Source organism: Cavia porcellus, unplaced genomic scaffold (genome assembly GCF_034190915.1).
Source record: "Cavia porcellus strain 051 isolate PalLab524CR breed Dunkin Hartley unplaced genomic scaffold, mCavPor4.1 scaffold_12, whole genome shotgun sequence".
Lineage (NCBI taxonomy): Eukaryota > Metazoa > Chordata > Mammalia > Rodentia > Caviidae > Cavia > Cavia porcellus.
In genome coordinates, this window is record NW_026947495.1 from 59,502,078 (window position 1) to 59,623,973 (window position 121,896).

General features: G+C 35.9%; 1 protein-coding gene across 12 annotated transcripts; it reads left to right on the forward strand.

Annotated features, from left to right (window-relative positions):
- The first annotated feature begins 50,343 nt into the window (after window positions 1-50,343).
- On the forward strand, window positions 50,344-99,411 carry Dync1i2 (dynein cytoplasmic 1 intermediate chain 2). Of its 12 annotated transcripts, none has more exons than XM_063259274.1 (18): window positions 50,531-50,726; window positions 52,274-52,391; window positions 55,007-55,124; window positions 67,398-67,415; window positions 68,080-68,170; window positions 70,854-70,913; window positions 73,084-73,199; window positions 82,958-83,053; window positions 83,258-83,420; window positions 83,529-83,628; window positions 84,120-84,245; window positions 85,113-85,259; window positions 85,612-85,725; window positions 86,015-86,148; window positions 86,997-87,141; window positions 94,344-94,484; window positions 96,024-96,149; window positions 97,585-99,411. In XM_063259274.1, exons 2-18 carry the CDS (start codon window positions 52,284-52,286, stop codon window positions 97,696-97,698), a joined length of 1,917 nt encoding a protein of 638 aa, XP_063115344.1. In that variant the 5' UTR covers window positions 50,531-50,726; window positions 52,274-52,283; the 3' UTR covers window positions 97,699-99,411. The 12 variants fall into 12 exon arrangements, with proteins under 12 accessions (XP_023416793.1, XP_063115344.1, XP_063115345.1 ...); XM_063259275.1 differs by having other exon boundaries at window positions 97,588-99,411; XM_023561025.2 differs by lacking the exons at window positions 50,531-50,726; window positions 67,398-67,415 and adding an exon at window positions 50,344-50,495 and having other exon boundaries at window positions 68,026-68,170.
- Window positions 99,412-121,896: the final 22,485 nt, after the last annotated feature.

Consider the following 121,896-nt stretch of genomic DNA (forward strand, 5'->3'; position numbering starts at 1 on the left):
CCGTGGGGTAACCACCTGGAGGAGGAACAGGGATTGACAAAGGCAGGGCAAGAGACAGAGAGACGGAGACAAGTTGAGGAATTCCAATCAAGTCTCGTTTATTGAGGAAGTGGTCGCAGCTTTTATAGGGCAAAGGTGGGCCAGTGGGACAGGAAGAGGCCACAGGTTGATCTCTGACGGGTCATCGTCACGTCCGTGTACATGAAGTGAGCAGGAGAGGATCATGATTGGTGTAGACGCACTATGCGCCCATACAAGGGAGAGGTGGGGAGACAGCAGCAGGGCGGTCGTGCCACGCCCTACACCAAGATGTTCTCACCTTTAAATCCTCAGATTAATTACATCTGCAAAGAACCATTTTTCCAAATAAATGTAACATTCACATGTCACTGACAAGAAGATACATATTTCAATGTATTAAAAAGTAATCTGGGGGGCTGGGGATTTAGCTCAGCAGCATAAGCGCCTGCCTTGCAAGCAGGCAGTTGCGAGTTTGATCCCCGGTACCTATAAAAAAGAAAAAGACAAAAAAAAAAAGTAATCTGAGGAAATACAGTAGAAAATAAGATAAAGCTCAGAGTAATGTTAATATCCAAAGTCCATACATTGCTAGAGGTAGGCCTACATGTGCTTCTAACATTCCAATTAATTAATGATAATTGCTTTGCTAGAAAGAAAGTTACACAAATTCTCTAGTCATCAGAATCTGTTTCACTCCGGATGATTAACCTAAGCTAATCACAGAAATCCTGTTTCTTTTGCCAGGAGTAGTTTAGGAATGTGTATAAGACTGAATTTTGGGGGAGGGAGCAATGGTTCAAGCACTTTACCAGTAAACATGAGGTCATGAGTTCAATCTTCTGTACTTAGAAGAAGAAGAAGAAGAAGAAGAAGAAGAAGAAGAAGAAGAAGAAGAAGAAGAAGAAGAAGAAGAAGAAAAGGGGTGTCCAGAAAAGATTTCTTGATTCTTTTTTCTGGCTTTTTGAGATAGGGTCTCACTGTGCAGTTCAGGCTTTCTTTATACTCACTGTGTAGCCCAGGCTGGCCTCAATCTCACAGCAATCCTGCCTCAGCCTCCTGAGTGCTGGAATTGTAGGTATACACCACCACACCACACTTACTGATTCTTTAAAAAGAGACAAGAGCTGGATACAGTGGCACATATCTGTAATCCCACTGCTTGGGAGACTGAAGCAGGAGGATGACAAGTTTGGAGCCAACCTGGGTAACTTATTAAGACTCTGTCTCAAATTAAAAATTTTTAAAAGGTAAGCCAGGGCTGGAGATGCAGCTCAGAATTGTCTGGATTCAATCCCTAGTACTGAAGAGACAGGTAGAGACAGATAGACAGAAAGACATCCAGCCAGCCAAAAAAAGTCAGTCTCCTTTCTTAGGATGTTGTCAGGATATAATGCTTGGGACTAATGATCTGTTTTGCTATCAGTTTGAGAATTAAACCAAGACACAGAGGAGGGCAGAGCTGATAGATTCCCTACAACCAGAAGCAGCGGTCTGCTGTACTGGCATGGAGCCCTATGACCTCAGGTTGGGATTTTCTGTTACTTTCAGCCAAAAACATCCTCAATGACACAACAGCAGCATTTGAGAACAGACTTTGAAGGGCAAGGCTTTAATAGTAGGCCCAATTCTACCATTTAACTTGTTCTGTATAAACCTGAGCAAGAAACAAAATCTTTAAATATTAATTCTTTTATCTGTAAATTGAGGTAGGCAGTACCTTCTATACAGGGTTAGAGAAAAATTTAGTGCAGAAAAAAATTCATATAAAGTGTTTAGCACAGAACCTGATGCATCGTAACCCACAGAAGAGAAATACAGATAATCCACATACAGCTGACTGGTCCTTTGAAATGGCTATTGGACTTTCTCAAGCAATAATTCAGGCTCTCAATCTGTCCTTATTGAAAGCATAAGATGTTTGACCACTTCTTGCTGTAAAACAACCTGTTGCATGAGGTCCTTAATACTAACTAGGTATCTCCTTTGTTAATCTCAACTGTAGTTAATGCCAAAGCTATTATTAACTCATTAGCAGTTGTTCAAGAAACTTGTGCTCAGACTGAAGGGACACAGTGTGACAAGGATAGGGCTCAAACATCGCCACCAAGAGTCCAAGCAAACCATCTTCAGGATGGTGTTTTCTGTGTCTAGGCTCCTGTGCTTCTCTCTCCTTGTCTCTAGGCTGTTTAGGTCTGTAGGGTACCACTCATGCCACAAACCTTTGGTAGGAAGTTTTCTACTTGCTTTTGGTTTTACAGAGCCAAATCCTTTAGAGCCAACCTTCAGAGAGACTATGGCAATATTGGTTGGTTTCTTTCAATCAACCAATGATGGTTTGTACTAGACCATCTCCAGCCAGTCCCAGATCACAGCGAGATCAGCTGTGATCTCGCAGCATTAGTCTCTGATGAATTCCTTAGCAAAGAATCTCAGCGTAGCGCTGTGTGGTCAAGGAGCAGGGGTGAGGCAGGCTAGGTGAGGGAGGAGGTGCAGGAAAACGTAGCTGACTGCTCTGAACAGGTCTCTCTATCTACAGGCTTGGTTTTTAATCTTTTTCCAGGAAGCAATAAAAAATGGCTAGTTTAATTATGCTTCTTGGAAACAGAGATTGTGTCTTCTTCAGTACCACTCATGACCTAAAAGTATTGAGAATATTTGTTATTGTTCTTACAAATTTTAAAATAAAATTTAAATGTTGATTTTAAAAAAAAGCATTAAGATATGCTGCTGTACAAATGGGGCTTTTTTATTTGCAAGGAGGAGTATTGTAAATACATTTCAGTATCTCAATGTATTTCCTCAGTTATATTTCTGCTGCATCATCTTTAATAGCTACAGACTCTATTGCATGGTGTCTATATGTTCCATATTGTAAATATTAGAGTATTTTTATTTTTGTTGTTGTTGTAATTCTAAAGCCTTTGACAACTGGAACTAAATTCCTTTACTTCTTTTTTTTTTTTTTTTTGTCTTTTTCATTTTTATCAGTACCAGGGATCGAACTCATGACTGCCTGCTTGCAAGGCAGGCGCTTATGCCGCTGAGCTAAATCCCCAGCCCCTCCTTTACTTCTTATTGATCTAATTTCCTTAATGGAATTTATGGTTTAAAATATTTATACAATGTTAAATTTTAAATATATATTGCAAGATTCAATAGAAACATTGAAATAGTTTTGTAAATAATTTATTTTATTATAATTGATCTGCTAAATAACTATGCCAATTTTTTCCTTTCTTTTTCTCTACTTAGCACCATAACTAAGTCATATTATGATGGTGGTGAACATTAGTAGTCTGAAATAGTAGGCTTTATTTTTACTCAGAGTTAAAAATCTTCAGTCATTTACCAGCTGCTCATTTTCTTGAATTCTTTCTTTACTTGGAATCATAATAATTGGGTTTATAGCTCATTCTTTTGGTCCATTAGTCTAGGTAAATCTCACTAGTAGGTCTATTCATCTTTTGATTAAATTGATCATATTGCATAAAACAGTAAACTGTTACTAGTTAAGTGAATCCAAAGTAGATTCTGCTAGGCCTTTTTGACTTGCAAATTTACTTATAAAAGCCATGTCCATATAGCAGTTAAATGACCAGTTTTTTGTTTTGTTTTATTTTGTTTTGTTTGTTTTTTTATATTAGCACAGCATGAGAAGCAACAGCTTTTATATTTGGTAGCACACATTTACTTTACAAATATGAATATATTTGTGCTTAAATATATACATATTTCCTACTGTGATAGGCCTCATTGCTTATAGACATGGAATAAATTATTTAACTATCAGGCCAAATATTTACAAATTTTTGGTTATTGTGTCTTACCTATGTTCAACCAGTAGTTAGATGCTTCCTTTTCTGCTCTCTTAACCTTACAAACAAGAGTACAGTTTGATGATTAACTATGTTCAAAGGCTCCAAAAATTCTGATGGCTAAATAAGAGAAAATAGCCCAACTTTAAATCCTAGAAAACTATGATCTTTTTAGGGAAAACTGCTATGACATGCATAAAATTCCTTAAATATACATAATATAAACATGCAAGATGCAGTAAAAAGAAATATACTAATTCAATATACTTGAGAGACAGTGCAATGTGGGAATTGAAAGATTATTTTTTATAGGAAAGTCCAATGTTTGCTATGAACAGTGTTATTAAGACCTTAATGATCTGGATGAAACAGTAAGTTAATTGTCTCACTGCTTTACTTTCTACGCCTTTGAGGATCAATTTCACCCAAAAATGAATTGAGCCAGCTCCACATGTTCTGCTCTCAAGCAGTGACCTCTCTGATTCAAATGCAAAATGCTATTGCAGATGAAATCACTGGGACAAAATGTTCAATGGAAAGATTACATTTCCAGTGGGGCAGAAAGATATTTGCCAGCATCTCATTAAGGCTCCGATACAAAGTCTTGGATTTCAATCAGCATTGAGATAGAATGGCAATAATCCCGTAGCAAGAATGTAGCTAGGGCGTTGTTTCCCATAGCATTATGCATTTTCCCCATCTACAATAAAATCTTGAAAAAATTTCCAAGAGAATAGATATGGAAAGAAATAACCTTGTAGTCATTTTAATGTCAGCCATAAAACATGTACCATGAAGCCTTCCGCGGCCTGATAACTTTGCCTCTCACTCAGGGAGGAGAAGGTGACATCATTTACATTTAGCCCAACAAGTGAAAAAGGCTGAAATTCTCTGCACTGTAAATGTAGCATCAATTCTTCCACCTCTGCAGCCCCACCTCCCATCATTAATATAGCCCAGCCGTTTTACCGCCAGCATTTTATCCTCTTCCCCTCAAAGTAATTTACTGACTTAATGGAAATGTGAGAGATTTGCCTTAACAGATTTTATGAATTTAAGCGAAAGGTCCCGCTGAACATTTCCCTCTGAAGAGAGGTTATTCTTTGGTCAGGAGGCATTTGTAATAGTTCAGTAATCAAAAAAGATTTGCTTCGGACTTGCTAATTTGCTCAGTCTCTTAAGTAACAAAAGGGTCTAAACTCTGCCTCTCAATTTAAAGTGAGCCCCGTAAAAGCTTCCAGCTTAGCAAGAAGTCTAAGAATCCACCATCTGAGCTTTTAGCCCCATTTCAATTTGTGCAAGTGTAATATCATTAGGGACTGATTTCTACTGGAGAGTAGTAGCGGGTTTTCATGGAATTTAGTTCTTTATCTGAGAGGCGGCTGGTGGGGAACATGTAGACTGGGGCCAGTTACTGCAGAAATAAAGCTCCTTTCTCCTGAAGGATCAGAATGTCTGAATAACTGCAAATTTCCTAAGAAAGTCTCTTTCCTATGAAACTTTTGGTCAAATATTGTCAAGGACGGACTCTGGATTGATTTTGATTAGAGGGTAGAAAATTCAACTGTGTGCTTCATTTACATGGCTGCATCTCAATTAGGCAGAATTGTGTCACTGTATACACAGCTGTCCCAGCATCTAGAACAGTGCCAGGAACTAGGATGCTCAATAAATATTGGCTGAATGACTGAACTGCATTGAACAAAGCCATTGTCATTTTTCAGTCACTGTGAGAAACTGACCCTTTGCCTCAGGTTGTATCAACAGCCTGCCACTCCGTGACTGGCTTCTTTGGCTGGTTGTACCAGCTCCTCCTGCTTCCAGATCCTTTTTTCTGGAACCAACCAATCAAGCTGTGTAACTCCATGGAAAAACCTATGCCATGGATTAGGACTTCTTAACCAGAAAACAAGTAGAAAGAAAATAACCTGTGAAATCTAGTAATACTTTAAGTGAAATCTACATAATTGAGAGCCTAGCATAACCATGTTTACTGGTATCCCTGGAACAGTTCTAATTTTAAACTGTCGTCACATAGCCTCTTTAATCCATTGCCACCATTAATTAAACTGGAACAGAGAGAATGGAAAATCGTATCATAAGAGAAAGGGAACACTCTCTGTCCAATCTTAATTGAATAAATTATCTCCTTGGTATGTATCATTTCATAAATTATTTAAAAACCTACTACACATGGGCGGGTCTCCCAAAATAAGATACAATATCAGGTGTGGTGAGGACAACTATGCCTGGTTTGTAGATGTACATGAAGAATGACAGCTAAAAGTATCATACATTTGAGGAGCTAGAAGTCATTCAGCTTGACAGAAATTAAGCAAGATGGTTTTCTTTTCAGTGCTATCCTAATCTCTATTAATGTGCTCCCTGAAACTGCTAGGTAGGGAGCTTTATCTGGCCTGTCTCATTGCATAGATGTGTTTATAAATAAGCTAAACCATACTGATGTTTGTCAACTTTTAGGATCACACAAAACCTTCTCTGGTTAGAATAAAACTTTCTATAAACTATTTGCCAAAGAAGATGGGGAGAAAAAAAAGAAAGAATATTTATACAGATTTTTATCTCTATCAGTAATTTTTTTCTATCAGTAATTTCTACATTTTCATTTTAAAAATGACTATCAATGAATTTTTGTCACAATTGTAACTTTTATTGTGTAATGTACATAGATTAAATAGTCAAGCAGTAATACAAGGGCCCTGCCCCAAATTTTCCTACCAAGAGTATCAGTACTAGCTGTCCCTTCTAGTATTGAGCTCCTTGTTCCCAAATAGTATTCTTATGCCATTATTTCTTGATTTTTTTCTAACAGATTTAGATTTTTTTTCTGACTTCCTATTACGGAATGTGAAAAAATTTGATTCTCACCTATATATACCCTCTCTTTTTTTCCTTCTGCTATGTAGTTCAATTTCCCTCTAGTTGAAATTCAGTATTTATGCTATTATCATTTTATTAATATTACAGATAAACTATATATATAACGTAAGTACATTTTCTATGTGGTATGTTATTTTCCTCAACCCTGCCAATAATTGTCTTATATTTTCATTTGCTTCATTTCCTATGCTTTATTACCAGTCTCTGAGACAATTGTAAATATCTTCCCAATATATTCAGACACATCATGCAATCTAGCAGGTCCATTTTAATTGATTCAGTGGGATCCCTACTGCATTCTGAGGCTCCCAGCTGCTTGATTGTGGCCTGAATACCTGTATGCTAAGAATTCCCTTTTTCTCTGGCCTGTGCTGTCTTTCTGAACCTATGTCTTCTTTCTTGGCTTATTCTCTTATTTGTGTAAAGCAATGTCATTCAAATTTCAATTACAGGGTTACTATTCTTATTACACAAATGGGCTCAGTGAAATCACAGGGTCCTGAAATGTGGATGTGGAAGTTAAAAGTTCGAGTGCCAGAGTGTCACCATGTGAAAATACTTACTTCACCATTGCTAACTTTGGGAAAGTGGCCATGAACCAAGGAAGGTGGGCAGTCCCTAGAATCTGGGAAAAGAAAGAAACTTGATTCTCCCCTGTAGCCTGCAGAGAGGAACTCAGCTCTGCTGACAGCTTCATTTTACAACAGTGAGACTTGTTTAATACATTCGAACTGTGAAACTGTGAGATAATATAATATCTGTGTTGTTTTAAACTACTGTATTGTATTATATTGTTGCACTAGGAAACTAAGATAATATCTGTATTGCTTTGAATAAGTGAGTGGCAATTGGTTACAACAGCAATATGGACCTCATATGAGAAGATAAGGTGAATACATACATATATATATATATATATATATATATATATATATAATTAGCAGTTTCATTAGATAAGGTTGTGTAATTATGCTTTAACTGTGTGGTTGGATGAAAATTTTAAAGCTAAATGCAGTGGCCGGGGATTTAGCTCAGTAGCATAAGCTCCTGCCTGGAGAGCGCAAGATGGTACCTTTGATCCCCGGTAACAACAAAAAAAGCTAAAGGAAATCCAGAGGAAGATATGAGAAGGAACATTCATTGGACACGTACAGACTGTTTAAAATACTGCAAATTTAACGTCCCACTGAATTAATTTCAGCATTCTGACAATTGAATAGGAAAATGGAAAATATGGAAATGTATTGACTTCTTCCTAAGAGGCTCATGTACTCACCAGGTGTGAATTTAAATAGAATTTAGATTGTGATGCTGTTTCAATTGTTTTTGGAGAATATTCCATTTCAAATAACAATCTTTTTTTTTTTTTAAATGTGGCTTAAGGGCCAGGAATTGAGCTCAGTGGCATAAGTGGCTGCCTGGCAAGCGCCAGGTCGTGACAGGGTTCTGCTTTATGCGATGTTTTCATTGGAAACCCTGATCACCAGGAGTGTGTGGCATTCTTAGTGCTCGAGATACCACTACAGTGTCAGGAGTATGGAAATTGTTAAAAAGAGCACTGTAAGTTTTCAAAGATGGTCATTCAACCACCCTTTTGTGTAAATTATGACATTCTTTGCAGTTTGTAGAAAGTAGTTAGAGGAAACTGATTCTCTGTCCTGGCTTCTTTGCTTCTTTTTCCACTTGAAGTAGAACATCATGCATTTAAAATGCAATTTTTTCCCTCTGTATACACCCAGGCATGAAAAAGATACTGCATCCAAATCCAGAGAAAAGAAATGCAAGGATCAGGGCAGGAAGTAAAGCAAATGACTCTAAAAGACTTAGTCCACTAGACTGGATTAAGTTTCTTAAGCAAGCCAGGAGGCAAAGGACTTGGGAGGCTCTCAGACTTTTGTCTCATAATGCTTTAAAATTTTTAACTTTTTAAAAATCTTTTTGAGACAGGGTTTTGCTATGCAATTCAGGCTGCCCCTTCAACTCACTTTGTAACCTCCAATTTATAGCGATTCTCCTGCCTCAGCCTCCTGAGTACTGGGACTACAGCTATGTGCCATCATGCCCAGCTAAAATTTAACTTTTTAATAACTGAGTTACATATTTGATCAGTGAATGACAATCATCATATAGAGCACATATGATTTCAAGTTCTTCAAATGAAAGGTTTGAGCCCAGGGAACACAGTATAAGGAAATATTTGCGATAAAACAAGACTTGAATCATATCTTTCTCTGCTTTGTGAAGTGAGTAATATCTGTTTGCTGGTTCACCCAATATTTTAATTATATCGTAGATTATTTCTCTAAGCGTATTTGAAGAAAAGTGTTGTTTTTTAATAAGTAACTCTCCTAGAAAGAACTGAGTGAATTACAATAACTCTAAGGGAAAGAAAATCTTTATGATCAAATTCTGAACTAAAAAAGCATGCAATTTACATTATTTTTTTAAGTTAGCACCTTACAAAAAAAATAAGCACAAAAGCAAGAATTTTACATTATTTTCTTAGCCACAGAGGAGTCTTCAGTTCAACCAAACACTGCAAAAGACACAAAGAAAGTAACATTTCCAGAGTGCCTGCTATGCTGTAGACACTGGGTAACAATTTACAGTGCATATAAGAGTCAATACATCCCTGAAAAGTAGATAGTAGTATGTTCATTTTTCAAATTAAAAAAGCTGAGTTTCACAGAGGTGAAGCAACATGTCCTAAGTCACATAACTTGTATTTGACAACACCAAAACATAATCATTCCAACTCTCCACTCTGTTCTCAGGGAGTTGACTATCTAGTAAGGGGTGACAAAGACCAGAAAATATAACCAAACAAATCAAAATGCTATTAATGTCCTTAGGGTACACAGAGGCTCTTGGTGTTTCAAAGGAGAACAATTCCATTGGATTGGAAATAACGAGCCGAAGGCTTAGCCTCTGAGTAGAGCTCAGGTTGAAATTCTTCAGCACAGTGGATCAGACCAGGCCGCTTGCTGACCGTTAAGAGCTGTCTGATTAGCACACATGAGATAGTCGGGTCTTGTTGAGGAAACAGTGGGTTCAATGTATTTCCCACTTCTGTTGCCAGTACCTGCTAGCTCGGGCTCTTGCTCACCAGCTGCACACATCTTATTCACTTGCCACCTCCTTACCTCAGGTCTTTTGGATATGACCATACTCAATGTTCTTCAGTATTACAATGTACTGTATCTATCAGACTTCTTAGATAGAATCACCAGAAAATGATTCTAGCTAACATAAGCCTCACATAAATGGATTGAAATTATTGGATGGCTCATAGAATTTCCAGGAAGCCTGGAATACTAGGTTTGCAAAACAGGAAGAAACAAAGCAAAAGTGGACAAATGAAGCTTCAGACCAAGCTCATACTCAGCCCAATCTGAAGAAGGAGAGCACTGCTGGTTTGCTTCTGGATATGAATGTCTCGGACCACAGGAGTTACTTTTCCTGAAACTGGATGTTAACGACCACAGTCCCTCCCACCAAAACAAGTTCTCTGCTTTGCTTCTGAGCATTACTAGCTCTTGATTCACGCATTCCCTTGGGCAGGTGACACTAACCAAATCTGGGTCACACGCTCACATTCTAACTGCAAGGGGTGCGAAAGGTATGCATCAATGGACTTCAGGAAACAATGCCTGATACTGAAACTCACAATGAGAAGTCCTCAAAAATAGGGAAGGGATACAGATGCTTAGGGTCCAAACTTCCCACCATTCCCTTCTTCTTCCCCGATTTCCTTTTCAAGACCGGCTTCTTATTGGCTTCTTAACAGTTTGGGTCTTTTGTGAACTAACTCCCGAAAGAGACCCTCCCTCAACTACCGTATCTTAGAAGAGCTTCAATCTGGTGGTTTCAGCTGGCTCTTCCTTCACAGCACTATCACAGTTAGGGTTTTTTGTTTTTTGTTTTTTTAATTTGGACCATACAATTATGAGCAATGGGACTTTGTGTTCATCAAAAATGTTTTCCAGTACCCATGACCATTCCTCAGCTAGGGAGCTCTCAGTGAATATTTATTGAATGAGCAAATGAATGCACGAGTATCCAGAAGGCAGAAAAACTATTCAACTTTCCCTACTCAAATGTAGATTTACATTGAAAAGGGAGTTTCTACAAATTACACTGAGTTATTTTATATTCTCAGTCACAGGCTTGTTAATCAGCAAATTATGTACAATTTTGAAATTTCTATTTAAAAAACTTAATGAGTAATACTTCCCTAGCTAGCATGCCATCATGCTGTGGGTTTTTCACTCACAGTATTTTGTGCGCATAATTGGCCTGTCCTTTCAACCGAAAACATAGGGTTTTTTAAAAAAAAATGTCCCTGATTACCCAGGGTACTGAGACAGGAGGATTGTGAGTTTGAGGCCAGCCTGGAGTTACACAGCAGACCTGAACCAGAAGAAAGGAAGGAAAGAAGGAAGGAAGAAAAAGAGAGAGAAGAGGAGGGAAAGAAAGAGAAAGGAAAAAGGGAAGAAAGGAGAACATGGTAGAGAGAGAGGAGGGGAGCCTTTGTGTCTTGCTCCTTATTACAAATCAGGTATTATAATCTTCTTATAAAGGACTTCATGACTGGTCCAGAAATAGCATTTAATGACTACGGTTTCCTACCCTATATTATTGAGATCATTAAATCTTTTTCTCATTACTACACTGTTTTTAATGGTGCCACACCAGCATTTCTATCAACTACAGCAACTCAGGAAATGTATTTTTAATTTGCCTGTATACATCGATACACAGTAATGAGCCTAGCCAGTCTCCACTTACAGCCAGCTGGCTTTCTGTCTTGTGCTTCTGTATTTTGAATGTAACTCTGATTATTTTTCTACCACAAGAGTCTAAGACTCCAAAGGCTAGAACTTTATCTTACAGATGTTTTTCATTTTTTTGGTATGGGGGATTGAACTCATGACTTTGCACTTGCCAAGCAGGCAGTTGTGCCACTGAGCTATATACCTGGCCCTTAGATCTTTGTATTTTCTATAATATTTAATATAGTCCCAGAAACTTGTTATTGCTTGGTAAGCATTGGCAGCAGCATGAGGCTATGGCTATTTTAAAGTCTCTTTCAAATGTGTAGGTGTCCTGTCTCAGCATGCAGCACAGTGCTCTAATTATTCTGTACTGCAGCTGACTAGGGCTGGTAGTGTCGCTCCAATTTAACCATCTTAGAAAGTTTCTAGCGCCTATGCTGAAAGGATTTCAAAAGACCCTTATTCTACTTGCAAAATTGCCTGCAATATTTAATGTATAGATGCATTTTTCTAAGGAGAGCTTACTTTTTTATCAGTCTCTTGAATAAGTTAAAAAAAAGTTTGAAAATTATTATTCCAGAGACCTCTGTATCCCAAATTGTCTTTTGGAAAGATGAATGGAGAAACTACCTACCTGCACATTTCCTCCATCCCTGACTTCCCTAGGAAGGTAAAAATATCAGTAATAGTGACCTAGTCATAAGCACTCATAGAAAATTTACTATGTGCTAGTCCCTGCTTCAAATGTTTGATAATTTTATTCTCATTTAACTGTAAAATTCTCTGATATAGATAAGCCAATAAAAGAATAATTTTAGGACACAGAAAGATGCTATTTTGGCATGGGCTTTCTTATTATTTTGATTTTAGCTTCAGGTTTTTGTATGATGATCTATGTACTCTATTTTATTAATTTATTTGTTTTTCTTTCTTCAAGTGGAACCCAACACCTTGTCACAACAATTTATGATCTGAAACAGTGTATTTTACTAAATTAGTCTCATTGAGATAACAGGCATTCTGGACAACTTATTTTTTCAGTTAACTGATGGTTTACCAATAATGATCTAAATATGCCTAAATAAAAGGTGCCATAAATAAGATGTAGAAACTTTGGTCTTTGTGTCTTTTCTGAGATTTCAGGTTTTATTCCACACCAGGGTTGACCAAGCCTCTCACGTGATGACTTCCTGCTACTCACTATTCGACACAAATACTGCTGGAAGCTCCAGAATTTGACAAGAGGTTAGAAAATTAAAGTATTTTTCCAAATTTGGGCAAATCTTCTTGTCTTCCTAATTTCTGTACTTCTTAGTCACTGACATCACCAGGTATTATAATTCTGCATAATAAAAATCTCCTCATTTGAATTGAGCTCAGAAAGTTTTCTACGTAAATAACTTTACCAGTGTTAGCTCCTCCCAAATGAGTCACTGGACCCTATTAAAACTGTCTTGCTAAGCAGCCTTGACCAAGGTAAATACCAACCGTATAGTCTAAGGTGGTTAAGTGACTTTAAGTAACCTTGTTCAACAAGTAGCTGCTTCCTCTTTCTGGAAGCTGTAGCTTATGAAATACCACTTTGTCATGGATTTTCTTCTATCTGTCTTCCTCAATTGCCTTTATAAACACTTTCTTCCATCTGTTTTTGAATACTAGTATTCTCTGGTGTCCTATATAAAAGCTCTCTTCTTTTTTTTTTTTTTTTCTCTAGTGGAAATTATTTTTTTTTTATTTTAAAGAGAACAAAAGAAAACAGAATGAAACAAAGCAAATCAGAACAAGAAAATGCAAGCAACACAGCACTTCACAACAAAACACCTGGACAGCAACAGTAGCTAACATAATGTCTCTTTTTTTTGAAATAGTTGAGCATACCTTCACACACAATAATATCAAACATAACAATATAGTAAAAAACATTCAAAAGAATGAAAGTATTACAGGACTTCAAAACCAGATAACAGGAAAAGAACAATGGCTAGTATAATACCTCATTTTCCTCAAAAAAATTTGTCTATAACATCACAGCAAAATCAAATAAAACACAACAGGATAGAACCAATCAAAACAGAAGAACAAAAGCGTGGTAGGACTTCAAAACAAGATGATAGTAAATCAGCAGTAGCTACCATAATGTCCTGTTTTCTTCAAAATAGCGTTCATACCATCTCACATAATAAAATCAAACAAAACAAAATAAAATCAGACCAATGAATGAAAGCATTATAAGACTTCAAAGCAATATAATATGAAACTATGATTACCATAATATTTCCCATTATATTCAAAATAGCTGTCCTTACCATCTGAAAGCATAAAATCTAACAAAAGACAGAACAAGCCAAACCTAATAAAATTGTGTAAACAATGCAAGAGTTCAAGATAAGACAATAAGGGGGCTGGGGATTTAGCTCAGCGGGATAAGCACCTGCCTTGCAAGCAGGCAGTCGTGAGTTGGATCCCTCAACTCAATGAAATCAATGAAATCAATGAAAAAGACAGAAAAAAAAGATAAGACAATAAGAAATTGACAGTTGTTTCTACCTTTCCCTCTCTTTGCTCTTTTTTTATAATTTTATTTAAAGAAAGACTAAACAAAACAGAGAATGGGTAGAAATAATACATACTTTCAAAGAAAGAATAAACAGTAAGAAATCACTAGTTGATATTTACATATTGTCCTCATACAAATAGCTATTCAAGATACAAAAGTGGAGCATATAAGGTGGGGTTTCAAACAGCGAGACTGCAACCAGTTCTGTTCAACAAAAAATCATTCTGAGCAAAGAATAATAGTATTGTTGGGTTTCACATTATGATACTCTAGGGTCAGCACTGGGTACTGTAGTATCTCTTTTTCTTCAAAGGATTTGTTCATTTCATCATGTGTCATAAGATCAGTTCTCAAAAACTGTTCACTGGCTCTACACATGCATGAGTCTTAACATGTATTTCTATCCTTTCTTTGTTAGAGGGAGAAACAAAACAAAGCAAGACAAAACAAAACATATTCCTAAAAACACATGAAATGAAAAAGACATATAAAACCGCTGTACAAGGGGTTCTACGGTGGTTACTATGTTGTCTCTTGCTACCTTCAATAGAATTGGTTATATCATCAGGCATAGTATAATTGAATATAGCAGTACATAACAGTATTAATAAAAACACAAATTTGTATGTAGTATAAAACTTCAAAAACAGGTAGCAATCAAGCCAGAATGGATATCATAGTGAGTCTTGTCATCTTCAGTGTAATTGCCTAAACTCTCAGACTTGATACTATCAATCTTATAAGTTTTCAATAAAATCTGTCAATACCAAACAGCAATCAAACAAACCAGATTTAACTAAGATCAGTCATGACAAACCAGTATAAGTCATACAGGGCTCCAAATTAAGTTAATAGGAAATTAAAGATGATTACTGTGTTATATCCTGGTATTTTGGGAATAGCTGTCTGTGCCTTTAAATCCAATGCAAGTAGACAAACTGGGACAGAATAAAATCTATCTAAGCAGAGTGGTGTGAGTAATATGGGTTTTAATTCTTGATACACTATTAACAATATCTTCTGCCATCTTTTTTAAGACTATTCCTCCCCTTTCACTTCCCCAGGGTGTACTGTCTAGTTTTGGGTCTCACCTAGACCCTCAGTTTTAAATTGCAGGGGGGAGTGGCAACCTGCTATTTACCTAAGTGGTTCCAAATCCTCTCCTGCCTGGACTTGATCTCTAATTATATTCCTTTACCTATTAAAGCCTGTCTTTCCAACCTACCCACAAATACTGATCTAGTTGCCCCTATTACTCTCTGGCTCCCTGTCCCATGGAGCATTGTTTTCCCATATTTGATTTTCAGTCCATATACCCTTTTTCAGGTTAATCATATTTCCTATAAAAAGCATCTCAGTGGACCCTACCTCCTGATCTACTTACTCTACCTGTGATTCTCTCTCTTTTTTTTAAATTTAATTTATCAAAGCCATTTATATTAGAGTTTATAACCAACCTTCTCTGCCTCATTTCTGTTATGCTCTTTGTTTGCCATTAGTTGTCTGCTTATCTTCTTCATTGTACTTTCTGCTCCATTCATTGAGGCCTCTCTGTCACTGTTCCTGTAAGCCTGGTGCTTTTCTTTCTCTCTAGAATGCCCAGCAGTATTCTCTGTAGAGTTGGGTTGGTGGTCGCGAATTTCCCCAGTTCCTCTTTGTCTTGAAAGGATCTTGTTTTTCCATTAATTTCTAGAGACAGTTTTTCAGGGTATATCAATCTGAACTGGAGGTTATTTTCTTTCAGGACTTGGAATATTGTACTCCAAGCTCTTCTTGACTTGACGGTTTGTGTGAAGAAATCTGCCATTATTCTGACGGGCCTTCCTTTATAGGTGATCTGTTTCTTATCTCTAACAGCTTTTAATATTCTGTTCTTATATTGAATTTCTGGGATCTTGATTGTTATATGCCTGGGTGTGGCTCTGTTTTGGTTGTAGGGGGCTGGAGTTCTGTATGCCTCATATATCTGAGTATCATTTCCTTTTCCTATGTTTGGGAAGTTTTCCTTAATTAATTCTGTGAATAGCCTTTGCAGTTCCTTTGTTTGTACCCCGGCTTCTTCATTCACATTTTTTATTCTCAAGTTGTAGATCCTCTTGTCATCTTCTAGCCTTTGTATTGTTACTTCTTGTTTCCTTATTATTTTTAAAGTTTTTTCTTTCATAATCCCACATTGCAAACCTGTCCTCCAGTTTGGATAATCTATCCTTAGTTTCTTTCAAGCAGTTTCGCCAGCTTTCAATGGAGTTTTTAATTTCCTGGTAATCTCTTTGAATCTGCTTCATGTATTCTATATTTTCTTTATATTCTTCATCAAATGGTTCTCTCCTTTGTTTGTGTTCCTCCATTCTTCCATCTGTGTCTTTTGAGAAGTGTTTAGCATTTCTTTTATTAATCTATTTATATCTTGCTTTACTTGGTTAAATATTTCACTTTTGAACTCGTCTATGAGGTCCCGAATATATTTCTTTATATCGACCAATGCTGTGTCTGATATTGCATGTTTGCTGTCCTCAAAATCTTTTGTATTTACCTTTCTTGGATCAGTGTTCTCAGGATTGGGGGCTGGAGACTTTTTCTTATTGTTTCCTCTTCTCATATTTTTTGTTTCTTCCTTACAGGCATATAAAGGCCCCAGTCCCTCTTTTGTTGTTGTTGATTCTTGTTCTCTTCTTTTTTGACAAAATAAATCCAAATTATTATTCATATCCACCCTCAACTAAGTCATTTATTCATAGGTATTTGATTCTTCCAACATCTCTTGAACTGCAGATCCATATATATACCTGCCTACTGTATATCCCTATCTTAAGGCTCCTGGCCCTTTAAGTCAAGCATTTCCTAAAATAAGTCATTACTCCCAAAATATATCCCCTAAAAACATTCAGATAGCCAAGATTTTGACTTCTACTGGAGAAGCACTTCTTTTCTCCTCATTTTCTGTTCTTGGGGCAGACTGTCTTCAAGAGTGGCACTCCTGGCCTCTCTCTACTCTCTCTCCTTATTCCTCTGCAGGAAGAGAAGAAAATTATGTCAATGAAATTGGGAGGAAAAAAAAAAACACTGGGTGTGCACGCTTCCTCCTTCTTCAGTTTCTTCCTTTTTTTGGCATCTGTGTGCCTGAAAAAGGCACATATGCATTCTTCTCCATTCTTCTCCACCTTGAATTTTGTATAAGCAGATTCTCTTGAGGAAATCTACCTGACATCTCCCCTGCCTCAACTTAAATTTGGGCTAAAAAAAAACCCCACAGTGCTATGTGTCTATGCTCTTGCTATGGATAATATCTAAACTATCCCTCAAAAGACTTATCTGTTCAGTAGGGCTTTGGAATATGTTTGAATCACAAGGACTCTAATCACTGGATTAATCACTGGATTAATCCAGTGATGGATTCATAATTTGATGGCATTATTGGAAGGTGATGGAAATATAGGAGATGGCACCTAAATGAATGAAGTGGGTCATGAGGGAGTGACTTTGGGCACCATATCATGTCTCTGGTCCCTTTCCCCTTGGGCACGTGTTCTCTCAGTTTTTCTTTCTGCTGCCATGAGGTGAGCAGCTTTGCTCCCCCAACCCTTTCCACCATGATGCTCTGCCGTACCTCAGGCTCAAAGCAATGGAGCCAGCTGACGATGGACTGAAACCTCTGAAACCATGAGCCAAAATAATGTTTCCTCCATAAGTTGTTTTTCTCAGGTAATTTGTCATAGTACCAAAAGGTAGCTAACATACCCACCAAATACAGTGCCTTTAAGGAATTAAAAAGTCTTCCATTTACCTTATGATCCTATATCCAACCAAAATAAAGGGCAGCACTGGGCCACTGCTTACGAGTCGCTGTAAGGAATCCTAACTATTATTACAGTTAGTTAGAAATGTGGTTTCATAAGCAACTTATCATGTAAGTTGGTCTAATATTCACTGATCTAATTCCTGAAAAACACTGCCTTTGAGGAAGGAGAAAAAAGAATCGAAGTGTGTTATATATCTGTCCCAAATCCCACAATGAGTGTAATCATTATGCACTATAAACATGTACTAATAAAAATTTTTAAATTAATAAAAAAACATTGCCTTTGAATAGATAATCAGATAAATAAATAAACCACACACACACACACACACACACACTCATATAAACACAGCTTGCAGAATTGTTCTAATCTCCATTGAGAGGTTTGTACCATGTTGCTACTACCCTGAGATGAACTTTTGTTTGTTTTTGTTCTGGGGGGGGGGATTGTTCTTATCTTTTTAAGACAGGGTCTCACTATGCAGTTCAGGCTGGTCTTGAGCTCACTTTGTAGTCCAGGCTGGTCTCAACTCACAACGATCCTCCTGCTTCCAGAGTGCTGGGATTACAGGCATGTGTTACCATGCCCAGCTGAACTTTTACTTGAAATAATTAGTGTAATTAGCTGAAATCCAAAAACTTAAAGATACCTGGCTGTCTGCCAGAAACAATTGCTTCATTGTCTTATCAAAATTTTAAACTCCTTAGCATATCCTCTAATGTCATCCCTTTCCCCCTTAATATTCAGTTTGATGTCATCCTTTTAAAAGCTCTTCCCTTTGGATTTGGTCCCAGGAGGAGATCAGAGAGAGAGTGATGTCAGAGCACTTGATCTCCTGATTTTCTCCCTGTGAGATCACCCTAAGCTGAGATTCTGAGCAGAAAGTCATTATCCCTCGCAAGTCAAGCTCATCCTATCAGACTTTCTCTCTGGTTTCTGTTACTCTCCTTCCCCTCATCTCTCAGGCCTCCATGGTGGTCACAGCACCTCGCTGTAAGGTGTGCACGGATTGCTGCAGTACCACTTGTGATTGTCCACCCCTCTCCCTTACCGGAGAAAATAATAGTTCCTTCGGTAAATAAACCCCCCTTGGATTATTCTTTTCTTTCTTTCTTTTTTTTTTTTTTTTTTTTTTTTTTGAGATAGAGTCTCGCTCGATAGTCTATGTTGTCTTTGAACTCATTATGTTGCACAGTCTGGCCTTGAACTTGAGGAAATCCTACTGCTTCAGCCTCCAGAGTGTTAAGATTGCAGGCATTCACCACCGTGCCAGGTTGAATTATCCTAATTTAAATTGCCATCTCTTTTACCCAGTCAGGTTATTAGGGATGCCAGCAAGAACCCCAATCTTAACTACATGTCTCAGCTTTCATCAATGAAAGTAAGGTAGTATGTGAATTTCTTTTTTTAAAATTTTATTTAAAGAGGAAAAAAAAAAAACAAAACAGAAAAATGGTGTAAGTAATACAGAATTTCAAAAAAATAAACAGTAAGAAATCACTAGTTAATAGATTACACATTGTCATCGTAGAAATAGTTGTTCAAGTTACAAAATTAAAGCATACAAAGTGGACGTTCAAACTGTGAGACTGCAAACAGTTCTGTTCAGTGATCCAATAAACACTTAGTAATATGGTCATCTATCTTACACCCCTAAACACACATGCAGTTGTATCCTTTAGAGCACTTTCTTTTCTTCTGTTTTACAATAACAATTACACATTTTGGGTTTTATTACTCCCACAGTTCTTATTACTTTTTTTGGAAGAGAATAAAACCAAATGTGACAAAACAAAGCACAGTCAGTCAAAACAAAGGATGGACATAATACATGATGTAAAAACAGAATACAAGGTGATCAACAATGGTTACCATAATGCCTCTTGCCACCTTAAAAAGAATTGCCTATATAATCAGGTATAATAAAATTGAACAAAACAGTACAGAACAAAACCAATAAAACCAAAACATTGGAGACATTACAGAACTTCAAAAAAAGATAATGGTCAAACCAGAATGGGCATCATAGTGAATCTTATTGCCTTCAAAGTAATTGCCTCAAACTTGATACTATCAAACAAAACAGAATACAGTAAAATCAGTCAAAACAAGATGGTGAGAGCAATAAGGGCTTCAAACCAATAGGAAATCAAAAAAGTTACTATAATGTATCCTGCTAATTTTTTTATTTTTCCCTTAATTAAAAAAATAATAATAAAATAAATAAATTTTTTTAAAAAGGAGGAGATTGAGATAAAAGAGGACAGAACAACACAAGTCAGAACAGAACAATTTTGTTTCCATGTTTAAAGTGTATTAATAGAAAAGTGCTTTGTTCCCAAACCTATTAAATAAATGTTGAATTGAATTATCATACTGCTCAGAACTCTCATGTGCCCCATATCCTAAATTAGTCATGGAATCATCCTACTTCTACCTTATAAATATTCCCCAGATCTATTCCCAAATCTCCCATTGTCTTCTAATATCTAATCACTTCTCACTTAAATTAATAATTTGTCTCCCTGCCTCATTTTAGGTTCCCCGTGCATCCATTTTTCATACTAATACCAGAATATTTTTAAAAAATAAATTAGAACATACAGTGAAAGAATTTTGCCCTGAATGGGACACTGCAGTGGTGGAAGGCTGGGAGGGGGAACCAAGAGGCTCTATCTTGAGGTCATCTTCCCCGCCCCTAGGCAATTTACCTGTGGCGCAAAATGAATTCCAATGGGTTACCCGTGCATCAGTAATGCCCCTTAGGCACCACCCCAAACCTAAACTATATGTATGCCCCCCACACCACGTGTCAGGCAGAGAGAAAGCCAGACCTCAGTGGTTGTGGGGTTCTCTCTCCACATTCTTAAAATAAAAGCCACTTTTATTTCATATTTCTTTTTAGCCGCGCCAAAAATTCTATCATATAGCCAACCACTCTGCCTTAAAATGCATCAGAGGGGACTTCTGGGAAGATGGTGGAGCAGTAAGCAGCAGAGTAAATAGCCTTTCTGAGAGAACAGTCCAGATGCCGGAATATAGCATCGAGAGAAGACAAAGTGGGTCCCCTGGAAGAACCTAAAGTGAGAATTGAAGCCCACAGAGAATGAAAAAGAAACTTAAACGAAGAAGAAGGTGATAGTTGGCAGTGCCGTGACCTGGAGCCAGACCGGCTGGGTGAGAGGAGCTGTTGGAACCTGGGGGAAGCACGGTCACAGAGATGGTGGTGGCTGGCAAGCCCTGAATCCCCTGCAAAGAGATGCGGCAGTGGTGGACACAGAGGACTACACTGGCTGGTGGTGAGTACAGAGAGTTCAGTTCTCCCAGGAGAGAGAGCAATTGGCCAGGAGCTATTTTGCAGTTGGGCTGGATAAGACCGGAACCAGAACTACAGCCAGCTCCCTCAAGCAGCTCCTAGCTGGAAGTAGTCTGTTAGAACTTGCTTGGACTGAGCCCCGCTCCTATGCATATTCAACAGCCTTCCCTGAGGTTCCCCACCCAGTCCTTCCCAACTCCCTGCACCCCATGCATACTCTTAACAGCCATGGTGAGAGCTCGCTGCCAGTATCCAGCTGGGTAGGCGTCAGCCAGCTTTACTTCCTGTGCACACTCTGGCAACCATTATCGCAGATCCCCACAGATAACCAGTAAGAGGCAGAGGCCCAGCCCTGCCCCTGCATGCACTCCAATAGCCACCAGCGAGCCAAACAGTGGCAAGGGGCAGGCAGCGGGTGGCCAGTGCAGACAGAGAGAGCCAGCAGATCCACCTCTGCCTGCTGGGTGCCATCACCAGAAGGCCCCTTCCTGAGGGTGACCTGCGCGGGCTGAGGGAGCCAGCAGATCTGCCTCCGGCTGTTGGGCCTGCCTGCCAACCTACCACCACAAGGTTTCTTCCTTCAGGCAGCCAGCAGCAGAGACACACAGCCAGTAAGCGCTGTGCACCTGTAGGCCAACATTAGAAGCCTTTGATTCCTTTGGGCAGCCATCACCCACCAGGAGAATCAGACAAGCAAACCTTTGTGTGCCTGCCACCATTGTGGGAGCCCTAGTGTAGACACACAGGCTAAGAGAAGCATCCCCACCCCCATGCACTCCTGATCATCAGGGAAGCCCCAGCACAGCTCTGGAGAAGCCTGCTCCACCCCCTGTTACCTCCCTATAATCTGAGCTTAGAGGAACCCAGAGGCCTGTCCCATTCCCTACACTGTGGAGGGGCAGGCAATGTGGTAAGTGCCTAGGGCCCCACAATCAGCTTGATGGGAGGAACCCAGGAGAATGTCAAGAGGAAGGAGCAAAAGGCAATCTCAGACCTCCAGCCCACACAGAACAAGTCTGGGAGATATGGTCATGGAATAAAATGGAAGTCACCACCTGAAATCTCTGAGAGGATAGCAACGGATGTAAAGAAACAACTTCACAAGATTGTAAAAGCAGTCAAATCAGAAATAATGTCTCAGGTAAAAGAAGAAAGCACAAGAAACAAGATCCAGAGATATACTGTACACAAGAAATATATTTAACTGGAAAGGAAATTCAGACTGAAAATCAAAGGAAAGAAAACAATTGGTCCATGTCACAGGAGACCAGAAAAAAAGCAAGAGTAACTTGCCCATCAACTGCAGCAGGGATAAGAAAGATACGGTATTTCCATGCAGTGGAAAGCCACCCAGCTGTAAAGCAGAATAATCTCAAAGCTCTGGTAGGTAAATGGATGCACCTGGAGATCATGTTCATGGGTGAAACAGTTCAAATTTGTATGCATGAACCCTAGCATAAAAAAACAGAAGGACTTAATGGGATCCAAAAGTAAAAGTTATTGTAAGAGTGATAGAAGAGGAAACACCTGGGAGAGAAAGTGGAAACTACAGTTCATTTCTTATTATCTTATCTTGAACTCTTGTATTATTTTCACAATTTTGTTAGGTTTGGCTCTGTTCTGTCTTGTTTTGCTAGATTTTACTCTGTCGGATGGTAGGAGCAGCTATTTTGAATACAATGGGATATATTATGGTAATCATGGTTTCCTATTATATTGTTTTGAAGACATAATGCTTTCACTAATTTGTTTAATTGGCTTTATTCTGTTTTGTTTTGTTTGATTTTATTATGTGCAATGGTATGAATAGCTATTTTGAAGAAAACAAGACATGGTAGCTGCTGCTGATTTCCTACCATATTGTTTTGAAATCTTTCCATGTTTTGTTTTGATTTGTTCTATCCTGTTGTGTCTTATTTGATTTTCTTATATGTGATAGTATGCACAACTTTTTTGAGGAAAATGAGATATTATAGTAGCCATTGTTCATTTTCTGTTATCTGGTTTTGAAGTCCTGTAATGCTTTCATTCTTTTGAATGGTTTTATACTATTTTGTTATGTTTGATATTATTGTGTGTGAAGGTATGGTCAACTATTTCAAAGAAAACAAGAAACATGGTAGCCAGTGTTGATGTCCTGTTGTCTTGTTCTGAAGTCCTGTGTTGCTTTCATTGTTCTGTTCTGATTTGCTTTGTTTTGTTTTGTTTTATTCTCTTTAAAATAAAAAATGCATCATTGGTGCTCTATTGTCATAAATATAAAATTCAAATTCATTAGCAATTTCAGTGTGGACCTTGACTTAACTTCTACCACGTTTTCACATTATATCTAATTCTGTTCTTTGCCAAGACACTTTCTTCTCACTTCTTCAACTAATTTCTTTGTATTCTGTAGAGTAGCAGTGACAAACCTATGGCAATTAGTTATTTGTTTTTCTCTTAAGGATTTCCAGAAAGATAGCACAGTTGTGAGGAGCAGAAAAAGAGCATCTCCAAGATTTGGCTTCCAGACATTTGAATATAGCAACACAAGAAAGAAAAGAAAGAAAGAAGTGGGTCCTTGGGACTCAGAGAGAATCTGAAGTGAGAATTCAACCCTACAGGGAAGGTAAAGAGAGTCTTCAATGAAGGAGGTGGCCTAGACTCACTGGGTGGGGGGTGGCTGAAACTTGCAGACGCACAGTGACTACTGGTGACCTCAAGACCACCTTGAAGAAATGTGCTGGTGGAACAGAGCAGTGGATGTAACAGACTGCAGTGACTGGCTGTGTTTGATGCTATTGTTGCTGCTGATTGTACCATGTTAGCCAAGATGGCAAAATCATTCTAATCAGTTGTTCTTCCTGGTATACCAAGACTGAGATTGTTTAAGGGTTATAAACAATATTATAGGACAGTGCCAAAGAACCAGGAGCTGAGCCAAGTAGGCAACAACTTTTCATCCACAATAAATTGAAGAGACAGGATCTTGCAACAGATTCAAAATCCTGAAGCCAGCAACATCTTCAAGACATCTCTGTGAAGTAGTCATTTCTTAACAGCAATAAAACTACTCACCACAAGCAGTTTACAAGCATCAACCCAGGAATTAAACTAAAAAAAATTAGAAAATGAGAAGTACTTAAGCAAGATTTCACCCCAGACTTCCAGCTTACCAAAGATAAACACAGAGGGCAATGAGGTGACACAATTTGAAAGCCACCCACTTTGACTCTCTGTAGTGGTAACAATAGAAGTAACAAAGCAAATGAATGAGGCTCTAGAAAAATAATCAAATCAGAAATAATTTTTTAGATAACTACAGAGATAGTATAAAGAAAGACATGCTTTATGACTCTAGAGCAAATACAGACTAAAAGGGGGTGGCACTTAGGAAAATGTTGGAAACCAGGATTGCCCAACATAGGAAAGAAATAGAATCCAGATTAAAAATTCTATTGAAAGTATACACAGCAGAATGCACCAATGTGAAGACAGAATATCTTATCTAGGGCCAGAGATAGAGCTCAGGCACAGAGCCTGCCTGGCAAGTGTAAGTGTAATGTCCCCATAGCAAAAAAAAAAAAAAAAAAAAAAAATTATATCTAGAAGACAGAATTGCAGTTAGCTATCATGAAAAGAAAAATTTCTTACAAATAGCAAGGGACCACAAAAAATCAATCCAATAGCTTCTAGGTGATGGTTTTTCTTTTAAAACAAAAGGTTTTAATGTAGAATTCTTTTCTAAACTAAAACTTCAGTATTCAGTTTAATTGCAGAGTTGGCATTTTGTAATAAATAAGTAGGTTTTGTGCTGCAGTTTGGGCACTTATTTCTAAAAGGTTCACCATCGTGCCCCAGACTATCCCACAAGTCAGTTGCTCTTGGAAATCAATCTTAACCTTTCCACTCTCAGAGAATTGATCACTCTAAATTTTTGTACTATTCCATCAATACTACCACTAAACCCTAAGCTCTTTGAGACATAGCACAGTGCCTAAAACTTAATAAATGCTCAGTAATTTTTTCAGGATTCACACTGAACATCTTATGGAAGAAATTATCTTTTTAACACCAGCAGTTGTTCACAGTTCCTCTGGACCCTATGTGTAACTAAACCTAAGGAAAGATAGATTGAGAACGAGAAATTTAAGAAGCTGGGGTCTGCCTTACAGAGAATGAGGATAGAAAACTTTTGGAGACAAGAAAGCTGAAAGATCTCTGACCTCAGGCAAGAAAGTCAATGAAACAGAGCTGGATGGGCTGAGAGCAGGTGAACTCTCAGCATGCTGGGCAACTCCAGGACAAAAACTGGGAATTAGAAGGCACTAACATTCCCTTTTGTCTTTAAACAGCAGAATCTTTTTTTCCCAAATAAAATTGTCTTTAAAACCACAGTATGTGAAGCAGGTAAGTCCAGAATTTTATCAGCTTGGATTTATTTTATACTCTCAACTTTATAACATTTACTTATTATAAAGTTATTTGATGAGCACACTTTTGACAAACATAAACACTGAAATGGAGTAAATGAATGGTGAGTGCAGCCTTAACAGCAATTTAAACATTGAAAACCTAGAATCAGAAGCTGATGGACTTTCTAAATTACTTGCTCTAAACTCTGGTGTTCTAAGGAACACAATTCAACAGTGTTTCAGCATCAAGCTATTCTCACAGGCAGGTTTTCTCATCCTGAACTGCCTGAAGCATCTAAATGTATTCTCTGGTGCTACAGTCCTGTCTCTGTTGCAGAGATGAGGTACCATGTTTCTGAGAAGGTCTGGCCTCCCCGTGGGGTTTTTTTACTCCCACCCACATGACTGCCCCTTCCAGGACCACCTGCTCCTTCACCAACTGCTTTTCTGGGTCCTCCTGTTTTAATACCCCATGATGCTTATTGTGAATATTTTGGTGAATTAATCTCTAATGTTCTGTTTCTAAAATTGCCTGCAATCATATTCTATATTCAAACTTGCATTCTTATTTTTCACTATTTTCTCAGATTCAGACATTTCAAAAATACAATTTTTAGCAGTGTTAAAAGTTTGTATCCTACTACCTACTGTAATTAACTCCAGTTACTCTTTATGGTCAGCCATACAGATTACTTCTAATAATGATAAATAACACTGTGATATATTCTTGAAAGTATTTTATCATAATTTACTTTCTAAGGATGTACTCTTAGTTGTTATACAAACTGTTTAATGCTGAAAATTTTTCAAGAGCTGCAGATTAACTGGATGTGGTGTCACATGCCTACTTGGAGGCTGAGGCAGTTTGAGCACAGCCTGGGCAACTTAGTAATTTAGCAAGACCCAGTATCAAAAGAAAAAATAAAAAGGTTAGTGATGTAACAGTGCAAAAGCCAAAGGTTCAATTCCCAGTGTTATAATGACAATAATAATAAATAATATATAGAAAGAGCTGCAAATTATTTTCTCAGAGTCTGCCAATGACACACACACATATATATATACATACACATACGTACATATTAACAGCATCCAAGATTGTGTCACTATATATTGAAACTTAGAAGTTTTAAATAGTTTCTAACTTATTGCAAAACTGTATTTCCCTGCTTAAATTTATATATCTGTTTGAACATTTTCACACAGATTAGCTATGTATACCCTATTGTAAACTTTTTCATTTATTTCCTAGTATACAATTATTATTCTGTGAGCTCTATGAATATTAAAAAGTAATTTACTACTAAGTAGCACATATATTGGTAGTAATCCAAATGTTTTACTCTAAGGCAGTTTGAAAACTGACAGGTTCTTACCTAGTAAAAATTACTGTACAATTATGGCGGTGGTCAAACATGGGGAAGGCCAAAGCACAAATGCTTACCACTTTCTCCTTCTGCTTAAACTCTAATTGAAACTCCCTTTCGTGTCTGCATACAAAGAAAATTCTAATCAGTTCTTCACACATCATCAATATCCACCCCATGCGCCACTTCCTATCAGAAGTCGTATAATTCTCTGCCTCTCTGTATCCGGTAGAAGGAGGCAGCCCAACTGCCATGGGTTGTGTGCTCCTTTCCACATCCTCAATAAACCTGTTCCTTTTTGTTTTGAATTTTTTGCTTCTCTATTATGCCAGAAAATTCTTACAAACGATGTATTAGGAATCCTACTAATTTTCTGTGTTTACTTTATTACAATCTAAAAAGCAAGATTATAGTTTGTGCTATCTGAACTATTATAATTCTAAATCTGTAAGGCTCCAGACAACAAGGACTACTATGTTTATGTAACAATTCAGTCAAGACTCAGTGACTATTCCTTACGTCCCTGATACAGGGGAATGAAACTCCCAGTCTCCGAGATGTCCAGTACAAGTTCATGTTCTCTAAAATTGAAGAATGAATTCTAGGAACAACAGAGGTTTACTACAGAATATATTTACTGAGAGAAATAAAGCTTCTGTCTGAAAGAGAGATAGAAGGGGTTCCAAGTGGGTTGCCAAAGAGCTCTGTCTTTTCTAGGGACTTTTATAGAGTAAAACCACAAAGTGAGGCAGGTGTAATGGGGGAAAACATGGGAACTTGTAAGATGGGAATGAGGTGGGGCAGAACTATGGTCAACCAACAAGATTAATTGCTCAGGTAAAATTGATTAAATGGGGTACAAATGAGGAAGCAAGGGGACATGCTTAAAGGGCAGTGACTCTTCCTGTAGGAGGTTGGGATGGTGACTCCTGGCTTCCTCACAGTGACAGAGAACTATTTAGAATATCAATTCCTGGTGCTTATCCTTGGGAAGTATGTGGGTGCATTTGATTTATCTTTTGTCTTGAGGTCTGGCCTACAGTGGAGGTGTCTGTCTCCCCCACAGTGGCAAGATATCTGGCCTTCTGCACTGGCTCCTTTGAGGGCCCAGCCCTGTCTGACTGCCTATAATATTTCTGTCTAACTCAGTTGCCTATAACATCCCCACCATGGGCTGGAAACACTATTCTCAGGATAGGCAAGATATGATTATGCCATGTTTCAGCTTACTGTCTTTATCCAGGTACCCTGATAACCTAGAGTATGTCTGAGAAAAGTCAACTATGTGGCACAAATACTGTTTTTTTGGAATTGTGCAGTTATTCAAAGAAAAGCACTAGGCATTAAATTAAACTTATGAGAGGACTACTGACAACAGAATTTTGAGGCTGACAAGATCACCTCTTTAGCTCCAAAGTCCTAGAAGCTGAAAGCTGAGACCATCTAACTCTGACCTGCTCCTGTTCCCAGTCTCTGAGGTTAATGCAGCTCCAAGGCCAGGGAAATGTGAGAACTACAGAATCCTGTTGGGGATCACAAATTATAAATTGACATAGTATGTGCTAGACTGTCCTTACTCTGCCTGCCTTGTGGGCAGGTTTTGGTATGAGGAAATCACCCTCCTCTAGGTCAATGAGATTAGCACCCAGTTATGGGGACTGATCTTGGTTTGTTTCTTTTATGATATTAAACTTGCCCATCTACTACAGCCTCCAAGCTGTGCCAAGAACAGCACCCTACCCCCACCTCCACACTAGCTACTAAAGAGTGGCTGGCTTGGAGGTCTTGGTCTCTACCCATGCTGAGGTACTGACCTTCCAGCCCCCCATGATGTATTACTAAGTTTGCTGTTTCTTAATTCATCCTATCACAATAATCCTCATGCAAGCAGTTGGGGATCTTGACCAGGTCCTTGAAATAATCTATAGCTCTGTGGCTCTGCACCAGGAAAGATGCTCATCCAGTTCTAACCTTCTATCTTACTTCTAGCAACTGATAATCTTTTTAGTACAAGTGGACTATGGCCTTGTCTGCCATCTCAATTCCAGGAATACAGCCCCTATCTTGTGTCTCTAATCAGTTAGTTTTCTGATTGTGCCTATGTTGGCTGGATCTCATCATCATCAGTCCCCATGGCCAGATTCACATGTCCTGCTGCTACAGGTCTCTTAGAGCATCTGTCTTGATCTGTTGCTAGATTCATGCTTGCTCCAATCTGTCCCCAGCACTACAGGTGTTTTCCTATTGCCTCCAGAAAGTGTTCGTGAGATGGAACCAATAGTGGCAGAGGTGGGGGACATAAATTTGAAATAGAATGATTTTGTGGGATTGTGGCTTGGAAAAGTGAAGGAATAATGGTTTCCTTTAGTGCGACTAGGAATGGTGAGGAGGAGACTTGCTGAGAAAGAGAATTATTCAGTTCTGAATGTGAAGTGCCTGTAGGATCTCCTGAAGCTCTCCAATAAACAGTTGAATATGACTTGGGAGCTCTGGAAATAGGGTTACATTTGTGTAAATATCTCTCATTATGTAAGTATGCTTGTTTATGTTTAAATACATGCATATACGTATATTTAAACATAGGTAATATTTTAAAAACTATATGTCTGCCAGTGATCAGGATTTCTATATTCATATGGAGCTGGAAAAACTACTGAGCAAACCATGGCTCTTTCCCATTATATAAACCTGGGCATGTTATTAAGCAACAGCTCAATATAATTAGAAGTTTACTTCTATGTTATTATACAAAGTCACAACCATCCAGAAATTTTCCTAAAGTCAGTAAGATCAAATGTTGAAAAAATAATGATCCAAAGGAGTATTACATGTCAGTGCTTCTAATCTGAAAATTAATCAATGTAGGTCTGATTTGTGCTTCACATAAGTTTGGAGATTAAGGCTATTTTACCTGCCCATTAGTAATTTCTGTTATATACCCCAGATTTGAAAGACAATGTATTGAATTCTCAATAATAACTTTTAAAAATACAAGATTTCATTCTACCACAAGAAACTAAGTCACAAGAAACTCTCAGGGAGCATGAGTATCCTCCTACAACCTTTGGGGGAGCAGATGCACCTCTAATGGGGCACTCATAATTCCCATTACAGTTAATGGGAGTTTCGTGTGTGTATCAAGAGGCGCGCAGGCTCACTGTCTCTATCCGAAAATGATTCCTTTTGTGTTGATCTCCTAGCTGTGTTTTCATTCTACCTTTTAAAACCATTACACCTAACAGAGTTTTGAGTGCATTATAGGTAACTTTAGGAAGCCATCATTATCTCCTCTCTCTTAACCACATAATAGGGGGTAGAAAAGTGAGAGTACAATATATACACCATGCTGAGTAGAAGGAACTTGCCTTGAATTTTTAAGCCCCTCAGCCTATTTTCTGTAATGCTCAGTGGTGAATCACTCTTAAGTGCTCCATCATTCACTAGGATATGTGCTTCATGCCAAAGGTTACCAGATTACAAAAGTATTCTCAGCTCAGAAGGGACTCCTAATTCACCATCACCTTATTTTGACACTAAGAGAGAAAATATGTGCATCAAGACAAGTAGAGGAAATAATGGAGAAAAAAAAACCTATATTAAGTTAACAATGCAGCAAACACTCCAAAGGAAAAAATACAGACTAGAACAATAATAAAGATAATAGAAAAGTAATGCTGCTAAATTATGAGAGACTTGCTGGTCAATTTATGAACACTCTCCTGGGTGAAGATAGTTTCTTAATAAAGAGCATCTCTTAGATATGAAAGGAAATGAGAAAGTTAAAATAGTTCCCAAAGTTGTAAGAAAAGATTTTTTGTGACAACATTTCTAAAAGGGTTAAATGAATTCTCTGGAGGTGAAGTACAAGCATTTAGAAAAAAACTAAAGATGTATGTGGCTTGAAATGAGCTGTTGACAAGCAAAATACAATCTCAAAATTTCAGTGGTCAGAAGGCAGAAACATCATAAACTTCGAAAATCACAGAGAAGGTTTAGAGTACCTCCATTTGACGTACAGAAAAAATAATAGTGGCCCATAAACAAAGAAAACACTGTTAGAACTATTAAATCTAGCAAAGCTGCAGAATTAAAATTAAAACTCAAAGCTTTTTGTATTTTTATGCGTTTAGCAATGACCATCTAAAGAGGACACTAAGGAAATAATTCCATTTAGAAAACATCAAGGCCACCGTATTTGCTGTTGCACAGAGGACACCCTCACACCGTAGGGTGTCCTACTTTTCCCACTTGCACTTGGCCCAAATTCGCTCTGCAGAGGCTGTTTCTTTTCTTCTCTATAATAAAAATTTGCTACCGTTAAAAGAAAGGAAAGAATCAAAAAGCATAAAATACTTACTTATAATCTTAACCAAGACAGGGAAGACTTTTACACGGAAAACTGAAAAATATTGCTGCAATACATTAAAGAAGACATAAATAAATGGAAAGACATTCCACATTCATAGATTAGAGGATTTAATATTGTTAACATGACAAAACACACCAAAGCCATCGATGCATTCAATACAATCCAATAGTCTTTCAAGACATAAAAAAAATCCTAAAAATTCACATGGAATCGCAAGAGACCAGAAGCTTTTAAAATAATTTTGAAGACAAAGTTGTAAGTCTCATGTTTTGTGAGTTAAAAACTTACTGCAAACCACAGTAATCAAACAAAGCACTTAAATCACACTGGACAGTTTCCTCTGGTCCTTGGGAATCCATCCCTTCTCTTTGCCCTAGCCCCATGCAACCACTGATTTACCTTTTGTTGTCTTGTCTAGAATTTTATATCAATACAATTATAATGTATAATCATTTATGCCTGCTTATGCATAGCACATTTCACCCGGATGTCAGTAGTAGCCCAATTTAGGGCTGGATTATAACTGTATCCAATCACTAGTTGGACTATTTCTATGGTGTTTCATGTATTTTGTTTTAAAAGTTCATTCTGTTATGTCAAAGTCTGGATCTCTTATTTCATTTATTCTATTTTAGTAATTTTAAAATTTTATTTAGCTGGTTAGATTAATCAGTGTTACTGGGGTTCAGCTTGGGACCTCATACATGCTAGATAAGCCCTCTCCCATTTAGCTGCATTCCCTAGTCCCAAACTGAAATTCTTTACTCTATGGATTGGTGAATTTTACCAGTTGTGGAGAGCTGTCTTTTCAGATATTGACTCTATTCCATTCTCTCTCCTTTTTCCTTATAGAAATCCACTAGATATTTGTTAGATCTCCTTTTATCCTCCATGTCTCTACATTTTTTCTTATGTATTATTATTTTGTCTTTCTATGCTACATGATAGATAATTTAGTATGATCTTCCCATATAAAGATTTTCTCTTCCACACATGCCTCTAATATTTCTAAAACCCTGGATAAAAGTATAAATAGAAGACCACATACCACAGAGATATATTTAAACTAACAACGAATTAAATAAAATATATTCTGTCCTTTTACCCTGACAAAGGTCAGATTTGAATTTTAAAGTTTCGCATACCTAGAGGTCTCCTCTATAACATATTGGCACAGGGTATGCTTATTTGTAACTGATAGCTCCAAACCTCTCTTTCTGCCCTTGGTCCTGTACCATACTACTAGGGACATTTATTACACATAGATACTTAATCTGCAAATCCAGAAGCCATCCATACCTCCAATGAAAGTCATTTCTTAGCCATTCACTGGCAGAACAGTCTAGTGTCAGAAAGACAGAATTAGAGAAGAGATCTCTCAGGAACTGGAAGCAGCCTTGAGCCATTCAAGTTAGGAATTTTAGGAACCTAAGAACCAGGAATGCGGTTTAGGGGGGAAGGATTCTGACTCCATGTGACTAACCAATATCCCTAACCATACGGACTCTTTGTGGCTGATTAAAACTCAGAGCAGGATCCAAACTGCAGCATCTCAGATGGGGCACCTCTGGCTTGGGTCTAAAAGCAGCATTGTTTTCTATAGCTATGTTAAGCATACCTATTGAGTTTTAATTTCAATTATTGTGTTATTAATTTCTTTTTTTTTAATTTAAGAGGAAAAAGAGAAAAACACAAAACAAAGCGGTGTAAGGGTACACGTAATACAGAACTACAAAACAAAAAAAAACATAACAGTAAGAAATCACCTGTTAGTAGATTACATATTATCATCTTGAAAATAGTTGCTCAAATCACAGTATCAAAGAATACAAGGTGGACATTCAAACAGGGAGACTGCAAACAGCTGTGTTCAATGATCCAAAAACATTGATATAGTCAGCTATTCAACACCCCTAAACACACTTGCTGTTATATCCGTTAGAGCTCTTTTTCTTTTTTTTTTTTTTCTTTTTTTTTTCCCTCTCTTTTTTACAACAAAATTTACACATTTTGGATTTTATTACTCCTTAGTGCTTATTACTTTTGGGGGGGGGGAGAGAATACAGTCAAATATGGCAAAACAAAGCTGTCGGTCAAAACCAAGGATAGACATAGCACATGGTGTAGAACAGAGTACAAGGTTATCAACAATCGTTATCAACGTTGTCTCTTGTTTCCTTAAAAAGAATTGTCTATCTCATTAGATATTATAAAGTTGGACAAAACAGTAGAGAACAAGACCAATAAAACTTAGGCATTGTAAACATTACAGGACTTCCAAAGAAGACAATAGTCAAACCAGAATGGGTATCTTAGTGAATCTTATTGCCTTCAAAGTAGTTGCCTATGTCTTCAAACTTGATACTATCATATAGAATGGAACAGAGTCTAATCAGTCAAAACAAGATCGTGGGAGTATTACAGGACTTCAAAACAAGTTAATAGGAAATCAAAAAGAGTTACTATTTATATATCCTAATTTTTTTAATTTTTTCTTTAATTAAGACAAACATAAGAAATGACTAAATAATTTTTTTAAAAGAATAAGGGGGAGATTGAGATAAAACAGGACATAACAATATAACAATAGAGGTCAAAGCATGACTGTTTCAGCAACCTAGTACTTCACCACCATATAACCCGACTTAATAGTAGTTACCATAATGTCTGTCTTTTTCCTTGAAATATTTGGATAAAACTTCATATACTCTAGCTTCAAATATTTCCATATCAAGAAGCCCAGAATAAAGCCTTTCTAATTAATGAGTGAAAACTTTATAAGGCTCCAAGGCCACCTAATGGGGAATCATGATTACCACATATTTTTATATATTTGAATCATTACTTACATTAGGGAAACTATTCGGTATTCACACATGTGAGATTGATTTATTTCACTTATGAGTATGGTCTCAAGCTGCGCCCATTTATTGATAAATATCTCAGTGTGATCCTTCTTTATAGCTGAATAATACTCCATTGTATAGAAATACCACAACTTTTTTATCCATTCCTCAGTTGATGGACACTTGGGTTGTTTCCAAGATCTGGCGATTACAAATTGTGCTGCTATAAACATAGGTGCACATATATCACTGTGGTGTGATGCTTTCAGTTCTTCTGGGAATATGCCTAGAAGTGGAATAGCTGGAATAAATGAGATTTCCAGTCCCAACTTTTTGAGAAATCTCCAGACAGATCTCCACAAAGGCTGTACCAGTCTACACTCCCACCAGTAGTGCAGGAGAGTTCCTTTTTCCCCACAGCCTCTCCAGCATTTGTTGTCGGTTTTCTTGATCCTGGCCATTCTTTCAGGAGTGAGATGGTATCTCAGTGTGGTTTTAATCTGCATTTCTCTAATGACCAATGATGATGAGCATTTTTTCATGTATTTATTTGCCATTTGCATTTCTTCATCTGAGAATTGCGTATTCATCTCAGATGCCCATTTTTGGATTGGATCTTTGAATTTTGGAGGTCTGAGTTTCTTTAATTCTTTATATGTTTTAGAGAAGAGTCCCTTGTCTGAGAGAGAGTTCACTAAAATCTTTTCCCAGTTTGTGGGTTTTCTTTTCACTATGCTGGAGATTTCTTTTGACATGCAGAAACTTTTTAATAAGAAGTGGTCCCAGTTATTGATTCTGGGAAGTATTTCCTGTGCGGTTTGAGTCCTGTTCATGAATTCTTTACCTACTCCTATGTCTCCAAGGTTTCTACCTAATTTGTCTTCCAATAGATTTAGTGTTTCTGTTTTAATATTCAGATCTTTGACCCATTTAGATTTTAATTTAGTACATGGTGATAGACATGGGTCTAGCTTTAGTTTTCGGCAAATGGAGAGCCAGTTTTTCCAGCACCATTTATTAAAGAGACTGTCGTTCTTCCAGTGAACCTGCTTGGCTCCTTTATCAAAGATAAGGTGGTTGAGTGTGTTTGTAGTTGTGGTTGTATCTTCTAATCTATTCCATTGATCTTCACCTCTGTTTTGATTCCAGTACCATGTTGATTTTACTACTGTTGCTTTGTAGTATAACTTCAAGTCAGGGATTGTGATGCCTCCTGCTTTGTCTTTGCTGCTTAGAATTGCCCTTGCTATTCTAGGTCTCTTCTGGTTCCAGATGAAATTTAGGAGTGATTTCTCTAGACCTATAAGGTATGTTGATGGTATTTCTATTGGGATTGCATTGAATCTGTATAACAGTTTTGGGAGAATGGCCATTTTCACAATGTTTGTTCTTCCTATCCATGAGCAAGGGATGTCTTTCCATTTTCTGAGATCATCTTCAATTTCCTTTTTCAGTGTATTATAATTTTCACTGTATAAGTCTTTCACTTCTTTTGTAAGAGTATTTCCTAAATATTTCATTTTTTTGCTTGCTAATGTGAATAGTCCAGTTTCTCTTATTTCCCTCTCTGTAATTTTGTTGTTCGTGTATAGGAATGCTATTGATTTCTGAGTATTGATTTTGTATCCAGCCACATTACTGAATTTATTTATTGTATCTAAGAGTCTTTCAATGGAGTTTAGGGGTCTTCTATGTAGAGTATCATGTCATCTGCAAACAATGATAATTTAACTTCTTTTCCTATCTTTACCCCTTTTATTTCTCTTTCTTGCCTAATTGCTCTGGCTAGTACTTCCAGTACTATATTAAGTAGGAGTGGTGATAAAGGACATCCTTGTCTTGTGCCCGATTTTAAAGTAAAGGCTTTCAATTTTTGGCCATTTAGTATGATGCTGGCTGTTGGTTTGTCATAAATGGCCTTTATTATATTGAGGTAAAAACCATTTATTCCAATTTTCTGTAAAGTTCTTATCATGAATAAGTGTTGGACCTTATCCAAGGCTTTTTCTGCATCTATAGAAATGATCATGTGATTCTTATTTTTGGCTTTATTGATATGGTGGATTACATTTATTGATTTGCGTATGTTGAACCATCCTTGCATTCCTGGGATGAATCCCACTTGGTCATGGTGTATAATCTTCTTGATGATTTGCTGGATCCTATTTGCCAATATTTTATTGAGGATTTTTGCATCTGTGTTCATTAGGGAGATCGGTCTATAGTTCTCTTTTATAGTTGGGTCTTTCTCAGGTTTTGGTACTTGAGTAATATTTGCTTCCAGGAATGACTTAGGAAGGATTGCTTCCCTTTCAATTTCATTGAATAGTTTGAGGAGTGTCGGCATTAGGTGTTCTTTATATTTCTTGTAGAATTCTGCAGTGAATCCATCTGGGCCTGGGCTCTTCTTGATGGGTAAGGACTTAATTACATTTTCAATTTCATTAGCAGAGATTGGGTTATTCAACAGTTTTACATCCTCTTGATCTAGCTTTGGTACTTCATATGCTTCTAAGAATCTGTCTATTTCTTCTGTGTTATCAAACTTTTGAGAGTAGAGGTTTTTGAAATAGGTGTTGATGATCCTCTGTATTTCTATTGGGTCTGTAGTGATTTCTCCTTTTTCATTTCTTATTGCATGAATTTGAGCTTTTTCTTCCCTTTTTTAAATAAGGTTGGCTAGGGGCTTACCGATTTTATTTATTCTTTCAAAGAACCAACTCTTTGATTCGTTGATTCTTTGGATTGTTTTCTTAGTCTCTATTGCATTGATTTCTGCTCTGATTTTTATAATTTCCTCTCTTCTTTTGGCTTTGGGCTTGACTTGCTCTTCTTTTTCTAGCTGTTTGAGGTGTAGCATCAAGTTATTTATTTGTATTCGTTCTGTTTTCCTGATGTGGGAACTCAGTGCAATAAATTTTCCTCTCAGGACGGCTTTCATTGCATCCCACAGATTCTGGTAAGTTGTATCTGCATTTTCATTTTCTTTTAGATATTGTTTAATTTCTTCTTTAATTTCTTCTGTGACCCACTGATTACTCAAGAGTGTGTTATTCAGTTTCCATGTGTTTGCGGAATTTTTGCAGTATCTTTTATCATTAATTTCTAATTTCAGAGCGCTATGATCCGATAATATGCAAGGGATGATTTCAACTCTTTTGCATTTGCTTAAATATGTTCTGTGAGCTAATATATGGTCTATTTTAGAGAATGATCCATGTACTGCTGAGAAGAATGTGTATTCTGATGTTGTTGGGTGGAACATTCTGTATGTGTCTATCAAACCCATTTGTTCACAGGTGTGATTCAGTTCTGTTATTTCTTTGCTCATTTTCTGTCTGGTTGATCTGTCCCTTGGTGTCAGTGGTGTATTAAGGTCTCCTGTTACAATTGTGTTACTGATAATTTGAGTTTTCATTTCTGTTAATAATTGTTTTATATAACTGGGTGCTCTGGAGTTTGGTGCATATATATTTAAGATAGTTATCTCTTCCTCTTGGAGTTTTCCCCTTACGAGTATGTAGTGACCTTCTTTGTCCTTTATGGTCATTGTTGGTTTAAAGTTCACGCTGTCTGCAAACAGAATGGCTACTCCTGCCTTTTTTTGGATTCCTGCTGCATGAAGTATTGTTTTCCATCCTTTGACTTTCAGTCTGTGGGTATCCTTCTGGGTTAGATGGGTTTCCTGTAAACAGCATATGGTTGGATTTTTGTTTCTTGATCCATTCTGCTAGTCTGTTTCTTTTGATTGGTGCATTGAGACCATTTACATTAATGGTTATTACTGTTAAATGCTGGTTAATTGTAGGAATCTTATCTCTCTGCTGTTGCATCTTTATTTTTCTGTTCTGTTTAATTATTTGCTTTGTTTAGTGGTTTTTTCCTTTGTGTATCTAAACTGTCTTTCAATATTTTTTGCAGGGTTGGTTTGGTGCTCATGAAGTTCTTCAGCTGTTCTTTGTCATGGAAGTATTGTATTGCACCATCTATTTTGAATGATAGTTTTGCAGGATATATCAGTCTTGGTTGGAAATCATTTTGCTTTAGGATCTGGAATACTTCACTCCATGCTCTTCTTGACTTTATGGTTTGTGCTGAGAAGTCTGCTGTATTTCTGATAGGTTTTCCTTTATAAGTGATCTGTCTTTTCTCTCTGACAGCTTTTAATAATCTATTCTTGTGTTGGATTTCTGGGATGGTGATTATTATATGTCTGGGTGTAGTTTTATTTTGGTTATGACTGTTTGGAGTTCTATATGCTTCACTGATCCTGATGTCAGTTTCTGATCTCATGCTTGGGAAATTTTCAGCTATTACTTCTCTAAATATCCTCCTGACATCCTTCATGTTGTCTCCCTCTCTTTCATTAATCCCTATCATTCTTATGTTATTCTTCTTTGCATCATCTTGCAGTTGTTGAATTGTTGTTTCCTGATTCCTTGTTATTTTCAAAAGATCTTTCCTTTCCTGTTCACTAGCTGCAATCCTGTCTTCAAGGTCTGAAATTCTATCTTCACTTTCATTAAGGCGGTTTTTACAACTTTCAGTGGAGTTTTTTATTTCCTGTATATCTCTGTGCATCTGCATTATGTATTCTGTTTGTTTCTTATATTGCTCATCTAGGGATTCTATCTTTTTGTTTAGTTCCTCCAATTTTTTATCTGTGTTTTCTTTAGATATATTTAGAATCTCTTTCATTTCTTTTATCATTTCTTCTTTTATCTGGGAAATTATTTCGAGTTTGAATTTCTTTAAAGCTTCCTGGAGTTGCTTGTCAATTTCAGTAGCTATTGTATCCGATATATGAGGTGGATGGGATATATTTTCTTCTATATACATCGCTCCTAGGGTTTCTTGAGATGGGCTGGAGGTTTGAGGTTGTAATTTGGTCTTTCGTTTTGTCATTTTCCTATATTTCTGTGTTTCAAGTGTTATTTGAAAGCTTCCTCAGGATCTGTTGAAAATCCCCTTCTATGTTTGGAGCTACTGAGACTCTGGCACCGCGCTACCCCAAGCCATTGGGCCTACAGAACCAGTGGCCCTCCTCTGCCTGCTCAGAACTCCGCAGTTCCAGACAAGCTGGGCCTCAGGGACACTGTGCGCCCACCTGCCCCTTGGAAGCTCCACAGTTCTTCAATCGCAGCCGGGTTAGGGTACTCACCACAGGCCACGGTGCCTCAGGAACCTGTGGACCCTCCCTGCTTGCAGAGATATCCACAGTTCTCCAGACACACAGAGAGGCCAATGCAGGCACCCCAGATCCGCCCAGCTCCTCCTCTGTACACTGATGGCTAGGCGTGGCCGCAAAACAGCCTGGGCTCGGCTGATAGTGTGGGCCGGCCCACCCGTCGGGAGCTCAGCAGTTCTCCAAGTGTAATCGGAATGGGGAGGCTGATGTGGAAGCCTCAAACCCACCTCTCCCCTTCACTGCACCTGGAAGCCTGGGGGGACTCCAGCAGTCTGGGCGGAGATATCCAGAGTCCTCCAGACATGCAGAGAGGCCGGTGAGGGCACCCCAGATCTGCCCAGCTCCTCCTCTGCCTGTGTTATTAATTTCTAGAGGGTCTACTTGATTCTTTTCCCCCCATCAGCTGCTCTATTGGTAATTTAGTTCTTTTTTAAATTTTTAACATGTTAATTATATTCATTTTATATTATTCATTTGATGATTCCAAAGCCTACATCTTTGTGGGTTTTATTCTGCTGTTTTGGTTGACTGTTGCTTTTGGTACCTTCTTTCCTCATGCCTTTTGCAACTTTCTAAGTTATTTTTTGAAATTTATCTATGTAGGCTTCTTCAAAACAGAATAAAGATGAGTTCTTTAAAAAAAAATGATGCATATTTACTTCTCCAAGCACCCAAGGGTATAACAAGTCTGTATCAACTTTAGATCAAATTTCAACCTATGTTTTTATGAACTAGCCAGATACTGAAATTTCAGGCTGCAAATCCATATGATGGTTCACTTGGTATTGCAAATTCTCAACGCAGATTTGACTAATTCCAGCCCTACTCAGTGTCAAGGGCAATTCTCTAGGAAGATGTTGGCAATTGTGGTGGATTTCTTACATTAGGGATGCATTAGGTTTCTTTTTAAAAATCCAGTTTGACCTTAGACTTTACCTTTTATGCTTCAATACTACAAGTCTGCAAGTCTATAAAGTTTACCAAGTTAAACAAGCACCCTCTATGTGAAACACCGTGGGTATTTAACTAGCACCTTATACAAGCTACACAAGTGATCTATCTCTGAATTACATCCCCAGCCATTCCTACCTTTTATCCTAAAACTTTCCTTACTTTCTTGTTTGCTCATTCACCAAGAAGAAAGGTATTTTACCCAGCAGGTTTAGTGACTTTTAGAGGAAAGGTCAGCTGGGGTACCTCATCTGCTTTACTGTTGTTAAAGTCTTAATAAAACCTTAACATTTTTCCAGTCTATCTACTTTTCTGAATTTCCACTAATAATGCGCTGGCTCTTGCCCTTATGTTCTGGCTTCATCTAAAAATCTTCCAACTATAGTGCCTGCTTCCAATCTCTGTGTTACTCCATTGCTCATTTCCCTAAGCAAGTCATAACAGTAAAGATCTTAGCAAGACACAGAAGTCACCCAAAATAGTTCAAGTGAAAATATGTTAATCCAAGGACCGAGACAGAGGAGTGAGCAGTGATAAGGAAGCAAACAAGATGAGGAGGCTTGGAACCAGCGATGAGGAGATGCTAAAGAAACCAAAGGAGAAAACAAATTGCTAGAAGCCAGTGAAAACAGAGCTAAGGAAGAAGGCCCACCTGGCAGGAGCCAAGTCATGGAGGAATGAAGTCACTGCTGGAAATGTGGCATCAAGGAACAAAAGAAAGGGAAAGAAATGCCCCACTTACTTTCTACTTGCCTTCTGATAATCTTGCCAAGACTTCTTTTAGGTCAAACCTAACCACAAAGTTGTCCTTAAAGGAGCCTAAGCTGACATCTAGAGGTGTAAAACTTGACAGAGAAGGGCAGAAAGAATCTGAGGAACACAGAGAATATATCATCCTTTCTCTTAAACCACTTCAAAAGAACTATCTAAAATGTAAATCTTATCCAAAGTTTCCCTCCATAAGGGAGGGAAATCTTATCCAAAGTTTCCCTCCATAAGGGTCAGTGGGTTCACGTCTTGTGTAGGACTAAGTTCAAGCTGAGATGTGGCTTACACTTGCATGTAGCTTGATTCCATTAGCACACAGCCTTTCTGAACTATCTATAGACCTTCACTATTCTCTAGTCTCATACCTCTATTGTTATACTTTAGCCATATTTTTTCTTCTTCTAAAGGTACCTCTCTGCCTTTTCTTTGCTTGCTTAACTTCTATTCCATTTTCTAGAATCAAAGACTTAATTCTGGAATCAGATTCTCCTATAAGTTTTCCTCTCAGAGTGTTTGCTTCATTTCTTTATATATTCCCATTGTAATATTTACTTGAACTGAGTCTTCCTCCTTTGAGAAGAGAGATGTGTGTTTTAGCTCTTGTATAAATAACAGCCAGCTCCATTCCTAGCACACAGTGGGCAACCAATAACATGTTTTTTAAATAAATAAATAGAAACAAATATTTAGAAAGATGCACGAAAACACAATTTGTGTAATTATAAAGCTCTTTTTTTAGGTTTTAGGGAAAAGTCTTCAAAATTGAAGAGCTTTCTTTTTCACATTCATTATTTCTTGTATGGCAGAGAAAGATAAAGAAAAGATTACAAACTCAAGGAGTATGACTTGAATTCTTATTTTATTTATTTATTTATTTATTTATTTTGGTTTTTTGAGACAGGGTCTTGTGATATAGTGCAGGCTGGTCTTGAACTCATTACATAGCCCAAGCTGGCCTCAAACTTGCAGCAAATTTCCTTCCTCAGCCTCCAAAGTGCTGGGGTTACAGGTGTGCACTCTCATGCCTGGCTAGAATTTGAATTCTAAAGTTGAATACTGGTCCTAAACTTACACACTGTGCTTCTTGTCAGTCTTCTAGAACATAAGGAAAGATATTGTTTTAGTGTTAGCTTTCATTCTTGCCATTAAAATGCTTTAGGGCCAGGTGTGGTAGTAAGCACCTATAATCCCAACACTCAGGAACCTGAGGCAAGAGGACTGCTGTGAGCTAGAGGCCAGTCTGGACTACAAAGTGAGTCTAAGGCCAGCCTGAAATGCATAGACAAATCCTGTCTCAAAAAAACAAAAAAAAATTTTTTTAATGCTTTAGATTGTTTAAACAAACATGTATCAACTCGCAAATTTCAGGTAAATTACTCTTCCATTAATTTGCTTTCTTTATATATTAAATTTTAATAACTGTGGAAACTGTTTTACCTGACTTAGATTCCAGCAGTGTAAAATACTTTCTTGAATAATCAAGATAACAGAATGATGAATGGCAACAAAATTCAGTCTTTCCAAGATCTGGAATCCAGATACTGGATAATTACAATCAAGGGAAGAAAAAAAGAGAAGTAGATCACCAGGAACCACAAAGAAACTGACAAGAGAATGAAAAGCTACAGAGAAGTTTGAGAGATGGACCACAGTGCACAGAAGGAAATGAAATAGTTTAGACCCTCTCCCCAACTTCTGGTTCAACACTCCTAGAGAGGGCAATATGACTATAGAACCAAGGTGAACACTGGAGGTTCCAGGATTGGGCCACCAACATAGGCTCCAAGTGAACCCACATTTGCTGTGATCTACAGGGACAGCACGCACTTTTGCTCCAAGAGAACTCCTACCCACAGCGGCAACAGCCAGAGAAGGACACCTTCCCAGGCATCAGCCATATTGTTAGAAAGTGCTTGATTAGGCATCATTCTAGGAAGGGGTTGATTGAATCTGGGAGTCAAAACAGCTAGGATGGTTTCACTTCAGAGTTCCCAAAGTTCCCCCTCCCATAGTGACTGAATGAGAGACAGCTATAAAAGACAGCCACCAGCAAGGAGCAGACTAATAAGAGACACTTGAAGGGTTTTAGCTCCAGCCAGAAAGGACACAAGCCCACCTCCACTGTGGGAGGCCAGACCCAGCTTGAGTTGCACTGAAAGTACAGGAATACGGGACTTGAGCCCTCACCCTACAGCCTGTATCCACAATGCGTTTGGGGTCTGACCAACTTCCTTCTTAACCAGCACAAGTGGGGATGCTTCTTGACTTAGATACTCCCACACTTTGGGGTAAACAGAGGAGCCACTGGAATGGGGTAAGGGACACCTCACAAACTCACAGGCCATAAGGGTGGGCAGAGAACATTCTGCTAAACTCTGAAACTGTAGATCCAGAATGGAAACCACTCATTCATATACAGAGAAATTTTTCTGTGTTTGGACTCTCCTTCCCTTCTCTTTCTACTTTCTTCTTCATTTGTTTATAGAGGTCTGAGGAATTTCACCTTGTCCATCTTGTTTTTTATTTTTATATTTTTCCTTTTAATTTTTCTTACATTTATTCTCCATAGTATTTCTTTTTTATGTTTCTTTTTTCCTTTTTTTTAAAAATTGTATATCTTGGGTTTTTTTCTGTTACCTTTACCTAATTGTATGAATATCCTTCTACTTTTTAATAGAATCCTTTGCCTCCTCATCTCCCATTCTTTTATTTTAGAAGTTTTCCTCTTGTGTTCTCTCATTCTTAATTCTCTATATTTCTAACAGTGTAACCATTATGCTTTATTAACCTGGTTTTTTTACTTTTGGATTTTTTTTTTGTACCAGGAATTGAACTTTGTTCATTGTGCTTTGCCAGGTGCTGCTAAGCAATATCCCAGTTCTGCTTTATTGATCTTTAGATAGTTAACATTATGTTATTACTATTTAATTATTTTCTATCATTATCAAAGATATCATTCTTGCATTTAGCTGTCTCTCATCCAGTCACTATGGGAGAGTAACTTTGGGAACTCTGAAGTGAAACCATCCTAGCTGTTTTGACTCCCAGATTCAATCAACCCCTTCCTAGAATGATGCCTAATCAAGCACTTTCTAACAACCATTCTTGCTATATGTCAATATCTGAGTTGTCTTGATATTTACACTACAATTGTGGATTTATTTTCTATGGTTACGGGTAGCATGTACAATATTAGTTCTTATGGTATGTCGATCGTCCAGTTTGCAGTAGGTGATATTACTGCTGCTGATTGGCTTGATATTTCCAGGGTCACTTAATTGTTTCTATTAATAGGTTTTCTGTGTATGGCAACACCCAGATTACTTTTGTGACATTAACGATACAGCAATCTATTCCTAGAAAACTGAGTGTTGGGGAATTGCACTGCATCTTCTCCTAAATTAACAGAAATTATTAGATCTTGGGCCAGAAGCAAAGAAGTATAGTTAGCTACACCAACAGTGCATCACTGAAAAGCAGACTAACTAAAGAGATCTATATAATAACAACAAAGTCTTTGCACTATAAGCAACTGGCAACCCTGATCATAAAACAAACAAACAAAATTCAATAGAAACATAAGAATACAAAGCAACAAAATGCTTCTCAAACTCCCATCTTCTCCAAAAAGTGGTTAGAAAAAAACAGTGAATCACTTATAAAAGTAAATCCATCAGAATTATAGCAGATTCTCAATATAAACTTGAAAGACAAGGAGAGCTTGGAGTGGAGGGGGCTTTCAAGTCCTAAAAGATAATAGCTTCCAATCCAGACTATCTATCCCACAAAACTGATGGGGAAATAAGTTATTTATATAACAATGAGTACCTCAAAAATTCATGACCAACATTAGAACCCAAAAAATATTTTCAAGGATAACCTAGAAGGAAACGATGCCAACAGTGCCAAAAATCTAGTAGAAGGCATACATCAGGCAGATTGAGTAGTTAAGCAGTTAAGGTGAAAAAAAAAGTTAATCAAAACAGAAAAATAATACAATGGTAGGAATGAGTCAATACCTTTAGCAATAATTTTCAATGTAAATTGTCTCAATTCCCCAATCAGAAGACACAGATTGGCAGGATGGATCAAGAAACAGAACCCAAGGATATACGGCAGACAGGAAACACATTTATTTCAAAAAAGAATTTACAATTAATAATTAAAGGATGGAAAACAATACTTAGTGCAATGTGAAGCAGGAAAAAAGCAAGACTAGCTATCTTAATTTCAGACCAAGCATATTTCAAATCAACACTAATGAGAAAACACAAAAGATCACTACATATTGGTTAACGAAACAATTCAGCAGGAAGAAATAGAAATTTTAAACTCAAGCATCAACACTGGCTACCCAACTTCATAAAACAAACACTACTTGACATAAAATCAGATAAATACTAGAATGATAGTGGAGGAACTCAGTACCCCATTATAACAAACAGATAAACTAGGCAAAATAAATAAGTACATAAATATCAGAATTGAATCAATCCTTCAAATAAATGGACCTGATAGATATCTAGAACATTCCACCCAACAACCACAGAATACACATTCTTATCAGCAGCACATTGACTTCCTCCAAAACAGATCACATACTATCCCATAAAGAAAGTGTAAGTAAATATAAAAGAATTGAAATTATACTATACATATTATCAGACCATACTGAAATGAAACTAGAAATTGGTGGCAAAAGAAATCATAGAAATTACACACTTCATGGAAATTAAATAATATTGCCTTAAATAATCAGTGGGTCACAGAAGAAATCAAGGAAGAAATTAGTTCATGAAATCACACAATGATGCTATTACACATACAAGAAACAACAGGACACAATAGCTGTGAATGCCCACATCAAAAATACAGAGGCAGGCCAAATAAATGACCTACTGATACATCTCAAGGTCCTAGAAAGACAAGATCAATTCAAGTCCAAAGCTAGTACAAGGAAAGAAATTATAAAGATCAGAGAAAAAAATCAATGAAATTGAGATTTAAAAAATACAGAGAGCCAATGAATCAAACTGCTGGCTCTTAGAAAAAAAATATATACACTCCTACCTAATCTTACGCCAAAAAAGAAAGACAAGACCCAAATAAATGCAATTAGAAGTCAAAAAGACAAAATCACAACACACTGCTGAAGTCCAGACTATTAGTAACTGCTTCAAGAACTTGTACTTTAATACAATGGAGAATTCAAGAGAAATTGATAGGTTCCTAGATTCATAAAAACTATCAAAGCTGAACCAAAAAGACGTAAAAATTCTAAACAAAACAATATCAGGCAATAAAACTGAAGAAGTAATTTTTTATTAAAGGTTCAAGTCCTGATGGAGTCCCTGTAGACTTCTACAAAAATTTTAGGGAAGATCCAACACCAATACTCATCAAACTCTTCAATGAAATTCAAAGGGAAGGAATACTCCCAAAATCATTCCTGAAAGATAGCATTAGCCTGCTTCCAAAAACAGATAAGGACCCTCCCACCAAAAAAAAGGATTATGGGCCAATCTCTTTAATGAACATACAGGCTAAAATATCCTAACAAGATACTGGCAAATAGAATGCAACATTTCATCAAAAAGATCATAAATCATGACCAAGTAGAATTTATCTCAGAGATGCAAGGATGGTTGAACATATGCAAATCAATGAATGTCACATACCAAATAAACAAAAGCTGGAGGAAAAAAACACATGATCATTTCAATTTTAGCAGAAAAAGCCTTTCCTTTGACAAAATCCAACATCCATTCATGATAAAAAAAAAAAACAACAAACAAACCATGAAGAAGCTGAAGATTTACCTACTAAGTGCCTGCCTTGCAAGCTCAAGATTGTGAGTTCGATCCTCACTACCAAAAAAAAAAAAAAAAAGAAGAAGAAGAAAATAGGTATAATCAGATCTTATTTCAACCTGTAAAAGCCATTTATGACAAACCAATGGCCAGCATCATGTCAAGTGGAGAAAAGATGAAGCCTTCTTGTGGTAAACCGGCCTATGCCCAGGCTGGTCTACTAGTTTGTTAACCTGACCTAGGGGTGAACAAATCTGAAAGACAAACAGGCACAAACTGAGCATGCAGTATCCAGGGAACTCTTGTTTCTAGCAGGCAGAAAGCCCTAGCATCTGGTACATCCTGCCTTTATTCAATCAGACATAGGTACAAGCAATTAAAGTAACACAAATCTCATCTGCCTTCCAACATCCATTAGTATATGCTCAGGTAAACAACTCAGCTGTATTGACTTTTTCCTAGAATCTACAAATACCATCATCCCTGCATGTTGCCTTTTTCCCTTGTGCTCATAGAGGAGGTCAGTTAAAGCCTCACTTCTCCTTAAGTGATCTGCCACACTTTGTAATATCAGGAACAAGGTGGCGATGTCTACTGTCACCACTATTATTCAATATAGTTCTTAAAACATTAATCAGGCAAGAAAAAGAATAAAAGGGATATGTGTAGGAACAGAAGAAGCCATTATTTGCAGATGACATGGTTCTCTACAGAGAAGACCCAAAAAAATTCCACTGAGAGACTTCTAGGACTAAAAACAACATTCAATAGAGTAGCAGAATAAAAAGTCAACATACAAAAATCAAAAAATATTATTCCATTGAGAAAAAATTAAAGAAGCAGTACCTTTAACAATAGCATCGAAAAAATTAAATACTTGGGAAATAACCTAACCAAGGAAGTAAAAGCCTTTACAGTGAAAACTATCATACTCTCAAAAAGGATATTAAAGAGGACATCAGAAAATGGAAAGATATCATGTGTTCCTGGACAGGCAGAACTAGTATAATCAAAACAGCTATACTTCCCAAACTTCCAAGAACTGTTTTTACAAATTTAATGCAGTCCCAACCAAAATGCAAATAGCATTCCTAGAACTACAACTAGAGAAAACAATCCTAAAATTCAGATGGAACCAGAAATGACATAGACTAGCAAAAGTAACAAGATCAAGGGCAGGAGGCACCACAATTCAGGACTGAAAGTTAAAATATACATTTAAAAATAGCATGGTATTGCCAAAAACAGATGTAGATCAACGGAATAAAATGAAGTACGGAGAAACAACTCTAGGCACATTCAGCTACCTGATCTTTGACAAAGAGGTAAAAAATTTATGCTGAAGGAAAGTAACTTATTTAGCTCCATTTTTTTTCAGCAGTGGAGATTGAACTCACAACTTGCCAGGCAGGCACTTACACCACTGAGCTAAATCCCTGGCCCTAAGATAGCTTTTTGAAAAAAGAGTGCTGGGAAAACTGGCTACCCACATGCAGAAGATTGATTTTAGACCCGTATCTCTTACCATGTACTAAAGTTAAATCAAAAGAGATCAAATATCTAAATGTTAAAACAGCTGAGCAAGGTGGCACATGCCTGTAATCCCAGCAATCAGGAAACTGAGGCAGGAGGATTGCCATGAGTTTGGGGCCAGAGTTGGGTACATAAGCAAGTTCAAGGCCAGTTTACATTACATAGTAAGATCTTGCCTCACAAACAAACAAACATAATTAATATTAGAGCAGAAACATTTAACCTGCTGGAAGATAAAACAGGTAAAACTCTTGAAGATATAGGCACACACCAGGTCTTTCTGAATAGAACTCCAATTGCACACGAAACAATACTAAGAAATCAATATATGGGACTTTATCATATTAAAAAGCTACTGCACAACCAGGAAACAATCAACAGTAAGAGACAACCGACAGAATGATAAAGTTTTTTGCCAGCTATTCATCAGAAAACTAATATCTAGAATATACAAAGAACTCAATAAAACTACCCCCCAACAAAAGACCCACTCAAAAACATGGGCAACTGAAAGGACACTTCTCAGAAAGAAGTACAGATAGCCAATAAATACATGAAAAAAATTCACCATCTCTGTCCACTAGAGGAAAACAAACTAAAACAACACTGAGATACTCTCTGACTGCAGAAAGAATGGCTATCATCAAGAAATCAAATAATAACAAATTCTGGCAAGGCTGAAAGGGAAAGGAACTCTTCTACATGGTTGGTGGGAATGTAAACTTGTATAAACACTATGAAAGTCAGTATGGGGATTCCTCAAAAAACTAAAACTAGAAATTCCATTTGACCCAACTGTTCCCCTTCTAGGTATTCTTGCAGAAGAGTTGTAGACATATTAAATGTGTTTCCCCATGTTTATAGCAGTACTATTCACAATAGCTACATCTTGGAAGTGGCCTCTATGTCTATCATGGGATAATGAAAATGTGGCATTTATACATATGACACTACTCAGCAATAAAGAATGATAAATTTGAGTCATTTGTAGGAAAATAGATGCATCTTGAGACCATAATGTCAAATGAAATAAAGCAGACATACAAGCCTAAATATTGTGTGGTTTCTCTTATATAAAAATCCAAAATATAGACAAAAAGAAAAATAAGAGATACATAATAAGATGGGAAAAAAGGAAGTTTCCTAGAGGAGTTCTTGCTTTATTAAAGCCTTGTGATTTTACTTCTGCATTTATAGTGTTTGTAGTGTTTGACAGTTTTTAAAAGTGTGTGAGTTGTAGATTCACAAATCAGGGTTCTTTTTCTGCTCAGGGTAATATAACTTCATATTTTGTCAAGTAAACCTTTGAATGTGAAGATAGGGGAGTCAAGAGATGGAAGGAGCAGGGAAGGAATAGAGGGGAAGGGGATGAAAAAGGAATAAAGACGTGCTATGTACATGTATCAAGTCCCTACAAGGAATGTAAACATTATGTATCGCATTCGTGTATAAATAAATAAATAAAAACACAAACTGTTTTCTTACCAAAAACTGTTTTGCGAGAAAATAAAAATGCTACTACACAGCCACAAAATACTAGAGAAATATTTGGCATACTGCTTAATTTTATTTGTATTTAGTTCACCTTAGATAACACATGGATCCTCAATAAGTCTGTTCTAAAATTACATCTTTAGACATCTAACTATACGTGTTCCCTCAAATGTGTCGTTCACCCAATTTTGCCATGAAAAATAATCCTTCTCAAAATTCTGTCAATGTTGAGTCAAAGATCTTAATAAAACACGTGAAACATTCTGAACACTGTCCACCTTAAGAGAATACCAAAGTTCTACTATCTTCTTGGGATCTGGACCTCCTGAAATGGGAAACCCGAAGTTAAGACACACTACGTATCCCACCATACCCTGCGACAACCAGTGGTCACAACTCCCAGAATGCACTTCTCGCCTTGCTGCTGGGGCTTGTAGTTTTCCCATATTGCACCAATTCCGACGCGAAAGGCTGTTTTTCCGTGCTCACCTCCAGGTTATTAAAGATAGCTTTTCACCTTTGACGAAACGGAAACACTTCGGACACCCAGTGGTTTGGATTCTTTATTTCATCTATCGTTTTTACAAAAGGTAAAGTCAAGAGTGGCTTCAGGGGCCAACGCCATATTTCTAGGAGCGGTCTCGTTCGGGCGAAGACATTTGTCCCTACGTCTTCGCCGTAGCAGCCGCCGCCCATCCCTCTTTGTGTGTCTCAGAAGCCACTGAGGTGGTGGTGACGACAGTTGGCTTTGGGGCTTAACCTAGGGACATCTCCGGGACGTTGCAGGCAGGCGGACGCTTTCCTGTCCCGCCACCAGACAGGTGAGTTGACTGTCCTTCCCTCAAGGCCCTCCTGCCTGCTGTAGTCCATGTCGGAACTGGCAGGGACTGCTTGGCAGATCCTGCTGACAGCGCCTGCCTGCCTGCCGCCTTCTCAAAGAAAGGCAAGGGGAGCCGAGAGGGTGACTCAGTGCGGCCCGAGGCGCGGAGTCCAGTCCCTTCCCTTCTCGACTGTCGTGAGCAGCGTGGGAACCCTGGCGCCCCTGGTTCCTTTTCCTGGTCCAGGGTAGCTTGGACCGCGCCCGTTTGGCCGGAAGCCCGCTGGAGAAAGTTGCTACTTTCCACCTTGCTCCATTTTACCAATGAGGGACGTTACCCTTGGGGTGATAGTGTCTCCCTCACCTTGTGTGTGCTGGACAGAAGGGTCGCCGGTACAGAAGAGTTGTTGCATGGAATTGTAGAGAGTGTCTTCCCTGGCATTTTAAGTCCTGGAGGAAAGGCTGTGGCCTCTCTGAAGATGACTGGGCCCATCACCTATGGTTCAGCCCTACAAACTTTACTCTTGGTGTTTGACTAAAACTGATCAGTTTGACCGAGATGTAAAATAGTATTGATGTGCAGCGTTATAGTTTTCAGTTAAAAATATTCATTACTTCTTCCTAAAACTGAAGATGAAGTACTGTAGTACGTATGGTGATTGTTTTTTGAAGCTCTGTAATTCTGTCTGCCTTGCCCATTAATCATTTAGTCAGTGTCAGTATAATGTGGACACTGCGCTGGGGATGCTGTGAAGATAGCAAAAATGACTAAAACACACTCTGGTTTCAAATAGATTACAATCTCAGGAGTCTTCACAAAAATTGTACTAAAAGGGCCTTAAAAGGTGTAGGTGAGGTCTTATTGCAGAGCAATAAAAGATCATTTGGTTTGATCGTTAATGATGGTGGCTGTATTTTGCTTTATTATTACTAATTCCATGTAATTAGAATGTATAGGAATTTTCTGTTTGACCTCCTGTTGTTTTTGTAACGTTTCTAAGAATGAGTGCAGAACTATTGACAGTTTTATTTGCTGTGGTATAGCTTCTAAATGTCAACCAGTATCCTCTGATTTAAGTGCTAGTTTTGACCTTTAACTCTTCAGTACCCTAATATTTTGACATTAAAAAAAAAACATTGAGACATTTTGTTAAGTTTGGGTATATGAACGTTAAAACACTTACTGCATGTTAGCTCCTGTGCTCCGCACTGGGTAATAGTTTTTATGTACAATTTGTTTATAAAGTAATGTTTCTCATCTTAGTATGTGTATGTTTTAATTATATTTTTTAATTTATTTTTTGAGACAAAGTCTCATGAAGTTGCCCAGGACAGACCCAAATTTTCCTTGCCTCTGCTTTCTAAGTAGTAGGGCTTATAGGCATGGGCCACCACACCTGGCTTGGTTCTATTATTTTAAATGTGGAATTTGTATACAGTACTATCTTTAGACTCTTCTTGGGACTGTTCTCTTCTTGAAGCACTATTTTTTTTTAATGTGCTACTTGTGCCAATGTAATGATAATCGTAAATGATTGTACACTTTTTTAGGGTCACAAACATGTCAGACAAAAGTGAATTAAAGGCTGAGTTGGAACGGAAGAAGCAGCGATTGGCCCAAATCAGAGAGGAAAAGAAGAGGAAAGAAGAAGAAAGGAAAAAAAAAGAAGTATGTTTCATTATAAAAAGTAAAATCAAAATAATTGGTTTTATTTCAAGTTCTTATGCCTTTATATAATTTAAAATAGTTAAAAATCTATCTGTTGTCACTGCAAAGGTAGCACTATAAGTGAATCTTACTTTATAGAAACCAGATACAGAAAATTGACAAAACAGGTAAATTTAAATATGATATTTTTTACCTGAATAAAAGTATTTCATTTAGGATAATACTTTTCAAAGATTTCATTTGCAGATGTTCGATTTATATATGTGATCCTTCAGGAATATATTAAAATAAGCATTTGTGCTATAATAGTTCGTACAGTAGGGCATCTATCACAACTTAGTTTAGACTTTGGACCATTTGGCTATTTTTGCTAGTCTGAACTAATAATTTTGACAGGCTGTATAATGCTAATGGCAAACAGATATATATAATAAAAGACATACTTGATACTTGACTATATTTGTACTTCTGTTTCTTATCGTGAGTTAGTCTCGATAGTACCACAAAAATGAACCAGGTATTTTTGATACTGGTTTTTTCTAAAACATATTTCATCATGTAAAACAAATACACATTGACCCTTACCTGGAGATATTTTATTTCTTCCTGTGTTGAAACGTATTTATCTCTAAATCTTTGTTATTGAGATGTTTTTGTTTTGAGATCTCACTATATAGTTTAGGGTGACCTTGAATTCATTATGTAGACCAAGCTGGTCTCAAACTTGAGGCAGTCATCCTGCCTCAGCACCCCGAATGCTAGGATTACAGGCATGCACCTGGTTCCCTATGGATTTTTTTAAAAAATTTTTTGGTTTTTTGAGACAGGGTTTCATGATACAGTTCAGGTTGTCTTTGAACTCACTATGTAGCCAAGGCTGGCCTTGAACTCCCTGTTACCCCGTGCCTGAGCCACCTGACTGCTGCCTAGCCCCTTTGGAAAATTTTAAAGACAGATTATGAATACTTTTACCACAGATAATGTTTTAAAGGGACAGTGTAAGGTAGTGTGTCTTAAATGCACCTTTGGTGAAATAGCATAAATAATAGTACTACTAGAATCTAAAGACTAAGAGAAAAATCTATAGCAGAAAAATCAAAGGCACAATGTGCAGCATTGTTACGATAATATAATGAGAGCTATTGTAGAAGAATGTGCTAATTTCTTCTGAACCTTTCAATGATAAGAAGGTTAGAGGTTTACGCTAGGTATTTGATTAAAAACTGATAGAAGCATGGTTCAGATTGGCTGAACCTTCCTAAATAGTACCATACTCTTAAACATTTCAGTGCTGAGAACAAATTTAATTTTTGTTTCTAGCCATAAATGATATCTAAGGGATATCTATTTTAGTATTGCTATTTAGTTTCAAGTTTATAAAATATTACAAGAGATAATTCAGTAGTAATAAGCGGTGGGTCTACTATATTATATATCCTAAAGCATCAGCTTGGTATGATATTCCATTTTCCTATTTGAATTTGGTTACAGTGATACTATAGTATTTTGACTAACAAAATTCACTCAATGTGTAATAGTTATCTAGTTGACATCATTTGAGGTGCATGTATAAAAGTTTTCAAGTTTTCCCTTGAAAGCTTAGATTTTATTTGAGATGTTTTGGATGATCTGAAAACACTGAAGTTTATCTAGTTGTTTAACTCAAAGATTTTGCCAAAACTCCCATGACAAATAAAAGTTGCTAATATTTTCATAACAAAAAAATGTTCTGTGCTCTGTAAAAGCAATTTTAATTGTAAACAAACCATATATTTGTATTATTACCATAAGACCTAAAAGCTGGGCACAGTGGCATCTACATGTAATCCTAGCCACTCGGGAGGGTGAGGCAAGATCACTTGAGCCCAGGAATTTGACACTAGCCTGGGCACATAGTGGGACTCACTCTTTCTATGTTTCCAGCTGGGCTTTTTATTTTTAAACAGGATCTTGCTGAAATTGCCCAGACAGGGCTCAAACTTCCGATCCTTCTGCTTCAGCCTCTCAGATTGCTGAGATTGAAGGCATGTACCACCACACCCAGCTACTCTGTTTCTTAAATTAAAAAACACCTATAATTTTAAAAACTTCCTCCAGGTGAATTTTTTATAGTCTCTACCTATAGTTACATAAATATAGTGAAAATTTTATATAGAAGTTTGACATACTCAAGTTTTTTCAACAAATCAAATTGTCCATTTACTGAGAATTTGCTACTTCTTAAATAACTCCACTTATTTCCATAATGTTAGGACATTTATAATTCAACTTTTGTGCCAATTGGGGAGGGAGGTGGTTTCTACCATTCCTGTCCATAGTCAGCAGTTTTATACTCTAAAGCAGTGGTGGCAAACACATGGCACACATACTTCAGTAGGCTGTTTGTATCATTGAAAGTTCTAAAAGGTTTGTCATCACTGCTATAGAAAAATACATGAATCAATTTAGTAATAGCATTTGGAGATTATTAATGATTATATAATTTAGGAATGACTATAAAAATATATACAGATCTAATTTTGCTCAAAATACACAGCACTTTATCACTTTATATTTTAACAAATAGAAATGTTTTATGCCATTTGTAAACTTAGATTTTAATTTAATAACTTTAGACTGATCAGAAGAAGGAAACTGTTGTTCCTGTGCAAGAAGAATCTGATCTTGAGAAAAAAAGAAGAGAAGCTGAAGCATTGCTTCAAAGCATGGGTCTAACCCCAGAATCCCCTATTGGTAAGGATAAAAAATACATCCCTTTATGAGAGATAGGCATATTTCTGATGAGCTCAAACATGGCTGAGATGAGGAGTTGACTTGATATATTTTGCATATATTTGTTAACTGTGTCTTAAAATCATTAACCTTAACATTATTTGGAGTTGCATATGGTTATTTTTGTTCAAAACATATGCAAGATTATATTTATTAACATATAGATCCATTAATTGACTTCTTATTAAATCAGCAATTTAGCAAGTTTTATGTGTCATATTTTGTTAAGCTCAAATATGAGTGTTTCCTAATCTTAACTATGTATTTCTATAGGTTAGAGAGAAGTATAATAATCAAACATGAATATTCAAAGGTATAGGAACTTACAATGTTCTGCTCTCAATACTAATAGAGAAGTTATATTGATAGCTCATTTTGGCAGTGTTTTGACTTAAATCTTTTTTGGGGTTATTCATTTTGATGTCTGTGCTAAACCAAGATGCCAACGTAGTACAGATACTAAGGACATTTAGCTACATATCAGAAAGCATTTAATGCTTACTTCAATGGGTCTGTGCTGGCTGCTATTACGTAGCATTTATTTTAGTTTGAGATAATCTTATCCTTTAGGGACAACATTTAGGGTCAGTTTGTAGACTAATTTTATGTAGTCGAGAGGACAAATACTAGATATAGTAATTATTGTCTGCCTCTTATGAAACTGCAATATAACTGTTCTTAGAGCTGATCTAAAAAGATTTCAAGATGGAAAAACTGATAACTTTCATGCTCTGCTTCACTATTCTTTTAGTTTATATTCCTTTTCCATAGTTGTAGAAAAAGACTGAGATACATTAATTTTTATGTCTTTAATAAGCTTATATTGTTTTACTATTTAATATTTTACTATTTAATAAATGAGAACACTTTTTTTTACCCTAGTAACTGAGTCATTTGCTTGTTCGTTATTACTATTAGTTTTATAGTCCCTGAGTGATTTCTGTTTTTAATTCCTGTGCCACTGGCTTTTTTCTTCTATAGAACTTCCTTTTTCTTTTCTTTTTTGTTGTTTTCAGGATATTAGTTTCACTGAATTTACTTGTTCATGTTTCTTAACTCATGGCACCCCTCCATCACTGATTCTGGAAAGATTGTTCTTTAGGATTGTATATGTGTTTATTTCATTGACTTTTCCCATCTTCAGTTGCATTCTCCATTCTCCTTCCCATTCATGCCTTAAATGCCCATTCTTGCATTTTTAACATATATACATTCTTTTGATATATCTTCTATAACTACATTTTTCAAGATTTTATGTATATATATGTGTGTGTGTGTGTGTATATATATATATATATATATATACATTTTATGTCTCATTCTGTTTATTCCATGTTGCTACACATATACCCATTTGTTTCTGACTGAACATATTATTCTATTCTGTCCCATGTTTTACTTATCTATTCCCTCAGTACTCTTAGATTGCTTTTGTCTGTTTTACTATCATATGCAACATTACAAAGAATATATCCTTTCCTTAGAGGACTAGAAGCATTTCTCTGGGATGTGTACTCAAGAATTGACATGCTACGTGTATAAACTTACTTAGGTTCTGCATAACCTCCTCACTACCACTACATGAAACTGTTTCACCATATCCACATCATTACTGGATATTATCTAGTTTTCTAATTTCTGCACACCTGATAGGTATAAAGTGTGTGGAGGAGGGTGTGCCCAAAATGTTTTAATATGTATTCATCTATCACAGTGAAGTGGACTGTGTCTTTATATATCTGTTAACTAGTTAGATTTTCCCTTTTTGAATTATGTATATATCCTTTTGTTTGTTTATGATTGGGGTTCTTTAAAGATTTGTAGAATTTTCTTGTTATTTTAATGGGACCTTTGTCTATCTTAGTCTTTTTTAAAAAATCTTTTCCTATGTTAGGATGCAAATATATCAAATAATTTTTTCTTTTTTGTAATCTTACATTTAGTTTTATTCTTTAGTTTTAGATATCTGGGTTATATTTTTAAAAACAGTGTGAAGTAGGGTTCCAAATTAATTTTTCTCTATGTATATAGTTAGGTAATTTTTGTCACTGTCATTTATTATCTTTTCCTCCACTGACATCTGATGCCATTTTTGTCCTACAGTATGTTCCTATGTATTCATGGCATTTCTGACCTGTGCTTCACTATGGATTCATTTAACTGACTCTACATAACTAACTTAGATTAATATGGCTTTATATTGTATCTTAATTTTTTAAATCTATATGTGTTCTAGATTTGTTAAGTCTTTCATTATGGCCATCATCTCCTTTTTCACCTGGGAGATTATTTCTGATCAGATTTCCTCTATAGGCTCATGCACTTGATTTTAAACTTCTGCTGCTATCATTTCAGAAATTTCGGATGGGTGGTTTCCATTTTTTCTACCTCATTGTCCTTTGGACTTGTCCTGGGTGGGCTGGAGATCTGAAGGTGGATTTTGCTTTTACATCTTGTCACTTTCTATTTTAATTTAATTTTTTTCTATGTTTATGCCTGTTAATTTTTTACAGTAGGTAGCCTTTTAGCACTAGCATTGAGGCCTCCCTAGGATCTATATTACTTTTTGATACAGAAAATCGTCCCCTTTCTTTGTTCTTCTTTTTCAAACTAGCCCTACTTTCACATTTTTCTTCCCCTCAAAAATTGTACAGTATGGTATATTGCATTTAGTTATATGTTTTAATTTTATAAGTCTAAAGCATCCTTTACACACATCCTATTTTTGCCCCATGAGATATCCTTGTTAAAGAATGAGCAAATTGGTCTATAGAATGAGTTTGCATCTGATGACTTTTTCACATATAGGTTTTGCTCCTTTATCCTTGTTCCCTCAAAGCTGTAAATTTGATCAGAAAGCTTGATTTACTTCAGATTGAACATCATTGGGAAGAATATTTCATAGTGATACTCAATAATTGCATCATGGCAGTAGAACATTTGTCTGATTGTTGTACTATACATAGTGACAGTGAGCTTGGTCCCTTGGTTATGATTGTGATTGCCAGAGTTTCTTCATTATAGTTATTCCTGTGACTAACAAGTAATACCTGAAAATGATACTTGGATTCCATGTGAATATTTATTTCTTCATCAATCTTTTACCTAATACTACTAACACTCATTGATGGTCTTTAGGTATTTTTATTTAGGAGTTGCAAAGTTGGTTTTGTGAGTCTACCATTCCTTCTACACTTATTTTTTATTTTGTCTCAAAGAGAAGAAGAAAAATAGAAATAAAACAGAGTTTCGGATTGCTTCTACATTTATTGGCTGAGGTTCTATAAAGGGGAAATTTCTCTCAATAACTATGTCTACTTGGTTACCCTAAATACATTAGAAAAGTAGAGAACTGTTTCAAATTAATTAGTGATAATCACTTTTAGGGGTAGCAGATTAGCTTTTAATAAAAATAAATTAATTAATATTTTAATTAGGATTTTGGTGTATATATACACATAAATAAAATGTGCCTAATATTTGCTTATGACTATATTCATTAGTCATTATGGTTATAGTTTTAAAACAAATTATCATCTTTCCCTTTGCTATTTTCTAGAACAATTTTTAAAAACTTGATAGAATTCAATTGTAAAACTACCTTAAAATAGGACTTATTTCTTCCTACAGGGTACAGAGAGCAGGGGTTGTATACCATTTTATAGTTTTTAATGGGTAAGGTTTACTTGTGTTTTTCTATTTCTTCTTATGTCAACCTACCTGCTCCCAGAACAACAGTAAACATTTATCATTTCTCATCTCATGGTTTCTGCCAGTCAGGAATTTTGTAGTGGCTTAGCTGAGTGGTTCTAGTTCAGGGTCTCACATGTTACTAGAGTCAGGATGTCAACTAGAACCGTAGTCATCTGAAGGCTTTACATAACTGGATGTCTTGGTTCAAAGATGTCTCGTTCCCATGCTGGCAAATCTTGGTCGTTAGTGAGAGGCCCAATTTCCTATCCTGGTAGGCCACGCCACAGAATGTGCTTTGTATCCTTGCTTCATGTTTTCTCAGAATGAGCAATCTGAGAAAGAAGGCCATTTAAGAAAGCTCTCTTGTCTTATCACTTAACCATGAAACTTTCAAAGCATCACTTCTACTGCAGTGTAGCCATTGGAAAAAAAAGTTAACAGTCCAACAAACAGTCACAAAGAATTTACAGGCATTCTTGAAACCACCAAATATTTATACAAACTCTAAGATCTCTTCATATTTTGAGATGATCTTATACTTTTCTCCCTTTTAATGCATCAATCTGATGTTAACATTGATAAATTTTATAATGTAAAAGCATTACATTACATTCTTAAAGAGACCTGACTTGATTATGAGCTGTTACATATTCTTAATTGCTGCATTGATTTAATATTTTACTTATAAGTCCTTTGTTTATATCCATGCAAGTCAGGCCTACAGTTTCTCCTACTATATTTGCTGGTTTTATTATAATGGTTTTACTAGTCTCATTAAATGAGTTATATGGTTTTCCACCATGTGTTCTCTGGAAAGGTTGTGTGATTTGGAAGTATTTATTTATGGAATATATGTTAGAAAATTCCTGTAAGATTATTTAGATTATTATTGTTTCAGTTTAGATTATTTAGATTATTATTATATAGCATTTCATTTCTTGTAGGAAATTATCCATACCCATGATGAATATAATCATTATATACTGTAAACATATACTAATTAAAATTTAAAGCCGGGCACTGTGGTGCATGCCTGTAATCCCAGCACTCAGGAGGCTGAGGCAAAAGAATCACTATGAGTTCGAGGCCAGCTTGGGCTACATGGTGAATTTAAGAATAGCCTGAATGGGCTGGGGATTTAGCTCAGCGGCATAAGTGCCTGCTTTGTAAGCAGGCAGTCGTGAGTTCAATCCCCGGTACCGATAAAAAAGGAAAAAGACAAAAAACAAAACAAAGAATAGTCTGAACTACATAATGAGACCCTGTCTCAAAAAACAAACTAGAAAATTATCCATTAGCTATTAGAATTCCTTCATAATTTAAACTTTTCACTATAGCTACATTATTTTCCCTTTTCCATTTAATGCTTCTTTACTTACAATTTTTTAGCCCTGTGCTGGGGAGAAAACCCAGAGCCTTGCACATATTGTGCAAGCACTGTACCACTGAGCTACATCCCCAATGTCTGCTCTCTTAAACTATACCTTGCTTTCTTACCTGAAGTTTGTCTTTTTTTTTTTTTTTTGTCTTTTTCATTTTTATCGGTACCAGAGACCGAACTCACGACTGTGCCTCCTTGCAAGGCAGGCGCTTATGCCGCTGAGCTAAATCTCCAGCCCCTGAAGTTTGTCTTTTTAAAAATTTTTTTTTTTTTTTTTTTTTTTTTTTTTTTGTCTTTTTCGTTTTTATCGGTACCAGGGATTGAACTCACAACTGCCTGCTGACAAGGCAGGCGCTTATGCCGCTGAGCTAAATCCCCAGCCCCTTAAAAATTTTTCAAAAAAACAGCTTTTTCATTTTTCTTACCAAATTTTATTACTGCATTTCTTGTTCCACAGGCTCTTCAATTCTTGTACAAAATATTCTGAATAATCTATAACTCAAATAGATTACATTATTACAATCCTAATGGGAGACATAAACTAAAACTTTTAAATTGACCTAGGCCACATTTGATTCAGAATTTGTATGTAAGTGGTACTGTATTTAAGTTACATGTTAAATTTCCAGTTTTGTGCTGAAAGATGGATGAACCTAAACTAAAAAAAATATAATAGGCCTTTTCCCTTTTTTCATTGATATGCATTTCTTTAATCCTTATAATAATGAAACTCATATTTCCTATACCTGATAACAAGTATATTATTCAGACATGAAGAAACTAAAATTTGTTATAATTTAAAAACAAACATTGAAATACTTCAAAATAGCCCTTGAAGTTTGTGATTTTGATTGGTAAGTGAATGCTATTTGTAAAATGTAGTTTTTGGTAACCTGTATACCTATAGGATTTCACCACAGAGAGGGGAAAGGAGAAAGAAATGTGAGGAAAGGCTGAAAATTGTAAAAGTTAAGGTATATTCAGAGAAATAGCAAGAGATTTGCTTTGCCTTGCTGACAGTGGGAAGAGTGAGAATACTGAGAAGGAAGGCGAGGCTGGACTGGGACGGACCATCAGACATCATGGAAAGTTTTTTTTTAAACCTAAGAAAGTAATGTGATCAGAGCCTTTATTGGTTAGTAAGTCCCCTTCCTTTTGTTTTGTTTTGTTTTGTTTTCTTCAAGACAGGGTCTTGCCATGTAGTTCAGGCTGGCCTTGAACTCACTATGTAGTCCAGGCTGGTCTCTAGCTCATAACAGTCCTCCTGCCTCAGCCTTTCAGGTGCTGGAATTATAGTTGTACAGTTGTACAGTTGAACCAATGAAAACAGTTTATAGCATTGCTTTCTAAAACTCAACTCTAATACTTAGCTCTCCTGCTTTAAAAAAAAAAAGGTTCGTCCATTCATTAATTAAAAAAATATTGAACTACTTCAATTAATCAAGCATGGTGATAGTCTTCTAAACAACACAGACAAAAACCTCTTTCTTTTGGAGCTTCTGATCTAATAAAGGAGATAAATTATCATAGTGCTATGATAGAGCGAGCAGGGGGGGGGAGACATTAGATGAGTTGTTTAGGAGGAGGTGTGAGAAGTGGGCTTGTAAGGTCACAACAGAAGAGCATCTATGCTGTGTTGATAGGAGGAACATTCTAGGTAGCACCAATAGTGACTAGAGAGTTTTGAGTAGATCCTGGCCTAGTGGGACTGGAGAGTTGCAGTGTAATTAAGCAGAAGGGAAGGGAGCAGAAGCAGGCAGAGGCTTCTGTAGGACCTTTGATGTGATAGAAGGGGTTTTCATAGGAGGGTTTTAAGCAGAACAGTGTTTGAGATGGGTCATTAAACCAAACCATTATAAAGACTACAGGCTAGTTTGGTTAACCATAATCCTTTGTGTGTGTGTGTGTGTGTGTGTGTGTGTGTGTGTGTGTGTGTATGGTTTTTTGGAGACAGGGTCTTGCAATGCCATTTGGGCTTGCCTTGAGCTCACTTTGTAGCCCAGGCTGACCTTGAACTCACAAAGATCCTCCTGCCTCAGCCTCCCAAATGCTGGGATTACAGGCGTAAACCACTACGCTCAGCCAGTTAACCATAATCTTAAACAGCCTTCAGTTATTACAGTTTTATATCCTTTCTTAACAACTCTGATTTCTGAAAATTCACTCTGAAATTGACTAAGGTAAAAAGTAGATTTTATAAAACCATTATAAACTGATAACAAACAAATTAACTGAGCTAAATGTTGTAAGAAAGTAATATTTTTATAGTCATGTAGCATTATACATGCTTACATTTCAAAGGGGCACATTCACAAAAATCAGTCTCTTGTTTTTTTTTTTTTAATGCTAGGGGTTTTTTTTCTTCCTTACTTGTGGTTTATGAATGTAGATATAAGAAAGGAAGCATGAAGGAAGAAAAATAAGACTGTTGCAAACTACTTAGCATTATTAATAAATTAAACAATGGAGAGACAGTGCAGTAAATAGCTTTTTTTGTTTGTTTGTGTTTTGGTACCAGGGACTGAACTCATGACCAGATAAGCACTTGTGCTGCTGAGCTAAATCCTTGCCCGTAAATAGATTTTTAAAAATAATTAAAACACAATTTGTAACTATGAATAACTACTGAAAAATTTTTAAAATTTAAATTTTTTCTGTATTTGGGTTAATTACTAAGAGAAAAGTGAACAAAATGATTATTTTTATCTATCAGTGTATATAAATATACGTAATTAATATATATTTTTAGAATAGCATGGCATTATTTGTAGCAAAAGGTTTTGAAAGTAAGAAGCATTGTACTTAATTAAATATCAGTTTATTATAAGTACTACTTGACTTGAAATATTTTAGTTATCTAAACTTAAGAGTGCAAACTGAGGGCCAGGTGTGGGAGCATGTGTATGTAATCCCAGCACAGAGGTTGAGGCAGTAGGATCATGAGTTCACTATCTTCCAACTATATAGTACATTCAAGGCCAACCTATACTACATGGGAAAACCTATCTCAAAAAAATAAAAATAAGGAGAGATTCAGTTCTATTGAGGATTAGAACAGTTCAGGGAAGCAGTAAACATAGGTTTGAAAAAGAAGCCAAATGCTATTGCTTTATGAGCAATGCTATTGCTCATGATAGTTATTTGAAATTTTGAATAATATTAAGACATATAAGATTACGTTTAACAAAGCAAAGTGAGTTGATTAACGTTAATATAGTCTCTTTGGATTGCTAGGGAAATGCACAAAGGACCTTCAACAAGGTTATGCTATGTTTAAGAATTTTAGCGTTTAACTAGTTGGGTGGTGTCCACTTGTAGTCCCAGGTATTTTGAGGCTGAGGTAGGAGGATTAAGTGTTCAAAGCTGCCTGGATAGTTTAGCAAGTTCCACCCTACTCTACTCCCACCCCATCTCACAAAAACATTTTTTTTTAACATTTAAGTTTCCTAGTCAGGTGTGTTTTTTCTGAGTTTATTTCTGAACCATTTTCCATCGCTTACTTACAGATTTACCATTATAATGAAACCTGTAAAGGGTTTAGCAGATCTTACTATCTTTAGAAAATTAGGCTAAACACATTTCATAATCCTTAACACATATCCCTAAAGCTCCAGTATTAATGTTCAGTACCTATAATTCAGATTGTTCCTTGAGAAGGAATATTGGCTTCTTATAGTATTTTAATACTTTAAGCATTTATTTAATTTCTGTTGATAAATTTAATATTTGGAATCACATTGAAGAGACTAATTTTCATCAGAAAGGGCATAGGAAGGGAAAACTTAATATTTCAAAAGACCTAATATTTGAAACTACATCTTTCAGAAGAATAAAAGTGAAGCACTATGAAAATGTTATTTAAGGGGCTGGGGATTTAGCTCAGCGGCATAAGTGCCTGCCTTGAAAGCAGGCAGTCGTGAGTTCGATCCCTGGTACCAATAAAAAGGAAAAAGACAAAAAAAAAAAAAAAATGTTATTTAAATGATAATATTATTAGCTAGGAGCACTTATATCCATAAGCACTTATATCCATCCGCATAAATTGTAATATGGGCTGTATTTGACTCCTGAGTATCTTTGATAAACCGAAGAGACCCCACAACTTTAGGGTATTCTAGTTCGCTTTTTCTATTTCATTGTCTTCTACCAGTGCTCATGCTCCTTACATTCAGAGTCCTTGACTGTTTCCCTTTTCTGTGTCTTTCTTTCTGGCCAAAGCCCCTTCTTTCCAGAGGCTTTCTTCTACTTGAAAAATAATTAGGGGTGTATACCATCCTTCATCCTTGAGAATTGTGTGTAGTTCTATGTGGTTGATGTGGACTTTAATGCTAATTCTAAATCTAGGTGCATTTTCAGTTCTTTGCAGTTTAAAAATATTGTAATTATTTCTTTTTTTTTTTTTTTTTTTTTTTTTTTATCGGTACTGGGGATCGAACTCATGACCGCCTGCTTGCAAGGCAGGTACTTATGCCGCTGAGCTAAATCCCCAGCCCTGTAATTATTTCTTCATGGGCCAAAAAGCAGCAGTATGAATTTTACATCCTTGAAGGCCAAATGTCTTTAACTAGCAGGAAAAGTCTTCTCAATTGACTTTTTAGCCTAAAGAATTTAAAGAGTCACAGTATTTCAGTATTGTTTACATGATCGGTAAATGCCATGATACAGGTTTGGTTTGGTTTGGTTTGGTTTTGTCTTTTCAGTTCAGATTTCTTCCTTGGTTCTCAAGGAAATAGGTGATATCTTTGCCCTAAACTTCTGAGAGGCTTAAGTTGACTGACATATTTGTAGGTCTATGTCAATTCCTTTATTTTGTGCCAAGTCTGTTTTAGGCTGTTTTATAAACAGAGTGAGGGTATTCTGGTTGAATCTTTGTTCTTACTAAGTAAATCATAGCAAAAGCTACTTATTAATGGTTTATATTACTTTCAAAGTAGATTGAACTCAAATTGTCCTTAAAAATTCCAGAAGTAAATTTTCTTAAAAAGTTTGGAAGTTTGTTTATTTCTTTACTCATTCATTCTTGGTTTTGTTTTTCTTTTATCTCCTTGAACTCATGCTTTCATTTATTTTCAGGGGATTGTTAGTCTGAGGGCATAGTGTTTATCACATAATTGTACAATTACTGTATTCTTTGATTTTTTTTTAGACTACTTGGATAAAATAGCACTACCGTTTCCTTTCTTTCCTCATCTTATAGTGATAGTAATTTTCTTTTTTTATATTTGTACTTTCTATGTTATATATAATATTTACTATGGCAAGATGAAGTTGGTGGGCAAGATGAAGTTGGTGAGCTAGATGATAGCTAAGATTTTTTTAATGGAATCCTTGCCATCAGCTGGCTTTAAACTGGTTTCCAGCACACTGAGATTTAAGGATGGAGAATTTTTTTTAAATAATACAAATTTAAAGTCTTGGGCCAGGCATGGTGGCACATGCCTCTAATCTAAGCACTTGGGAGGCTGAGGCAGAAGGATCCCTATGAGTTCAAGATGAACCTGAGCTACAAAGTAAGTTCAAGGCCAGTCCTTGAAACCCTGCCTCAAAAAGACAAAAATAAATAAAGTCATGATGATTTATTTTCCCTTGTTTGACAGAGATACCATGATAATTTTATAGCATTATCCTTTCAGCTTATTCTTTTTTCCTGAAACTTTTATTTTTGAACTGGCTGGGTTAATGTAATCTACATATGTACAATACTGTATGGCATGTTTCTATAAAGAATTTGGTTAACATTTGTTTAAATGCAGCCTTAACCAAGTAAGTTTCTATTAAACTTGGTGAATGGAATCATTAATACTTTAAATGACCAAAAAGTGGAAAAGCCAGCATATTAAACAGGAAAAAGGATTCTATAGTTGATCACAAATAGGTAGATTGATAAGCCTTTTACTATTCCTCCAATTTCTCTAATTATATACTTGGAAAAATTACTTTTCTAAGTATGAGTATGTGATTTAAAGAAAACAATTTCTTCCTTGAAAATCTTTAATAAGAAAGTATTATAATACCACCTTATAATTTAATAAACATATATATATATTTACAGCACTCAAGCAACTATTATATATTACTCTTTATTTGTGGGTGGGGGTGGGGGAGTTGAACTTAGAACCTCGCACTGGCCAGCCAGGCACTCTACCGCTAAGGTATATCCCCAGCCCCTAGATATTACACTTAATTGCTGTGTCAGTTTTGAAGTAGTCTAGAGGGAGCCTCACAGTGCAGCATAGATGAAAAGATGAGGAAATATAACCTAAAAGAAGTTAGATGATATTAATATTTTATTTTGGATACAAGTCCCTTTTAGCTACTTTGAATCATACATATGGCACCTAGTTCAGTGCTGTATATCCATATATGAACTCTGTGAAGCTATATGAAGTTGACATCATAATTGTTTCTGATAGATTTAATCAGCATTAGAAACTTTTTTATTGTCCTTTGAAATTTGATGACAAATTTGAGAAATTTAAAGGCAGGGTAAGAATGAACCTTTCTATCTCAGGAAATAAATATTCTACCTATGATTTTTTTTTTCATCTACTTTTACTGTTTACCAGTAGAATTTGCTGTTGGGAAAATAAAAGATGATGAGTTTATACTTGTGTTTAAAATAGAATTCATCATACTATATTTGTACATTTTGTTAGATTATCAGGCTCTTTGTTTATACCACAGAATGTATAAATATTTAATCCTTTAAATGATTTTAAGAGTTCAATGAATGTGACTGTTCCACAAATAGAATTTTAATTTAATACATATTTCTTTAGTTCCTATATAACTAGGAACTTATCTTCCCTTCAGAAGACTATTAAAAGAAGGGCTTTCACTTCAAATAAAGTGTATTAGTTACTAAATATTGTACATTGAAAAAATTATTTTAAAAAGAAATTTGGGATTGGGGAAATGTATGATAAAATTTAACCAGAAGATGGCAGTGATGATCCTCCTATACTCCCTGCAACGGTAATCAAAAGTTTTCCAAATGTCATAGCATGAAGTGTGCACGTTTAATTGATGTTGTATAATGTTAAAAGGTGACAGTTTAGGAGAAAGCATTTGCTGTTTATATACTATGAACATGTGTATTTTTCTATAAGAAGGGAATTAAGAATATTTTGGGTGTCTGTATCTTTGTCTGTACACTTCAGTTTTTTCTGAATACTGGGGTAAGGAAGTTACTGTAAATCTTGCCTTGTTTAATTTGCATGCATCACTTTATGTTATGCATCATGTCTAGAAGGCATGCTGTTTTACAGCCTGTTTGCATTTTTCATCCAAATTGCTGGAAACTAATAGACATTTTAAAGGAGCCATTCCTTGCAATCATTTGTCTAAATTTTCTTTTAATGGGGAGGGATACTTTTCAGTATTAACTTTTGGGAAAAATTAACATTTAAAATCTTGGAAAATCAGTGGTTAAATGATTTAATGAAGGATATTTCAGCATTTTAATTTTGGCAGCAATTATAATCTGGTGGTCTTCAAAGCGGGAAGTTAGAAAGAGGAGAAGGAATGCTCTCCTTTGAAAATTAGTGGCCACATTTGGTGATGGATGAAATAAAGATGCATCTTTCCATACACTTGCCCTTTTTAAAAAAATATAAAGTCCAAATGCATTTTGCCAGAGAAATTGCATGAATCTTTAGCATGCATTGTTAACTTTGTCTTTTCCCCTTTCTTTTCTACTATTCATTTTCATTCATATATTTTTTTTGGTTTGCCATTATTTTTCCTTTTTAATTACTTCATGTTAAATTATTTTTGAAACGTCATAAGCTGAGCAACCTCTCCGTGTAGTAACAGCGGATACCTGTCTATTTCACTATTTAGTCCCTCCTCCTATGTCTCCATCCTCCAAATCTGTGAGCACACCAAGTGAAGCTGGAAGCCAAGACTCTGGAGATGGCGCCGTGGGATCTAGGTACAGTAATTTTCTTTTACTTTTTTAATGATAGAATACATTCAGTGTCCAAATACTGCCAGCAACTCAAGGAGATTCTAAATAGTTTTATTGACCCATAAAAATACTTAAATCAGTTATTAAGTAATATGGTTATTATTAACAATTCAAAGGCACATATAGCTTGCTATTTTGAATTTGAGATGTGTTTTCCAAAAATTACAGATCTTGTGATAACTGCTTTTGGAGACAATGGCATAACTCTTTCATTTAAGAAAAAAATCAAAACTTTCTTTTCAAAGATATTACTATTTTAAATATTATATATTATTAAGACTAAATTGGTATTTATTGCTAAATTTGTTTCATACTTTGCATTTTTTATGCAATTATGTCAGTATTCAGGGGCTAGGAATATATCTCTGTTTGCCTGTCATGTGCCAAGGCCCTGGGTTCAGTCTCCAGCAACAGAAAAAAAGTCCCACAAATATGTTAGTATTCCTTTAAATATCTAATAAGCAACTGATATTTTCAAGTGAAGAGTTTTTTCTTCTACAATAAGCATTGTAGCAAAAATATTTCCCTAGATTAAAAAATTACTATTATTAAATATTACTAATAATATTTAATATACTATATAACCATATATTTAATATTGCTATATAATATTTATTACTATATAAAATTAAATTACTATTAAATATTATTAAATATCTTTATTTTCTATTTTTATTTTTGTATAGATACTATATATAATGTATATACTTATTTCTGATTTTGAATAGGAGTAGAAAGATTATTTTAATGCACTGGAAATAAGTTTGCTTTCAGAAGTACTGTGTAACTTCTGCTTACCTGGTTTTTAAAATTATTATGAATTAAATTATGTCTTGGGCTTCATGGACAACCTCGCGATTATTAGAGTCTCTTTGGAATATAAACTGATACAGGGAGTAAATACTGGTAAGAAAATTTTTTGTGTATAGAACAAATATTCATCAAATTGCCAACTTTGTGTTAAATACTATAGATCACCACAGAAAATACAATGTTTACAATGTTTCAATTGTCAAGAATTTCTGTTGGAGCTCTGGTAATCTATGACAAGGTATAAAATACCTTAAGAAGAGATATTTCTCTAACTTTGCAGATTAGAAAATTGCAGTCCACTAAGTTTCTAGTTCACCTTCTCAATCACTTCTGTTAACTCTAAACTTTAAGTAACAGTTACTCAACTGGGTAATCCATACTTGTTCTTCTTCCCATTTTTGATCAACTTGTTACTAAATTTTTGCATTATACTGGAATTGTACTTTATATGAGTGAAGATGATATATGTGATAGTATTGACTTTTGAGGTAAAGTTTTATTGGATTTTAAACTATTCTCAACAAGGGGCTTTATGTTAACAGATAATAGCTAGAGCTTTATACATTGTAAAGGCTACTGACCAAACATTCTTTGGAGACCATCTCATAGAACTTCTTTTGGTTTAACAAAGCCTAAGTTTGTTGCTGTTCATTGCTTAATACAAAGTAGGTCTTCACTGTGGCCTTTTTTTCCCATTACATATGCACTACCATTTTTAAATTCCAAGATCTATTCAATATTTTTTAAGTGAAAGATTTCTCTAGTTCTTTCCATCTCATTGCTTTTTCAATAAATTATATAGGCAGGTAAAGTAGACAAATCACTTGTATTAAAATATTAGAGCAGTTAAAAGTTAGTTGTGTATTATAACTTGTGTGAAAAACAAATACATTTGCCAAAATTTATAGTACTCAGTACAGTATTACACTTTTTTATGGGAACTTTGAGCATTAAACAGTATTGCTAACCTATCATAACTACAAATATGATAAATTGCCTTTTGTTCTAGTAGTAGATTTAACTTAAGTGGAAAAGATCCTATGTAAAACATACCCAGGAAGAAATGCTAAAACATCACTGAATTATATAATTTAGGATTGCTATTTTCCAAAAATTAGATATATCCTTCAAACATAAAATACTCTTCCAGGGGAAAAAAATCTATTTTTTTGTAATAGATTTTGAAGACCAAAATCTTCAGTTGTTTTCTAAAGCAGATGACATGTAAGCCCAAGGCAGTGCTTAACCCATAAATTACAGCAGGGTCACATTTTGGAAACTTTAGCTATTTTGTATCCCAGTGGGACAGTCTTTGGTTTTCTTACCGAAAGGATTATGTGTTGACTCATTTCCTTTACAATATGATAATTTCCTGCACACATTTAGTGCTTTGAGCAAGATTAGAAAATGTTAACTGAAATGTTTTTACTAATATCTTTTTCATTGGGAATCTTAAAATTTTAGCTCTTTGATAGACTAGCTTATCACACACAAATAATATATGGATTGTTATCTGCATTACTTGTTCTTGTTCATTAGTACACAATATTAGTTTTCTATAATCTGAAAATATTTTTAACTATTCTGGCATCTTTGACCATATTTTGCTTATTGCCACACTAGAACATTGATGCCTAGTTTATGTCTCTCTGTCTCTCTCTCTCTCCCCCTCTCCCTCTTCGTCTCTTTACCATTTCCTTTTTTTGTACTAACCAGAACATGTGTTTTTTAAATTGGGAATGATACTTTAGCATTAGCTATTTGTAGAATGTATTTGTGTGACTAACTTATGACCTTTTTTACTAATGCTTCATGGCTGTCCTACAACCTTTAGGACGCTGCATTGGGATACAGATCCATCAGTTCTTCAGCTTCACTCAGATTCCGATTTGGGGTATTGAATAGATTTATTACCTTCCCTCTTTTATAATTAACATGATTCTTTGTGAAATTATCCTGTTTTACTTGGCTTAAGTTTCTAATATTGTAGTTTATAAGTAGAATGAGTTGTTTTACTGTGACACTTCATTTATCCTATATCATTAGTGAAAGAAATAGTCTATTTATGTGATTTCCTAGGTACTGTAAGGCTGCTTATTTAGGTGCCAAATTCTGTTAATTATTTCTATATCATTTGACACAAATTTTTTCAAGATGTTACTAAAATCTTCCCAGCCTTTTTCTAACATATACTGAACATGTAAGTGAAGCTTTTCTGAATTACTTACTATAAGTATTAATTTTCCTGTGTTAAAATTCACTTATGAGTCTAAAGTGTTTAAAGGAACAGAGATGTTGGTCTCTCTGTGACTCCAGGTTACTATTTATTTATTTGCTTGCTTGCTTATTTAGTTATTTATTCAGTTAGTCTGTCTAGGCTCTGATGGAAATAATATTTGCCACTAACCTTGTGCTTCGGATACTTCTTTTCCTGTGACAGTTTGCAGCTTCTAAAATGTATAGCCATAAGTTTTTGTGTCTAATAAGCAAGAGTAAATAAGTTTTGAATTAAGGCATATAAGAAAAACACATGAGCATCTCACACACTAGAAGCCCTCACTATTGAGGCTTCTCCTCTCTCTCATTGTTTACTTTTCGGTTAAAAGTGACTTTTAGATAAGTGAGGTTTTATCATTTTACACTTGTCCTCTTACAAAACCTTATTTTATGTGTTTTAATATTGTGGGTTTTTTATTATTATATATATTTAAGTTGGTAACTTGTTCCTAATACTGCTGGCTTGCCAATTGTCTCCAGATGTATGACTGATTGGCTTTTTCTATAGTTTATATCTTAAAAACTCAGAATCTAAAGTTCTTATTTCAAATTTTATTTCCTGAATACTCTACATTATTTCAAATGCACTTAAAATTTCCATTTATTTCTTTGGTTAGGTTTTTTTCTTTAAAGGGTTTATTCCTAAAATAGAAAACATATTTAAATTTTCTTATGGCCCATATTAGGGATTAGGAGCAACTTAATTTTTTTAAATTACTAATTCCCTTACATTCTTTTATATAAGATTTGAATTTAGTTACAAATAAAATTGGAAAACATGTGTATTTTTTAAAAAGTATATTACCAGTGACAAATATATTCTGGAAGTTGCAATGATGTCTTTATTGATTATCCTTTTTAAATCATTGCATAATTGAAAACTTTGGCAGTTTAGGAACATACTTTAGTTTTTCTTTTAAATACTGTTATAAATAAAAATCCCCTAGGTAGCTAATAAAGGATATTTTTCTTTTGGTCCATTTTTCTCACTGAAATTCTCATCTTTCATTTGTCAAAAAATATGTATTTCTTCCATGTTATTAAAACAGAAGTAGCTTTAATAGTTTCATTATACTCAGAAAATCTGTTGCTTCATTAGGATATCTGGATCTTAGTTTGTCTGTTGTGAATCAAAGACAATACTGATTTTGTAGAGATTAGAGACTTAAAAGGTTTGGGGTCTGGGGATTTAGCTCAGTGGCATAAGCGCCTGCCTTGCAAGTGTGCCGTCGTGAGTTCGATCCCTGGTACCAATAAAAAAGAAAAAGAGACTTAAAAGTTTTAACATTTCATTTTGAAATTCAGATTGACAGTGTGATTCTCAGTTTCTGCTACATGTAAGAAGGAAATAAAGGCTCTCAACAGAAACTTTGTTCTCAATCTTAGAGTCTTCTAATAGTGAATAGAATTAATTATAGTACAAGATCCATATATCTAAAAACTAGAATTACGTCCCAGCTAAAAACACTAGTTTACTCTGAAATTCCTGTCTTCTTACTCTATAATGATTTACACTTTTGCTCTCATAAATGAATTATTTGCCTCTTTAAAATGAAAAAAAAAAGTGGTTGGCAGCACATATGCTAAAGTGAAAAATAAAAGTTTTTACTACTGTCTCTTTTGTTAAAGCTAATTTATTATTCATCTAAAATTTGAATGAAACAGGTTTAAATTATAGTGTTGGATATATACAAATTTTTATTCTTAATTTTCAAAAATAACAGGGCTTGACATAGTTAAATTGTATCATTTGTTGTATTGAAAAATACTTGTTTCGCTTAATTTAGACGGGGACCTATTAAGCTTGGAATGGCCAAAATTACACAAGTTGATTTTCCTCCTCGAGAAATTGTCACATATACCAAGGAAACTCAGACTCCAGTTATGGCTCAACCCAAAGAAGGTAACTATCATTAATATGATTATTATAAGACTGTATTAAATAAGTGGAGTTTTTGGTCTTCGTTCTTTCGTTCTTTGTTCTTTCTTTCTTTCTGTGTTTTTGCTTTGGGCATATTTTCTTGGGAATAATATAAAACTAATACTTTATGCTTTCCTTATTTACATCTTTGCTTTCAGAATTTTTAAACCTTTTCTTTCAAAAGCTATTTAAAGCCATGTATTCAGTTTTTCGATTAATGTAGATTTAAATCTTTCTGTCTTTATTTTGTCACTGATATGTAATTTCTTTAAAAATAGTAAAGGTTAAGAATGTTCTATTCCTGTCATTGAGTATAATTCTTCCCAAGAGAGATTGTCCTACAGTAAAGAAAGTCATGGAAATTATTTTCTTTAGCACATAATACATTCTGATACGCTGTCATTATTCATACTAATGAACAAATCTAGACTTGATTATTAAACATCCTTTCTTATGATCTAAAACTTTCACTATATAGATTACTTAGTAGCCTTTAATCTGTATGTAATTAGATGAAGTATGCACAAACATTGTATTAAATGTGAAGTCCTTTGGTTCTTAAAATTGAAAGTTACTATTTTTAAATTGAGGATTAATTTTTTAAGTTCTGATAAATAGCTAATGATTCAAGCATAGAGTAATGTAATAATTTCTTTAAACCAGTAGGGCTAATGAATTTATGTCATACATAAAAGAAGTTTATACATATCTAATATTAGTCCACAATCTCTATGTGAGACTTTTGGGGCTACCTGTATATCAGAGTTTGGAATTTTTCAAATTTTAGAAAAGTGGTATTTGTATGATAGGTTAACATTTCAGCAGCATCCCAGGTATTAGTATTTTGGCAGCAAAAAGAAGAAAGTATACTAAGTAAGATAAATAATGATTACAAGTAGCTTTGTGTCTGATCATCCAAGAGTTTACCACCAAATGAGTTAGGGATTTTAGAGTTGTTGACAATTTTAGAATTATGGATAACGTATTGTGGGCCCAAATTGTCCTTTTAGTAGTCTGTACATAAGGCACATTTTTCTTCCATTTGTCCAGGGAAATCTGTTCTTATTTAATTACAGAAAGTCAAGTAGAAAAATTTTATCAAATATTAATTTATCTGTAGAATTTCAGTTGAATTACTGTATTTCTCTGCTGAGGAGAGAAAATACTATATTGATTACAAAAAGCCACAAAGATACAGGTAAGCAAAAGGGTAGGGGTGAGTGGATCCTTAAAATCTCTAGCTATCACCAAAGAAAAAGTTTAAATTTTCATATTTGTGTTTATCTCAAAAGAAAATTAGTTATAGCTCTTTACTTTTTGGCATAACAGGTCATCACATATACTTTTAGCAACTCTCCTTTTTCACTTCTCTAAGAATGGAAATGAAATAAATATCATACATTTGTTCTTTTTCCTAAAAGGTGTTAACATTATTAGACATGCAGTGTTTTGAAATTTTTGAGCAAATTGCAGTAATATTTTATCCAGAAATTTTTTATTGACCATGAAATGTCCACATCTATGGAAATAATTGTTCATTCCTGCTGCTCCAGCGGTTGCTAAAATATCTTTTGTAAGTGCAAAATCCTCATTTTAACAGAGAAAAGCCATTGGTAGTAAATTTGTTTGAAACAAGCAAATTTTGAAAAAGAAAAAGCAAAAAGGAAAAATAGTGTGTAATTATCAGTATAGAAATACTAAATTGGTAGGATTCTGAACTTTCAGAAAACAATTCAGTAACTAATATATCAATTTTAATATTATAATATCTGCCTTCTTGGAGCTACATTATTAGATATGTTAACTCACAGAGTAAGCAAAACAAGGATTAAAATAAATTAACCTTTTTTATCTGATAATATGGAGATTGTATTTTTAGTCCATTATACTTATGAAATGCATTTTAGGTATTTGAAATGTAAACCACTCCAAAGCAATTTTGGATAATGCCTCTTAAAATAGTTAAGTGAAAATATTTTTAAATAATTTTTTCTAAGTATTATAGTAGTATACATAGAGATTTTGGGAAATATGAAAATGAAATAAAGAAGAAATGAATGTGATATCACTACACATTAGTTATTAATACATTGTTTCTGAGAAATAGATCCTATTTTCTTTTTTTTTTTTTGGTACCGGGGATCGAACTTTGTGACCTCACGCTTGCTAGGCAGGTGCTTATGCCGCTGAGCTAAATCTCCAGCCCCATATCCTATTTTATTTTATTTTATTTTTTTATCGGTACCGGAGATCGAACTCACGACCACCTGCTTGCAATGCAGGTGCTTATGCCGCTGAGCTAAATCCCCAGCCCCTCTATTTTCTAAGAACATATTTTTCAGAAATTCTGTACTTGTATTTCTATATTTACTGATACATATGACTGTCCTTGAAATTTGCATTTTAACTGCTTATGTTTAAGTTTTAAAATGTGAACATGTAACTTCCTTTGAACTAATTTGAATGTATAACATGCAATGTAAGACTGGCATTTTTCAAAAATTTGTTTTTCTCATTTTTACTTTACAGATAATTTAAAAAATAAAAACCATAATTTGTTAGATAAGCTGATGACCCATAAGTACAAGATAAACTGTGTTCTTTTCAGTTTGAAATTATTCAGGACAGCAAGGGATTTAGCTTAGTGGCATAAGCTCCTGCCTGGCAAGCGCAAAGTTGTGAGTTTGATCTCCAGTACTGCAAAAAATAAAATTTTAAAAAAATTTATTCAGGACAAGGCTTCTAGCATCATTATACTTTAATTTCTTTGCCAAATTTTCCATAACCATAGGGACTAGTTTTTTCTTACTATAATGCCTAGCGTTCAGTATCTGGCATGTAGTAAGTACTCAAATATTTGGTAAAGAAATTAATTGCTGTTACCTACTTAGGATGATTTTGTCTACGTGAGATGTTTATTTTCATGCTTTTATTCTGAAAGCAGCTACTGGAAAAATATACTCTTTTCAAGTGTTAATGCTACAGGAAAACTAGTGATGTAATTTGGATGAAAAGTATGACTAATCTCAGTTCTTGGTTTTAATATGACTATATCCTGATCGTTACTTGTTTTTAGGTACAGAAGTGAAATATTATAGATTCTCTTATATAATCTTCTTGGATTCTGTGTTTGTATCACAATGTAAATACAAACATGCTATTATTTTTATGTTCTCTGCATCCTTCTGAATACAATGAGCAAAATTGAACCTGTCAGCATCTTTTAAATATATTATTGGAATTACTCATTTGTAATAGTTCTCTAAATTTCATGTTTAAATTGATTACTGAAAATTATAATAGCAGCTGGGGATACAGCTCAATGGCACAAGTGCCTGCCTGACAAGCACAGGTCCCCTAAGTTCAATTCCTGGTACCAAAAAAAAAAAAGAGAGAGAAAGAAAATTCTAAGAGCAAAGAGTACATGTTACATATCAGGCATATTGTGTGGCACTTTATATTATCTCTATCACTTCTCTTACCAAAACTCTGAAAATTAAGTATTTGTTGTTATTTATATGTAAAGAAGCTGAACCTGAATATATAGTTTGTCAAGGGTCGCAGAACTAGTAGCTATGATCCTAAACCACGCACGTCTGGCTGATTCTGAGATGTACTGTCTCTCTTATGCTGCCGTGAAGCAGCAACTTTTATGCTTTTATGACAGTAACCTATAGTAAGTAGTTCAGGTTATAATCCAGTGCAAACAGCTGCAGAACTGTAACTGAAACAAAAGTTTTACAAAACAACACCATTGTTCGTTAGATGTTGACTACAATATACGAAATTTATCAGTTTAGACTGTAGTTTGAAACATACTTCATTAAAGGAGAGGATGGTTTAGTTATTTCATTAATAGATGTTTCCACATCAGGATGATAATCAGTTGTACTGACAGTGTCACAATAATGAATAAGGAGTGGTAATCTTCCCTTGTGTAAGAATATTTCTTATCTTAACTAGCAGAAAAAAGAAAGTGATAGAATGGGTGACCTGAGCCCAGCTTCTTATGGGTATGTCCATGTCAACACTGCTATCACCTTTTGAATTTTCTGTAGACTAATAATTAAATGTTAATTTATAAGTGCCCATGTTTATTATATTTTCAATCTAACAAATATTCATTGATTCCCTGAGTTTAAGTATATATGAAGTATATGTGACATTTTTATGAAGTTTATTGATTATGTAAAAAGGTACGAGGTTATCTTCTTTGATTTTTGTGGTCCTTTGTTACAGGTTCAGATATTTAAGTGAAAAAAAAGTGAGAATTGTATCCTGATACCATCAGTCCATCCTTAAGCTACTTACAAAAATGAGACAATTTCTTTTCTGTATCATTACAATTAATTTCATGTCTGAGACTCTTACAAAAATCTCATTTCCCAATTGTAGAAGTTTTAGAAAGAAGGAAAGAGAAAAAACGTGAAATTAACATTTTGTAATGCAGGCTCTTTATGCTTAACTGTACATTGCTTTAATACAGTGGTTCTCAAATTCAACCTGGTTGGCTCCCATTTAAGAGCTATGTAATGGGGCTAGGATTATAGTTCCATGGTAGCGTTCTTACCTAGGATGCATGAAATCGTGTTAGATCCAGCATCACAAAAAAATTTAAGAAATTTTAAATTATGAGACAAATTTTAAAAATCACCATGAGAAAAACTGGGAGAATCACAATTGGAGTGTAACAGACAGTAAATTTAGGTAAGCAGTATAATCTCTGAAGTAATGTGAGTTACCAAATTGAAGGTAAATATTGGTCATAAGTCTTATCTATCTTCCATTTTTTAAAAAATGTCAGACCTGTTCTTTTTTTAATTTTTATTTAAGGAGAAAAGAAAAGAAAAAAAAACAGTGAAGGGTACAAGTTATACAGATTTACAGAAGAAAAAAAATGCGCAGTAGGAAATCACTAGTTAATAGATTACATATTGCCATCTTAGAAATAATTGTTCAAGTCACAGAATTAAAGTTTGTAGAGTGGACATTCCAGCAATGATACTGCAAACAGTTCTGTTCAATGATCCATTAGAACTCTGTGATATCATTTTCTGTCTTATACATTTAAATATACATGCAGTTATATAGTTTAGAGCATTTTCTTTTCCTCTCTTTTGTACAGTGACCTGTTCTTTTAAAAGGCAGTTTTCATTCTACCTCCCTTAACCCCCACCCCATTGTGGCCATCTACTTGCTTTCAAGTTTACTCTGTAAGTTGGTAGTGCTGTTTCTGAACTGAGGTGCTTTGCTGTCTTAAAGCACCTACTGTGAATGAAATTGGCTAGGACCATGTGACCTCAGTCAATTTCCTTCTCCACAGGTAAACAACTTCTGGCAAGAATGGTGCCCACAGATAAGGCTCCTGCAAGTTACTTTCTCCTTTTACCTTTTAAAAGTTTTAACCATTTTGAAAATGGCATTTTTTCTTATCTCACTTCAGTATGAATTTTTTTTTTTTTTGGTTGTTATTTTTAGGAAAAAAGATGTTTAAAGGAAGAAGAAATCCTAAAGGTTATTTAATCAGGAGGTTTACATCTGTGGAAATTGAGGACCTGGGAATTTAATTAAAGAACCTGAGTTCACAATAGAAGAAAGTATCAAGGCCACAAATAGAACCTGGCACTTGACTTCCAGTAAAGTCCCATTTTTCTTATTCCATTTTACTTTGGTATCTGTAAGAGGGCTTTGTTTCTATTGTTGGTATTTATTTACTGGTCAGATATTTTCTAGAATCATATTTTGTAAGCAACAAATTTCCTGGTTTTTAGAACTCATTAGCAATTTCCTTCACACCCTGACTAATTAGAGTACTTTGTAAGTTAGGGATTCTTCATGAGATACTGAATTATCTTTAAAGGATGTACCAGTGTAATAAAACAACATAATGAATTGATAGCCAACAAATGTATTCCCTAAATAGTGCATTAATGTAAGATGCGTTTTTCATTTCATCTTGAGAATCATATGTGTTTAGCAAGAACTTTCTAAGATTTTGCGTATTTTAAACAGTATTTAAAATAACTTATCTACTTTCTCATCTATTCTTAAATATATCTTAAAAGTAATATGACATATAGATGAAAAAACTTATTCTGAAGACTCATTCCTTGAGTTTAACAAAAGGCACCCATTTCACAGATGATTTAACTTTGTTTAACTTTGATTATTCCAACAACTGAGTTCACTGGTTGGTGTTATTTCTAGGTGCAATCTAATTTATAGAGCAGCTTCTTTTCATCTCACTAAAATACATCACAATTTTGATGTTAACTCTTAAGTAAAAATTGAATGGTTCATTAAACCTAGTTTTAGAATTCATTGACAAGAGATTTGTCACTTTAAAAGTAACTGCTACCTTTCTGCATTCTTTACTGCTGAGTTTGTAACCTTAGATTCCCTGTCAGAGAAAGCATGGAGTTAACCACTTAGCATATTGTAATGAATATTCATCAGCAAATTGATGTGGCATGGCAGTCTCATTTTTCAGTCTTACTATACTATTAAGTCTTTTTCAGTTTTAAATATATTATAGCTTATCATGTGACAGGGACTAGCTTACAAAATCCTTAGAACTATTAATACTATATTTTGGGGCTATAGCAATAATCACTTAGTAGCTATTGTATTTGTTTATGATAAAACAAATATATTTGTTTTAGAGGAACATTTTTTTATTATTGAAAGTTGAACCCAGAGTCTTCACACTGAACTGCAGCCTTTAAAAAAAAATTTTTTTTAATGCTGTCACCATTTTTCCAGGACAGAGTTGAACATGCAGTCTTCCAATGTCAGCCTCCCAAAGTGCTAGGATTAAAATACTACATTTTGCAGTTTTTAAGAACATATCATTTGTTTTTAGGTTCCTAGAAATTTATCTAGCTTAATAATTTCTGAAGCTTGGGTTTTGAGTACCAATTGCAATTTTTAAGTTCATTTTTAATCCATATAGAAAGGGAGAGATGTACATGGACTCTAAAATATTCTGAAATCTCCTTAAAAAGCTCATACTCACTGAACTACAACTGTGTAGTAATTTATATAGACATATAAATGGCTGTACTGTAGGGTGATAACTGATCACTAACGCACTTCATCTACATTTTAAATTTTAAAAGGAAGTGTGTCTATAAACAAGCTCTTTTCTGATAAATATGTAGATTATTAGGTCACTTAGCAGTAAAACACTGACCATATGCATTATGACAGGAGTTTGACATCTGTCATTGAAAATGGTACTTAGAAGCCATATAATACAACAAAGTTGAAGGAGGAGACTAAGATATGAGTAGGAGGCTATAATTTATAATTCAGTGCCCAGGAATGACCTGTCCATGGCAGCTCAAAATCTTTGTCTACTTTAGGACTCACTAATGATGACTCTACTAGTTAACAAAATTGATTAGAAAAGTGGATAGTGGGCTGGGGATTTAGCTCAGCGGCATAAGCGCCTGCCTTGCAAGCAGGTGGTCGTGAGTTCGATCCCTGGTACCGATAAAAATGAAAAAGACAAAAAAAAAAAAAAAAAGAAAAGAAAAGTGGATAGTATTAGCAGAAAATTGAATACAGGTATGTGTATATTTTTTCCCTCAGGCTGAATTTTTAATTGAAATAAATGTCCTGTTCTAAACATCATCTTTTAGGTTAAATATAATTAAATTATTATATTACACCAAACAACTTTGGCAGAATTGTATCTTAATATATATATGGTGTGGAATTGCCTTTGGTTATACTGTTTTCAGATTAATAATTCATTGTATATGAGAATTTATCAAAAAGGAGTAGTGTCTTTCTGTTTCTCTATGTGATTATTTTGCCCAAAAAAGCTTTCATTTTTTTAAGTAGCACAAAAGCTGTAATTGGCATGCTTTGTAAGGAAGTGTCAATGTGCAAGAGAGTGGCGATCACTAAGAATTCTTTTACGTGTTCTTTCCCCTTTGCACCACCGCCTCCTCAGCAGGGTCACTGAGATCACTAGCTTTTCTTGAAATGGCCATTTTCACTGGCAGGTGCATTATACCCTGTATTTTCAGATTGTTTTTCCATTCTGAATGTTTGGCAGGTTGATTGCTCTGGCTGCATTGACGGAGAAAGGGCTGACAAATGCGGTTGGGCTGGCTGAAAAGACAGTGATTACTGTTTTCCTTTGTGGCTGATTGAGGCCCTTGAAAGGAAAAATTTTAACCTTCACCATTTGGTTCAAAGTATGAGCATATATTGAAATCATTCGTGCCATTTATCCTAGTTCTGTAAACTTGTCAGAACGTAAAAATCGCTCAATTTCAAGTAATGTAGGATTGGCATACGTCATTATCATTTTGATTAAGTTGGAGGTTGTATCATTGTATGCATTATACAGTGTCATTTAAAGCTTTCTTTCCACAGGTACAGATATTTTTATTGCTTATACTATAGAGTTAGAAAGATTTTCATAGCTCTCTAAACCTAACACTATGTGTGTGAGTTGGCAGCTGGTGTGGCCTACAAACTGCATTTTGTTTGCAGGGTAAAGGCTTGTCTCTAGGCCTCCTGGAGTGCGGGTAATTGCACAGGCTCGCCATTGGGGAAAGGCACAGGACTGGAAGCAGTCAAGCGGAAGAATGTTATGCCATCCCATTGCCACCTTGTATCAGAAAGACACAATCCCAGCAGTGCCATCTGGTTGTTGCTATCTAGTCAGCTGGCCTGGCTGCTGGGACCATGACTTGGCAGCTGGTTCCCATCCTTGGCCATTCTTTTGTGTATGTTGTGTATGTATGTGTTTTAGATAATTTTGTACATGGGTCAAGGGAATGACTAGTACTAATAAGTAAAGTCTTCTTACTGAATAGACTCTCATTACTTGAGATGCACTCTGCAGCAGATGCCTGCTGCTATTGCTTGTAGACAGATAACACATGGTTAGGCAATAAAAATAAGCATTTTCCTCATAAAAATTTATCTTGGTTTGTAGCAAAAGAAGATAGACAGGATTATACTCCTGTAACATTTTTAAATAGATGAATTTTAATTTGCCTCATTTGGCTATGCAAGAGGTTTAGTAATTTTTAAGTCATAAACATTGTAGATATCAATATATGCTTTTATTAAAATTAAAGAAAACATTATTTTAACTGCTTATTGCCACATCATACAACAGTAGGTAATGAGACTTGCATTTAAAATGACAGAATTGAAAATGTGGTCTCATAGCTATTATCTTTAAAATCCTTGTCTCAAATAGCAACCTGAGAGTTAATGTAAGCCATCTTTAATGCCATATGAAGACGCATTAGACACTGATGGTTTCAGATCACAAGTAAACAGCCAGCTCCATGGGCTATTTTAGACATTTGATTTTCTTCATTCTACAGCATTAATGTGTCAGCATGCTATATAAAACTATGCAGGAGTTGCATGTTGTTCTGTCAGGAATGATAAAATGCTTACAAGCTTTTAGAGACTTCCAGGATGAATTCATCCTATTTGCTTATATATCTTATTCCTGCTTATGTAGCCACAGAATTTAATATGATTGTTGATGAGATGCCACAGAGATATACATAAAAACCAAGAGATTTCACCCAATTTTTCTTCAACATTGCTTTGGTAAAATTTATTTATACTCTTTCTATCTTATCACAGTGGTATACTTTTTCTTTTATCTAGAGTGGTCTAATACTCTTGGAAATACTGCTTCTCAAAAGTTATCAACTATTTTCATAAAAATAATTTGTTTAATTGTTCTGATTTTTTAGATGAAGAGGAAGAAGATGATGTAGTGACTCCTAAACCACCTATTGAACCTGAAGAAGAAAAAATTTTTAAAAAAGATGAAGAAAATGATAGTAAAGGTATCTTAAAGAATTTAACTTTAAACATTTTTGGTAATTTCTCTTATAATTTTTTATTATTTTATGAATAAAATAAAACCCCCTAAATCAGAGAGGTAAATCTAGTTAAAAAGAATGTGTGATATTCCTTGATCCAAAGTATGATAGTGAGTTGATGTGATTTAGCTGATACAAGTTATACTTCAAAAAAAATTTGTTTTCCAGCTCCCCCTCATGAGCTGACTGAAGAAGAAAAACAACAAATCTTGCATTCAGAGGAATTTTTAAGTTTCTTTGACCATTCTACAAGAATTGTAGAAAGAGCTCTTTCTGAGCAAATTAACATCTTCTTTGACTACAGTGGGAGAGATCTGGAAGACAAAGAAGGGTAATGTTTAATTGCTAGGGTTATAGCTTCAGCACTATTAAATTATTTTAAGATTGAGAGTGATAAAAGTTATAACAATCTTTTTTGGGGTTTGGTCTTTTTCTATAGAGAGATTCAAGCAGGTGCTAAACTATCATTAAATCGACAATTTTTTGATGAACGTTGGTCAAAGCATCGGGTTGTTAGTTGTTTGGATTGGTCATCTCAGGTAAAATATAACAAAATTAGTTGCTATTAACTCAATTTTTAATTGTAATTAGTATAGAGTTTTGTTTCAGTTAGAGGAGTTTTATATAATCAAAGCAATGTGCTTCATTTGAAATAATACAAGATGGTTCTAGTATTGCTATATTCATTTTACCTTATGTACTTTAGAAGAAAAAATTAAAAGTATTATTTATTTTTGAAATTCAGGATTTCTTGCCAAACTCAGTTTTTTATTTCAGTTACTTGCCAAATACTTTGTATAAAATTTAAAATTAAATGTTTTAATATTAAAATATTTTAAATAATCTACTGTACTAATTCAAAATTGTACTACTATCCCAATGAACATAACTCTAAAGCTGTTTTTCTTGGTGAAGTCTTAGATGTTTATATTTTCAAAATAATCTGATAAAGAAAGTCAAATAACTAAGAACATAAAATAGCCCTTATTATATACCTGGCCTTTCTTTTCCACTTGATTCTTGTGAGCAGTATCCAGAGTTACTTGTGGCTTCCTATAATAATAATGAAGATGCTCCTCATGAGCCTGATGGTGTGGCCCTTGTATGGAATATGAAATACAAAAAAACTACCCCAGAGTATGTGTTCCACTGCCAGGTAAGATGATCTTTTAACAGTGTTCCCGAAGTTAAAGAGTTCATTAATGAATTTAGACAAGTGCCTTTTTTCTTTTCTTGTCAACATAATGATTTCATTGGATTGGCATTTACCAAACTGCTCCATATTTGCAAACAGATGTTGACAGAAAACTGAAGACTTCTTAGTTCAGCACGATCTGCCTCTTGTAGCTTTTCTAATGTCTCCTATAGTGTTTAATCACAACTAAAGTCCTTTGCACTTGTGATTTTCTGTTGTTGTGATTGATCATTTAAAAGGAATCTTTTATAAACTGTTCTTTCTACAGGGAGTTTCTCAGGAACTTACTTGCTGAATATAGAATTAGATGTTTGGCCCTCTGAATTACTTAAACATTGCCTGAGGAATGGGAACTAGATAATTTTAAGTAGAAACATATGGTTGAAGTAAGAAACAGATGCAGATTTTAAAAGTGGATTTAGTGTAAGGTTAAAATGTGCAAGTCTTTTTTGGTTGCATAAGTTAAAATCTTTAATAATGTCATAATCCTGAGTGCACACCTGAATCAAAACTAATATATGTTCTAATGTGAGAGATTAGTCACAGGGCCAGTTATCTTTTAATATATAATTGGTGAAATAATGTTTTGCTTTGATAAATTGCTTAAACATATTTATGTAAATAATCATTACATTTGTATTTTAAGCAAAAAATATTCTAAAGATACATTTTTATATTTCTGAAACAAAATGAGAATTCTGATGAAGTTATTGACTTGTTTTATAACTTTTAGTACCTGATAACAAAGAGGAAAATGATATATACATTTATTTTATAGTTTGTCAGATTTTTCCATTTAAATTTTAATTATAAAAATCCTACTTACAGTCAGCTGTGATGTCTGCTACGTTTGCAAAATTCCATCCAAATCTTGTTGTTGGTGGTACATATTCAGGCCAAATTGTGCTTTGGGATAACCGTAGCAACAAAAGAACTCCAGTGCAAAGAACGCCACTGTCGGCTGCTGCACACACAGTAAGTAAATAAGGTTATTTCCATCAAACTTCTGTGCTTCTGCACTGTTAACTACTTAGTGGTGTCTATCAGATTGGTTTCAGAACATATTTCCTTTGATGTGTGAATTCTCCATCATTTAGCAACCAAGAACAACATCTTTTTTTCTATACATTTAGGGATCTATTTATCAGAAACCTGTCTTTTCTGAGACAGTCTTTAGTTAATCAACAGGAAAAATAACAAATTTCATATTAAAAATACCTTCAAGTTATGACTTCTTGAGGTGAAATAAAATATGTATAGACTAAAACTTTTGTTGTATTTTACTAAAAGTAAAATCATCCCTAAAAACTTTCTTTCATATCTCTAGCACCCTGTCTATTGTGTAAATGTTGTTGGAACACAAAATGCACACAATCTGATTAGCATCTCTACCGATGGAAAAATTTGTTCATGGAGTCTCGACATGCTTTCTCATCCACAGGTAGGTTAAACTTGGATAAACTGAAATTTTGAAGTTCATGTTGTTTTAAATGTGTATATAACCCAATATATGTTATTTATAAACTGCTTTAATTGTGGTAACATTATAAATCTAAACATGTTAAATATAGTTTGCTGTGCATTTATTTTATTTCCAAACATGCTTCATTTAACTAAGGTATGTTTATATAGCCTAATAAAATAATGGTTTACAAATTTGTTAAAACTGAAGTTTTCCTGTGAAAACTTAAAAATTGAATGCTTGGAAATATTCAATATTTTCTGTGTAGGATAGCATGGAGTTGGTTCATAAACAGTCAAAGGCAGTAGCTGTGACATCTATGTCTTTCCCTGTTGGAGATGTCAACAACTTTGTTGTTGGGAGTGAAGAAGGTTCTGTGTACACAGCATGCCGTCATGGCAGGTAAACCTAAACTAGAATTTGTAGTTCTTTAAAATGCTCCCTTGAATAACTTAGTGAATCATATAGGCCCTTATTTAAGTGTAAATCTGTCCTGGAGCAATTTGTTATTTGTGACATTGAGTTTAAGCATTAAAAGTTGAATTTTAAGTACTTTGGATTCATGATATGTTCTAAATTTTGTGGATTGCAATGTATTATCATTTTGTGTATACATGCATTCATAGAAGTTAGTGATAAAAGCATTTAGCAGTTATAAGTACAATATGCACATGCATCATATTGGCCTTTGAATTTATAAACAAAATCTTCAGCCATTTTCCTATTTTTACTTATTTGGACTTTGAGCTTTACTTCAGTCCTCCTGATAATTGTACAGTAATGTCACGTCCACATTTTAAATTGACTAGTATTTCTCCTGCTGTTCAATCTATTTTGAAATGGTCTAGCTGTACCTTATCAATTGCTTCCTTTAAAAAAATTGAGTGTCTGAGTTTCATCTCAGATACAGATCACCTTCACTTCAAAGCTTTTGATTTAAAAGTAGCCCAGATTGTCTCTCTTACATGTAGCATCCTTTTGTATCTATTCTGCCAACTCAGATACTGGACTTTTGAGTTCTCTTGTCAATAGCAAAATGTTTCTAGTTCTAAAATGTATCTACTGCTTCACTAGTGTGGCCAAGTCTGTGTGGAGTAACATTCAATGTAAGTCGTTCTGTTGCATTATAAGTACACAATTAAGTTTGTTGAAATTAAGTCAAAGTCTGAAATATAAACCTACAATAGAATGTGTTTGTAAATAGTCTACTTATGAGAGATTTCCCTAACATTTTCACTTTTACGAAATAGCAAAGCTGGAATCAGTGAGATGTTTGAGGGACACCAAGGACCAATCACTGGCATCCACTGTCATGCAGCTGTTGGAGCAGTAGACTTCTCACATCTTTTTGTCACATCTTCATTTGACTGGACAGTAAAACTATGGACAACTAAGGTATCTAAAAATACAGATGTCTGCTTCTAACACAAGATGGTGCTCTACTACCACATGGGAACGACAGCTTTTAAATAGCTCAGTCTTTTGCTAATAAATTAGACCTGGTAAGAAGCTACACAGCGCATGAGTAACATTGTTGTTTTCATAAAAGTGTGCTGACAAATATGGTAACTCCAGACATGATCAAAGACCAGTCTTCCCTCCACTTCAGGCTTCTCAAGCATAAAACTGTTTGCTCTGACTGAAATGGAGAAAAAGCCCCTGAGTATTTTGTATGGTACCTCATATAGTTGTCTTTCAATCTAACACAAAAGCCATGCGTTTGCTTTTTTGAGAGCTTAGAAACTTAACTCACAACTAGAGTGCCTCATAGAGCTGACAGGAAATGGAGAAAAGACAAAAACTGATTTGGAAGAAGTCCTATACCATAAAGCTATACATAATAAACTTGAATCATTAGGAAAGTATTGTGAAAAGGCATGGGTGCGTATTTTTATTATATAAAATTATGTATTACACTTATATGTTTAATTATGTGCTTAATTTAGTCGTAAGAGGCTTGGTTATTTGAAACACCCATTAATGTGATAAAGTGCTTCTTGATCTCCAGAAATTCCAATAAATTGACCTCTTCCTGTCTCATTGAAGGTCTCAAAACAAATCCGATAGGGAATATTATATACTGTAGTAGACATATAGTTTCTTTGATCTCACTTTATAATACAAGCAGCTTAACTTTGCTGTGGAGTTTTTCTGCAGTCACATTATTGCTGATGAAACTATACACTCCATATATCAGATTCTGTTTTAATTAAGTTAAATTTTAAGCTTTTAATTTTTTTCTGTCCAGCTACTTTACCCTAAATGTTGACTCTTTGAATAATTCATGAAGCAATTTAGACTTTGTTTTGTTCTTTGAGAAAATCTACTTGTCTTAAGGGATGTATTTCACTGTTTTAAAGAACTCCTACATATTTGAGTGCTTGCCTCAGAAATCTGAGGTAAATGCAGGATTCACTGTTACCCTGTCTTGGTGCTTCCTTTAGTTTAACATGGAATGTGTGAGAAGACTTTGTTCCTCCAAGCTTGCCCTTTATAATTAAGCATTTTCAGATTTGATATTAGCAACATAAAAATAGCACTTACTCATAAGTATAATGAAAGGAATGTCTGCAAAAGCTACTTGATACAGTGTCCAGAATGTAAAAGGAATTTAATAGTGTTCAGTTCCTCTTTTGCTTCTTCATGAGGTGCAGGCCACATAGAAATATATTCAGGAATCATCTGTTTCTTAAATTGTTTTGGGATTTTTGTCCTTTTAATGAGATTGTATAGTGGGAAAAGATGAAGAAAAGATTCTACACCCATAAGCAAAAAATATATAATTTAGCTTGTAAAAGCAAACAAAATACAGAACTGAAAAAGACAGTCATGTTGCACTGTCACCTTGAGTCTGTGGACAGTGCAGCCCCCACCCCCACCTCATATACATGTATGTATGTTATGGGGGTTTTGGTTTTTGAGGTGCTGGGGATTAAACCAAGTATGCTATACTACTGAGCTACAGTCCCAGTCCTTTTTACTTTTTAGTTTGAGACAGGGCCTGATAAGTTGCTGTCCTTGAACTTGCAGGCCTCTTGCCTCAGCTTTCTAAGTAGCTGGGATCATAGGCACATGCTACCAGGCCTAGATGAGATATTGTATCTTTATTAGGTTGTTGTGCTGCTTCCTGTTTGACAATTGGAAAGATTATTTATTTGTACATTGATTGGTTTTAAATCTCAGGGCTTTGGCTTACCAATCTACTTTTGGCTTTAAATTTGAGGCTTCCATCTTTATATATATTAAGAGCAGATTTAATCTATGATGTCTCAAAGCCCTTCCTTAACCTGACAGCTTTTCTGGATTTTATTTTTTTATTTTGGCCTTTTTGAGAAAGTATTTTGCTATGCAGTTCAGGCTGGCCTTACGCTCACTTTGTAGCCCAGACTGCCTCGAATTCACAGCAATCCTCTTGCCTCAGCTTCCCAAGTGTTGGGATTACAGGAATGTGCCACCACACTTGGCAGTTTTTCTGTTTAGTACTGAGAGGATACTTGCATTAAAACAGGGTTAAGAGATCTCACTATACATACTAGGCAAATTAAAATGAAAACATGCTGTGAAGTTAGGAATTCTTAGGGAAGGCTGACTGCTGATCCAGACCCAGACCCATGTAGCAACATTTCCTCAGTAACTTGCTATTGGCCAGTGTCCAGCCTCTGTTTTGCATATTTAGTGAACTCAATTTTATCAGCCTACTAGAGTTGATTAGATAGGGGAGTGCTGAATGGGACTAACAGGCTCCTAAGACACTGATACACTGACGAATGTCCATTTATTAATTTACAGTGAAAAACCTAACTGCCAGAAGGCCTAGATACTCCTGCTGGCCTGAGCAGCTCATTGTTTCCCTGTAGACAGCCCACATGGGAAGCCAAATTATAATCAGAAGATTGCTTGGTGAACAAGGAATTAGAACAAAAGAAGTTTTATAATTTGAATATTCAGTGGCATCAAGCTAAGGTAGTTTGATTCATACATCTTCAGATAGTAATAGCCTTGCCATGGGGTAGTAATTCTCAAATCCATTGACTGAGACACTGTCTCCTGGACAATACTAAATGGATACTATGTTCATTTTCTTTTTAAGACACTGATTCTTCATATTTACTTTGTATTTAATAGACAGTCTATTAAAAAAGTTAGTATCTTCAGTCAAGTCATATAAGAAGCTATTTTTTAACGTTGGAATTATTTGTCTTCTGATCCAAGTTGAGGGCATAATTATTTCCTAGTTCTCTACCAAACACCTCACTATTATATTAACATATTTTCTAATCTAGAACTCTCCAATTACCTGAGCTTTGAAAAAAATCTGTTAGTTTTCTATTGCTCCCATAATAAATAGGTGGCTAAAAACAACCAGTTTTATTCTATCACAATTTTTGAGTTTTAAAGAGAGAATCCATTGTCTCCTATCCATCCTTGGTGTTCTTGGCATTTGGCTGCCTCACTCCAGTCTCTGCCTGTGGCATTAGATGGCATTCTGTCTGTTTCACCATGTCTTTGTGTCCATATTTTTCTCTCTTATGGACAATAATGCTAAATTGAGAGCCCACCCTAATGCAGTATGACATCATCTTAAGTTGTGGTCTTAAATCTGGAATCTTTCCACATAATGTCACATTTACACATACCAGATGGGCATGAACTTTAGAGGAACACCATTCAACCAAGTATATAACTTGAGCCTAAGGAAAAATTATTGAAAGTTCCTTGACCATACAGTGTTTATTCTTACAAGCGGACCACAATGAGCTATTTTTGCTTATTCAGATGCGCTTTGTTTTCATTATAATTCTTTTAGTAAACATGTTTTACAAATTGTTTATGTGTGAGAATTTTAGAGCTTTAGAATCATATATACATTAATTAGTTTTATGGATCTCAGTCTTGTTTGTACATTATTAGAATCACTCACCTTGGCAATTTTTTAAATTTTTAATACTTTCCGGGCACCCCAGGCAAGTTGATTCAGATTATCTTAGGGAGAGACTCGGGCAATTGCATATTTTTCAAAAGACCGTAGGTGGTTACAATGTACAGTCAAGCTTCAGAAACACTGGAATATAGTCTTTGTTTTATAAGTAAGGAAGTAGAAGCTTAGAGTAATATAATCCTAAAACTAATTACTAGAAGGCCTAAAACAAAAGACTAAGTTCTAGGCCCCTCCTCAAGTTTTCCATTTGGGCAGAGGTGCTTTTAAATGTAAGAAAAATATTTCTGTTTTGCTTTATTTCATTTTGGAAAGAGGATGTTATTAAATTGCCCTGGTTAGCCTTTAACTCACAGTTCCCCTGCCTCAGCCTCTCAAGTGCTGGGTTGTGTACCGCCACACCTGACTTAACTTTTAAAAAACATCTTAAATAATCAATTCAGGGTTTTAATTGGTAGTGTCATATGTCAATATATTATGGAACAGTATTTGATATCAAATACATGTGCCTTTTTTCTCTCTGAAGGGAAAAATATTAATCTTTAAGTAACTATTTTTTTAAAAAAACTTGGAAAAAATTATGAATGTCCATAATCACATTTTTAAAAATTTGAGAACATAACTGCTTTTATTCTTTTTTTAAATTGTGATCTTTTACTTGGGTGTAATGCATCCTATTTTTGTCTCTGGCTACATAATAGTCCACTGTGTAGATGAAATATTTGCTATATTTCCTGATATATTTAGCAATCTTTTTTGTTATAAGTAAGTTTTTATCTATTTTGCTTATAGTTTTTTAATGTTTTGTATTTTGTAAAATGAATACATATTTGCTTGTCATTGGTTTCTTTTGCTTAACATTCTACTATTCATATTGTTGAAAACAGCTGTAGATTGTTCATTCTCTGCTGTCTGCTGCTGTATCCATTCTTTCTGCAATATCCATTGTATTGTATAAATATACCATAATTTATCCATTCTGTCTGATATTTGGGGTAATTCAATGTTAGGGCAGTTATAAATAATTTTTTTATGAGCATGGCTGTGATAGTTATTTTCAGTGAACATATAAAGAGTCGTTTCTATTGGATTTTTACCTAGAAATGGAATTACTTGGTTACGGGATTTGCCTACTGCGGGATTTGATACTGCAAAGCAGTTTCCAAAGTGGTTGTCACATTGCAAGTTCCTATAGCTCTGTATCCTTATCTGTAGCTTTCTTTTTTATACTACTCCAGTTCATGCAGTTGCATTATATGGTAAATGACTGATGATAAGATTTGGTTTTCCTTACTTGGGACTTGATCTTTTTTAAAAATCTAAATGATAAAATGATTTTGTTTTCATTTTCTTTAAAGAGAGTGAGTTTTATTTTATTTGCAAATCAAGAAATTGAACCCAGGGCGTCAAGCATGTGCTCTACCACTGAGCTATGTCCCAAACCTCTTTATTTTTCTTAGAAGATAGTGTTACTATATTATGATGTCTCAAACTCCGAGGCTTAAGCCATCCTTTGTTAGCCTCCCATGTGACTGGGACTACAGGTATACACCACCACATCTGGCTTGAAGAGTTCTTTTGAATTGTTTTTCATATTCCATATTATAGCTTTGGTTTTCTTCTTCATGGCCTGCCATTGTAGATGTATCTATTGATTTGTCTGTCACTTTTTAAAATTTATCTTCTTTTTAAAAATAAGTATTGAAATACAATTCATATGCCATAGAATTAACAATTTTAAAATATACTGTTAGTGATTCATAGTTTGTTCATCAAGGTATGTGTTGTCATTAGTGTCTTTACATTTTCACATTTAAGAAATGGTTTATGCAGTTGTAATTTCCCTTCCCATAGCTCCTAGAAACCACTAATCTATGGATTTGCCATTGACAGTTTATGGACACCTCATGAAATCATGCAATACATGTACTGCTTTTTGCGCTTCACTTTCTCAAGAATCATCTGTATTATAGTGTGTGTAAGGACTTCATTATTTTTATGGCTGAATAATAGCCCATTGTGTAGATGTACTGCTTTTTGTTTACCCACTTATCACCTGGTGAACATTAAGGCTGTTTCCACTTTTGAGCTATTACAAGTAAGGCTACTGGAAATACATGTTTATGTGTTTTTCATTTCTCTGAGATATGTACCTAAAGGTGGAATTATTGCATCAAATGTTTAGCTCCCATTAGCATTTGAGGAAGTACCACACTGTTCCTCAGACTAGCTACTATTATCTTAGCTTCTCTACTATGAAATGATAGTAGTATAAAGTGATAGCTCAATGTGGTTTTGATTTATATTCTCATGACTAACAATATTGAACATTTTTCATGTGCTAGATGTGAGTCACTAATTAGCTGTATGATTTACAAATATTTTTTCATTATGTAGGCTTTTGTACTTTATTGATATTTGAAACACAAAAGTATTTAATTTTGATACTAGACCAGTTTAATCTACTTTTTTTTTTTTTTTTTTTTTTTTTTTTTGTACCTCTAGCCTCTGGTTTTGTGTCTAAGAAACTATTTGAGTCCGGGGTGTGAAGATTTATTGTTTAACAGTTTGTGTTTGCCTCTCCCATTTGCTCTGTGATACATTTGAGTTAATTTCTTTTTATGATGTGAAAGAAGAGCATCCAACTTGATGTTTTACTTTTTGAGAGGCTTTTTAAAAGGTAGATACATCTGCACTCATGGTAATGTGGTACATTCTGAAATATGTGTTCCTTTCCACTTTTATCTGACCCTTCACTTCTTTTGTCCCTTTCAATCTGTATTGCATTGAGATGTTTCTCTCTAGTGAGACTTTATTTTGGAAGGGAGCTTCGGTTTTGAGGGTTGATGGGCCCAGAATACATCATCAGACCTTACCTTATGCTGCTGTTGGGTGATATTTATTTACCAATGAAATGATGCCTGAGCTCTAGTTCTTCCGAGTTTTTCTTTTTTTTCTTTTCTTTTTCTTTGACAGGGTCTCGCAAGGTAGTTCAAGCTGACCTTGAGCTCACTACATAGCCCAGGCAGTTCTCAAATTTGAAATGATACCCCTTGTGCCACCACATCAGGCTCATCTTCTTAGTTTCTGCTGCTGTTCTCAGACAGACTCTCAATGCTGTCCCTGAGAATGTGCTGTTGACAGGTTTTTTCCATGCTCCAGCTATCTCACTCCTGTGCCTGCCCCCACTTCTTCCTACACAGATGCCATGGTAGTTGTCAAAGATTTGTTTCCTCTGTTCATGTTCAGGACTTATCTCCTGATTTTGTTGTAGGCATTGTGAGTCATTGGTTTTACCATATTTCTTGTGTTTCCTGGTTTCATGGGGAGATTTAGGAGAGATTCAGAAGCACAGACACTGACTGCTATAATCATCCCAAAGTCCTCTGACAAAATGTTTTAAAGGATAGTCTGTACTTTTTCAAACACTATGACATCTACAAGTTAAAAATCAAATGCAATCCAGTAGTTAATTCTTAGTTTAATGCCAAATAAACTCTACAGTGAAACATACTATAACAGTGTTTTCTAGACTGAGTTAAGCACTGTAAAATGTATACCTGTTGAATGTATGTCATTTCTTCAGCGATAATGTAGTTTAATAATTTGTGTGCATGTTGTATCCTGTTGACCATACTAAAAATCAGCTTTTCCTTTTCAGAATAACAAGCCTCTGTATTCATTTGAAGATAATTCGGACTATGTTTATGATGTTATGTGGTCACCCACCCACCCAGCCCTGTTTGCCTGTGTGGATGGTATGGGGAGACTGGATTTATGGAATCTCAATAATGACACAGAGGTGAGCAGAAAAATAACAAAAATTGCACTGAAAAATAGAAAATTGGAGATTTATTGAATAATTTGTGAAATTCTTTTTGTCCCAAAGAATGTAAAAGCACTCTGTGATTGTAGTTTCATCACAAAGAAGCTAAATAACAAATAGCATGCTGTGCAGAACTGCAGCGAGAAATAATGTTGCTATGAGCACCAGGGCATTTCCTCTTGCTTCTGTAAAGCAGTATCGTGTCTGATGTCCTGGCAAAGTCTCATTCATAAGGCAGCTGGAATATTTTTCATTCGTAGGCTAGAAAGCACATAGTTTCAGATTGCCAAAGCATATTAACCTTAATTCTGAATTTCTGAATTGCCTCTTATCCTTGATGGAATTGTGTATCATCCATAAATATTAGTCTTAGCCTGACTTAATTGAATGAAGCAAAACATTTTTTGATTTTTTTTTGGCATTCCCCCCCCCCCAGGATTGAGATCAGTATTACTTGGCCCTATAATAAGAATATAGAAATGATTGCTATTAAAATCATTCATTAGCAATAACATTCAACTTCAGCTATCACTTATTTTTAGCTATGTATTTTTACCTGCCTAAAGAGGCATATAATCTTAGATTTCAGTTTTGCTGTAAGAAAAATAATGTTAGCAGTTCCCTCAGTAATGGTTGTTGGGACAAGGTCACTTGATGCATTCTCTCACATGTCATTTCTGGTAACATCTCTCTAAATCCCTTTAAACAAAATAATTTGTTACACAAAGCCAAGGAAGTTATAAGTTAGAAATGTAAGAATTGTAACATACTATGAATTTGTCTAGTAGTTTAGGGAGGAACATTCAGGTACTGGCTAGGAGACGGTATTAAGCCATAGCCAAGTGATTTTGGTCAGATTTCAAAACTTTAAACATTTCATTGTGCATTTTATCCTGAATCAAATATTGATGTTTGCTTCATGTATGGTAAATAAATCTTTTTCCTCAGCACAGGGAGTGGCATAGTGAGCTTCCAAGGGACTGGTACCATCCTCGTGCTTCCCTTAGCCAGTTTACAGAAGTAAGGGGCTTTGAAAAGACCTGTTCTGCACCTTCACCAGGAAATGTTTCTAGGAACTCTGGACCAAATAAAGGTTTCAGCTGTCAGAGAAGCAAGCTATAAAAAATAATCCTGTCCTCTTAAGATTAAGCCACGATCTCTTTATGAGAGCTTTTAAAACATTTTATGAGTGGGTTTTGGCCATATGTTTTGAAACAGTTTTGACTAAAAGAAGTTAAAACAACCAAAAATCCTTTATTAAAAAGAAGATCTTTCAAAGTGCTATATCCAGTCCTGTGAGAATTTGTTATGTAAGGGCTTAAGTTGTTTTCCCAAACTATTTTCAGGACCATGATGTCATTCATAATATATTGCTGAACAGGAAGAAACTTGGGGAAATTGATCTATTTTATTCTGTTTTTTAAAATTGTACCAAATTGAAAGAATTACTGTTTTATATGTTTATACAACTTTTGGTAAAACTTTTAACACTACACTGTATTTTAAATGACTTAGGTACCAACTGCCAGCATTTCTGTGGAGGGTAATCCTGCTCTTAATCGTGTAAGATGGACCCATTCTGGAAGAGAGATTGCTGTGGGTGATTCTGAAGGACAGATTGTTATCTATGATGTAGGAGAGGTATGAGACTTGCCTATAATTTTAACACATCAGTTTAATGGCATTATAGTGAAGGTATCTTAGTGGCTAAACTTTGTCTTCATGGTTTACAAATTGTATAAACTATGTGGCTGTATGCTTTGCAACACAGAGGCAACTCTTGAAATTAATTTTCTTTTTAACTGGACATTCTGTGTAACAGATTTTGAGAGTAATACAATATGTTGGAAGGACCCTCCTGCTTAAAGCATATGTTGCTAGAAATTTGACATTCTTCAGGCAGAAGAAATGTGGAGTTATAGATGGGCTTTGGTGTTTCCAGAATTGATATTAAGATTTTTTTTCTGTATTCATAGATTTGTTTCATCAGATAGTAGAAACCAAAAGAGCTATCTTTTGAGGGTTATCTGATGACTGTGGGAAATGTGAATCTTGAGTCTTGATCCAAAGCCATTATAATTGGATTCAGCAGGATCAGCTGTAGCTCTTTTATCTTTAGTGCTCTGCTTGGCAGTACACAATGCCTGGGATTGATTTCCTCCTTTTTAGCCCTGGCTAGTGCCTTAATCATTTTTTCTTCTACTTTGGTCCTGATTCCACATCCTGCCTAAAAATCCCATGGCCTCTAGCAATTGCATCCGGAGGGAGGTAGACTGAATCATTTTAGAAGAGCCAGTAGAACTATCTGCACAGGTAGAAGGGTTCATATCTGCACTGTCCAGTATGGTAGCATTAACAGCATGTGGCTATTAATTAAATGTGGCTAGTACAACTAGAGAACTAAATTTAAAATTTTAATTTATTTAAGTGATAGTTACATATGACTAGCAGGCACTCTACTGGACAGTATAGACTTTAGAAACAGGTACATCCATTGCCAAAGTGAGTGCCTTGTGCCCTGTCATGGCAGTGTCAGACTGATATTCTAAAGCAGAATGTCATTTGACTTCCTCTCTGAGGCAGAAGCTCCATAAGCTGTCCCTGTTGCTTCTGATATATTAGCACTAAATGATAATAGTAGCATAGCTTCTGGTGGAAGAACTAGAGTATCAGAGGTAATGCTTCAAACAAGAATACATACATCTAAGAAATGAACTCTTATGAACCATGCTTTGAAACTATTTCATAGTAGGAATGATGTAAAACTAAACTTTTAAAGGAATTCCTCTCCACCAGCAAAATCCTTAAGATGGTACACAGGAATTAATATTAACAAGCATCATTATTCTCTCTTGCATTGATGGGTAATGGTAGCAAGGTCATTTCTGAAACTGTCACAACACTTCAGAAAAATGTTTTGTTCTGAAATGTTATAAATCATTGTTATAGTTATTAGCATTGTGGAAAGGCCATCCAGATCAATTTTCACTTTTTAGTGAAAAATTTGAGAACAATAGTAGTAGATAAGATGATCTTTTACTTCAGTGTACATAAAACATTGTCTTTCTTTTAACAGCAGATTGCTGTTCCCCGAAATGATGAATGGGCACGATTTGGCCGAACACTTGCAGAAATTAATGCAAACCGAGCTGATGCAGAAGAGGAAGCAGCTGCCCGAATACCTGCTTAATTCCTGGAAAGGGGAGTGTAGTTTTAGTGCATTTGAGAAAAACACTTAAGTAGATTGTAAGACTGTTTGCATGCTTCTGTCTGAAAAATTAAATTTTTTTTCATGGATTAATCTTTGGATTTAATGTAGCAAGCAAGGCTTACAATGTCTTTTTATATAATACGCATTTTGTTTTGGATTTGTGTCATTTTTAATACAGCTAACTTTACAGAATGCAACTTTTTCTGAATTCTAATGCACAGGTATATATTTAGTAATCTTTTGAATTCTTTTCCATTTACAACACTGTATACAGTTCTTTCTAAAGCACAGATTACATAAGTTCTACATATTTTTAAATAATCCCAATTCCTGTTGTACTGATAATGTTCTAAGCGTAATGTATAGGAATGTTATCACGCATGTAGACACTTGACCCAAGTTCCATTCTGACATCCTTTTTCTTTATAGTCCATGTGGTAGTTATCTACAAATAAAAATAAATGTGTTAACTTTTCAATGTTCATTTTTACTCCAGGCAGTTTGAATTTTTCCATCTTTTTTATAAAATGTCTTTTATTATTATCCTTTTATGAGCAACAACTTTGAATCCACAAAAGCTTTGTGCCTTAAATATACCATATAGGGCAGACTGCAGATTTCCCTATTCATGATGAACTGTTGTTTAGATAATCTGACAGTGAAGCTTCCCCTACATTAACTTTTGCTTTACTACCTTATTTTCTTGCTATCCATATTGAAAGAATAAGTGGAAAGCACCTAATATTTTCACTGATTGAGAGACTACTATGCGTGTGAGCGCTCAGAGTAAAGTCTTCTTGGAGACAAACTGATTTCATGGATGTTGTAGTAGTGATAAAGAAAAAGTGCTCAAATGATTCATGCTTTGGCATTTTGTCAGCTCCACATTTTGAGATCTGTTACCCTCCATCTTTCTCTACAAATCTGAAAGGTAGGTGACAAATACCTAACAATTACTGATGAAATCAACCAATTTTAGGACTAGAGAAATGTACTATGATCAGATCTTGATTTGTAGCCACTTTTTTCCTTGATTGTGACCTTTTGTCCATCTAAAGCTTGTCTTTTATTCAAAAGAACTTGAACTGTAAAGGAAAATTAGATATCAGAATTTGAACTTTTTATTATTCTAGTAAAGATTTACTGTGAAAGAATTCTAAATAATAATAGAACTTCTTTATTATAAATATTCTACACCATAAGGAAGAGTTAGCCTGGAATATTAGATCCCGGCTCTTAGTTCTTGCTCTGGCACTTAGAAGTGGGACTTTGGCCAAACCTGTGCCTCATTCTTTTATCAAGGAATTAAGTTCAAATTAGGTGATTTCTAAATTTCTTTCCAGCCCTAAAATTATTAATTGTATTAATTACATAGAGTACTTTACATTTTATATATTTTTCCTAAATTAACCCCTGTAATTGTCCATTACTTGCCAAAGATGACATCTCAAGATATTTCATGGCAGCAGTGTCTTTGAGTGAAAAAGTTCAGTTTCTGCAGGGTCATTCTACAGAAAAATTCATGTCACTATAATACCTATTGTATTTTTGCCATAAGTTTGTAAGAGTGCCTAAAAAGAGAAAACATCTTCAATAAGGTTGAAAAATCAAGAGATATGACAAACCAGATGCTCATGGCACTCAACTTGTGTTCAGTTATAAAAGAAAATAAAATCGGTAAAACTTGCAAAATACCAGTGAATAATTTTTCCTCCTTCCTCACCAACCCTAATATAGACCTTTGTGCATTCAACTTTAATACGTGTTTTTAGGCACACATGAATTTACTATCAGGAATTAGCTGTAAAGCTAACTCTGTAACAGAAAGTACTGTACTGAGACAGAATTGACATAGAATTTTCTAGCAAGATTAAGTTGCCTAGAAGTACATCACAGCTCTTTACACTTTCAGAAATAAAAAACATTAATTTTGAGGAAAATATCTATAGAAATTGTAAACTTGTTTACAAGTTTTACTTTGAGTAGAAAAGTTATAGCTCTGGCTGATTTTGTCTTCTTTTGAACAGGAAGTTAAAATTTTTTTACCATGGTTTGTATTGAGGAAGGATACTTAGTTTTGCAGGCAATAAATAACTTGCAGTAAATCTCCAAAGTTATTTTTTGGTATCATTTAAACCAAATAACCACTGACAGAAACTTTCTTCCTTTTACAGATACAGTTCCTTTTACAGTGTTTAGAAAAATCTCTTCATGTAAAATGTGGTTGCAATAATGCTGAGATACTGCATTGTGAAGGGATGAATGACTTAAAAGTTTAGGATGAGGAAAGTTTCGAGGATGATTGATCCTAGTTTTTCAGCGTTAGAAAAGGTTGATTTATTTCTGTTCTATACTGGTACAAATAAACCATTTGAACCATCTAGAAAGGATGGACTTGAATGAATAAATGAAATCTGCTATGAAGCACATTATTTTTCCTCTTCCCTTCCTATTGGGCATGCATTTTAAATGTTTCCACCACAGTATTTCAACATTGGCACTGTACTGATTTTCTAAATAGAAAAAGCTGTGTAACTAGATGTATGTTAGAATGGAGCTCCAGCTCCACTTCTCATGGCTGTTGGTACCCGCTGTGATGGTTTCATGCCTAACCTTTGGGACTGACTCTTAAGGTACAGGGCCTGCTGCTTTGCTTCTTTTGACGACTTGGTGATGGAGTTCCAATTGAGGATTTTTTCTTTTTTAATAATCTAAACTGTATAATAGCATTAAAGGAGTTCTTGCTTTCCAGCTATCATCATCTTAGTGATTGCTCGGGACCTCATAGCTTTAGGAAAAATACTTCCAAGTAGAACCTTCTACTTAACTCAAAAATTATAAATGATAAGAGATTGGAGATCAGGATCTGGAGGCTTCTAGTTCTACCAAAGAAACAGAGTTGCCTCAAAAGCAATATTAATAGAATATCCACATTCATTATTTCTTTTCAGTGGAGAATTACATTTCAGAACATTCTTTTAACCACTATATTTAGTCTTAGTACCCCAAAATATTAATTACTTAATTTTTAAAAATTACTTTCTTATACAGGAAACAGTTTTAGAAAAAGATGCCAGTCAGGCATGGTGGCACACACCTGTAAGCCCAACAGGATGGGAGGCTGAGGCAGAAAGATCACAATTCAAGCCCAGCCAAGACAATTTAACAACTTAGAGAATCTCTATCCCAAGATTAAAAGCAGGGCTGGAGGTTGGAGATGTGGCTCAGTGCAAAGGCTTCAGGTTCAATCTCTAGTACCAAAGTGTGGTTGGGGGATGTCAGCTACAATATTATGAATAGCCTCCACACTGTAATGCTTTTCACAGTAGCCAATGCTCTCAGATCTTTTGCTGGACTTCAGGTATTTCTGCCCGCCATGTTCAGTGCCATAACTTCTAGAAGTTTGAATGGATATCTAGTATTTAAGTTTTTAGTATGTGACTTCTAGCCACAGATAGTTTCAACAGAGCCAATCAGCAGTCTTTTACAAACTTTTATAAAATTACAGTATTTTGCGTTGTTAGTTTCATAGCAGGAATCTCGGTTTGGGCTTTTTAATATTCCATTACCAGTTTCCAGTCAGAGGATGAAACAGCTTGTGCTCAGGTAAGCTTTCTGAAAGGTCTGTTTCACTTTGTGAGGTCACTTATTCAGGCCTCTGGTAATGTATTATCCTGCCTCTCTCATAATGTACTTGATTTGGTCAGAAATCTGTAAGGCAGTGATTGTATGGGGTGCATAGCACCCCTGCATGGCACAGAACATGCAGAGCCCTGACCCTCTAACTCTGGGAATCAGGTACACTGCCAGTGAGACTTTGATAGCAAGTAATTGTATCTTTTGTGACTTTTTGTGTTACAGCTTTTAAAGTACTTTTCTGAACAAAATAATAGAAATGCTTTGAAACAAAATTTCTTATATTTAGGGTGGCACGTATAGGAGGAGGAGGAATCCTGGACTGTGCCGGTAAGCTCACTGGAACACAAATCACTACCGCTGTCTGTTGGATGGCGAAATACTTGCTTTCCCTGACTATCACAGAGAAGCGGTATGTGAAGACTTTGTACATTATAAAGTGCTATAGAAATAAGGGGTTTTATTTATTGCTTTAAAGAATACAAGAATGGAGAAGAGACCTTTCTGTGAAGATTTTTGCAATGCAGCAGGAGGCTCATCAGGGTCTTGGTATTTAAGAAATTATTTTTTTAAATTCTAAGAAAGCTCAGTTTAAACCCTAAGAATCCTCAGATGTTCAGAACAACAGTGAACCTACAGGGAAATGTTGTCATTAATATGGATGTATGTCCTAGAAATGGCTTCTCTCTACATGTTATGATAAAGTTAGCAAAAGAAGCGGGGAAATTGGCCCATGCTGAATTCCCAGCCAGTACTAGCTGTTGTCCTTACCTTAGTTCCATACAGAACAGGAATTGTGATATCCAGAGCCTTAGCAAAGAGGTAGGAAAAAAAAGAAGTAGAACTACATTTTGAGTCAGTAAGAAGACAAATTTGCTTCAATACTAATTTTTTGAAAAAAGACTACACTGCAACATAGTAGCAAAACCACAGGCAGTTACTTCCTCTAAAATCTAAAGAACAGCAGTTAATCAGCTGTTGTAATTCCTGTGGTACCCATCCCTCTGTGCTGGGGTTTGTCCCCTCAGAAATTCAACGCGTGATTGCTGTGGGCAGAATTCTTCTGTTCTCCTGTTCTTCCAGTTACTAGCAGGAGCCTAGTTCCCGGGGGCAGTGTGTGGCTCCAGGGTCAGGAAGCACTGCCATTGACGTGCAGAGGCAGCTGTCTTACCTACCTCACGCCTGATTTGGCAGCTGCTTGCTCTCCTACTACATCCAAAATATGATTTCCAGACTCACGTCAAAACTTGATAATCAGAAACACATACTGAATGTGAAAGTTGGTGGAATTGATTAAGCCCTTACTAATGGGCCTCACTTTCATTAATGTTTGATACAAATCGTGAATTTGTTAGTACATTAAGCATCATTAGATTTGGAGGACAACCTCTGATCTTCTAAATGTAAAACAAATGACCTTAGTTTTTTTGAAATTCAAGAACCACTTCACTAGTGTTTAAATCAATTGAGAAAAATGACATTTTACGCTAAAAGTTAGATGAGGAGGAATATAGTGTGATAGGAAGACTGTCCCCAGCCTCTCTGCGGTAAAATGGATGTTGTAATACCAGTGTTACAAGGGAATTTCTGGATTAACACATTTCCCTGCTTTAGTTTGGATTTGTAACTGAAACAGTTGACTCGGATCTTAAAATTTGGTGGTAGGTTAGCCCTTTCAAAACATAGTGGTCTTGGGATTTCTAGTTCTAAGAGCCTTGGACTTGGAGACAACATATGTTGGAACTCAACTATTCTTTGAGCAAAGCCATTGCTCAAAGCCTGTTTTAGGCTCAGTTTAAACCTTTCAGGCTCACTAAGCCTGTTTCTTCTCGAGACAGTTGCAAGAATTAAATCTAGATATATGTGAAAATGCACGCTGAACGCACCATACCAAAAAAAAAAAAAAAAAAAAAAAAAGGATAACCTTCAGCAGAGTGACTGTTTAATGGCAGCTCACACAAGTCTAGGCTCTGTGTCTGGGCTGCTAAAGGTTGGAAACAGGCTTGTAGAAATTCAGAGATCTCTGCTGACAAAACTGCTTTACCACACAGACCTTTTTAATCAGGATGCCCTGTAATTTTTACCTTAGCTTTTTATTCTGCCTTCTCTACTGGGTGAGACTATGTAAGTTTCACAGAAACAGAGTTGGCAACAGTGCAAGCACTTACTCAAAGGTCTTGCACCAACAGTGTGTACTCAATGGAACTGTATGAATGTTTCCAAAGTTATCATTTCTCCTGCCTTATAAAGAACTGGCCTCTACATTTTGACCACATAGTGACAGTAACTTCTAAAGCTTCTTGAGCATTTGCTAAATGAGTGTGTAATGTAACATATACAAATTCTCATTTATCCTTGTTCTCTTATGATATGGAAAATATTGTGATTAGTGTTGACCGAAGAGGAAATTGATTTGAACCAGCTTCTGTAGGCTCAATTGGTAGCCTGTTTCCCTGGCGTGAGTGCCCCAACCAAGGCCAGTTGTTAATTACCAGTTTGATGTCACCGAATATAGCCTTGGGAAGATAGATAATGGGCTCTCAGTGGCCTGCTACAAGCTGAGGGGGGCCCGCATGTTAGAGGGTCAGGAACCTTGACTCAGTCCAGGCACTAACCCAGGCTTTCTTGGTTTTAGAGCTCTACACATAACTGCTTTACACTTCTTGATGATGCTAGTCAACCAACAATTCAGTTCTGGGCTTTGGGGTTTTGATTTTTGGTTTGTTTTTTTTTTTTTTTTCCAGATAAGATCTCACTAACCTGCCCCTCCTGGGTACCTGGGGTGCCCTCCTGGGGTAATGTGTGTGCCTCCACATCCAAAAACAATTCAGTGTTTTACTCAGTAATTTATAGTGAGTGATGTATGTAAAAGATCCTAAAGCATCTCTGTATTAAAAGGAGAATTGAGATTAGTCTTCTGGCTTCCAGGAATGGCTCTAGAAATTTTTACTCTGGTAGCTCAACCTGCTGCAATAAGGTGAGATACAGGAATAGAAGTTTCATTCTGGTTGAAAAATATGGCAGTAGCTATGACATGACTTACTACAGCTGCACAGAACTCCCTTACTCTCAGCTGCCGGAGCCCACTTGGGGTCAGAGACAATAAGTAAAAATACTTCAATGGTATGAATTAATCTGAAAGACTATTATGTTTATAGCAAAATGCAATTTAGATTTTAATCTGCAGACTCCTCACAATTCTGTGCCAGGCCATGGCAGCCAACAGAAAACCAGTCTACAGCCACTGCCACCCTCCTCTATCACCAGCTCCTTACTTGGGTTTGCCTCACAGAGACACTGGTAGGTTCTTCACTCCACATGCCTCAGTTTTGTCTATGTCCCTGCAAACAACCAGCTCTTAGTCATTCTTCATTTGTGTGAATTTGGTGGAGGGAACTGGGAAAAAACCTCGTAAGCTCTAGAACCTGGCAATTCAGAGACTCACTACCTTGAACATGGTATAAAAGGGAACAACCGGCTCCAAGTGGGAGGTCCCACTTATCAGACAGACATTTTGCTCCTGGGGAAAGGTATGGGTAAGCACAGCACTCGGTTCAAGAGACCTAAAATGAGAGCTAAGGCTGTGCTGGGCCTGCCTATTCTAAACAGCCTTGTAAGCAGGTAGTTGTGAGTTCGATCCCTGGTACCAAAAAAAAAAAAAAAAAAAAAAAAAAAAAAAAAAAATCACAATACACTAAAATTTATACTGAAAGATGAAAGAGTTGTCACAAAGAAAAATTTCAAATACCCTCCTAAATTACCTTGAGTAAAAAGGAAATTTAAAAACCAGCAGTCATTTAGTATTTCATACAGAATTAGGACTTCTTTGGAAAATGTCTAATGTCTGGTCTTGGAAGAATACAAACAAGGAGCTGGGGTACCTTGTGGTAGATGCGAGCTAAGAGGGTCGGAGGGTTCCTGAGTAACATCAGAATTGGGGTAATGTGAAGAGGCTCTGCCCAGCCTAGGAAGAGATCATTTGAGCAGTAAGTATAATTGCAAAGGATTGAAAATGTCAATGTTTAATTTTTGATTTTTAAAAAGTCACCATTGATCATCTCTGAAAGAGACAAAGTACATTTTGAAAACTAAAATAAGAATCAAGCATTTACCTTATTTTTCACCTTTGGGTAGCCAAATTGATGTGTCTGCTGTATCCTACTGAAATTATGGTTGAAGGTATTTATCAAGGCTGCTAATATTATGGAAAGAGACATTGTGATGTGCCATCTTTTGGGTGTAACACACCATCTGCACAAAAGTGTGCCCCCCACCAAAAAAAGAAAAATCAAGCCTAGTTTGTCAAGCCTCTCCAGAACCTAACTATGAATTAACATAAAACTGGAAAAATAAAACAAGCTAACCAACACCAGGATAATCCAATCAAAAACACAGGAAACTACATGATGAACTAATGTCTTAAGCCACAAGTGAAAAAGGAAACCCAGAAATTTTTTTAAAAGATGGCAGATAGCTGTCAACCAATTTCATCTATGAAATTTATTGAGATCTTCATTCTAACCATTTATGTGAGAGAGACAGACAGTTGGGAAAATGGTATCACAGTTAACATTGAGAGATTTTCCTGATGTATTACCTAGGGTTTATTCCAGAATAATCCAGTAGAGTCTATAGCCACCTCACCCTCAATGTACCTGATCTCATCAGAACAATCTAGCAGGGCTCAGGAAGAAGTGGATAAAGTGTAATTGAAACAGTTTACTATGAGTAAAATAGTTGTTGAAACTAGGTGATAGGTAAATGGGAATGTGTGCTATCCTGTTTACATTGAATGTTTGAACTTTTCCAAAGGTGAAAAGCAGGGGTAGTATAGTATAGTGCTATCTCAGTTCACACAGTTAATTTGCTCCATGATTCTAGAAAGGATGGCTGTATTTGGGTTTGCATGCAAAAGATGGTCATGGTCATGTTGTCACCCAAAGCAGAGTTTGCAAACAAAAACAAAATTTTGTCAAACTTTTTGCAAACAAAGGTGTTTGTGAACCAAGGTACCACTTTTGTCCCTGGTGATAGAAAACAATTTTAATAGAAATGTGAAAAACTTAGACTAGTAGTCAAAGAAATTGAAAAGGTAATCAAAAGAGTACTCCATAGCAGTACACAACTTTTAAGGGCATAATTTGTAGAGCTTCAATAACAGCAATTCCAGAAATTAGACAAAGATGGTAGTGTAGCAAACATCAGACCAGAGAGAGACCCCCAAACCAAGTCAAAAAAGCCTGTCTCAGTCATGGTAAATAATATATTATCCAGATTATTCTGCATAAGGGATGAAATACTATCTTCTGTGACAACATGGATGAGCCTGGCAGGCCTCCTGTTAAGTAAACAATCAGGCACAGAGAGACAAATACTACATGTTCTCACATATGAAAGCTACAAAGCTGACCCAGAAGTCGAGAGTACAGTTAGCAGAGGCTGGAAAGGACGGGAGGAGAAGGGCAGAGGGTGCAGGGTACAGGATGGATGGGTAAGAGGAGCGACTTCCAATGGTCTATGGCACAGAACAGTAACTATGGTTGATAACAACGGTGTTTCAAAGTAGCTCATGGAAAGGATTCTGAATATGACCAACACAAAGCAGTGAGAAATGTCTGCGGTGGTCTACATGCCAGTTAGCCTGATCTGATCACTGCACACTGGATTTGCTGAAAAATCACAGTGTACTCCAATGTACAACTGACTACTGGATCAGCTGAAAATTCTGTCAAGTTGACCGTGAGATCAGCTTGCCAAAATCACCCTTCTCACGCATGACATTATAAAATATAGTAGGCAATAACCTATTTACAACAGCAAAAATGTTCAGACTAACAAAAGCAGTATATAAAACTTAAAATAGTAATGTCACTACAGGACATCAAAATCTGAAAAACTGGAAGAGTCCATATTATATCAGTATATGTCCTAAAACCTATAAATTTAATGAAGTTTTAAAAAACTTTTAAAATGTTGATTATAAAATTTATGTGAAGATAAATGATGCAAAAATAACCAGGTAATTTTGAAAATGAAGAACATTGAAAGGGAACTATCCCTACCAAATGCTATTTGATATTAAAGCAATAGTGACATTGTATGGTCATTTAACAACATGGTATCGATGATGAGATAAGAAATAGCTCAAAGGACAATGAACAGAAAATACAAAACTAGGTTCAACTATATTTGGATTTTTCTTTATGATACAGATGTCATTCAAAGCTGGAAGTGTTGGCATTCTGGGAGGCTGAGGCAGGAGGATCTTAAGTTCAAGCCCAACCTGGGCAATTTAGCAAGACCCACCCTCAAGAATTTTAAAAAGGACTGCAGGGGCTGGGGATTTAGCTCAGCGGCATAAGCGCCCGCCTTGCAAGCAGGCAGTCGTGAGTTTGATCCTCGGGTACTGATAAAAAAAGGACTGCGGATACAGCCCAATGGCAAGACCCCGGTTCAATCTGCAATACAATAATAAATTGGCAAATCACATACATACAGGCATTCAAATCAATAAGAAAAATATGCCCGGCATTAGTGGCACATGCCTGTAATCTTAAGTTGCTGAGGAGGCTGAGGCAAGATGATCCCAAATTCAACTGTATCCTGGGGAACTGAGATCGCATCTCAAAATAAAAAGGGCTAAGAATGTAGTTTTGCACTACTTGGCTTCAATCCCCAGTACCAGTCGTGTGGTGGAGAATGGTAGAGGACAATTGGCTATATATTTTGAAAAGTCAGTATCTTTTCTCATATACAAATATAAATCTTTGATGAGGATAAATTAAAGAATTAAAACTAGTATTAGGAAAGAATATAAAATATTTTTGAAAGTTGGAGTTTAGACTATTTCCCAAGGACTAACAGAAAAAAAAAAAAAAAAAGATTTAAGAGCAAAATACCTATGTGATGAGATACGTTGTTCAGAACAACCTTTTTGGCACCAGAGACCTGATTCCTGGAAGGCAATTTGTCCACAGATGCTGGCTGGGGGCGTGGAGAGGGAGGGTCCAGATTGGAGCGTAGGCCAAGATCCACACATGCGCAGTTCACGGTAGCTGCGTGCTCCTATGACCAAAGCTTCGCTGATCTGACAGGAGGTGGAGCTCCAGTAATGGGGAGCAGCTGTAAATAAGTAAGAAGCCTTGCTCTTGCTTGCCGCTCATCTCCAGCTGTGAGGCCTCTGGCCTAACTAGGTCTCAGGAACAAGGATTGAAGACCCCCGATTTGAAATTTTGGGTGGCTTAGGCAGAAGAATCTCAAATTCTAGGCAACTGAATGAAACCTGGTCTTAAAAAATTTGAAATGGCTGAAGCTGTAGCTCAGCATGAAAACCTGGGTTCAATCCCCAGCACACACATGTGTACACACACACATCCTCACCCTATCATAACAGCAAGTGAAAACTGACCTCAGAAATCACCAGCTCTTCTTAGATGCATCAGGCAGGTGAAATCACAGAACAAACCTCGTCCCAAAAGTTGGAGAAGCAGACAATGGACAGAGAATCACAGTTCACCACAACAGAAGCCGTGAGCAGCAAGCTCAGGGCACACAGGGCAGGGGTAAAAGCTGGCCCGAGACGGCCAAGCTGCTGGCCGCTCAGCTCTGCCCACTGGAGAGAATGAGATAAGCCATGGCTGGAGAAATGCTGCAGAGGAGACTGACACAGGTCTAGTATGCTGTTAGCGTCTGTGCCTAGATCTCCAGTCCCCCAAATGGGTGCATGGAGAAAGCCCAAAGAATGAGACAAGCAGCATGATCTTTAAGGCTCCAGGAGGACTCAGATCCTCAGCAGAGCTCCTAACTCTGCTAACTGAACGACTGACAAACCCTGGGCAGCCCGAATTTAATCAGAACAAGCAAGGAGTTGAGTGGAAAATGCAGGAAACCTGACCTGGATCTCAGGTGGGATTCAAGGGCTCCTCAGAGCAACAGACAATGCTAGTTAAGGAACACGATCCAGAACGTCTCCAGGTTCTTCATCTGTGGCCTATCTTGCCCCCCTGAGATGTCTCCTCATTCTCAGTTCAGCCATGCCAGGGCCATGCCACAACCCTGCACGTGTATTCCGCTTCAATGGACAGGCTATGAACTATACAAGGAACTTTAAAATTCAATAGGAAAATAGAACCCAGGTACAAGACTTAAAAGACATTTCTCCTGGGGGGCCCCACAGTAAACTACAGGAAAATGCTCAGCACCCCAGGTCATTAGACAAGGCAAATTAAAATAATGAGATATCATGTCTCTTACACTGGTCAAAATCCAGACCCTGACATTACCAAATGCTTAAGAGGCTATGAACCAACAGGAAGTTCCACGCAAAACAGAACCTGGTGGAACAGTTTGGCACTTTTTAAAAGAACTAAACCCGTCCTTACTGTATAATCATCAGTCACTCCTTGGCATTTCCCCAGTGGAGTTGAAAACTTCACAAGAAAGCCTGCACACAGATAGCTACTGCAGTGATGTTGAGAACTGCCAAAAGTCAGAAGCCATCAAGATCTCCGATAGTGAGTATATAAACGAACTGGTACATTCAGACCGCGGAATATCACTCAAGGCCAAAAGAAAAGAGCTCTCAATCCATAAAAATTCATGGAAGAAATTTTAATGGATTTAACAAGTCAAGGAAACCAATCTGAAAAAAAAAACCTATATTCTCTTTCTCTCTGATTGGAATATTTGAAGTTCTGGAAAGGACAAGGCCATGGGGACTGCAGCTAGCTTGGCAGGTGTCAGGAGTCGCCTGGAGGAAGCGATGAGTGGGCACAGCATAGAGTTTGTGGGCAGCGAGGTATTTTCACAGTGGTGGACCCGTGCACTGTGTCTCTGTCGGAACCGGCAGGATGTCCGACCCCAGGAGCAATCCCGGCTACGGCCCTGCTTCATCCACTGCGGCAAGCGGCGGCGGTGGCGTGGGCACTGCGGGCTGTGCTTTCCACTCAATTCTGCTGCGAAGCTAAAACGCTCCAAAAATCACAAGTGTAAATAAACAGATTCCCCTACTCCTCATCCTATGTTGAATTAAAAGTAAAACTAAAAAAAAAGCTAAATGCAGAAAAATACTAAGAGAAACATAGCCACCCTAATTCAAAAACTTTTTACAAAATTATTTTATGGAAAAAATTCAATTAAAATATTTAAATGGCCAACCCACAGCACAGAAACTTCATGCCTAGGAGAGTAGCAGACTAGGTTATTTACATCAATGCTGAAAACTAAAAATGCTAAATTTCTGAGTATATTTGAAGCACTGAAGATCTGATATATATAAAAAAATTACAAGTCAATAGTGTAAGGAAAAGTCAGAACCCCAGAGAAGAAAAGCAAGCACTTAAGCAGTCTTGAGAGCTGCACCAAGTGTTCAGGCATAACAAGGTTCTTGTAATCGGATCAGGATAAAGGAGTACAACTTCAATTTCATGAAGTACAGTGCACATATTATAGACTTGCTAACAAATATATAAACCTCAAACAGTAGGAAAGCAAAAAAAAAATAGGAATAGTAAGACTACTAAAGAAATGAAACATAGAAATCATTAAATGAAATATTAAGAATAAATACAAATGAGTAAGCACATTAAATAAATACAGCCAGGCATGGTGGCACATGCCTCTGATCCCAGCATCTCGGAGGCTGAGGCAGGATAAACACTATGAGGTCAAGGCCAACCTGAGCTACATAGCAAGTCCCTGTCTCAAGCCAACCAGTCTCAAACAAATGAAGTACAAATCCTTTAGCTGAAGGGGGAGGTCAAACTATACTTTAAAAATTCAAATATATGCTGCTTTAAAAAGTCCTACCTAAAACTGGAGAAACTATAGAAGAAAAGAGAAGGGCAATATCCCTTTTAGATACAAAGGAAATTGGTATATTAATATAAAAACAGATTTTTAGACAAAAAGCATTACAGGAAATAAAAATGGGAACTACAATGACAAATGATTCCATTCACCAAGAACTCTAATTTTAAGTTATGATACACCTAATGATATGATCTTAGAATATATAAAGCAAACTGGCAGAACTACAAGGACAAATAGAAAATACAAAATTATGATGGGAGACTTTAACATACTTCTACCAATTAATACAGCTAGCAAACAAAACTGAGTAGGATACAGACGTTTTCAGTCACAACCCTTGACCAAGTATGAATGCAGGAAAGTGAGAACACACACATGCACACACAGCAAACGCCTGTTAACAACAGAACATGGGGGCTGGGGGTTTAGCTCAGCGGCATAAGTGCCTGCCTTGCAAGCAGGCAGTCGTGAGTTTGATCCCTGGTACCAATAAAAACGAAAAAGACCAAAAAAAAACAGAACATATCGGTAGGCATGGGGTACTTATTAAAATTAACCATTTGTGGAGTCCAGAGCAACACTCAACAAATTTTAAGGAGATTGTAATCACCTATGCCTGTTCTTTGACCACAATGTGATTATGTTAAAAATCATAACAAAAAGTAACAAGTCCTTGCAAATTTGGAAAGAAACATTCTGCTAGCCAAGCACAGGGGTGCATGAATGCAGTACCAGCACTCAGGAGACCAAGGCAGCAGGTTCACAAGTTCAAGCCCAGCCTAGGCAACTCAGGGACTTGGTGAGACCTGTCTCAAAATTAAAATTAAAATTAAAATTACAAAAAGACATTAAAAATGGGGTGCGGAGATGTAGCTTAGTGCAAAGGGACTGGGTTAAAAAAAAATTGAAGGAAAAAAACATTCTAAATAACTCCTGAGTCTAAGAAGATACCACAATTAGTTAAGTAGTTAAGTGTTTCTTGTCAGCTTCGAGCATTTCTAGCACATGAATAGAAAAATCTTCTTAAGGGAAATCATAATGAAAAATTCTAAAATCCATTCTAAAAAAATAGTGAGGTAAATAGTCATCTCAGGAAGTAACGGCTGGGCATGGTGCTACACACCTGTAATCACAGCACAAAGGAGGCTGAGGCAGGAGGATCATCATAAGTTCAAGGCCAGCATGGACTCCACAGTGAGTTCAAACCCAGCCTGAGCTACATAGTGAAACTCCAATTCAAAAAAAAAGATAGAAAAAGCATGGTAAAAGAAACCCAATTAAATGAAAGAAAACAGATAAGATTATAAATGAATGAAGGAGAAACAATCAAAAGAATCAACAAAGCTAAAAGTCAATTCTCTCTAAACCAAAAAAATGACCACTCTCTAGAATTATTAAAATATGTAAGCCACAATATTGAATATGAGAAGGAATAAATAGGTGATGCTATAGACACGGAATAAGCATAGAATTTAAATAAAATGAACAAGTTTCTAGAAAACTAACCAAGAAGGAAACTTAAAAATTTTTGAAAGTCCGAAGAACTGCAAGAAAAAAATCACAAAAATTAAAATGGATGCATCATATTCAAAAGAGAAGAATATGAAAACAGAGAACGCTACCTTACCATAGTCAAGGGAGCACAATATATATGATCAGTGCTTGTTTACCATCAGAAACAATGGCAGAACTAAGAAGGATGGCATATTCAAAATGCTGAAGAGAGAAAGAAAGAAGGAAGGAAGGAAGGAAGGAAGAGAAAAAACCATGTCAAACAGGAATTCTCTATCCAGCAGTAGTACTCTCCAAACATCAATGGCAAACCAATGCATTCTGGAGGCAGGAGGAAGAGGGTACATAAAAAGAATTAGAATGCTCCCCATGAAGAATGCCATCATTATGTACCACAAATATGTACAATTCAAAATAAAAATTAAGGAAAATCATCCAAGCAGTACACTTTTTAAAAGCGACATCCTGAAACAAATAATGATTACAAGTATTTGTTGTTAACCAACCAGCCTTGCAAGGATCAATAAAGAAAATCCTTCTATTCTCTGAAAAAGAAATGCCAGCGCCTAGTAACTCGAATAACGAAGAACAAGGTAAAATTTTTTTTATTTTCAGTACTGGGGATTGAACCCAAGACCTTCTCACTGTGTTACATCTGCAGCCTGGGGAAGAGGCTGGAGTTACAGTGCCAGTACATTAGCAAATAGGAGACACTGTAATCACGGTTCTTTTCTTGATAGATTTAAAACGTGGCTGGACATGCGCATGCGCGGCACAGCACCTGCCTGGCCTGCAGAAGGTCGTGAGTTAAATTCCTGCTACAAACAAAACAAAACACCAACTGCAAGGATCGGTAATTGTAAAACTGTGGCATTATATATAAAAGTATTAGATAAATGACCACAATAGCAAAAGGTAGGCAATGGATCTATATTAGAGCGAAGTTTTCATATTTTATTAGTTTTCTGGAACACAGTTTACTGAAATACTAATCAGAAGTAGGATTGTTATACATTAACATACTGCAACCTCCTGAACAACCACTAGGAAAATAATTTCAAAAACAAGAATTTAAATAACATACCACAAAAATATATGTGGTGTGATTTTTTTTCCACACTAGAAGACAAGGTTTAATAATAATTGATTAAAATGTACAAAAATACTCAAATCGGAAATGCTTTAAAATGTTCTGTACCACATAGAGAATACTTCTCAGTGAGTAGGGAAGGTAAAAGATCTTTCTAATGAAAAAAAAAGCAAGAAAAAAACTAGATTAAAAAAAAGCGGTTAGGAGCTGGGGATTTAGCTCAGTGACATAAGTGCCTGCTTTGCAAGCACACAGTTGTGAGTTCGATCCTCGGTACCAATAAAAAAAACTGTTAAAGCAAATATTTAAGTTAACATTGATTTTTCTTTTTTTAAGATAAGGATACTGAGGAAACTGCCACTATCACTTAAAAGTTTGGTGGCATATTCTCTTTAGGAGATCCTCAAGGAAACAGATCTAAACTGATTTATAATTTGATTTGATGTTAATTTTTTAAAACATCACCTCAAAATAGATGCTCAAAATAATGCCCTCATAAAAGACTTCTTAAAATGTACTCATACATTTCATAAAAAATAATGGTGGCTTTATTATAGTAGTGTGTATTAGGCCTCCTATAGTTAAGGGTCTACACCGAGTTTCCATCAAAAACAGCTATTTCTTAGGAACTCACCATAAAAGATCACATTTGTTTTAGCCAGTTGGTTAATGCAAAAAAAGCAGTTTTATTGGATGCTGGTGCTTTTTTTGTACTACTATATTATCAAAATTTTTTTCATTATATCTGTAAAATCCAACTTCTACAAAGTAAATCACCTCATGACTTAGCCTTCAGAACAAAGTAGAGACATCTCCACCTGTAACCCATCCTGCAGTGCATTATGAAAGGGTCACAGAAAGTCAGTTATGACTGTAGGAAAATATGATTCTTGATATGGAATCAAAAATTATTCTCTGGAAGAGAACCAGTCAGGCCTCTTCCGAGATCCAGCTACATTGAAACTTAGGGCACTGAGCAAGAAAGCAACTGCCCTCCTTCCGGGTAAGTGGCCTGACCCTGTGCGAGGGAGCGGCGGGCCAGCCAGAAGGAGAACCAGTCATCACCCTCTCAGAAGCAACGGTGTGGGGGGGGGGGTGTCTGAGCATCTCTGGGGAGGCTGACCAAATGCAAAATAGCAAATATGGGGGATTCCCTTCTACCATCTCTTTGAAGGCAAATATTGTTTTCACGGTTTTATAGTGAACAGATTGTTTTTGCTCTATTCAATATTGTTTTGATAGGTTTTATAGTGTTCTGTTTTTGGTTTGATTTTGCTATACTTAATGGAATGGAAAACTATTGTGAAGATAACGAGATATATTATGGTACCTATCACTGTTATCCTGGTATCCTGCTCTGAAGTTCTGTACCAGTTTCACTGCATTGTCTTGATTGGTTTTGTTCTGTCTTGTTCTGTTGTAATTTACTACGTTCAAAAAAGTTATTTTCAATTTCCTTTGCTTTTCTAAAGTCCACAATAATGACACTTAAATGCACTTTTTTTTTCTTCTGTGATATAATTAAAACCCAGTGTTAAACTGAATTTAGAGTCCCTGGTCTGAATTAGACTTTAAATCTATATGTAACCATATTTATGTAACCATAAATTGATATGTAACCATATATTGGGTATACCATATATTGGGTATAATTTATCGGTCATCATCCAGCTGCTCCGGAAGTTCTTCTTCACCCTCCTAATTCCCCCTCACTCAGTCACTGCCAGAAGCATCCCAGTTACCAGATGCCTTCCCAGTCTTTTCCTTAGGTGATTTTGATTCCAATCTCTGTCTAGTTCTGTCTTTTTCGTTTCCCAATCTCTTTCTTTTTCGTCCTCTTCTCATTCAGCATCTGACTCTGGAGAATCAGATGTATGTCTCCTCTTCTTGTTTTTCGTCTCATGCTTTTTTGTAACTTCTCTCGGGTACAGAACTGGAAGCGTGTTCTGAAGCAGAACAGGACTCTGACCGCTGTCTCTTTTTCTTTGAATGGCTGAATCTGACCTCGACCAAGAGCGGGCACATTTTCTATGATGCTTCTTAGATTTCTTAGTGTTTTTTTTTTTTTTTATCGGTACCAGGGATCAAACTCATGACTGCATACTTGCAAGGCAAGTGCTTAATGCTGCTGAGCTAAATCCCCAACCAATGTTTCTTATTTTTTGAATGATGATGCTAGCACTCATTGCAAGGAATAAAATCTTTAAACATGTGGTGTGATTTTTAAAAAATATGGCAGACATTTAATTTTCAAAAAGTTTATTATAGTAAAAGGCACATTGCTATTAATCTCCCTCAAAATGCTCCCTCTTGATTTGAGTACATTTATTCCATCATTCTTGCCACATCTTGAAGCAGTTCTACAAGTCCTCTTTGCTGAGTGTCTTTGCTTGCACTGTTTGTGGTGACTCTGAGTCCCAATTCAATTCAAAACATTTACCTTCCATGGTCATGGTGACTTTGGGGAAGAGCTGGTAGTCACCCAGAGTGCAGATCTGGTGAGTCAGGTGGATGGAGACCCACTTACATTTTTAGGAGTTTGCCCTTCCCACTGGATGCTTCTCAGCAATAGCATTCACCATTGTTGTAGTCAGGGTTTACAAGGACAATGATTACATACAGGACACATAACTTATAGTATTATTTATAATGGTCACCCAAGGAGTCAAATACAAACAAAGTGCAGGAAATCTGTCCACACACTAAAGACCCAGAGAATCCATCCAAGGGCCTGGATCCTATAGTGATGTCCTGCATGAATCCATCTGAAGACCTAGAGCCCATGACGATGCCTCCCACGAGTCCTGCTGGAGGCCTAGAGCTCATGACAAGGACTCATACAAGTTCATTCCATGGATCTGCGCTTGGAAAGCCCAAAGATCAGAGATGGAAGCTAGAAAGTCTATGCCAGTGGGGTGAAGGATCTGTAGGCTGGGGGATCTGCACTGGAGCTGGGAAGCGATGCTCAAAGAATCAGAGCTCCCCTGAAAAGTATCACAGCCATCTTCAGCAACAATGAGGTCCCAGGTCTGATGATGAGCACAACAGACTTCGTATCAGGAAGCCAGTGTGACAAGCTTCTGGAGATTGAGCAGCACACCATCTTCCCCTTGAGAGCCAGGAAGTGATGCCTAAAGGACTCGAGCTCCCCCAAAGTGAACCATAGCCATTCTCAGCAACAATAAGGTCCCGAGCTCCTCTGATTATGAGCACAGCCAAGTTCATGTCAGGAAAGCAGCTCAACAAGCTCCTCCAGGAGAACCCCCCGGGAACAGGAGAGCCAACAGCACCACACAACATCCTTCTTCCCCTCCAGCTCTCCGTTGCATTTGGGCAGCAATCCTCAGCTGGGCCATCTACACTCAGCACCACGCTGTTTCAGTTCAGCTGGTGTTTAAATTTACCACCAGTTTTCAATCCACCACGACCATGTTTTCAATTGCATCCTCCAAAGATGCAAGAGGATGCTGTTTTTCAAAGTATGTGTGAAGTGAGGGGGAGTCCTTCAGTCTGAGGTGGATTAATGGCAATGTCTTTTATTGTGGTAAATTTTTTAAAATGTAAACATCTTATTTTTATGACACCTCATATATCTTATATAAAAGTCAAAAAGTGGGAGATGAACAAAGAAAACCCAAATACCAAACTAATGAGCAAGTTTGCAAGTACAAGATCAATTATACTAAAATCATTTTAATTGGATGACCATATGCAGTAAAGCAAATATGGGGAATTCCTTCTATCTTCTGTTCGAAGGCATAGGTTGTTTTCACTGTTTTGTATGTTTCTTTTGTTCTATTCAGTATTCTCAATTGGTTTTACAATGTTCTATTTTTGGTTTGATTTTACAATACGCAATTGACTGGAAAGCTATTGTTAAGTTAAAGAGGTATATCATAGTACTTATAACTATTATCCCAGTATCCTACTGTGAAATCCTGTACCAATTTCACTGCATTGTCTCGATTGCTTTGTTCTGTCTTGTGCTGTTGCATTTTTACTACTTTCAAAATTAAAAAAAGAATACATGTTAAGACTCATGCATGTGTAGAATCTATGAACAGTTTATGAGAACTGATCTTATGACAATTGGTGAAATGAACAGATACTTTGAAGAAAAGGAGACACTAAAATACCCAGTGCTGATCCTGGAGTGTCATAATGTGAAACCCATCAATAGTGTTATTCTTTGTTCAGAGTGATATTAACCTGCTTGGGTTTATTCAAAGTCAACATAATTGAAGATATAGGTAACTGCATATATGTTTAAGTGTATAGGATTGATAACCATATTTCTAAGTTTTTGTTGGATAGTTGAACAGAACTGGTTGCAATCTCACTGTTTGAATCCCCACTTTATATGCTCCACTTTAGTATCTTGAATAACTATTTGTAAGAAGACAATCTGTAATCATCAACTAGTGATTTCTTACCCTTTATTTTTTCTTTGAAATTATGTATTATTTCTACCCATTTTCTGTTTTTTTAGTCTTTCTTTAAATTCAGTTTTAAAAAGAAGACATTACAGTACTCAGTGCTAATCACGGAGTGTCATGATGTGAAATCCAGCAACATTATTATTCTTTGTTCAGAATAATTTTAACCTGCTTTAGTTTGTTTAATCTAAACATAAATGAAGATATGGATAACTGCATGTATGTTTAAGTGTATAGGATTGACAACCGTGTTACTAGGTTTTTGTTGAATAGATGAACAGACCTGTTTGCAGTCTCTCTGTTTGAATTCCGACTTTACATGTTCTATTTTTGTACCTTGAACAACTATTTGTAAAACGACAACATCAACGAGTGATTTCTTACTGTTTTTTTTCCTCTGAACATATATACTATTTCTATCTATTTTCTGTTTAATCTTTCTTTAAGTAAAAATTTTTTTAAAAATAATTTTAATCTCTACATACTAACCATAAACAGGCTGGAAATGAAATTAAAATAACTCCATTCATACAAATAAAACCTTTGACTCTGGTCTTTGAGTACCTGGATGACTGTGGGAACATCGGAGCATGCACAGCGTAAAGCATCTCTGTACCAAATTCTACGTGGCTTGGCATATTGCCACAGAAGAAAGGCATTGCACTGAGACTTGAAGCCACAGAAACTCCTCATTAATGGAAACAGAGAATTAAAGCTAGCAAATTTTGGAGCAGCCAACGTCAACTCAGTTCCAATGAAAATCTGGATGAAAGTCAGGATAAACTTTAGTCCTGCACACCAAAAATAACATTTTAAGGGATATAATTCATAAGAGCATCCAAATATATGACATACTTTAGAATATATACAACAAAAGATTTACAATAATTCTTTGATGATAAAACTTTTTTTAAATTTTATTTAAGGAGAAAAAAGAAAACAGAAAAAGGGTACAAGTTATACAGAATTTCAGAAAAATAAACAGTAGGAAATCACTTGTTAATTACATATTGTCATCTTAGAAATAGTTGTTGAAGTTACAAAATTAAAGCATATAGAGGGGACTTTCAAACAGTGAGACTCCAAACAGTTTTGTTCAATGATCCAACAAAACTCAGTAATATGGTTATCTATCTTATACACTTAAATATATATGCAGTTATATCTTTTAGAGAACTTTCTTTTCCTTTCTTTTGTACAATGACAATTACACATTTTGGGTTTTATTACTCCCACAGTTCTTACTATTTTTTTTTTGAAGAAAGTAAAACCAAATGTGACATACCAGGACAGAGTCAGTCAAATCAAAAGGATGGACATAATACATAATGTAAAAACAAAATACAAAGTGATGTTACCATAATGCCTCTTGTTATCTTAAAAAGAATTGCCTATATCATGTTATAATAAAATTGAACACAACAGTAAAGAATAAGACCAATAAAACCAAAACATTGGAGACATTAGAGGACGTCAAAAGAAGATAATAGTCAACCAGAATGGGCATCACAATGAATCTTATTGTCTTCATAGTTGTTGCCTATACTTTCAAACTTGGTACTATCAAGCATAACAGAATAGAGGAAAATCAGTCAAAACAAGATGGTGAGAGCAATACAGAGTTTCAAATCAAGGTAATAGGAAATCAAAGTGGGTTACTATAATATATCCTGCTATTTTTATTTTCCCTTAATTAAAAGGATAAAAATGAAAAAGTAGATAATAAAAAGGAGATTGAGATAAAAAAGAGGGCATAACAACAAAACAGTGCAGGTCAAAACATAGCCATTTAAGCAAAATAGTGTTTCACCACAAGATAATCTCAACATAATAGTAGTTACCATAATGTCTCTTCCCTTAAAATCTTTGGGTATAACTTCGTATACTGTAGCATCAAACATATCAAAACGATGTAAAACCGTTCAAGAGAATGATAGTATTACAAGGTATTTAGAATCAACTAACAGAAAATGAACAATGGTTTCTGTATAATCTCCCTATCTATAAAAGTGTTTGTTTATATTATCACATATAATAAAATCCAATAAGATACAACACATTAAAACCAATGTAGACAGAAGAACAAAAGCTTGATAGGACTTCAAAACAAGAGGATATTAAATCAGCACTACCTATTATGATGTCTTGTTTTCTCCAAAATGGCTGTTCCTACCATCCAACCTTCTCTGCCTCATTTCTGTTGAGCTCTTTTTCTGTCATTAGTTGTCAGTTTGTCCTCTTCATTTTGCTTTCTGCTCCATTCATTGTGGCTGCTCTGCCACTGTTTCTGGAATCATTTGATATTTTTCATTTTTAGAATATCCTGCAATAATCTCTGTAGGGTTGAATTGGTGGTTGCAAATTCCCCTAGTTCCTCTTTGTCCTGGAAGCACCTTGTTTTTCCATCAATTTCTAGAGACAATTGTGCAGGATATATCAATCTTAGCTGGAGGTTATTATCTTTCAAATCTTGAATTATTTCCCCCCACGCTCTTCATGATTTGATGGTTTGTGCCGAGAAGTCTGCTGTAATTCTGATGGGTGTTCCCTTGTAAGTGGTCTGTTTCTTGTCTTTCATGGCTTTTAATATTCTATTCTTATATTGGATTTCTGGAATTTTGATTATTATATGCCTGGGTGTAGCTCTGTTTGGGTTGTAGGTGGCTGGGGTTCTGTATGCCTCATACATCTGAGTATCTTTACCTTTTGCTAAATTAGGGAAATTCTCCTGGATTATTTCTGTGAGTAGCTTTTGTAGTTCATTTGTTTGTGTCCCTACTTCTTCTTTTATGTTCTTAAGTTATAGATCCTCTTATCATCTTCTAGTCTTTGTATTATTGCTGTTTGTTTTCTTGTTATTTTTAAGAAGTTTTTCATTTCATGCTCCCACCTTACAAATCTGTCCTCCAGTTCTGATAATCTATCCATAGTTTCTTTCAAGCTGTTATGCCAGCTTTCAATAGAGTTTTTAGTTTCCTGGTAATGTCTTTGAACCTGCTTCACGTATTCTGTTTTCTCTATTTTCTCCATCTAACAATTCTCCCCTTTTTTTCTGTTCTTCCATTCTACCATCTGTTTTTTCTTGGGCAGTGCTTAGCATTTCTCTAATTATTCTACTTATTTCTTGCTTTATTTCATTAAATACTTCATTTTGAACTCGTCTATGAGGCTCCGGAGATACTGCTTTATGTCTATAGGTACCATGTCGGATACTGCATGTTTTCTGTCTTCATTCTCTTTTGCATTTCCCTTTTCTGGATCAGTGTTCTCAGGATTGGGGACTGAGGACCCTTTCTTGTTGCTCCCTTTTCCCATACTTTTTGTTCCTTCCATACAAGCATATGTAGGAGGCCCATTTTTTTTCTTCTCTTTGTTTGTTACAGTTTGTTTGCGCTGGCTAGGTGTTCCTGCCCACTGCAGTGTACTAGGGAGACACAGACCTGGGCAGCCTCTGCTGGGCCCGCCCCTCCAGTTCAACCTACTGAATGCTTCACTGCTAGGGTGCACCGCCAGGCGCAGGGACCTGATTTGGGCTAGCCTACTGGATCTTAGTCCACGGCGTCACGAGGCCAAGCGCTCCCCACCACTCCCGCTTGGGAATATGCGACTAAAGTCACTGTAGGGCCCTGTTCCGGCTAGTCTGCTCGTTCCCAGAATGTCCGCTGTTGGAGCCTCCTAGTCTATGAAAGGGTC

What these genes read in the sequence shown, in the direction of transcription:
- Dync1i2 (XM_023561025.2), top strand. Translation starts at nt 52,284, where the DNA reads ATGTCAGACAAAAGTGAATTAAAGGCTGAGTTGGAACGGAAGAAGCAG. An exon ending in TGAAGAAAATGATAGTAAAG is followed by an intron (nt 83,054 to 83,257) that starts GTATCTTAAAGA and finishes TTTGTTTTCCAG; the next exon opens with CTCCCCCTCATGAGCTGACT. An exon ending in TAAAACTATGGACAACTAAG is followed by an intron (nt 87,142 to 94,343) that starts GTATCTAAAAAT and finishes TTTCCTTTTCAG; the next exon opens with AATAACAAGCCTCTGTATTC.